This window comes from Magnolia sinica, chromosome 8 (genome assembly GCF_029962835.1).
Source record: "Magnolia sinica isolate HGM2019 chromosome 8, MsV1, whole genome shotgun sequence".
Taxonomy (NCBI): Eukaryota; Viridiplantae; Streptophyta; class Magnoliopsida; order Magnoliales; family Magnoliaceae; genus Magnolia; species Magnolia sinica.
Genome location: NC_080580.1, coordinates 27,039,239 through 27,183,417, shown reverse-complemented (window position 1 = coordinate 27,183,417; position 144,179 = coordinate 27,039,239). Strand labels below are relative to the sequence as shown.

The window sequence follows — 144,179 nt, the reverse complement described above, 5'->3', positions numbered from 1 at the left end:
CTCCATAATTTGTATAGAGTCTTGTTCAATCTTGCTCTAAGATATACTTTATTAATTATGTAGCAGGCTATGTTGACGGCTTCGGCCCAGAAACTTTTAGGCATGTTCTTACTATTTACCATTATCGAGGCCATTTCCTGCAGTACTCAAATTTTCCTTTCCACCACTTCATTCTGTTGAGGTGTCTTTGGGGTTGAGAATTCATGTTAAATTCTATTCTTATCACAATATGATTCGAATCGATCATTCATAAACTCTCCACTGTGATCACTCTTGATTCTATCTATGCAATACCATTTTTCATTTTGAATCCTTTTTGCCAACTTTTGGAATTCTTCAAATACATCGGATTTTTCCCGAAGAGAGAGGTAACCCAAGTGAATTTGGAATAATCATCCACAGCAACCAAAAAGTATCTCTTTTTCCCATGGCTCTCAACTTTGGCAGGTCTCACTAGATCCATGTGTAATAGGTCAAATGGTTTGGAAGTTGATACGACAGTTGTCTTTTGTGTCCAACCTTTATCTATTTGCCTTTAAGACAATCACCGCACACAATCTTCTCCTTTTTTTTTTTATCTTAGGGAGACCTCTCACCAAATATCCAGAGCTCAACTTCGCCAAATTTTGATAGTAGACATGCCCAAGTCTTTGGTGCCATAGCTTGGATTCGTTATTTAAGACCATGTGGCATTTTGTGGATGGGACATTTTCTCCACTACTTTCAATTATATATCAGTTGTCACTTGTGTGAAGACCTTTCATAACTAGTTTACCTTTGTGATTTGAGATCTTGCACATATTTTTAGAGAGGTTTACAGAATGCTCTGTCCCAATTTTGGGAAATGCTTAGGAGATTGTGTTTCAGTCCCTCTACGCAAAGAACATCTATAACTTTTGGCAAGCCAGGCCCAACTACTGTCCCTCGTTCAACAATTTTAGCCAAGCTCCCATTGCCAAAAGTGACTGACCCGCCATTAAATTCTGAATACCCACAAAAATGGGTCCGATCACTTGTCATATGTCTGGAGCATCCACTATCGAGGTACCACTTGGAACTGTTGCCTGCTTTAAGTGCAGTGTGAATTACAAGACAGTTGTTCTTGTCCTTTACAACCCATTTAGTGACTGTTTTCTTAGGAGTTATCTTCATTTGGGAGTTTGGGTTGTTCAGTCATTTGAACTAGATTTCCATATTTAATTAATTCCCTAGTTTTTCGATTCAGTTGATTCACTTGATTCAATAGCTCCACCATCCTTTTCATTATTTTGGGTGGAGTGGGGTATTGTCTACCTTCATTTGATGTACGTTTTGAAGGATTCTTGGTTTTTCAGACTATTCTTCCTGCTAATTTAGATTTTTCTGTATAGTTCAGCCTGAAAGTGAAATGAGACTTACTGGATACAAGACACTCAGACTTGTAGTGTCCCAAGTCTCCATAGGAGTGATAGATTGGAGTGTTTTTTGCGTTACTACCAAATGCAACAATTTTTACAGGTAATGCAGAAACGGGGCTTAATTTTCCAGTTTCATAGCCCAAGCCTCTTTTATCCTTATGACTACTTCCTATCCCTAGAAGTTTATCCAGATTTTGACTACTTTGTGAAAATTTGTAACTAAGTTCAATAAATCATTTTGAATTTTCTAAATCAAATCTCAATTTGTGGTTTTCATTTTTGAGTTCTACATTTTCTAATTCTAAGAGTTTGATCTGTTTATTTAGTTTATGCTTTTCAGACTCAAGGGATATTGAAGTTCTTTCAAGCTTGTCATTTTCAATATGATATTGTTGAAGATCATTTATCATTTATGTATTTATCTCTGATGTTTCATCTGAATCTTTCTGTAATTGTTTATTTTTATTTTCTGAAATGCCATACTCTCTTTTTCTTCTTCTTCTTTTTCCTCATTGATTTGATATTCAATTATTTCTTTATTATCAGTATCTTCCATTTTTGTTAAGATCTCCCTCAAGGTTGTTAAACTCTTCAAGAGGAACCTGCTCTGATACCAATTGAAATTGTGGTTTGCACCGCTGATACTAAAGAATGAATATGAGGCAATGTCCTTGCGAATGCTGAAAATCGGCGCCCACGCTGATTTATATGTTATGTTTTGGTGGTGGGGGTGATTAGGCTGATTTGTGGATGTTGGAGTCGCCACTAGCCAATTAATCTCAGAATCTCACAGTCGGCTAGAACCTGTGGAATACATAAGGTTGGAGAAATTTGAAGATTCTCCTACCTTAGATTGACTCCTAGTCTGCGATCCAGGATTCCGAGTAAAGAACCTTGGTTACAAAGAGGGAAGGTGTTAGGCACTCTCTCTGCCCCGTATAAATGTACGGTCTCTACTTAGTGTGGTAAGAAATCTCAAGGGATGAATGATATGGTCGGATTAGGGCTAGGCACACACGAATTTCTGATGCGGCCAGATCTGAGATTTCGGTAAGCCATAGACCATATGTTCAATGATGTGTCTAGAGGGTGCATGTAATGATGCTTTGTTAGAAGATGAAGAAAAGCGGACTATATTGCTATGAATTTCTGATGGACAGGATCCGATGTATGATAAGTCACAAAGCATACGTTCACTAGAGATCTAGAGAAGTAGGGGGGTTGAGAAGGGAATAAATATCATAATGAATGCTTGTGTGTAAATGAGATGATCTTTGGCTTGCTCTTGAGATGGCTAGAACATGGATGGAACCATGATCAATCCGGGCTAGGCTTATGAGTTGGAAAGGTTGAGAAGAGGGCCAAGAAGTAGCTAAAAAATCTAGACTTGGAGGCTTGGGAGCTCCTTCCTACCGTCACTCTCTTCCTCTCTCTCTCTCTCTCTCAAGAGATGAGGAGTTGTTGTCGTTTGAAATGTGAAGAGAAGAGGGCTATTTATAGCCTTTTCTGTCATGTGGTAATTGTTGGGCTTATGAATGGTAAAAGTTGACATGGCAGCTTGGGATTGGTTGAGGAGAGAGGAAAGTTGACTTTGGGACGAGAGACAGCTATTGCTTGGAGAATACACATGTCTCGCGTGCCGAGGTAATTAGATTACCGCTGGTGGTAGTCAGACTACTGCCCGAGTCTAGTTCCGGCCGGGCCTTGACCGATGGGTTTTATCTAATGTTCCGCTTTGTCCAGTAGTCCACTTTTCAGGCTTTTAAGTTCAAATGGGTGTGCTTTAGCCTTGAATGATGGCTCGTGATGGCTCAGGTCAGGATTAGGGCTTTGGATCAGGGTTTGGTTATGGGATTAGGGTTTGGGATCAAGGTTTGGTTTAGATTAGGCCATGGTTCTCAGATTGTTCTAGCTTTCTTAAAATATCAGCTTGGGTGGGGTATCTACAGATGCCCCTCTTTGGCTGAGGTTGCGAGCAACCGAGCCCCAAAGCGAGTGGACACCCAACCCTCCTGGTCAGAAAAGATAGTGGTTAAAATCTATTGCCTGCCATTATATCATTATCAGTTGACTGTTTAGAAAAGAGATGACTTGCATATATCATGAGGGTTTGAGGAAAACACTGTGATTGTCCCTACACGTTAATGCCGCATTACAGGTCACCAATCACAACCCTTTCACATCAGATTGTTAATAGCATTAGAGGTAAGTCTAAAAAGTAGGGCCTCTGCGCATTATGCTGCTTTACGAGGAGTCTCGCACTGTCTATTTCCTTTGCTACATAATCACCCTAGGAATACTTGTTCTATTTGATTGTCAAAGTGGTTAGTTGACCTGCGCATTCTGCGGCCTTACAGGGAACTCACTGCTCCAACTTGGACTCGATCAGACTTTCCAAGCATCCTTGACTAGGTATGTGCGGGTAATCTTTTACCATGCAGTCTGCTGATTCTGATACTTTGGTTACAATGGATTGTCTTCACTTTGAGTTTGATTATTGTTTCCAGAGATAGATCAAATCATTTTTACTTGCATTCGACTCGTACGATTGCCCAGATATGGAGATCGGGCTAATCACACTTGTATCATATACGAATTCGATCATCCTCCGGGGAAATCGGAAGGAATCAAATTTTATTTCATTGTTTACACTGACCGCAATTGGAGAATATAGAAGATTCCTCAGTGTACTGCGTGCCGCGTTGTTTTTGAAAAGTTTTTTTTTAAACTATCCTTTTTGGAACTAGGTTCCTTGGGGATTTTATTTGAAAATATTTTTGAATTTTTTAACAAAAATATCCATTCAGTCTCGTGGGTGGGCGTCGTCATTCAATTTTTATTATACTATCTGGATTAAATAGTCAGTGGCCTCCACTAATAATTTAATGGGGCATTTAACCATGATTTTTTATAATTTTATATGATTTTCTATTGATATTTCATTTTTTTCAGCAATTTATCAAGATTCCCAATTTATCGCGAGATTTAGAATTTCTCGCAAGATTTTGGAGTCTTCTCATGAGAAGAATCTCCCTTTTTTGCTTTTCATACTTTTGTCTGTCGGATCCGGTGAAGGGCCGTCCATCTCATTTCTATAAAGGGGACAGGTGGGCTGTTACAGGGATTTCTGAGTCGGGGCGGCAGTCCGATTATCATCGTGCATCTGTTTACACGCTGGTCTAGTGTGAGCGTTGGTCCAGCCGTGGGGTCCCCCTTCCTATATCAACCTCTTCTCAGTCCAATCTAGGGACGCCATGTAGCTCCCTGGAAGGTTTTGAGTGGTGCTCTTGCTTCCTTTGTGGCCCTCATTTTACCTCATTTCTTCCTTCATTTTTCCAGGTGCCTTGATGGATGTTTTTCTGTTATGTTCGCTGGACCTTTGCTGGATCATTTTTATGGGGGTGTGTGGAGGGACCATTTGTAGCTCTGGTCCTTCCTTTTGGGACTAGGAGAACCATGACCAAGACCGTTGACTATTTTGGCCAGATTTCCAGCTATTAGATCTTGTTGGAAATTTCTGTTTTGGACAAAGGATTGCTCAATTTATTTTTTTTTGTGATTTTGTTTAGAGTGGGTTGTGATAAGAAAAGGGGCCCCACTCTTATGATCTTTTTTGTTTTGGTGTTTTGTTGCTTTGTTTTTTAGATGATCTAGACCGTAGGATGATGGATGGACGGCCAATCTGGGGCCCACTTGAGTGTTCTGATGATGTGGATCTTGATGGTAGGGTAGATCATACTCCTTATCATGATGTGTGGTCATGTGTGGATTAGATTCCTCAAGTGGGCCCTAGATCATGGATTGGGGATACGGGCCTTATTTGGACATGTAGGCCATGGATCTTGAAGTTGGGCTTGTGGACTTGGCCCGATAAGTGGACCTAGGAAATGGACTTTGAAACTTGGGCTTTGAACCATGGGCCCTTGGACACTGGGCTTAGGTTTAGGACATTTGGGCCTTTGATGGGCTTGGACATTTGGGCCTTGGTGGGCTTTTGGACATTTGGGCTTTGGACTTTGACTTGGGCTTTTGACATGTGGGTTTGGGCCTTGAACTTTGTAGTGAGAAGGATACTTACCTGTGAATCTTGCTTGCACAGTATGCCTCGCCATGGTAGGAATGAGGCTGGCCGTTCTCGTCAATCAGTCGATCCGTGACATGTACCCTGAGAGGGTTGACACCTGTCTGATGTGGCTTGGGAAGGTGGAGCTCCTGCAATCTTGAGGGGGCGTGGAGTTGGGACTCATTGGCCGGATTGTTTTAAGGATCCTTAACCTCTATTTTTTGATGTATTGGAGCGTACTCCTATCACTAGCCTTTTCCGGGTTCGTCTAAGTAAGACGAACATGTCCCTTTTGTATGTTTTAACAGAGCGGTGGTATGCATAGACTCATACTTTCCATTTACCTTTCAGGGAATGGGGGATCACCCCATATGACATTTATATGCAGTTGGGTCTCAGGTATGATGAGGGATCTGTTCCATTTGAGGAGGATCTCCCAATACCTTCTACTGAAGATTGGATAAGCCTGCTAGGGATGATGCCGGATCCTTCAAATTTCTATAGCCATCGGTTCAAGCTATTTTGGCTGTCCTCGAATTTTGCTCGATGCATTACTGAGACTGAGGCCGCGACCGTTGTGAAGGCCCGTGCCTTGATATTATACACTATGGGAATGATGATATTTTATCACGGGATTGAGTCAGGAGTTCCCGTCTATTGTCGCTCGTGGCTAATATCACTTTTCCCACACCGTACAATTAGAATGCGGCCCTCCTTACCATTTTTATGATGGACTGGACAAAGTTAGTCGCTGCATCAGCAGGTCTTTGACTAGCTTTTGCCCGGTCATTGAGGTGCATGCCCAGTCCCCTTTTGTCTGCATTTGCCCTCTAGATGGTTGATGCGATTCTAATTACACCCTCGTGCAGGTCTGCTTCTTTGACCACTTTCCTCATTTGGCCCCCACGTTGATTGACCATATGCCTCCTTTTCTGCGTATGATGCTGTGGTACAAGGATAACTGCAGCCGTATGTGCATGTTTTCTGACCTTACGTGGAGGTCGAATGTCGATGCCATTGTCCCTGATGATGTAGCTAATTACCCTACCCTGTGTTGTCTGCTTCATGCTCACCTTTTGTCCCTGATCTCCTTATTTTTTGCAATTCCATACCAGGCTGTAATTTCGGTCGAATGCGGTGCTTACTCCTACAGCTCAGGAGGCTTTTCAGGCTTTACGACGATGCCGCATCTTGGAAGATCCTCACGTAACGAAGTGGTAACTTGGAGAGAGGCTCTTTTGGCAGTTGACTAGCAGTCTGTTCGTTCCGCTCAATCCACCATCTGGTCTGTCTGATTGGAGGTCAGTGCCCGAGCGGGAGTTGACTACTGCTTTGTAAGGGTTTGACATGATCGCCGTCGTTAATCCAGTGAGGGAGTACAACTCATGGTGTGAGCAGTACGGTAACAACCCTATTTTGCAGCCTGCCTATGCTTCGAGTGGCGGTGTGCGTTTTGCCAGAGGGGGACTTTTGCGGCCATATGTTCATCAGAAGGACACGGATGACTATATACCTGATGATGATTAACTTCATTGTATCATGTGACCATGTATCACCAGCTGTCTAATCTTCTGTATATATGAAACTTTCATTGCCTGATGTCACTGTTCGGATTATCCTTTGAGTGTTTTACAATCCCCAATGAGTTATTTGGCAGAGGTTTAATGTTCCAGGGCACCTAAAGTGGGTCTCACCCTTAACTTTATGAAAATGTGGGCCAGGGTGGTAGTTTGACTACCGCGAGTGGTAGTTGGACTACCGCCCATTCACTTTTTTCCTCCTATTTTGCTCTGTCAGGTGTGATAGTGATGGAGAGAGGGCAGAACCTGCAGGCGGTACTTGAACTACTGCAAGTGGTAATCCAATTATCACCCCTTCCATCTTTTCTACCAGCAAATGCCCTTCTTCTCTGTCCGTTTCTCAGCACCTTTCTAGTTATTCTTCTCTTGCCCAGATTCTCTGATCATTCCCTTTTGTCCCTTTTTCTTCTTCCTTTTTGTCCCCATTCTTTGTCTTCTTCTCTTCTTTGTCCTTTATCCTTTTGTCCTCATTATGGCTGGTTTAGGAGAGAATTTTGGTGGGTCCAACATCAATGATGGATTGGTGTGTTGAGGGTCAAATATTGCATATTAGACGCTATTTATTGGATTTATGAACATGATACCATTTAATGGCCCGCTTTAATCATGTTGTGATGCAGAGTGTATTTACGAGCATGGGTGAAAAGGGAGCTTAAAGCATGGATTTAACGCTCGATGATACTAAAGGCAAGGGACGGACTCAGGAGGACCAAGCTTGAAGAATTTACACGCCGAGATCCGAGAAAATCGAGAATCGAAGCTCAAGTGGCCTAAAATTGGTCCGAATGCAAGATCACGGGGTTCCCACCATCGTTTGGCTAGAAACTTCATACATGGCTCGAGGACCATAAATTAACCGTACACATCAAATTTGAGCCATCGGATCCCTGTGGCCCAACAGGCAGATCAACCCCTTAAATCCTTAAGTGGGGCCCACGATCTCTGGATACGCTTTAATTTTGGACTTAACGCCTTAAATGATAAAAATGAATGGATGGATTGGATTTCGAGAAACATCATAGGGGGCCCTATATGTGCACGTGTGCGTACAGTGCACACTTACTGTGCTGTGCCGGGAGTCGGCCAGTCAAAGGCGGTGACCCGCCTTCTTCTTGCGACGTGGACGGAAAGCTGTCGTCCATTTTTCGATGGCAGAGCCCACTCATCATCCTGGTTTGATGATCCGAACGTTCTCTGTCTCGGGATATGGCCAAGACCCTCTCCAAGATCTCCTTATTGTCCCATGCATGCACTCGGGCAATCTCCACCATCAAACGCAGGATGGACGACGGAGAAGAAGATCTTATGGGCCACACCAATTTCACTCTAAAACCACCATTCCCGAACGATTTTTTAAGGTGAACACAATGGTCGGACTAGATTTTCTTTCTAGCACCCCCAACATCAATCATGGGTCCACCGACCACCACAGCACAAATGCGCTGCGGACGAATCTTGTGGGCCACCACCGTGCTTCATCGGTCTAATCTGGACCGTCCATTAGAAGCCCACGCTCCCTCTCATGCAAGCCTAAATGACAGAATTGTAAGAAGCAATGAAGATTGGTTTTCAACCATCTAAAAGGAAGACAAAGGGTGTAGGGAAAAGTTACATGGGCCACACCTCAGTCAAGAACCATCCATTCCTGATGAGTTTGTCGAGATGAATCTGGTGGACAGCGTAGATTTCTCAAACGTCATAGAATATGGGCCCCACCGACAGCCAGCGCAAGAAGAGTTATGCATGTCCGCGCGTCCGGAAATCGACCGGATTTTTCGGGCTATTACACGACTGTGGTGATGATCGAATGGTCGATCCAGACCATCCACAAGCTTCATAGGGTGGCCATAACCCTAACCACGACGTCAAAGCATGCTTTTCGGTGATCCTCTTGCCAAAAAGTCCATCCAAACGCGAACCTATTTGTGTTTTTCTTCCGCTGGCACTTCGCACAACTCTGCTGCGTAAAGTCGGTCCTCCCCCGATCCCAGCAGGATCTACACGCAGCTACTGCCTTCATTACCTATAAAAAGTAAGAGAAAGAGGGAGAGCAATTGAGTCGGGATCCAAGCTTTGGACGAGCAGCGTGGAGGCCGTTGAAGAAGAGTATTTCTTTCCTATTTTTGTTTATTTCCTTTTCTTTTTGAGATTTAGTTAATCATGTTCATAAGTGGCTGAACCTCTTAGCTAGGGCTAAGAGGTGAAGCTTGTAGTGAGATGGGAGACTCTATTTTATGCTTTTAATTTAATTTTAATTTATGAATTGAATTTGATTTTAGTTTGATTATTAAGGGAATGTTTTTAGCCTTTAATGGTCTGTTGTGACTGAAATTACAATAGATCTGCGATGGCTTTGAGTATTTCTTTCTCCTTTTTATGTCTATGACGTCAAGAAGCCTTATCGTTCACCATCGTCTCCTGGGCATGGTTGGATGACGGTACCCTTCCTAACCTTCATATCATGTTGATTGGTTTTTAATTAGTTTAATTCTGTTGTTTACTTTGTCTCCTGGGCATGGTTTGGTGATGGAATCCATTCTAATTCATATACCTTTCATCTCTTGAAAACTATATCAAAGGAAGTTCAGTTGATTTTTATGGTTACACCCTTCAACTGGATGAAGATGGGACTCTAAGTCCAGTTGAGTTCTTGAAACAGGCATAAGATCTCCCTGATCTCTACAAGTGGATCCTCTGAATCCCTAGTTTCCTACCTCTAAGTCCCTAGTTTCCTAATTCTAAATTTCTTAAGTTTACATTAATATTTCACCATTATTCCTCAAATTATAATCAATTTAGATTTCATCTTAGTCTAGTTTTAGTTATTTTCAAATTACATACAGGTTTCAGTCCCTTGGGATTCGACCTCGGTCGTACCGAGATTATTACTACATCACAACCCTATACTTGGGGAGTGAACAAGTTTTTGGCGCCGTTGTCGGGGATTGACGGTTGCGATTCTCTTAAATTAATAGGGTTTAGGATTAGTTAAGATTAGGATTTTACTAACTTTAGTTTTAGATTTTATTTCTATTTGATTTTTAGAACTAACTTGTTTCATGTTTTGTAGGATCCTGACATAAACTTCTAAATTGGTAATCCTTTCTAATTCTTCTACTTTTTCTATTTTTAGAATTAGGGTTTGAGTTTTAGAAATTATCTAATTCTAGTATTTTTTTATTTTTAGGAAATAGTTTATTTTTAGAAACTTTCCTCTTTTGTTTTTAGAAATTTGGTTTGTTATTTTTATTTTTTTAAGAAATTCTTTCTAATTTTAGAAACTAACTCATATTTCCTTTATTTTTAGAAACTTTTTACTTGTAGAATTTCTATTTAGAAACTAACTTTCCTATTTTGTAGGCTTTTAAGATAGAAATTTCTAATTTGGTAAGCTCTTTCTGTACTTTCTATTTTTCATATCCCTTTTAGTAACTTACTTTCTAGTTTAGGACTTTCCTAATTTATTTTAGAAATTTCCACTTTCTTCTAGGAATTTCTTCTGTTAGAAACTAGTTTACTTCTATCTTTCTTTTTAAAGGATTTTATAATTCTAGACCTTTTCTTTAGAAACTGACTTGTTTTATTTTCTTTTGCAGGTTTTTAACTGAGAGACTCCAAATTGGTAACTTCTTTCTAACCCTCTCTTTCTCTTTAGATTTTCTTTTCCTTTCTTAGGATTAGGTTTCGAATTTGATTGAGGGCTGCAAGTGTTTCATGCCCAAGTGGGCCAGTGACAATACTCGACGTCTCTTGACTGAAGGAAGATTGGTTGAGGGCTTGACTATCCATTACAGGACTAGACACCACTCCAAATCTCCTGAGTTAATTGAAGTGATGGCTGAAAACCAACCTCTTCTACCCCAACCTAGGGTAGAGGACACTCAGGATGAGAATGAGGTGTATCAAGCACCCCCGCCTCGAACTCTACGAGATTATTTACAACCAACGGGGGTGAGTATGCCCTCATGCATGATTTTTTCTGAAAATACAGGACATATGGACATCAAGCCAGGGGTTATCCAACTCCTTCCTAAGTTCCATGGGCTTGAATCTGAAGAACCATATCTACATTTAAAAGAGTTTGATGAGATCATAGCCACTTTATATTTTCAAAATGTGTCTGAGGACACAGTCAGGCTGAAACTCTTTCCTTTTTCCTTGAAGGAGAAGGCTAAGACGTGGTTACATTCACTGCGTCCTAGATCCATTGGCACATGGAATGATATGCAAAGGGAATTTATAAAGAAATTTTTTCCACATCATAAAACGATTACCCTTAGAAAAGCAATCATGAACTTCACCCAAAAGGAGGATGAAACATTTTACCAATGTTGGGAAAGGTTCAAGGATTTGGTCAGTTCATGCCCACAACACGGCTTTGAAACGTGACGCATTACAAATTTTTTCTATGATGGACTGACATCTTCCATGCGCCAAATGGTCGAGACAATGTGTAATGGAGAATTCATTAATAAAAATGTTGACGAGGTATGGGATTACCTCGATAGTCTTGCTGAAAAAACACAATCATGGGATTATTACCCAAAATTGAACACCACGTCTAGGCCGACTCAATCTAAGGAGAAAGGTGGATTGTATCTCTTGAAAGAAGAGGATGATCTCAAGTATAAAGTGACTATGCTCATAAGAAAAGTTGAGGCCATGGAAGGAAAGAAGGATAAGGTTAATGAAAGTGTTTGCGGCATCTGTGATTGCAACATTCATACAACTGAAAATTGTCCTACGATACCCGCCTTTTGAGAAGTGTTGAATGAATAATCCAATGCCGTAAATAATTATCAAAGACCTTTCAATGGACCAACCTCTAATACGTACAATCCTGGTTAGAAAAATCATCCAAACTTTAGTTGGAGAAATGGACAAACTGCTACCCCTCAAGGTTTCTTCAATCAAAATCCAAATCAGGGGAAACCTCAAGAAGAACCGGTTCAAAATTCCATGCAAGAGCTGACCCAGGCAATGCGAGACTTTATGCAAAAGATGGATTCACGTATGACGGTTATAGAAAAGGGGATGCTTCCTGCACAACCGCTCCCCAATCCTAAACCGCAATACGAGATAAGTGATCCCAGCTCTTCAAATCAAATGGGGCACGCTAAATCCATCACCACTCTTAGGAGTGGGAAGATCATTGATAAAACCCTTCCGGTTAGGCCCGAAAAGCCTCAAGAACCAGAAGAAGACAACAATAATGGATCTAGTGAGGCCCCACAAAAATTAGAACCGGAACTTCTAGAAAAGTCAGTTGCTCCATTTCCCCAACGGTTGGTCGCACCAAAACCTCTCTCTAACTCTCAGGATATCCTAGAGGTGTTGAAACAAGTGAAAGTCAACATTCCTCTACTTGATGTCGTAAAACAGATACCTTCATATGCCAAATTCCTGAAAGACTTATGCACAACCAAACGACGGTAGAGTATTCAAAAGAAGATCTTCTTGACCGAGAAAGTGAGTGTCATCCTAAAGGAAGACGTGCCAGAGAAATTCAAAGATCCCAATAGATCAACCATATCATGTGTAATCGGGGACCATCGAATTGATCATGCACTTCTTGATTTAGGAGCAAGCGTCAATCTGATTCCCTACTTGGTATACAAACAGTTAGGTTTGGGTGAATTAAAACTCACCCTAACTACACTACAACTTGCTGATCACTCTGTTCGTGTACCAAGAGGGATAATTGAGGATAGATTTTACTGCCCTGTAGATTTTATCATCCTGGACACTGAGCCCATCAAGAACATGAGCACTTAGATTCCCGTCATTCTTGGTCGCCCATTCCTTGCCACTTCAAACGCAATTATTAATTGTAGGAATGGTGTCATGACTATGTCTTTCAGAAATATGACATTAGAGTTAAACATCTTTTTCAATAACAGCAGAAACTTAGAGGATGATGACGATTTTCATGACATTAACATGATTGACTCTTTAGTGGAAGATACGACACCTCTGACCTTATCCTCTGACCCTCTAGAGATGTGCCTGGCCCACTCCCATGATTTTGATGATGACATGATTAGGGAGACGTGTGCCTTACTTGATACTGCACCAATACTTGAAGTTAACCGGTGGAGGCTACAATTTGAGGAGTTACCCCAAACTGATGTAGTGCCTCTACCGTCTAACCTCAAGCCGCCGAAGCTTGACTTAAAACCTTTGCCCTCTGATTTGAAATACGCATATTTAGTTAAGATAAGACATACCCAGTGGTGATCTCTACCCATCTGGAGAAAGAACATGAGAGTATGCTCATATCTACTCTCATTGAGCATAAGAGAGCCCTTGGATGGACGATAGCGGACCTCAAGGGAATCGACCCCTCGATTTGTACTCACCGCATATATCTTGAGGATAATGCGAAGACCGCTTGGCAATCACAACGTAGACTAAATCCAAACATGAGGGAAGTGGTTAAGGCCGAGGTTCTTAAACTATTGGATGTGGGTATCATATACCCCATATCCGATAGTCAATGGGTGAGTCTAACTCAGGTGGTTCCTAAGAAGTTCGGGATCACCATCGTAGCCAATGCCAATAATGAACTCGTGCCAACTAGAGTTACTACTGGTTGGAGAATGTGCATTGACTACAGGAAGCTGAATACTGTCACGAGGAAGGACCACTTTCCTTTGCCCTTCATTGATCAAATTTTGGAAAGGCTAGCTGGTCATTCCTATTATTGTTTCCTTGACGGGTATTCGGGTTACAATCAGATTGAAATTGCCCCTGAAGACCAGGAAAAGACCACATTTACATGTCCCTACGGCACCTTTGCGTACAGAAGGATGCCATTCAGATTACGTAATGCCCCTGCCACCTTTCAGCGATGTATAATGAGTATCTTTTCTGACATGGTGGGAAAATACTTAGAGGTCTTCATGGACGATTTCTCTATTTTCAGTTAATCTTTCAGCGAGTGCTTAGAGAGTCTTAAATGTATGCTGAAAAGATGTGAAGAAAAGAACTTGGTACTTAATTGGGAGAAGTGTCATTTCATGGTTCAGAAGGGAATTGTCCTTGGGCATATCATCTCGTCCAAGGGAATCAGGTAAATAAGGCAAAAATTGATCTTATCTCTAACCTACCTCCACCCAAGAACATCAGAGATGTGCGATCCTTCTTAGGACACGCAGGGTTTTACAAATGATTCATAAAGGACTTTAGTCTCCTTTCTCATCCTTTATGTAATCTACTTCAAAAGGATGCACCATACGAGTGTACTCAGCCATGTCAGGAAGCTTTCACTAAGCTTAAAGGCATGTTGACTAATGCACCCATCATACAACCACCCAACTGGAGCATCTCTTTTGACCTTACGTGCGACACTTTTGATTATGCTCTTGGAGCGATTTTAGGTCAGAGAAAAGATAAGAGGCCCTTCGTCATTCATTACGCAAGTAGGACTTTAAATCCTGCCCAAGTGAACTACTCGACTACGGAAAAGGAACTCTTAGCCGTAGTGTTCACCTTGGACAAATTTAGGTCCTACTTGATCGGATCCAAGATCATTATCTACACAGTTCATGCGGCACTTAAGTATCTTCTTTCTAAGAATGATTCTAAGCCCCGCCTGATACGATGGACCCTTCTACTCCAAGAGTTTGATTTGGAGATTAAAGATAAAAAGGGAGTAGAGAACGTAGTGGCCGACCACCTTTCTCGCCTTAATACTTCTAATTCCCGAGGCGACCCATATCAATGAAATGTTCCCCGATGAACAACTGTTCGAGTCTCCCATTCACCTTGGTTCGGATATCACTAATTATCTTGCCACAGTTCCATACCGACACATTGGATCGCACAAGATAAAAAGAAATTCATCAAGGTACGCAACTTTTTCTCGAAATGATCCATATTTGTTTAAATATTGCCCGAAGAAATCCTAAGGAGATGTGTGCCGGATGACATCGAGTGTCATCTCCTTTTGTCACTCACGCACTGTGGTGGTCACTTTTCTCGCTAAAAAGACCACGACCCAAGATTTTACAGTGGTTTTTACCGCCCACTATGTTCAGTACACTCATGAGTTTTGCAAAGCTTGTGAGCGTTGTCGAAATTGGGAGCATTGCCCCGTCGAAATATGATGCCCTTAAATCTCATTCTTTTCATCGAGTCATTTGATTTTTGGGGCATTGATTTCATGGGACCATTCCCCCAATCTTTGGAAATCTATATATTTTGCTCAGTAGATTATGTCACTAAATGGGTGAAGCGATCTCGCCGAAATAATGACCATCGCACGGTCATTAAATTCTTAAAAGAGAACATCCTTTCGCGGTTCGGGACGCCTCGAGCCATCATTAGTGATGGGGGCTCACACTTTTGTAATAGACCATTCGAGAGCTTAATGAAGAAATACGGTATCTCTCATAAGGTGAGCACCCCATACCACCCACAGATAAGTGGGCAAGCTAAGATTTCTAATAGGGAGATCAAACACATTTTGAAAAAAACGGTTAATCCCGATCGTAAGGATTGGTTAATCTGATTGACCAATGCCTTATGAGCTTACCATATCGCATTTAAGACCCCTATTGGAACGTCTCCCTTTAGACTTGTCTATGGGAAAGCTTGTCACTTGCCTGTGGAGTTGGAACATAAAGCGTATTGGGCGATCAAAAATCTGAATTTCAATCTGGACAACGCTGGCTCGCTACGTAAACTTCAATTAAATGAACTTGAAGAAATCCGGAACGATGCGTACGAGAACTCGAGAATTTACAAAGACAGAATGAAGGCGTTTCATGACCAACGTATTCTACGAAAATCATTCACACCTGGTCAGAAAGTCCTTTTGTATAATTCTCGATTACATCTCTTTCCAGGTAAGCTTCGATTTCGTTGGACTGGCCCTTACATTGTGGTCACTGCGTATCCACATAGGGCTGTTGAGATAAAAGACATCGACAATGGCAAGGAGTTTAAAGTAAATGGACATCGCTTAAAGCCATTTGTCGAGAAATTTGATTCAGAGGACATGTCCATACCTCTGACTGATCTTATTTACCAGGATTGATCTCCTAGTCTGATGGAGGTATAGGTAGGTTTCCTGTTTTCATAGGACTAGGATAGTTTTCTTTATGCTGTTTTAGGATAGACGACAAACTTAGCGCTCCTGGGAGCCAACCCAACTTTTCATTCCGTTTCATTTTCCTAGTTAGTTAGTTCAATGTTTGTGGGTAACATTGCTGCAAACCCTCACGAGACTACAACTCGTCCACTAGGGGCAACCTAGGGGTTTAAAGGCTTGTTGCATACGCTAAATGCAATCGAGAGCACTTGCGAAGTAGTGTAGGTAGGATTTTATTTTTGTTATTTTTATTTTACTTCTGTTGGTTTCTCTCTTGTGCTGACCCGCTCTTACGTAGATATTTTTGGAAAGCTTCTTGATTCTTTCGTCCAGGTACTATCTTTCCATCACTCCTCTTATATTTTCGTTGTCCCATGTGCATTGCATGCTTATTTCTTTTACATTGAGGACAATGTAGATTTTAGGTTGGGGGTGGGAGATTAGGTTTCCTAATCAGTGTTTTCTTGGTCTTGAGCAAAAATTGTGAAAATTTTTAATTTTTTTTGGAATTTCTTGTGAATTTCAAGATACGTAATGTTGGTAATTTATGACTCTTGGATTCAGTATCTTTTAGATTTCACAATTAAGTTTGAATTGTTAATCCGGAATTAAAAGTTGTAAACATTGATTGAGTCATGATTTCACAAAACACATCTCGCTTGCACATTAAGGGTTCAGTTCGATATTGAAGGATTAACTTGGTAATCACTAAACATGAAAGGAACCAACTTGGGAAATTGAATGGATTGGGTGAACAGTCTTTACCATAGGTTTGCTCCCTATAGGTGAGGATTCGATTCCCCATGGATGATATTTGAAAAAGAGTTGGGTGTACAGTCTTTACCTTAGGTTTGCTCCCTATAGGTGAGGATTTGATTCCCCTTCTTGGCGTTACTTTTAATGAAAAAATTAAAAATTAAAAGAATAAAAAGATAATGTGTGAGGCAAGTTTTGGTTATCGTGAATTCTCTTATTGGTTACCAATGATATCCTTAAATAGAGAGGTGAATCTTAATGTTGATAAGTCGAGATTAGACTATACATCCATAGAATTCAATGTTTAGAATTGTTTTAATTGACAGACTAATATTTTGAACTTAATTATGAAGTTACCGTATGCTTGAGTCTAGGAGAGAATTATGCCAAACATTCATGAATCTTAGAATTTTCACATCTCGACTATTTGTTCACAAGTCACTCGAGTTTATAGGAATTGTCTTTTAGTTCTGAAAGTAATTTTCGCATATTTTGCTCGGGACTAGCAAAATGCTGGTGGGGGGTTGTGTTGAGGGTCAAATATTGTATATTAGACCCGGTTATTGCTTGGATTTATGAACATGATACCGTTTAATGGCCTCGCTTTAATCATGTTTGTGATGCGAGTGTATTTACGAGCCTGGATCGAAAAGGGAGCTTAAAGCATGGATTTAACGCTCGATGATACTAAAGGCAAGGGACGGACTCCAGGAGGACCAAGCTTGAAGAATTTACATGCCGAGATCCGAGAAAATCGAGAAATCAAGCTCAGTGGCACGAAATTGGTCCGAATGCAAGATCAAAGGGTTCCCACCATCTGCTTGGCTCGAAACTTCATACATGGCATGAGGACCATAAATTAACTGTACACATCAAATTTGAACCATCAGATCCTCGTAGAAGTGGCCCAACGGGCAAATCAGCCCCTTAACTCCTTAAGTGGGGCCCACGTGATCTCTGGATACGCTTTAATTTTGGACTCAACGCCTTAAATGGGGCAACAATGGATGGATTAGATTTAGAAACATCACAAGGGGCCCTATATGTGCACGTGTGCGTACACGGTGCACACTTACGCATGTGCCGGGCCAGTCGGCCCAAAGACGGCCGACCGTCTTCTTCTTCTTGAGGCGGACGACGCGTCCATCCGTTTTTGATGCGGGGCCCACTCATCATTTGGTTCGATGATCCGAACCGTTCTCCTGTCTCAGGATATGGCCAAGACCCTCTCCAAGATCTCCTTATTGTCCCATGCATGCACTCAGGCAATCGCCGTTAAACGCAGGATGGACGACGGAGAAGAAGATCTTGTGGGCCACACCAATTTCACTCCAAAACCACCATTCCTGAACGATTTTTTAAGGTGAACACAATGGTCGGACTAGATTTTCTTTTTGGCACCGATCCTGGGCCCACCAATGTCACAGCAAGAAACATCCGCAGCTCTGTTTCGCAAACAGAGCCTGCGGATGAATCTTGTGGGCCTCTACCATGCTTCATCGGTCTGATCTAGACCGTCCATCAGAAGCCCACGCTCCTTATCACCCAAGCCTAGATGATGAAATTACAGGAAGAAATGAAGATCGGTTTTCAACCGTCTAAAAGGAAGACGAACAGTGCAAGAAGAACTCCGTGGACCACACCGAAATCAGTCAAGAACCATCCATTCCTGATGACTTTTTTGAGATGAATCCAGTGGACGGCGTAGATTTCTCAAACGTCATAGAATATGGGCCCTACCGACAGCCAGCACAAGAAGAGTTACGCATGTCCGCGTGTCTGAAAATTGACCGAATTTTTCGGGCTATTACACGACTGTGGTGATGATCGGATGGTCGATCCAGACCATCCACAAGCTTCATAGGGTGGCCATGACCCTAACCACGATGTCAGAGCATGCTTTTCGGTGATCCTCTTGCCAAAAAGTCCATCCAAACGTGAACCTATTTGTGTTTTTCTTCCGCTGGCTCTTCGCACGACTCTGCTGCGTAAAGTCGGTTCTCCCCCGATCCCAGCAGGATCTACACGCAGCTACTGCCTTCATTACCTATAAAAAGTAAGAGAAAGAGAGAGAGCAAATTATTCTGGATCTAAGCTTTGGACGAGCAGCGTGGAGGCCGTTGAAGAAGAGTATTTCTTTCTTATTTTTGTTTATTTCCTTTTCTTTTTTGAGATTTAGTTAATCATGTCTATGAGTGGCTAAACCTCTTAGATAGGGCTAAGAGGTGAATCTTGTAGTGAGATGGGAGACTCTATTTTATGCTTTTAATTTAATTTTAATTTATGAACTGAAATGATTTTAGTTTGATTATTAAGGGAATGCTTTTAGCCTTTAATGGTCTGTTGTGACTGAAATTACAATAGATCTGCGATGGCTTTGAGTATTTCTTTCTCCTTTTTATGTTTATGACGTCAAGAAGCCCTATTGTTCACCATCACCTCCTGGGCATGGTTGGATAACGGTACCCTTCCTAACCTTCATATCATGTTGATTGGTTTTTAATTAGTTTAATTCTATTGTTTACTTTGTCTCCTGGGCATGGTTTGGTGATGGAATCTATTCTAATTCATATACCTTTCATCTCTTGAAAACTATATTAAAGGAAGTTCAGTTGATTTTCATGGTTACACCCCTCAACTAGATGAAGATGGGACTCTAAGTCTAGTTGAGTTCTTAAAATAGGCATAAGATCTCCCTGAACTCTACAAGTGGATCATCTGAATCCTTAGTTTCCTACCTCTAAATTTCTTAAGTTTACATTAATATTTCACCATTATTCCTCAAATTATAATCAATTTAGATTTCATCTTAGTCTAGTTCTAATTCTAGTGAGTTTCAGATTATGTACAGGTTTTAGTCCCTTGGGATTCGACCTCGGTCTTACCGAGTTTATTACTACATCCAACATCAATGATGGAAGGGTGGTGGGTGAGTCATCCTTTGTTATTCATGATGGCTTGGTAGGTGAGGGCTCATTTATGGGTTTTGGAGATGGATTGATGGTGGAGTGATAGGCCCTCTTAAAGAAGTTAATGCTATTCATGGTATTGCTCCTACCACCATTAATGGTGGAGATGGAAGGTGGATGGATGGATTAAGTGATTTTAGTGGTTTGGATGGGTTCGATGATTCCATGCTAAGTGGGCCATCGGGTGTTATAGATGTTGGAATGGTTGGACCATTAGATGGTGTGGATGGTGTTAGAGAGATGGTGGATGGTCAGGATCTTGGTGGGGCATACTTGAATGGTAGGGATGTTATGTTGATGGGTTTGAGTGGTGTAGATCAGATCCGGATGGGTGGTGGGCCCCCATTTTGATGGTTCGAACGGTTTAGATTTAACGAGTGACGAACTTCTTGTGGATGGCTTAAGTTAGATATTCGGCATGGATTTCAAGGTAATGATGGGACAGGCTACCGTTGTCGGGGATCTGGGTACTGGCCCTGTCAGCTATTGGGAAGGTTCGGGTGTTGTGGCTCCCGGGGCCTATACTTTTCAGACTGTTCCTGATATAATGATTGTTGAAGGCTCGAGCCCACCTGCCACAGCTTTCCAGGATACTCTTCAGGATGCGATGGGCGAGTAAGGCTTTTTTCGATACCATGAGATTGATCTGTTGGACAAGGGTATGCTTATATTTGACGACTCGCCTGTTAATCCTAGATTCCAGATTGTATAGGGTGTGCATGTTCAGACTTATCGGTTCCAGCCACGTAACACATGTTCTGAGAGGTTGCACATCTAGATTGAGAGCTTGACTGACTCCGAGGTCTTTGAGTTGGGCTCCGTGGGCTTCCGGGATGTTCTTCATTTCCATAGAGTTCGCCTAGATTGACGACTGTTGAGTGTGGCATTACATGATTGGGTTCCAGCGTTGAACCTGTTTTCCTTCAACGATTTGGAACTGGGCCCATCTTTAGAGGAGTTTGCGCGCTTGTCCGGCCTTCCTCTTGCTCAGGAGCCTTATATCCCTTCATCCGAACCGGTTTGTCCTACTGATCTGGGCCCATGGTTTGGATTTTCGGCCACATTTCCCACTACAGAGAGTAGGGCTGCTGAGTTTTCACTCGAGCTTTTGTATGATCATTGTTCGACTGCTCGAGGGGGTCCAAGATCTAATCACCAACTTCAGTGCTTGAATGCACTAATTTTTTTTGTTTTGGAGGAGTTGCTCTTTTCAGGCTAACGACAGTCATCTCTGGCAGTTTTACTTGATGTGTTCTGCCGCATTCTGGGCCGTCAGAGCATTGTCTCTGTGGTGCTAGCGGAGCTCTTTTTAGGCTTGACTGAGTGCTCACTCGGATGTACTCGCATCTTTCGAGGTTGCTGCTCATTTCTTCAGGTATTATTTTTTCTTTTTCTTTTTCTTTTTCTCCGCTCAGCTATTTGCCTGTGCCTTAAGCTTGACTTGTACCTTTCCCTAGGTATGGTTGTGGGAGCATCTTTTATGACTCCTCCGCTTGTGTAGCCTGACTCTTGTCGTGGCGATGTGCTATCTTTATTGCTTGATGGCCTTCCTCTTGGTGCTAAGGCCACTGAGTCACTTTATTGTCATATGCTTTCTCAGCTCCGAGGATGGGAGATTAGCTAGGAATCTCCATGGCTCTGCCATACACCCTTGATCTATAGTGCAGCTCGCACTCCTTTATTATTGTTAGGCCTTCAGGGGTACCACTCTTATTATCCAGTACGATTTCTCCGACAGTTCGACTTCTAGCAGGATATTCCCGACTTCGCCTTTTCTAGATTTGGACATGCTCCTCTTCCTTCTGGCCTAATTGCTTTGTACCAAAGAGTCTAGATTTCCTGGCAGGTCTGCTTGGATGTGGCGGCTTTGAAGTTCGAGTCTTGGGCTCCTCCTTTAGCGACAGTGTCATACCAGCGATGGGTGGCAGAGTTGTTGCTTTATCGTCAGGTCCTTAGTTGGCACTTGACAAATGAGGCCAACGATCGAGATATAGCTGCCGATATTACTTCATCCTCCTCGGGCGTTGATGATTCATTTGATGCATTCGAGGAGCGGCCCTTTATTGACCCGTCGTTTCTTCTTACAACGCACTACCATCTTATATCTGAGCTTACCGTTCTTCGTCACTCCTGCGAGGATACGGCCCGTCGGTTGGCGGTGGGGCGGCAGTACGATGAGAGCATGATTACTTCGCATCTCTTAGAGAGGGACAAGGTCTTCTACTTGCACATGGAGGTAGAGCGACTTAGACAGAGATTGTCAATGTACAAGAGATAGGATAAAGGCTTACCTTAGGATCCCTGACTTTGATGGCAGCTTGTTCTGTATATGCATGCATGTTTTTGTTTTGATTTTATAAAGAAAGAAAAAAGATTTTTGAAAGAAATGAAATTTTTGTTTGTGCCAAATTTATCAATGTTCACTTGTGTTTAGATTTGTGCTTTAGATGATTGGGATCAGAATATTGGGCTCAGCCCACCTTATGTTCAATGATCTGGGCTGTGTACTAGAGATCTTAGTTCCCTGAGAGTGCGTATTTAAGACTGTGCCCCTTGGATTTGGTTAGAGTCTGATAGAGTTCTAATCCAGGATCAGTCCTTTCCTTGCATCTCTTCATTTCGCTTATTGCCTCGACTGCTTCTGTACTTGCACTTTTATATATATATTTTTGTTTCTTGCCATTCTTGCCCGTAGCACCTTTTCAGATTTTCACTACGATTGGCTTTCCCATCATTTTTGGCCGTAGCATCCTTTCAAATTTTCACTACATCCCAAGTCTTTATTCTTGCCTGCCCCTTGGCAGCTATGCTTTTTTACCCTTGTTACCCTTTCAAGTTTTCACCAAGTTTGCTACATGCCCGCTGTTTTTACTCAAGCCACTCTTTCAGGTTTTCAACTTGCCCTTTTTGCTTAGGCATGTCTTTCTCTTTTTTTTAAAGTACGGGGAGAGATAGAGAGACTTCCTTCATAGCTGGCCGATTGGCTACCCTCCTGTCTTTGTCTTTGATTACAATCGCAAGATGTTCTATGTTGGTCGGATTATTTGGGGGATGTAGGACGACTTTATTTTCTTCTCCTTTTATGCATTCTTTAAGTTTTCTGTCTTTTTCCTCTTTTTTTTTTTTGAAGTGGAAAAATGATGGGTGAATTTTTCTTCTTCTTTTTTTTTTTATGGGAGAAATGATGGGTGAACTTTTCTTCCCTTTTTTGTGGGAGAGATGATGGGTGAACTTTTCTTCTTTTTTTTTGTGGGAGAAAGATGGGTGAACTTCTTTTTTTCCCTTTTTGTGGGAGAGATGATGGGTGAACTTTTCTTTTCTTTTCTTTTTTTTTTAGCTTAGCGATTGTAACCATTGACAAGGTTAGGTGTGGTTACCCATGATAGATCTTCACGTTGTCGGCGTTAATGGGCTCGGGAAGATCTTCTCGTCTCAAACTGTGAACTGGAGGGCGCCTCCTGGGAGTACCTCTCGAATGATCTGCAGTCCATCCCATGATGGTTTAAACTTTCCTTTGGGATCTGGAAAATGAAGCAGTAGGATGGGCTTCATAACCATATCGCCGATTTTAAAACTTCTCTTTCAGACCCTCTTGTTATAAGCCCGTGCGATCCTTCTTTGGTAGCATTGCGAGTGGCTTAGTGCACGCATGTGCTTTTCATTTGCCAAATGTAGTTGATTGTATCTTGCTTGTTGCTACTCGCCCTCCTTGACTTCACTTTCTAACAATATTCGGAGTAATGGGATCTCGATCTCGACTGGCAGCACTGCTTCTATTCCGTATGCGAGTTCCTATGGAGTTGCACCTGTAGCAGACCGTACAGATGTCTGATAAGCCCAGAGTGCGTAAGGAAGCATTTCTGACCAATCACAATACGTTTTGACCATTTTCTCCAGTATGCGGATGATAGTCTTGTTTGTAGCTTTGACCCCACCATTCATTTGAGGATGGTAGGGGCTTGACCGATGACGTTGAATCTTGAATTCATCGAGGAAATTTCCCATCCTTTTATTGATGAACAGAGTTTAGTTGTCTGTAATAATGGCATGAGGAACCCCATACCAGCTGGTGATATTGTTCTTTATAAACTTAATCATGTGAGATGCTGTGATGGTGGTGTAGGATGTTGCCTCTATCCATTTAGTGAAGTAATCTACCGCCACAAGGATGTATTTATGCCCGTTTGAAGCTTTAGGGTTGACTTTGCCGATGATGTCAAGTCCCCATATAGAGAAGGGCCATGGTGTTATCAGATTATATGGCTCAGAAGTAGGCGCGTGAATCTAGTTCGCATGCTTTTAACACTTGAAATACTTCTTAACGTGTTTGCAGCAATCCATCTCCATCGTTAGCCAGTAATAACCGAGCCGTAGGATCTTCTTTGCCATCATATGTCCATTCATGTGTGGGCTACATAGTCCTTCGTGAATTTCTGACATGATCTGACCAGGTTCTGCTTCATCCACGCGTGAAGGACTTGATTGAAGGATCGCTTGTAGAGGATGCCCTCGGTGATCATGAACTGGGCCGCTATCCGTTGAAGAGTGCGACGATCGGTTGATGCCGCTCCTTCCGGATACTTCTGATGCCCTGAGGTATTTTTTAATGTCGGTGTACCACGGCTGATCATTTAAAGAGGTTTCAGCTTCGTCGATCTGCAAGCAGAACGTAGGTTCCTTATGGAGTTCGACGGTGAGTTCCCATTCAGCAATTCCTCTTGGGATCTCCAACATTGAAGCAAGGGTAGCCAGAGCATCCGCAAACTAATTCTTGGCTCGAGGCATGTAAGAGAATGTGATCTCTTCAAATTCCTCAGTCAGATTCTCCAGGTAGATGTAATATGGGATCAGCTTTTTATCCTTGGTCCTCCAGTCGCCATTCGTCTGATTGATGATGAGCTATGAGTCTCCGAAGACCCACAACCTTTTCACATTGAGGATGATGACTGCTCTTAGACCAGCGATGCATGTTTCATATTTAGCCACGTTGTTGGTGCAGTGGAACGCTAATCGCCTGGAGATGGGGAATGGGACGTCGTTGGGAGAGTACAGTATTGTTCCTACCCCACTTCCTTTTGAGCTTGCGGCTCTATCGAAGAAGAGTGTCTACTCTCCTGTCTTTCTTTCTTCTTCTTCCTCGATCAGGAGGATGTCCTCGTCAGGGAAGAAGGTCTTTAATAGTTGGTAGTCATGCAGAGAGTGTGTTACTAAGTGGTCGGTCGATGCTTGCCCCATGATCATTTTTTGAGTGACATAGGTGATGTCGAACTCGGAAAGCAGCAGTTGCCATTTTGTGATTCTCCTCGTTAGTTCCGGTTTTTCGAACAGGTACTTTAACAGGTCCATGCGAGCAAGCAGAAGGATTGGGTGAGTGATCATGTATTGTTGTAGTCGTTGTGTCGTTCAAACCAGTGCAAGACACATTTTTTTCTAAACTGGAGTATTTGGCTTCACAGCTTGTGAACCGTCAGCTTAGATAGTAGATCGCTTGTTCCTTTCTTCATGTATCGTCGTGTTGGTCGAGGACGCATCCAATTGCTTCCGTTGCGACAGAAATGTACAGCGATAGTGGCCTACCTGGTATAAGCGGCATGAGCACTAGAGGGTTTAGTAGATACTTCTTGATTTTATCGAAAGCCACTTGGCAGTCGTCATTTCATTCCTTTGGCGAATTCTTCCTTAAGAGCTTGAATATGGGCTCACAAATGGGCGTGAGCTATGCGATGAATCGGCTGATGTACTGGATCCGTCCGAGGAAACCCTGAATCTCTTTTTTGGTGCTAGGTGACGCCATCTTGATGATTGCTTTAGTCTTGGTCTCATCCACTCGGATGCCATCTTCACTAACAATGAAGCCTAGTAGTTTCCCTTTGGTTGCGCCGAAGACGCACTTTTGCGAGTTGAGGTGGAGGTTGAACTTTTCTAGACTGTCGAAGAGCTTCTTGAGGTCTTCAAAATGTCCTTCGATCATGCGAGATTTGACAATCATGTCATCCACGTAGACCTCCATTTCCTCGTTTATCATGTCGTTGAACAAGGCGGTCAAGGCTTGCTGATATATAGCTCCTGCATTCTTCAACCCGAAGGGCATAACCCGATAGCAGAAGTTTCCCCACGGTGTGATGAAAGAAGTCTTCTCACGATCTTCAACGGCCATCTTGATTTGATTGTAGCCGAAGAAGCAGTCCATGAAGGAGAAGATCTTGTGTCTAGTAGTATTATCTACCAGTGTATCGATGTGAGGTAGAGGGAAATCGTCTTTAGGACTTGCTTTGTTGAGGCCTCTAAAGTCAATGCACATCCTGACTTTGCCGTCCTTGTTTGGAACTGGTATGATATTTGCGAGCCATTCCGGATCGTTAGAGACTATTAGGAACCCTGCATTGTATTACTTGATGACTTCATCACGGACATTCAGAGCCCATTCTGACTTCATTCTCCAGAGTTTCTGCTTAACAAGCTTCATGTTTGGATTTGTTGGCTAGTGGTGTACCACCAATTCTTCATCAAGCCCTGAAATATCTTCATAAGAGTGTAACGCCCTGAAAATCAAGAGTTAAGCAAAGCTAAACTCCCGAGATCCAACACATCACTTATGCAACATAGATAATGATGTTTAAATGTTGTCCATATTAGTGCATTAAACATGAGTGAGATTACACCAAAATGGCATATCATACTCCAGAGGTACTTTGATTAAGCACGCAGAAGACTGTAACATCATATTTGAACAAGTAAGCGATTTACAACCTACAAAGTATAAGTATGTAACTGGGCTGAATGTTTACATGTATTGTTTCCAAAATCTATGAAATAACAAAACATAAAGTGTCCAACTATTCCAAAAGCTTATAATCCCGGTGACATAGCTCTAGGTCTACACAAACCCGCCTGAGAGCTGCACGTAGGAGAACTCCTCCTCCTCATCTATTAAATCTGGCTCCATCGCATAAGCCTCATCATCATCTGCAACTAAAAAAGAGTCTAGTTGGTGTTTTAAAACACCGTCCCAAAGTGGGAGTGAGTGATTAACTCAGTGATACTATAAGGCAAAGGTTAACATGTTATCAATTCAATCAAGCAGTAATGATAAAGTAATACAACAATCACTTCCTAATTACTCTTGTTAATGCATGAATGATATGCAGTAATGATGCATGCCCTCACCTGCACTCCCTTAACGACTTCATCTAACGATCGCGCATGACAAACTCCTTAAACGTGCGCTTCCTCGCCAAAACACATGCAATGCGGTGCATGGTTGTGTTAACCAAGTACTTAATTAGGCTTATTCATACAGAAGGTTTGGAAAGTTAAGGTACCTCCCTTTATATCATTAACGCAAGCGGGGATCCATCTAGGGTGGTCAATCCTAGTTAATCATATAAGATAGGCAAGTTGCAGGACATCACCCCTAATGAGAACAGCGGATAAGTAAATTCAAGTGTTTATACTCGAGGGCACTACAGGAGGCTCGTCACCTGAACGTAGGCCGACAGCTCGAATACAGTATCCCATACACTACCATATTCGATTCACGAGTTTGGGTTACTCACTGGTCACTACGGGGAGGCTCGTCACCTCGGCGTAGGCCAACAGCTCGACCACGGTGTCCCATACCACTATGCTTGGCTCATGAGTCTTAGCGGATCGTGCTATCATGGTTAAAACGGGTTTTACATTGGTAAGTGGTATCTTAGATTCAAGCAATAGTATCTATACATGGTAAACACATATTAGGTCAATCGGGTTATTTGATAAGTTCGATTGGTACGAGCGCACACTGGATAAATCGACATGGAGCGCACAAGCACTCCACATGGCCTAACCACTGTCAACAATCACCGTACGGCTCGAATTCATCGAACGTATCCAATGTGGTGAGACTAGTTCAACCACTCAATCAGAGACCGTTACTGATTGCCTGAACTACGTAGTAGTCCCAATCATACTCAAATGCAATAGGTAGTCACATATGTTAATCATAACAATATTTAACAAACAATTTAAACATAATTCTCATTTGAGCATTTTATCAAACACATTGAACATGTTGTTATAATAGCAATTTACATTACATGAAGGAAACTATAGATATGGATAAGGTAATTGAGAATCCTATCTCAACACCCTTATTAAAAATGATTTATTAAACAATTTCTCATTCAGACATTTTATCAAGCACTTAGACTACACATTACTACATACATGAACTAAATTAGTTATAACATATATTATGGCAAATCTTTTTATAAAGGAGTTGTCATACATACAACAAACATGTATTTCTAGATTAATAGTCATGGCAAGCACAAATCATAATTACAATTTCATTCAAACATTTCAACAAACATATGGAATGCATTATATATTCACATAATTCACACATATGTATAATTTATCGAATACATCGTAACTAAGATCATATGGCAGCAATCAAGTCAGACATAAATCATTGGTGACATTGAAAGCCTTGAAAATCATAACCTAAACTTTATAGTCCGCACCTTTCGTCAAAATACTTGATTCAGACACGGTTCGAATCCCACATTACCGTAAACGGAACAACGGGTACCTAAATCATGAAATAGGTTAGTTATTTCACTGATTACTCTATCTGGATTTCTAAAGCAAGATTAGGGTTTGGATCCCTTACCCAAATCGTAGTTAGAAAGGTTCGTGTAGCGATGGTGGGGAGGCGAAACGGCGTGTAGAGTCGTGGGAAAAGATCCCAGCAACGATCCCCAGGAATCTCCCTCCTCTCCTTACTTTTTTCTCTTCTTTTTCTCTTCTCTCTCCTAGGGTTAGAGAAATTCATATGGAATGAGAGAGGGGTGGTTTAAGGTCCTTATATAGGCCAAGAAGCGATGTCAATAGCCCTAGGACCACGGTATAGTTAGGTTATAGCCAAAGGGTGCCTATTTTTGACAAATAGGGCCCTTAGGAAGGTCCATTTCTTACCCACGTCATGGAGTAAGTTCCCTGATAATGGATATATGCCAGGACTGTGTTTATGGTGAGATCTGACGAACTGATTGACCATGAAGGTCAGATTAACAGTCGTCATCACTCGATCAGGGCTACAAGTATACCGATAGGTGCAGGAAAATTTTCCTGATCCATGGGTGTAGTTGAGTCAAAAACTGAAGTCTGAAGTCTTCAATTTCACCCGTAAATGAATGGTCTAATTCACTTAAGTTTGGGTTCATTTTCTATAGATATTCGCGTTTCTCACACATTTTGCTCAAGGCTCAAGTTGTGAGTTTCTGGATGCCATTTGAGCTCGATTCCTGCGATGGTCGTCAAGCCCAATAAGAAGATCATAACCCTATAGTTTCACAGTCATCAAACTTTTAACGCGCGGTCCAGGTCCGATACAGAGTTTCAATGTGCTCCCGAGAGCACAAGGTTTTGGGATTTTCCCGAGTTTTCAAGTAATGTCGAGGTACCGATTTTAATGGTTTTGGGTCTTACAGTTTGTATAGATAGTGGTTCAAGCTAATCCGCTGATTAATTTAGTTTAGTACTTAATTAATTTTCATCTAATTTTCACAGTATACGGTCTTTAGTGATTTCTACCTGAGATGGTACTCGGGCCTTTGTACGAATTTTTTCGAGACGTTACAATCTACCCCCCTTAAAGAAAATTTTGTCCCCGAAATTAGTACCTTTTCGTAGTCCTCGAGGAACTGAGGATAGTTCTTATGGACTTCGACTTCTATTTCCCAAGTAGCCTCTTCCTCAGTGTGGTGTGTCCACAATACCTTCACAAGTAGGATTACTTTGCTACGTAATACTTGTTCCTTCCTATCAAGAACACGCGTTGGTCACCGTACACAGGTAGCATCTTCACTTAGCTGCACCTGCTCCCACTTGATAATGTGAGTGGGATCAGGAACGTATTTCTTCAGCATCGACACGTGAAATACGTTATGCACACCAGCAAGTGGTGTGGGCAAGGCGAGACGGTATGCTACCACCCCCACTCGGTCTAGAATCTGGAATGGACCGATAAAACGCGGTGTGAGCTTCCCCTTCCTACCAAATCGAAGGACTCCCTTCATTAGGGAAACCTTAAGGAATACATGGTCCCCAACTTCAAATTCCAGCTATCGCTGTGTTGTATCAGCGTAACTCTTTTGTCTGCTCTGGGCTACAAGAGTTGACGCCTAATAATGTCGATCTTCTCTGAGGTCGCTTATACTAAATCTGGGCCAATCAAACTCTTCTCGCCAACTTCTGCCCAACAATGGGGTGCTCGACAAGGGTGCTCATACAATGCTTCGTAAGGAGCCATGTCAATGCTCGCTTGGAAGCTGTTGTTGTAAGAAAACTCAACATAGGAAAGACAGTCATCCCAACTGTCTTTAAAATTAAGCACACATGCCCACAACATATCTTTTAATATCTGATTTACCCGTTCCGTCTGCCCATCGGTCTGTGCGTGGAATGTAGTACTGAACTTCAGTTTCACTCCCATTGCTTCCTGGATTTGAGTCCAGAAAATTAACATGAATCGCGTGTCTCGATCCAACACAATCTCCATAGGCACTCCATGTAGCCGTACAATCTCCTTAATGTACTGCTTGGCTAAATCATCTGCTGAGTTTGAACTCTAATCAGGAGGAAATGAGCCGATTTGGTCAATCGGTCCACAATCACCCAGATGGAGTCATGTCCCTTCCTCGTCTTCGGTAACCCAGAAATGAAATCCACAGATATGAAGTATCATTTCCATTCAGCTATGGGCATGAGCTAAAGTAAACCAGGAGGTCGGTGATGCTTGGCCTTGACCTGCTGGCACGTGAGACAACGGGACACAAAATCTACAATGTGGGCCTTCATGTTGTCCCACCAATACGAACGCTTAATGTCTCTATACATCTTCATACTGCCCGGGTGCATTGCCATCCTTGAGTTGTGTGCGGCGTCCAGGACTTCCTTTCTCAAGTCATGGAGATTCAAGATGCATAGGCGGCCGCGATATCTTAAACCTCCATCTAAGCGAACTCTCCATTTGGAGTCTTCACTGTCACTTGCTCATTTTCTCATCTTCACCAACAGTTCATCTTCTTTCTGAGCGACAATGATTCGGTCATCAATAAGTGGCTGTACGTAGATGTGTGCAACTCTCTCGAACGGCTCTTCTACTATAAGCTTCTGTTCCAAGTCTCACACAAACTCTACCATGTTCCATTATTCTACCATCAGTGGAGTTGAAAATTCTATTATCTTCTTGCGGCTCAATACGTCAGCCATAAGGTTGGCCTTACCAGGATAGTAGGAGACCTCAAACTTGAAGTATTTTAAGGTTTCCATCCAACGATGCTGCCTCATATTAAGGTCTCTTTGCATGAAGATGTATTTAAGGCTCTTGTGGTCATAAAAGAGGTCGAACTCCTCTCCATAGAGGTAATGTCTCCAAAGCTTTAATATAAAAATGACCGCCGCTAATTCTACGTCATGCATGGGGTAATTTTTCTCGTATTTCCTCAACTGTCACGAGGTATAGGCAATCACCTTATCCTTCTGCATAAGCACACATCCCAAACCGACTCGGGATGCGTCAATGTATATAGTATATTTGACACTTTACTCTGGCAATACTAGCACGGGTGCGGATGTCAGCTTGTCCTTTAACTCCTGAAAGGCTGCTTCTGCCTTCTCGTTCCAAGCAAATTTAAGATCCTTTCGAGTGAGTTGCAACAACAGTCTGGCTATCCTGGAAAAATCTTTAATGAAGCAGTGATAGTAGCTAGCAAGTCCGAAGAAACTCCTCACTTCTATAACTGAACCGGGCTACTCTCAGTCCTGAACTATGGCCACCTTCGCGAGGTCCACAACGAAACCTTCCTTGGACACTACGTGTCCCAGAAACTTGACCTCTTCCTTCTAAAAGTCGCATTTTTAGTACTGAGCAAACAACTGATTCTTCCTGGGAGTATCGAAGACTACTCATAGGACTCTTCATGATCCTTTCGGCTCTTGGAGTATATCAAGATGTCATCTATAAATACGATGATGAACCGGTATAGATACGGCCGAAACACCCAGTTCATGAGGTCCATGAACACAGCCGGTGCATTTGTAAGCCCAAAGGACATCACAAGGAATTCATAGTGCCCAAAACTGGTTCTAAATGCTGTCTTTTGCACGTCTTCATCCCTGACGTGCAACTGATGATACCCGGACTGCAGGTCTATTTTTGAGAAATATTGTGCCCCTTTCAACTGGTCAAACAAATTATCTATCCTGGGCAGAGGATACTTGTTCTTGACTATGACGTGATTCAGTCTGCGATAATCAATACATAACTGCAGCGATCCATCTTTCTTCTTTACAAACAACACCGGTGCTCCCCAAGGGGATACACTAAGTCGTATAAAACCTGATTCCAGTAGATCATCTATCTGTCTCCTTAATTCTTCCATTTCACAAGGAGGCATGTGGTATGTTGGTAAGGAAATGGGCATCACACCAGGCACAAGGTCGATAGTAAAGTCGATCTCGCGCCGAGGAGGTAGTCCAAGTATTGTTCTGAATAAGTACATGAAATATTGGACTATAGGCGTGTTCCCAAGTGTCGGACCATCAACACTTTCTAATAAGGAAGTGTAATAACTTATACGGTTGGGCCAATGACTTGAACTGGAAAAGTAAAGGTTATGCCCTCAGGTCCACAGGCTGTCACTAATCTGGTATCACAGTCGATCTCTACCTTCATTTTGGTGAGCCAATCCATGCCGAGGATGACGTCGTAATGATGCAGCAGGGTGACAATCTGGTTAATGCATACCGTTCTGCTTCCTAAGTCTATCGGGCAATCTTTACAAAACTTAGTAGTGTTGGAGAAAGTCCTTGTCATGGTAAGGACTCTCACCCCAACCATAGGGGTAGTGCTTAACCCTAATCGCTTGACTATAAAGCACGATAGTATCGAAATAGTGGACCCGGTGTCCACTAATAGAAATACAGGTGTACCTTGAATGTGGGTAGTGACTTTAAAGGCTAAGGGCACCGCAGTTGCTGTCTCTGATGCACAACTGCTAGTGCATACACACGTGCCTGTTAAGGATGATTTGGTTGTGGTGCCATTGGTCGTTTAGGCGGCCTATTTCGAGGTACAGGTGGTCAGTAAAATATCTGCGTTGGCAGTGTCGATCGTAGAGGTGGAGCTGAAATAGCTTATGGTTTCTGACGATTGATCTTCTGAGGTGGCGTAAAACCATTATCCCTCATCTTAGTAAAACAATAGGTGTCTGAATGGCCCATTTTTTTTACAGTAGGTGCATCATAGATCTAATTACCTCGGGTGGGTCGGTGGAGCCATAAGCTTGTGTAACGCCCTGAATCTTCAAGACCCGAGTATATGACCCTTATCCCAAAAACCCGAGTGTTAACCTTAAAGGATAGTCAAATTCGAGTGTATATTTTTTTTCTTTCATCGGAGTAAGCAAATGAGAGTAGTGTGGACAAATCGACATAAAGAAAAATTTTATTATCATTCAAATATACAAGAAGTTACCTATAATGACTTATACAAACCAATGTCTCTGAATTTAACAAGTACAAGATTTATAAGAATTTAATACATGAAGAATAGAAGAAAGCATATAAATATAAGCTGCAAGATCACGTAGCTCCTCTAGGCAAATACAGCCATGCATCCCTGCGATCGTACCCTACTCCTCATCAAGTCTGAATATACATATTACTAAAGCCACCCGTACTACCTGTACAGTTTATATTTGATGGATGAGTGGCCAATTCAGTGTGAATTCCCCTCAAGATTACACACCATCGCATTAGGTAAGCATAGTTATAAAACAAAGCATACAAAACAATACATGATGCAGGTCTTGTTAGATGCATGGATGCGTGAATGCAATCATTGCCCCAGGGATGCCCATCCGTACGGACAGTGGGCCGTCACCCATGCAATCATCAAACCTGGGAAACATCATCCAGTCAGAATCATCGAACCTGGAAAACATCATCCAGTCGGAACAATACGTGCCATGTATGCATGATTAGCCAAGTCATTATTAGTCCATTTACAACCAGCCAATTTAGATAAGCTTAAAAGTCACTGCGGGGAGCACACGGCCCAGCGTAGACCGACTGCTCGAGCATAGTGTCTCATTACCACCATCCCCGGCCCATGAGGCTACCATTTTAGGATGTTTAATGGAAACCTGTCGACTAGTAGCCAATCATATTATAGTTTATAAGGCTTACCATCGCATGGTTGCACGGTATAAAATATCGAACCCACATAGGAAAAATACTAGAACAAAGCCACATAGGGCGATATCAAAACAGCCACGTGGGGTAATTATCAAAATAGGCCACATAGGGCGAGTGTCAAAACCATGAGATAAAAGACCATTCTTGAAAACCATTGGACACAACAACCCTGGATGGTAGGCCCACATCAATGGTCAATTTAAACCACCCTTCAATAACCTCTAAGCCAAAGGTCCATTTCAATCACAACCAGTCGGGTTACATCCCAAGTATGGATGTACATTTTTAGGTGGGGGTTTCCCACTAATGTACCAGTTTAAAGTACATAAACAATCCACCAATAATTCACAAGCATGAACAAATATACAGGATGAACGTTAAACATAGAATATAGCAATTCAATTTCAACAATTAACACATGTGCTTATAGAATGGAGATATCATTTATAAATTAAGATAAAACTAAAAATTAAGCTAATGAGAAGATGGAAAGCTCAAGGGGGAGAATCATCACCTTATACGTTGAATCGCCTTCTAGTGTCGCTAAGTACTTGCACCCTTAGAATTGTATCTTACCATAAATCATGAACTTGTACAATTAGGTCTCAATTCTATTCGCTACCTAGGGTTGAAGATCATAGCCTGGGTCATCTTTTAGGGTTTTAATGTGAAATTAGGATTTTATCCTAGAATTTAGTTCTAGGCTAGATAATTAGGGTTTGAACCCTAGTTGGTGTATTAGTTACGTTTAAACTCAATAGTTATAAGATAATTATTAGCGTTAGTGTTATACTTCATATAACTAACATTTTAATAATAATCATTCTGATGATAATTAATATTGTGATCTACCATCTATGATAATATTTAAGAGTGGCAAAACAAATACACTAGTAATTAGTAATGATATTATTTTATATGTAATAGCTAATATCGGTATAGATAAGTTACTAACAGCTATTCATTCCTGATATTAAATTCCTAATGATGATAAGAATGATAACCATGTTGATAGTATTAATGATTGTAAAATTTGCCATTAATACTAGCGATGAAATTGTTATTAGCTAACATGACAACCCTAACCCTTATGATAATAATAAATATTATGGTGTACTATTAATGTTAATATTTAGGAGTGGTAAATGAAATAAAATTATTTACTAATTGTAATTTCATTTAAAATTACTAGTCATGGCACAAATTATCCGTTTAAAGGTTAATCATATATAATGTTAGCAACCTACATAATAAGAGTGTAATCATGATATTAATATAATGAGGCACATCTAATTTAGAAAGAAACATTGACTCATTGAGTCAACTCAACCGATTTGGATTTGGTTGGAGAGGTTACCTAGTGACGATGCATAGTACTAGGATCGGGACCGGGACCCACAATATCATCGATTTGCTAACTGTCTCTTCCCCTACTTCTTCTTTCTTTCTCTTTTCCTTTTTTCCTTTCTTCCTTAGGGTGAACTGGGCTGAACTAGGCCCACCATTACTTCAGCTTGATTTTTGACCTAGACTTGGGTTGATTTCAGCCTGCCACATGGCCCAAACTAGTGGTTGCCCTAGGCCCAATGAGATTTCTGTTCGGTGGGGCCCGCAGGGCTGACTGGGCTGGCTGTTCTAGCCCAGTAGCAATCCCCATATATGGCACAAGGATTGGACCTGAATGTTTCTGGCTTCGGCTCAGCTCTGTTATTCCAAACCCTCTAGGGCCCACTGATTTCACCAACTGGCCCACTGGATGTGTGTGGTTCCAACAGGTAGAGCTTAGCCACCATTCTAACAAAGGGACAGCCGTCCATTTGATCAATGGATGCTTAAAATCAGGTGGGCCATGCCTGCAATCAGATCCACCCCTATTGGTTCGGCCCAGGCTCGAGCTCGACAGTAACAGGTAGTGCAGCAATGACACCACGATTCCTTCTCTCTATTCTTCTCATCTCCTTTCCATCCTCCCTCTCTCAGCTCCGCTGAAAGCCAGCAGCACTGGAGCCAGTCCCAAACAGGCCCCATTCTGGCCTGAATCGAACCCAACTCGTCCTGCAGTTGGCCCGAGTTGAGCGGCACCAGCAGAACCTGCTCTCTCTAACTCACTTCTTTCTTCTCCTTTCTTTCTCGTATCTTCCATCAGCTACAGGTCCAGCAGAATCGATGGACGACCGGGCTTGACCCAAACCAATGCACCGACATGGTTTAGAGCAGCTTCAACAAGGAAGGAGGTCGGGCAGCAATGGTGGATCCCAACCCGATGCTTCTTTCTCCATTCTGACAGCATGGGACGTTTCAAAGGGGCTCTAGGAAGCTTGAGGATGAGCTTTTTTGAAGCTTGGGGAACATCTGGGTGGTGGGTTCGAAAGGAGGAGAAAATGGCTAGCTTCATGGTTACAGCTGCGAAAGTGGAGGAGTGCCCTACTGTTCCTCGATCCATACGCCTCTTATGCTTGCCCTAAACTACCTTAAGCCGTCTGATCAGCAGCAAGTGGTCCGGATCTCCTCTAACCAAAGCCGCCTCCAAAACAACGAGTAGAATGGAGACCGGTCGTGGTTTCAGAGCCCTAAACCACTGTTAGAACGAGCGGCAGAGATAGGCCCGAACGGATGGTTAAGATAAGAGGTTTTTACCTCACACAGATCGCCCTCGTGGCAGCAGCGGAATGGGATTTCCATTTCTAGTAACATGGTCCTTCACAATCCCTTTATGACTAAATTTGTGGCCACACACGTGCACGTCTTCGTGTGAAGGAGATAAGGTTTTGGTTAACCTCACGTTGCACACATGATGGACGGTTTAGATTATCCAAATGGACAGCGCAAGTGGGCCATTGATCACAAACATGGACGTACATCTGTCCGTTGTTTTCAAACAGAAAGAGAGAGGGAAATCTCCCTATTTTAAGAAAATTTCAGTCAACCCGCCTTGACCGGTTTGCTTTGGGTTGGTGCACAGCAGGTGCACATCCCTGTTGTGCATGCACTCTTGAGGTGGGGTCACCATGATGTTTGTGATAAATCCACGCCATCCATCCCACTCGATGGGCCTTACAAGAGACCATGGCCAAAGATCAGGTGGGCCCAAGGCTCGGTGCGGCCCACAACTTGGTTTGGGTCCCATTTATGGATTTCCCGTTGATCAGTTGGTCAGATCAGTCCGAAATTGAAAGTCAATGGTTAAAAGAGTTCAAGAGTCCATTTAAGGCTTTCATCATGTATTATTAACCAATACTAATATTAATATGAATTTACTTGTAATTAAAATAATTAAAAACTCATACATATATATAAATATAACTGCTAATATTGACATGCTACTATATACATGCTATTAGTCACATATTTATTAATATAAAATTCCTAATATACAATATCATATTACACATGTATGGGTTGAAAATTGTACAATATCTCTTTTAAAATCACATTGTTAAATAATATACCTTCTTATTAAGATGTCTAATAATTTTCGCATACATGTTTAATACTACATTAACATTTATAATTCAATTATATATTGTAAAATTATTATCCACTATGTTTAGTTAATACAATATTAATTTCATAATATTTTATATACATGCGTATCACTCTATTACAATGCATTTTCATACATTACTTATTTGATAAATAAATTATCAAAATACATCCATAATCTTTTAATCCATGTTTGTGTAAATTTTATAATATAATAAATAGATAAGATAATAGACTCAGTATATTTAATTTGACCAGTGAGTGGTTTGATATGTGGATAGGGATCACCTTCGATGATTAGATTTAAACTAGGTTGCACGTGAATGTTCACTAAGCTAGGTTTGCATCCTACTAAGTCAGTTTATATAGTAACACTCGAGTACGGGAGAGTACGGGGTGTTACAGCCTGGGAGGCGAATATGCACGTGGCCTCTTGTCGAGGAACGGTCAATTCGGCAAATCAGGTCGAGGCCTTAGGCCCATGGGCATACGTGTCTGAGATAGTCTGTCTCCATCCTGCTCGACTCACAGGGACATGTTCACTAGCTCATCATAATTGGGAATGCTAGCGCAACACATCTTCGTGTGGATATCGGGTCGCAGACCCTCTGAAAATTACCGCATTCTCATCGACTCGTCTACTAGGATCAGTGGAACATATCTGACCAACTCCGTGAATCTGTTCTCGTATTCTGATACGGTCATTTCTCCCTGACGAAGGGGGAACTATTCGTAAGATGTTATCCCACCATAGACTAGCCTCCTTCTCGAACATATATGTGACTAGCTCAACTTGCTCTGCCTCAGTGCAGTGTAACGGCTTCAACATCTTAGAGATGCGATCTAGCCAGTATTGCTTCCTCAGGCCTGTGAGTGCCTGCAAAGGTAGGAGGACGAAAATGCTGGAAGCGTTCAAAAAGGCCACCGGTATTTATATTTCCAGCAGGCTGCACAGGTGGTGCAGGTGGGACCATATTCATGTTCTTGGCAATGGCCCCCGTAATAGTGACCAAAAACTTTATTGCTGCTGCATTAAAAATATCATCTGCTCCAACCTATCAGGAGGAGGAGCTGAGTCGATGTAAACGCACGATTTTGTTTCAGAACCGGTGGTACAGAAGGTGTTGGCCCATTGGTGGGGCCAGTGGCCGACTGCAACTCCAACATTGTGTCTCTATCGGGCCCAAACTAAGGTCCGTATGGCTATCGCTCAGGGGAGGTTCCATGTCAATTGATACGCCAAGTGCGAGACGTGTAATGTTCCAAGTGTTTTTAGGAGGCATTCCCGATATACAACATAGGGTGCAACATGTGTAAGATTTAGAATAACAATACTCAAATTTTCCCAATCATTCTACACATTTTGATTCAAAAGAAGCTTCATGCATTTCAACTAAGCACACCAGCATCCAACTAAGCCCAACTAAGCCTACCGAGGCTATTACAAAGGAAAACAAGAAATAAAGAAAACCCAAAGATGACTACAACATATGACTAGTCGTCTGACTCTAGTGAGGGTGGAGGCTGACCCTTATCCTGCATACAGCACAGGAGGGCCTTCAGAGTGCGAGACATCCTCTTGAACTTCCGTTTTATGTATGCCTGATTCTCTTCAATCTGAGCCATGTGGGCTTCTAAGGCGGCTCGATCACGGCGGTCCTCACGAGTAGTAGTAGGAGGTCCCCCATCTAAACCTTGGGCTTCCTCCTCATCCTCACTGCTTTCCTCATCATTTTCTTCTTCAATGCTTTCCTCTTCGCTACCTTCTTCCTCTTCACTCTCTTCTTCAATTTCATCCCCAGATTTATCAAGCCTTGCTTGTTGTTGCCTGGGGCCTATGCCCATGTTGTTGAGCGCAGTGTCACTGATGATATGGATCGGGCAGGGTTCTCCATATGGAGTCGAAAACTGAAGTGGTGGGCAATTTTACAAATAAGTCGGCCAAAGGGAAGTGAGGCATCTCCTCGTGTAGATCGTCCAGTACCCACAATCTGAGACAAGGGGAATGTAGGCAGGCATATCTTGTCTCCTTGACCAGCTCTGTATAAGAAATCCACCATGAGTCGAGTACATTCCGTGTGGTTACTCCACATGGGATATACGTTATAAGTAAATATGTGGTGGAGCAGGTGAAAATCGTTTATCATTTTGGTCGATGCAAGGCTATTTCCTTGCCTCCACCGCTCAAGCTGGCCGCAAAGAAAACGTGTGCGGCGATTTCTTTCTCGTTCACTAGTAAGGTTCTTGTCACTGGCATGTACGACTCCACACTCCATTCCTATGATGTGAGCCACCACATCTACATGACTATGGCCACCTCTCTTCCCAAGGGGATAGAAAACTACAGAGGCTCTAGTAGTGGGTCCCGTATGTGGGCGTACAAGGCCTGTACAGAGTCTTCACTCGCATGGGTATTTCCCTTAAATATGGGACCCCATCCATTTTCTAGGAGCATGTCCATCACTAGGTATGACTCGAATAGCCTTTCATCCACATGGGCCTCGAATACCACTTTATGGTTACGGAACTTACTAAGTTCGATGTCCCGTGGCAGAGATCTTCCAATGGGGATCCGCGGGTCAAGATCTCGCTTTGACCTTCGCTCTTGATCGATGCTAGCACTAGCCTCGGCACTCGTCTTCTTCCTTAAACGGGTAGGGCGGCTAAGCTCGGCTTCATCCACAGACACCCTCTTCTTTCCCATAAGGGAAAGGAGCATTGAGAGAGAAAATATAGCAGTAACTAGCTCGAAGAGCACCATGGAAGTGAAAAAGCTTGGATATTGAAGTGAATGGGAAATTTAGGGATTTTGAGACACAAAGTGGGTTTGTGTGCTCAAATGAGGAGAAATAATGGAGATGAAAGGTTGTAAGAGATGAGTTTGAGAGAATGGTGGAGGATGGGTGTGTAATGTAGAAGAAGAAGGAGCTTGAGTGTATGGAATGGAGACTTGAGAGGGAAAATGGGATTTTAAAGGGGTTTGGAGGTGAGAATGGAGTGAAATGGAGTGGAAAGGGCCAAAAGGGGTTTAAGTGGAGGGTCCCACAAGTGCAACAGGGCCCCACACATGTGGGTGAGGGCGGTGGGCTGCCGGAACTACGGGCCCGCCGCGGCCCACTGGAGGTCCGGGCAGTGCCGCCGTGGTCCTCTAGACTGCCGGTGGTGCCTCTGCTTGGGGGCAGTGGCCATCCCTTACCGGGACACTGAAATCACCGAAAATTGGGCTTTGGGCCCCTATGTCGGTGTGATGTATTTTCTCGGTCCATTTCACACATATTCACACCTTTTGGCATGTTTCAAGTTTGGAATTCACCGACTAATAGCTTAAACTCGTCGATCAATGGCCTAAAAAGGAATCGAGATCATTTCACATGATCTCAAACGCATACGGGTCACATTTTAATGGTCAATTTCGCCCGTTGGCAAAACCTTGGGATCCTACGATCATTTCTACATTTTATCGTCCCCACCTAAGTCTACGTAAGAGTGTGTCATGTTATCATAACACAAGTCCATTTTAATCCAAATCATGCTCTGATACCAACTTGTAACACCCCAAAAATTGGGGGTCGAGCAAAGCTCAACTCCCGAGATCCAACGCATCACTTATGCAACATAGATAATGGTGTTTAAATGTTATCCATATTAGTGCATTAAACATGAGTGGGATTACACCAAAATGGCATATCATACTCCAGAGGTACTTTGATTATGCAAGCGGAAGACTGTAACATGCATATTTAAACAAGTAAGCGATTGACAACCTCCAGAGTATAAGTATGTAACTAGGCTGAATGTTTACATGTATTATTTCTAAAATCTATGAAATGGAAAAACATAAAGTGTCTAACTATTCCATAACCCTTTAATCCCGGTGACGCACTTCTCGGTCTACACAAACTTGCCTGAGAGCTACACTAGGAGAACTCCTCCTCGTCTATGAAATCTGGCTCTGTCGCATAAGCCTCATCGTCATCTGTAACTAAAATAGAGTCTAGTTGGTGTTTTAAAACACCCTCCCAGAGTGGGAGTGAGTGATCAACTCAGTGGCACTATAAGGCAACGGTTAACGTGCTATCAATTCAATCAAGCAGCAATGATAAAGCAATACAACAATCACCGGTCATTACGGGGAGGCTCGTCACCTGAACGTAGGCCGACAGCTCGAATACGGTGTCCCATACACCACCATATTCAGCTCATGAGTTTGGGTTGCTCATTGGTCATTACGGGGAGGCTCGTCACCCAAGCGTAGGTTGACAGCTCAACCACGATGTCCCATACCACCATGCCTGGCTCATGAGTCTTAGCAGATCGTGGTACCATGACTGAAATGGGTTTTATATTGGTAAGTGGTACCTTAGATTCAAGCAGTAGTGTCCATACATGGTAAACACATATTAGGTCAATCGGGTTATTTAACAAGTTTGATTGATATGAGCGCACGCTGGATTAATCGACATGGAGTGCACAAACTCTCCACATGGCCTAACCACTGTCGACAATCACCATACAGCTCGGATTCATCGAACGCATCCAATGTGGCGAGACTAGTTCGACCACTCAATCGATGACCATTACCGATTACTTAGACTACATAGTAATCCCAATCATACTTAAATGCAATAAGTAGTCACATATGTTAATCATAACAGCATTTAACAAACAATTCAAACATAATTCTTATTTGAGCATTTTATCAAACACATTGAACATATTGTTATACATATGCATTTCATCCATAAACCACATAGTAGCAATTTACATTACATGAAGGAAAGTATAGATATGGATAAGTTAGTTGAGAATCCTATCTCAACACCCTTATTAAAAATGATTCATCAAACAATTTTTCATTTAGACATTTTATCAAGCACTTAGATTACACATTACTATATACATGAACTAAATTAGTTATAGCATATATTATGGCAAATCCTTTCATAAAGGAGTTGTCATACATACAATAAACATGTATTTCTAGATTAATAGTCTTGGCAAGCACAAATCATAATTATAATTTTATTCAAACATTTCAACAAACACATGGAATGCATTATATATTCACATAATTCACACACATGTATAATTTATCGAATACATCGTAACTAAGATCATATGACAGCAATCAAGTCAGACATAAATTATTGCTGACATTGAAAGCCTTAAAAACTATAACCTAAATGTTTATAGTCTGCACCTTTCATCAGAATACTTGATTCGGATGCAGTTTGAATCCCACATTACCGTAAACGGAACAAGGGGTACCTAAATCATGAAATAGGTTAGCTATTTCACTGATTACTCTATCTGAATTTCTAAAGCAAGATTAGGGTTAGGATCCCTTACCTAAATCGTAGTTAAAAGGTTCATGTAGCGATGGTGGGGAGGCAAAACGGTGTGCAGAGTCGTGGGAAAAGATCCCAGCAACGATCCCCAGGAATCTCCCTTCTCTCCTTACTCTTTTCTCTTCTTTTCTCTCTTCTCTCTCCTAGGGTTAGAGAAATTTGTATGTAATGAGAGAGGGTGGTTTAAGGCCTAGAAGTGATGTCAATGGCCCTAGCGCCACGATATACTTCGGTTATAGCCAAAGCGTGCCTGTTTTTGACAAACAGGGCCCTTAGGAAGGTCCATTTCTTACCCACGTCATAGAACAAGTTCCCTAATAATGGATCTATGCCAGGACTATGTTTATGGTGCTATCTGACGAACTGATCGGATATGAAGGTCAGATCAACGATCGTCGTCCCTTGATTAGGGCCACAAGTATACCGATAGGTGAAGGAAAATTTTCCTGATCCATGGGTGTAGTTGGGTCAGAAACTGATAGTGTGAAGTCTTTAATTTTACCCATAAACGAATGATCCAAATCACTTAAGTTTGGGTTCATTTTATAAAGATATTCGAGTTTCTCACACACTTCGCTCAAGACTTAAGTTGTGTGTTTTTGGATGTTATTTGGACTCAATTCCCACGATGGTCTAAGCCCAATAAGATGATCATAACCCTATAGTTTCACAGTCATCGGACTTTCGACGCGCGGTCCAGTTCCGATATGGAGTTTCAATATGCTCCCGAGAGCAACTAGGTTTTGGGATTTTCCTGAGGTTTTCAAGTAATGTTGAGCTAGCGATTTTAATGGTTTTGGGTCTTGCAGTTTGTATAGATAGTGGTTCAAGCTAATCCACTGATTAATTTAGTTTAGTACTTAATTAATTTTTGTCTAATTTGCATAGTATACGGTCTTTAGGGATTTCTGCCTGAGGTGGTACTCGGGTCTTTGTACGGATTTTTTTGAGACGTTACAAAGAGAAAGCAAAGTTGAACAACCTTGGCTTTAAGAATTTCATCATCCTTTGCTTGTACTCTGAAGGTAGTGATCTACCGATGCGCACTTGTCTAGGGAGTTCCAGTGATCCTAAGTTCACAACTTCTAAATCGTCTGCCACAACGTTGGCCTTTATTTCCAACCTTTTGAGGGAATCCTCAAGTTCGAGAGTTGTATCATCATTTCCCTTATCCTGGGCCTCATCCAAACCCATAAGTTCAAAGTCTAACTCTAGATCAAAATCATATGAGTCGACCTCGAACTTTGGTGCTGTGAGTGATATTTTTGGTATAGTGAGTTTTGAAGGATTTTCTGTTGTTTTTTATTTTTAAAGATTTTCTAATGTTTTGTAATTTTGAGAAATATTTGATGTTTTTGTGATTTTTGAAATATCTGATGTGTTTGTGTTTTAAAGGTTTTCTGATTTTTTTGTGTCGCTAAGGGATTCTGAACAGGACGGCGTTGCAAACCATGATTGATCCTGTCCTGATTCAGGATGCCAATTGATATTTACATTGGCATTTTTTTAGACCGGTATCTGTGGATGGCTTACTGGTCGATTCGATCATTAGGGGGATGGCTGTTCAGCTCGGTTCTTTCCCCCTTTCAATCATATTACCCAGCTTTATTTGTACCTGTGGATCATCCATCCCGATGACCATGATGTCGACTGGACCGGGATCAGAGTCTGTGTCTGACCTAATCTCTTCGCTCAGAAGTTGGAGCTCTTCAGGCTCCTCAGGTCCACACTATGGTGGGATCTTGATGTCTATCCAGTCAAGGGAAGGCCACTTCCCTTTTTTGATCCAATGGAGGGGCTACTTTTGCCCCTTGCATTGCTGAGCTGTTGGCGGGGGTATCTCCCCTTGACTGTTGGTGGGGATGGGTGCCTCGTTGCTCATCTGTGGGCCTTGCAATGGGCACCTCTGGTCCTGGGTCCTCCATAAGTGACCTTGCTTTCATGCCCTCGGCTTTGTTTAGTGGATTTGAGGGTTCTACCCCTGGTGTCGGATGTGCTTCTTGAGCTTTGAGGATTTTATCCCATCGTATGGGTAGCCAAATGGACTCCTAGCTGGAGTGTTCTGTGAGTTTGAGCTGTTGGAGGTGATCCTCGAGAGAGATCATTGTGTTACCACAAACTGTATCGGATTTTACGAATTCGATGAGTGTACATTTGAATGGTTGCCTCTTTCTAGGCCTTGCGGCCAGGTCCTCTGGTGTCGGTTGATATCTCAGCCCTTGTCTTTGCTCATTGGCACGAGCTTGCTTTACTACCATACCCATTTCATGGAACTCGGTACAGTAGCTCAAGATTAGCCGTTTAGCCGGGGGGATGACATATTCAGTAGCGAGTGGGTGTGGGTTGGCGATGGAGTTCACAATTTTGAACTTGAAACTATGATATGGTATGTCACCCTCCATGTGTTGGACGTCTATTACTGGGATGTCAGGTTCTGGGATATTGACCTTTATTGGTAGAATGATTTTCGGTTTGGCCAGTACCGAGATGATTCAGTTTTCTGAAGGGAATTTAACCCTTTGATGGAGGGTGGACGGGATGGCTCCAACAGCATGAAGCCATGGTCACCCCAACAAAAGGTTAAATAAGGCAGGGATGTCGATGACCTAGAATGTGACAAGAGTCACATCCGGCCCGATTTGTAGCTTGATGTTTTCTACTGCCACTTGCCTTTGGGAGTTATCAAAGGCTCTGACGCTCATGGTACTGGGCCTGAAAGAAGATGGTTCGATCCCCAGACGTTCGGCAGTCCTTAAAGGGCAAATGTTTAAGCTTGATCCAATGTCAATAAGTATGAGTGGGACCTTGAGGTCATTGTAATGGACAACTATATTGAGTGAGTACTCATGTTTGTAGCCTTCAGGTGGCAACTCATCATCGGAGAATGTGATGGCTTGTGGTGCGAGAAGTTGTCCGATCATGCTTACCACCATTTTAGGTAGTACATTAGGAGAGATGTGTGCATCATTCAGAGTTTTTGTAAAGATTTCTCAATACGATCTCGATATGCACAAGAGTTCCCATATAAAAATTTGTACAGGAATGGTTTTGAGTTGAGCTGCTATATCGTAAGCAGCATCAGCTTTGTGGGCCGTTCCTAACAAAGTTCCTCGGGTTTCTTTTGGATTCTAATTATATTTTCTAAAATACCTACCGTTATTGCCCACTTCAGCGCACTCAAGGTAGTGCCATGGGAGTGCCTTAGTGTCGTAAGAGGGAACCATCCTCCCTTCTAGGTATATCACTAGTTCTTGAGGCGGCGGAGTTATTATTGGTTTTGTTTGTGGTGAACTCAAGGATTTTTCTTGAAGTATGACTAAATCCTCGTAGGATATTTTGATGGGATTTTCCTCCTCTTTTTGGTGCACATTTTGTGAAGGAGGGACCCATTGCGCATGTGCCAGATGGTGAGCTAGGAGGAAGCTTGGAGATTGGAGTGGGGGTGCCCTTGCAAGGTTAGCAGATCTAGATCGGGGATGCCCACAAGTAGAATGAGAGGAGGTTCAGAGTTTGGCCTGTTTGGATATGCGGGAGATGAAGCTGGGAGTGTCTCTTGGAGAATGAGAGCCTGGGACTTGCTGGATGTTGTCGGCCTCCCTTGTAGGACGAGAGGTTGTATTATCGATGCTGCTTCCAGGAATACCTATGGCCCAGGCGGAGGCATCTGTTGGTATCTCCATGTCCGATTTACTGTATCGGGGATGATTGCTTGTATGGTATGGTGTGGGGAGGAGTATGCAGGATGCTCTTCCTCAATGTTATTGACGGTAGAGGTGCCAAATGTGTTGGGTCCTCCTTGATGCGATGGAAGAGGATTTTGGAGAATATTGGCTTGAGCCGTATTGTTAGCCTATGGGGTGATTACAATTTTCTGGCTTTCGATCAAATCTTGGACCGCGCGTTTCAAGGCAAAACAACGGTCTGTTAGATGGCCAAGAGCTTAGTGATATGTGCAGTACTGGTTTTCATTGTAGCTTTAGGGCAGGAGGATCGGCGGACGCCGAGGTTGGAGTGGAGTCAGAAGTTGCTTTTGCACCAACATAGTCATGACCTAAATGTATGTTTATGCTAAAGGGGTGAACTTCCTGCCCAGCATCCCTTACTTGTACAGGTTTTGCGCATTTACCCTAGGCTGTTGCTTGTTATTGAGTCAGTTGTGCCTGATATCCCTGTTGGGCTTGCTGTGGTTGATACTGTCTGTTTAGTTGTGGCTGGTATTGCATGTTTTGTTGTGGCTCCAGTTGCGTAGTATACTAGTTGCCTTGAGTATTGGCGACGATATTATTAACTTTCGTGGTGTGTTATACGGGAGCAGTATTGTTTCCATTCCTATATCCAATAGGCTTCCCCTCGACTTTGTTTCTTTTGATTGAGGGGGCCTGATGCAGCCGTGAGGAAATGGTTCCGGCTCTTATCCCGGCTTCTACTTGTTCTCCAGCTCGGATGAGCTGGGAGAAGTTCACATATGCGTATGAGATCAGATATCTAGAGATGTTTGGGTTTGTCAAATGGACAATCATGGATATCTATTCCTCGTCGTCGATGGGGTTTCTCATTCGGGTTGTCATGGCCCACCATCATCCTACGTAGGTTGACAATGACTTGTTGCTTTTTTGCCTCAAGGCAGCCAGATCGGCTCTTCTGGGAGCCATGTTCAGATTGTAGGAAAATCGGTTAATGAATGCCTAGGAGAGTCCCTCCCAGGTCCAGATCTAATGGCTATCCAGTGATATGTACCAGTCCAAAGCATCACCTTTTAGGGATTTCTGGAAAAGCCGTATCAAGGCTCCATCATTCCCTACTATCGCATTGAGTTCTCCACAAAAGGCTTTCAGATGTGCTGTAGGGGACCCGCTACCATCATATCTTTTGAATTTTGGTACCTTAAAATTTGAAGGTACCCGATTAACTGGGAAGGGACACAAATCCCTGAATTTAGTAGATGGAAGATCCACTCCTTGTTGCCCTTACAACTAATTTTGTACCATTTTTAGTTACTCTCGCATTTTATCCATTTTTGATTTGTTGAGCTATGGATATTGTTCCCCTTAATGTAGGGCTTGTGCTGCTTCCTCCTCATAGGGGTCAATTTATTCAACCCTTTGATTTTCGAGAATGGGGGTTGTTGGAAAGAAGATGGACTCTTAGTGGCGAGAGGTAATTGGAATTGAACTCCACTCCCTTTTGGGGGAAGGTGTGATGTATGGAAATGGCTCCCGCTTGGGGTATCTGCCAAATCTAAAATGTTATTCTCGTTAGGGGGAGTGAGTTGAACTCGAAACTGGACCCATTCGTGGGCATCCGCCAGCTCTTATCTGTGATTCTCGTTAAGGGGAACCTGTGTTGTGAGTTGATTATTGTTCTCGTTTCCGGGGAGATGTGCTAAATAATGATGTGTAGGAGGGTTGCTCCCATTTGTTGGTCGTTGTTGATCTTGTGCTGACTCCTCTGGAAGAGGGAGAACAAGATTTGTTGGAGGAATGAGGGAGAAGGCAAAAGGAGTTTGTAGGATTGAGCTATTTTGCACACTAGGCTTTATCACCTACATGTTTAGTATAGCGCCTAGCACCAAGTGAAGCAATAGCTCCTGCATTGCTCGGAGACTTTGGGCCATCTCATTCATGGTTACATTAGCTAGCGAGTCTGTTGGAGCTGCTGGAGGTGTCGGCGCTGGTGTAGGTACTGGTATTGGTGCTGATGTTGATACTTCAGGAGCTGACGGAGCTGCCAGCTCCTCTTCATGGGTAGCCAAAGCTACTCGAGATCGATTAGTCATAGCTCAAATTGATGTCCAAACAAGTGTAAGCCACGGATGTTTTTTTCTTTTTATATATGAATGCAGTGATGAATGTCCCTTGAGATTGGAATACCACACGTTTTTGAGTCGAGTCTCAGCTAGTGCACTCTAGCATTTCCCTAGTGGAGTCGCCATTCTATGAACGTTGGAAATCGGCACACACGCTGATTTATATGTTATGTTTTGGTCATAGGGGTGATTAGGCTGATTTGTGGATGTTTGAGTCGCCACTAACCAATTAATCTCAGAATCCCGCAGTCGGCTAGAACTCGCGGATTACGTAAGGTTGGAGAAATCTGAAGACTCTCTTACCTTAGATTGACTCCTCGTCTGTGATTGGGGATTCTGGGTAAGGGACCTCGGTTACAAAGAGGGAATATGTTAGGTACCCTCTCTGCCCGTACAAATGTACGGTCTCTACTTAGTGTGGTAGGAAATCTCAAGGGATGAATGATATGGTCGGATTAGGACTAGGTACACATGAATTTCTAATGTGTCCAGATCTGAGATTTCGGCAAGCCACAGAGCATACGTTCAATGATGTGTCTAGAGGGTGGATGTAATGATGCTTATGCTAGAAGATGAAGAAAAACAAACTAGATTGCTAGGAATTTTTGATATGATAGGATCCGATATACAGCAAGTCACAGAGCATACATTCACTAAAGATCTAGAGAAGCAGGGGGTTGAGAAGGGAATAAATGTCATAATGAATGCTTGTGTGTAAATGAAATGATCTTTGACTTGCTCTTAAGATGACTAGAACATGGACAGAACCATGATCAATCCGGGCTAGGCTTATGGGTTGGAAAGGTTGAGAGGGGGGGCCAAGAAGTAGTTAAAAAATCTGGACTTGGAGGCTTGGGAGCTCCTTCCTACCCTCTCTCTCTCTCTCTCTCTCTCTCAAGGGATGAGGAGTTGTTGTTTAAAATATAAAGAGGAGAGGGCTATTTATAACCTTTTCTGATGGTAATGTGGTAATTGTTGGGCTTACGAAGGGTAAAAGCTGACATAGCAGCTTAGGATTGGTTGAGGAGAGAGGAATGCCATGTGGCATGCTCTCATTGGCCCTTGGGGGTTGGTAAAATGGTAAATAAGGCGAGATGGGGGGGGAGGTAAATTCATATGAAAGTTGACTTTGGGATGAGAGACAGCTGTTGCTTGGAGAACACACATGTCTCGCGCGCCAAGGTAATTGGATTACTGCCGGCGGTAGTCAAACTACCGCCTGGGTCTAGTTCGGGCCAGGCCTTGACTGGTGGGTTTTATCTAATGTTCTACTTTGTCCAATAGTCCACTTTTCGGGCTTTTAAGCTCAAATGGGTGTGCTTTGGCTTTGAATGATGACTCGTGATGGCTTAGGTCAGGATTAAGGTTTTAGATTAGGGTTTGGTTCTGGGATTAGGGTTTGGGATCAGGTTTGGTTTGGATTAGACCATGGTTCTCGGATTGTTCTAGCTTTCTCAAGGTATCAGCCTAGGTGGGGTGTCTACAGTCCTAGAGGGGGGTGAAAAGACTTTTCGATTATTTCTACCTATTTGAAAACTTGATTGCCTATCTTAAATGATCATTCAATTTTAAGGATAGTAAGGTAATATAACTCTAATGGCTTCCAAGCCATTTAGAGAATTCAATCACAAAGGCTATTAAAGATATGGGTATATAATACCTAACCTAGTGTTGTAAGCTTGTGTGTGGAATGTGTTTCCTATCAATGAATAGCATTCAATCAATCATGTATACAAATTTAACCATTTAAGCATATATAAGCATGATTTAAATAGTTGCACAAATGAACATTCCAAACACAAGCATTTATAGTGGTTCGGCTACATGCCTACTCCACTCCCGACATCCACACTCAATCCCAGAGTGCACCAGATTTCACTATCAAAGGTTTTAAACAGGTTCACATATAACCTTTACAGTCCTACACTAAGGATACCAATTTATGCTCTCTGCAGGAGCAAAGGTCCTACACCTAGAACCCACATTAAGGCCCACCGGCCAAGGTCCCACACAAGGCACCCACAGTTTAGGCCCACCGGCCAAGGTCCCATACAACGCACCTAACGTTTAGGCCTATTGGCCAAAGTCCCACACTACGAACCTAATCAAGTTTGTTGATAGCAAACTCTTAGCCTCAATCCTACACGAGGAAAGAGACTAAATTTTAACTCTTAACTATAACATTTACTTGTCGGATTAAGTTCACTTTTATAGCTCTTCTTGGGATGCTTGATCTTCTCGCTTTTGTGCTTGAATCAGCTTCCTAATGCTCCCTCGATCGCGTCGCTTGGATTTACCTGTTAGCTCAGCTTCATGATAAAAAACCTTGCATATGATATACCTCGAAGGTGACGAAGGTTATGGGAGTTGGTTTAATCTCCTATCTAGGATAATGAGTGGATTTCCTAAGGGATTCAACCTATTAATGCTCTAGAGTACCAAAAAACCAAGGATTTTTCTATTGGCTTGGTCTTTGAACTCTAAATAAGGCACGAGTTCATGTTCTTCATTAAATAGGAGCTTTGAATGCTCATAAGATTGAAGGATCACAATGAAGAGGCCAGGAACTCGTATGGATAGAGTCTAAATGGGCTAGGATAAGTTTGGGTTACAATAGAGACTCTATGGTGCCTGTTTCCACTGATTTTGCAAGTTTCTACAAGCCACTTTTATAGGCAAAAGCTTCCAATGAATAGAAAATGGCTAGTTGTCGGTGCTACCGAAGTGAACTGCAGTACCACCGAACTTACTTCGGTAGTACCGAATTATCTATCGGTAGTACCTAATTAAATACCCAAGTTGCTGATTGAAAATAGTCTTTTTCGGTGGCATCGAACTTTGTTCATCGGTAGCAGTTGGTGTCACCAAAATACCCAGTCGGTGATACCAAATTAACATTGTAAGCTTGTTGAACTGTTTTGAACACCTTCAGTAAAACCGAAGGTATCTTCGATGGTACCAAATGTGCTATTCAGTGACACCTTCGTCTACCGATAATGGACAGATTGTCCTGTTTTTGTCGAATAGTTCAACAACTTAGAACTTGCTTAGGCCAAGACTATGGGATATAAAATATGGACTTAGGTTTGGCTTAGAATAGATGACCTAGGAGGGTTTTCCTCTTTGGGTTGGGATTATCTATTTGCAAGGTTTTAAGATCGCAGAAACAGTTCTTCATCTTCAATGTAGCTTTTCCTGCTTTAGCTTCGGTTACGTTGTTGGTCTTTGTTTGCCAAGAACTCATCCAACTTCAAGACACAACTAGTCACGTAATTGACAAACATGAGTGCAAATAAGTGCACTAACAACCTCAACCTTGGGTACCAAGCTCGACCTCATAATAAAAACATCTAGAGACAATTTCGTGTCGTATGTGGGCGGGACTACCCAGCGAGTCCTCAGCCGAAGATCACATAAATTGAGGCATAATCGAAGAAATATCCAAGAGCAGATTCTCGCTCCAATACGGGTCCCTCCAATATATCTAGTGATTCCACTGAGATACACAGACTGCCTATAAATACACCCCCTGCCGTGAGAAACAGGTACGAACAAATATCCCGATTCAACTACACAAACTGTAAGCCCATAAGCCTGACTTAAGCATCGGAGGATCCCTGGCTATAACCAATGCCTCCAGTGTCTCTTTGTTCACCCCCTTTTTTGCAGGTGTCAGAAAATCTAACATGAGGCGAAGGAAGATCGACCAGATTCAGGCATCAACAATTTGGCGCCGTTTGTGGGAACGACAACAAAGCCGTTCTGAAGTTCCCGTCATAACAAAGCTACTTGCCCTCTTTGCCCCTCCACCCTACAATGGCTAAAGGAAAGAAGAAGACCATGTCAACCATTACCGAACTAATCCCCGTTCTGGAAGAATAGCCTGAATATCCTCAAGCCCCACATTCAGACCGCTACACTGACCCCCCTTCCACGGTGGCTGTGCAAAGATCCCTTTGGTATCGACTACTGTTTCGACCACTACTTCTTTGGCAGTCATGACCTCAGGATCGGCTGAAACAGAGACCTCCTAGACCGTTGTGGAAGCCAGCTTTGCAAGAAGGAGCATCAATTGGAGTGGAAGTTTCTCGATCGATGGCTGATGGAGAGGTGCCTTGACCATGCTCTGACCGATTGGCGCAAAAGGACTGCAAGGGATATGGATCATGTATTCCTAGTTACTAGGAAGTTTACTGACTTCAGGTGAACTACCAATAAGGAGGCCTTCAGCACTGACCATTCCCTCCGAATCAATCGTCGGAATCTTGGTGATCACAGGATCAACGACCACCGATACTTGTTGTTATTGTGGTTAGACCACAACCATCTATTTGTCAACGGTCGTCAACTCTCGAGTAACTATAAAAGGAGTAGAAAAGAAAGTTAATTGATGTAAAAGTAGGAAATTTAATACAAATAAATATATGAGCGAGCGATCTCCACTTAAGTCAGATCGGGGCTGATTTTTAACGGCCAAGGATTTTTTATTACTATCACCAGAGGTCGAGTAGAAGTAGGGAATGGTGGCGGATTGGGACGATAAGGGGTGAGATACCACTCATCGAAGGGAAGATCGTGATTATTCAATATCTCTATCCCACCACCATTTATTCCAAGACTTGTTAAAATGAGCTTCCTGGTGACGTTTCACGCCCTCCTCGATCTCTTTTGAGTAGTCAACAATAGAGAGACCGGGCCAATACTTGGTTTGAAGTGTGTTTCGAAAGAAGATATGGCCTCGGCCAAAGAAGTACTTGATGGTCATCGAGGCCTCGTGGATGCTGGTAGCAGTCGATCCTCTATTAGTGAAAAAGGTTTGAGAAGACTGACGCATCGTAAAGAGATAACTACTGCCTTAGGGGGAGGATTAGGCAGAGCTCCCAAGTCTAAAATTTTCCTTGGAGCTGTTGGAGGCTAAGGAGCAGGCACTGGAACATCGAAATCTTTTGTTACGACCTCTTGGCTTGTTGGGGCAACAACCTTGGTCATTGGGGCTTGAGGAGGAGAGGAAGCAACCAATCGGGTCTTTGGCTTGCTCATTTTCTTGGCAGGTGCAGTGGTTAATGGAGTAGTTACCCTCTTCTTACCCTTCACCTCTAACTGTGCGACAAAATGGCTAAGGAGCTCAGTGGGTTCTTTGTTGTCCAACAACTTGGCATAATGATGCTCCCACTATTCATGGAAGCTATCCATTGCCTGTGGTAAGTTAGGATAACTGGGGAGCTCAAGAGCGTTTGCCTCTTTATAGAATGAATAATAGAGGGATGCATAGAAGCTTGCATCAATCACCACTTGGCGACTGTAGGGTGGTTGGTTGCAAGTCTTGTGAGTGAGGGGGCAAGTGATGCACTGGACGAGGCCAAATTGCTGAGCAAATAATTAAGGGTAGTACTGCTTGACCCTGACCTTGACATTCTTGCCTTGCTCGACCATTACCCCATATGAAATATCGCGATCGAGAAAACTTCCCTGCGCTTGATGAGACTGAGTGGTCAATTCTTCTTCGTTCGACTCGAACTGGCCAGTGAGCCAGCCTGGGCCATATTTTTTTACTTCGGATAAGGGCATGAATGTCATATTCTTCTTAGTTGTATTCAAAGAGAGGAGGGAAGTCAAATAGATCTCGTATGAAAGATACTCCGAAGGGAGTGGAGAATCCGCTCACCAAAGGAAGTGTAAAGTCTTCCCTTCGTGCATAGGGTGATGAAATAGAGAAGGGCGGATATAGGCATAAAACCACATCTACAGGACCCATAGCGGTCCTCCTGCAGAATACATACCTTTGTGGGTGATCTCGTAGATCCCCTTGTACAAGTGGTCGAGCATGTAAGGTGCTAGAGCAATCCTGTAGCCCTAGAATGTTGCTCGGCCAAAGCAACATATTTTGTGATGATCTATTGAGCATTTATACATAATAGCTGACAACAAATCCAAAGAAGTAGAAATGCCACATGCTCGTCCTTGTCGACCGGACCATCGAGTTTGCAGTAGGCATTCATGAAGTTGGTGTAGGCCTTGGCAGTCTTACTAGGGAAATCCTTATGTCACCTGGAAACAGAGCCTAGATAAACCATCATACCGAATAGCAGCAACTCAGTTAAAGCTAAAATATCCATTACGGTTGGACTTATTGAACTCCAAGCGAAGGAGTTCGTCAACATGCTCCAGAAGACCGACATAGAAAGAAGTTGTAACGCCCCGACTTTTCAAGACCCGAGTATACGGCCCGTTTCCGAAAAACCCGAGTGTTAACTTATAAAGAGTCAAAATCCACTTATATTTTTTTCTTTCATCATAGTGAGCAGATTAGTGTAGAATGGACGAATCTTACATAGTGAGAAATTTACATTTATATTTAGAATATGCAAAAGATTGCCCATAATGACTTATACAAATAAATGTCTCAAACTTACAATTACAAAGTAAAATGATGTTATATGTAAACAAAGCAAATTATAACAAATCTGGAACTGTAAAACCACGTAGCAACTCTTAACAATATAATCATGCATCTTCAACAGTGGCACTCTGCTCCTCATCAGTCTGAACCTAAAGATCAATTAAGCCACCTGTGCTACCTGTACGATTATATATTTAATGGATGAGTGGCCAACTCAGTGTGAATTCCCCTCAAGATTACACATTGCCGCATTAGGTAAGCATAGTTATAAAACAAAGCATACAAAATAATGCATGATGCTGGTCTTATTAGATGCATGGATGCATTAATGCAATCATCGCCCCAGGGATGCACATCCGTGTGGAAGTTGGGCTCGTCACCCATGCAATCATCAACCTGGGAATGCTCATCCAGTCAGACAAATACGTACATCACGTACGATAGCAATAGATACTGGTCTGTGCCATGTATGCATGATTAGCCAAACCATTATTAGTCTAGTTATAATCAGCCAATTTAAATAAGCTTAAGGTCACTACGGAAGCTCGTCACCAGCGTAAGCCGACAGCTCGGGCATAGGTCCTATACTACTATCCCCAGCTTATGAGACTACCATCTTAAGATGTTTAATAGAAACCCATCGACTTGTGGCCAATCATATTACAGTATATGGAGCTTACCACCGCACGGTTGCATAAAATAACACGTTAAACCCATCTAGGACAAGTACTAAAACAAAACCACATAGGGCGAGTATCAAAACTAAGCCACATAGGGTGATTAGTAAAACTAAGCCACGTAGAGCCAATATTGAAACCAGGCGGTATGAAACCATCCTTAAAACCATTGGACACAATAACCCTGGATGCTAGGCCCACATCATTGATCAATTTAAACCACCACTCAATAACCACTAAGCCGAAGGTCCATTACAATCACAACTAGTCAAGTTACATCCCAAGTATGGGTGTACATTTATAGGTGGGGGTTTCCTACTAATGTACCAGTTTAAGTTCCATAAGCAAAGCACAAATAATCCACAAGCATGAGATAATATACAGGATAAATATTAAGCATGAAACCTAAAAATTTGATTCCAACAACTACACATGTGATTATAAGATGGGGATATCAATTATCATTTAAAATTAAAATAAAACTATACATAAGCTAATGGGAAAATGGAAAGCTCAAGGGGGAGAAATCATCACCTGATAAATCGAATCACCTACTAACATTGCTAAGAAGCGCGTGCGCGCCCTTAGCGTCAAATCCCATCACAAATTATGAAGTTGTTCAGTTAGGTTCAAGCTTTATACGCTATTCCTGGTTAAGGTCTTAACCTAGGGTTTGGATCTACTTATTTTTAGAGTTTTAATATAGAATTAGGGCTTCATCCAAGGGTTTAGTTCTAGGCTTAGATTCCAGGTTTCAATTATGGAATTCGAACTCTATTTTGTGTGGTCATTAATAATATTATCAAAGGGAATAATAAGTGAATAAAATTTATAAAATGAATTAGTCATTAATTTTAGAAATATTACAATGGCTAATATTAAATTACATTATTTAATAGCAACTCATAATAATACTAATAGTGACTCATAATAGTAATAACAACCGTAAAAGGAACCTATTATAATATCATAGAGAATTAACCCATCAACAATAGAACTCAACCCGGTGAAAAGAGTGAATCAACTCGAATGGTCAGATTTGAGTTTTTATGTACTATCTACGATTAGGATCATAACATGTGGTTTAGGTTACTTAGATTTAGAGTGTATCCACTAATCTAGTTTTAGGCTTCGTCTTAGAGTTCAATTCTAGGTTTAGGTTTTTGGGTTCTACCATTAATTGATGAACGATTGATCGAAATGTTAATCACAAATTTGCCATTAACATTAACAACATAATAATATTAGTTATCACGACCATTTTGATGGTACCAAGTAGTGTGATCTATTATTAATGATAATATTTAGGAATAATAAATAAACACTAATATCTAATATCTAACAATTGTGGTTTTGATTATAATAACTAATATTATCATAAATAACCTGTTAATGGCTAATTAGCTTTAATAATTGAATGTTTATAGGAACACAAATGATAATACTAAATCACACCATTTGTTTTGGGAGAGAAAACTTACTCGCTTTGTTGACTCGGTTTGAAACTGAGTTAACTTGGCCTTCTCCCTCTCTCCCACCTCCCATTTCTTTTCTCTTTCTCCCATTTCTTTCTCCTCTATTTCCTCTCCTTTTCCCAGGTCGAACCAGTAGCACCCTTGGTCACATTGAGTTTCCCAACGAGTCAGCGGGTTGACTCGACAGAAACTAGGTGAAGGAGGCAACATCCTTCCCCTTTCCTCTTTTTTATTTTCTTCCCTACCCTCTTCATTTGCTTGGACTCTAGTGAGGCCTGGAGCAGATCCAAGCCATCTCAACCAAGCTGGTTCGACCTGAACTCGACCTCGAACCCATTAGTGAGTCGAACTCGGCTCGGTTTGAGTTAGAGCAAGATGCACCTCCTCTCTCTCTCCCTCCTCCTCCTACCAACTGAGACGTCCAACAACAGACGTCAGGCCTGGCCTAACTCGAGCTTGCTCGGGTCGGGTCATAGTGGTGCGGTGCAACGACCACACCCCTCCATCTTTATTTTCTTCTTTGTTTCCTCTTCTTCCTTCTTTCTTCTTTTTCTTCCCTCCTAACGTGTCTATTTTCTTCTTTGTTTCCTCTTCTTCCTTCTCTAATATACTTATGGTTTAACTGAGTCCGAGCGAGCGCGGCAGTTTGGTGAAGACAACATGGCCGTCAATGGCGGAATCTCGCCCGGACGGTTTTCCTCCAATCTGCCTCTTGCAGAAGGTCCGTAGGGGCTCTAGAAAGCTTGTAGACAAGCTTCATTGAAGCTTCAAGGAGGATGGGTCAATGGGTTTTGAGAAGGAAGGTGGCTGCTATTCTCTCTCTCTCTCATCCTCCTTCTTTCCTAAAAACCCAGCTAGGATGGCTAGGATCTCTCTAGGACGGATGGCTAGGATAGGAAGGGGAGAGAACAGTTTCCATTTTTGGAAACTTTGTGCTTTCGGGTCCTGTTTGCGCCGATTGTTGTGTGAACACATGTGTGCAGGGCTTGCACGAGTAACGTGGTTCTGGTCAGGCCCATGTCTCGTGCACGACGGATGGTCTGGATCATCAAGGTGGGGCCCAGATGGTTGGCCGTGATCAAAGACAGTGGACGCATGTCCGTCCGCTGCAACGCCAAAAGAAAAAGGGAAATTCTCCTTTTTGGAGAAGCACGAGTCAGCTCGTGCTGACTGACCTAACATGCTTAGTGCACCTCGAGTGTGCACTAGCTTTGTACATGCACTCCATTAAATGGGGTCCACCATGTTGTTTGCGATAGATCCACTCCCCTTGGTGGGCCCTGTCTTAGCCCTTGACCAAAGATGGGGTAGATCTAAGGTCCAGGTGGGCCATACGAGCTGATTCTTAGCTTTAACAGTGGTTTCCCATTGATCTGAGGGTCGGATCATCCCAAGATTGAACGTCAACGGTTAAAAGACCTAAATGGGCCATTTGTGAGGCTTCCATCCTGTATTACTAGCCAATTAATAATTTATTACTATTGTACATTACTTCTAGTTACATTAATTAAAACAATTTACACCTGTATAAATACAATTTTAATATTAACATAATACTATTTACATGCTATTGGCCACACATATACTAGTGTATAATTCATAATACACAATACCATACTATACATATATATATGAATTGGAAATTGCACAACACCATATTTAAAATTACATTGTTAAATAATATACAACTTTATTAAAATATCTAATAATTTTGGTATACATATTTATAAAAGATATGTAATGCTACACTAATATTTATAATTTAATCATATGTTGTAAAATTATTATTCATTATGTTTATTTATTATAATATTATTTTCATAATATTTTACATACATTAAGTACATACACATCACTCTATTTCAATACATTTTCATATATTATTTAATTGATAATTGAATTATCAAAATACATCCATAATCCTTTTGATATGTGTTTGTGTAAAATTTATAATATAATAAATAATAATAATTAATATATTTATTAAATATATTACTAGATGGTTCGATTCATCTGTTGAGGTGATCGAAGTCCTAATGACAAGTTGTGCTGATGAAGTGATGGCTCGTCGTGAACATCAACAATCGGATGGGTTAACATATGAATGGGGGCTGTAATGTACGTGAACATTTAAGTAGTTTAGGTTTGCATTCATACTAAACTAGATTACATGGTAACACTCAAGCACTGGAAAGTTCGAGGTGTTACAAAAGTAGGGTTGAAGTTGTCGGATACTCTCGGACAGAGAACTTGATACATTCATAGATGTTGGATCTTATCCATGCATCCTCATGTTGTGATGATACGTGGATAAACCAAGATTCCCAATCTTGGAGAGGCTTCGACCATGTCCCCGGGCTCTTCAAGGCATTCGCAATATCGGGAATGGATCTAGATTGGATCAAGAAACTTTCTCCAGGGTAAATTGGAAAGAATGGATCCAACACTCGAACCTCTTTCACCTCTGTTACAGTGGAGAATGCAAGACCCAAACAAAGATAATCACCCGAAGGCGGTTCAAATACCGTCTTCTCGACACACTTGTCTCCAAGAATGTCCATCACGACCATTATATCCAGTTGGTTAACGGAAGGAGCGGATGAGGAAGAGGTAGCCCTTGGAAATCAGAGAAAGAAGGTAAGATTTTTGGGGAAGAAAATCTGGATTAGGGAGGAAATGAGAGCACAGAGAGAGGAAGTTTCGAAATGGCACTTCTATTGGCCGAAGGATGGGAGCATTTATTGTGCCATCATTATGGTTTTGTCATGATCGATATGAAGACACATGTCAAAACAAGATTCCTTCGACACCTCATTTAAATGTGACCGATGCTGACAAATTACAAGGAGTTGACCGAAGGTGGTTATCGCCTGAGTGACATGTGCACACATTAAATGCATCATTAATAAGGTCTTACATCATTAACACCTCTCTGTCAGAGGTACAACGAAATGGGGGGCAATGTTCGTCCCCATTACTATCGTACCCTGCTAGGGCAAATCAAAGGGAGTTATGTGTGATCTGTACGGATATGCATGGTGTGCTCAGAGATCAACAGAGATGTACGGAGGAAATTTATAGATAAGTGGAGACAGGACGTATTAGGTGGTGTCATGTACCACTAAGGTAGCCAAATGGAATGCAGTCAAGTCAGCAAGAAGGCTTGGAGCGGTTAGTGGGATAGGTGGCAAGGAAGTCTTCAGAAGGCAGTGGTGATAAATGGTTACAGGAAAAATGGCAAAAGGAGTAGCCAATGAATTTAAGCAATAGAGAGTAGTTATGACAACCATCATAACGTGAGAAGGGTTTAGAACGGCTGGATCAAAGCTATAAATAAAAGGAGAATGCAACAAAGGAAAGGAATCTCACACCAACCCCAAATAAACCAAATCTATCTTTCAAATTATCTTATCTATTTACATCCCTTAGTGAAATCATTTAATTTTTCAAGCTTGTTAATTTACATTCCTTAGTGTAACAGTAGCAACAATCAAGTAGCCAATAATTCTAGTCATAATTCGAGTTTACGCTCGCACACTGGACTAAGTTCATCCATCGGAAAGGCGTTCTTCAGTTGTTCTTCACGACCGAATGTAAGGATTTCTTTCTTACTTCATTTCATCTGTATTAAAAAGTCCTTTCAAACGAAAGGCAAAGGAATAACCCATCACCAGAGGACGAACCCACCCTCTGAATTTTGCATGTTCCAATTTACACATTGATAGAGTGGCTAAATAAGCGACCGATATCCATAGATCCTGCTCATACACTACGTGTTTGCCTATTTTGGCAATTGGGGTCATTGTTGTTCGGTTCAAATTGGAGCTGCAATTCCAGTTCTGTCACGCCCGCGCACCAGTGAAGAAACAACTGCAAACAATCCTAAGAAAGCAATTAAACTCCTAATCTAGGAAAATAAAGGAAAAAACTACTCATTCTAGTAGACATTTTCCTCATATGGTTAGTATCTCAATAAATTTCTCATCGGGCTTCTTAATAAGATCATCCAAATGCCCATTTTGTAGCAAGCTTAGATATCTCGGAGCATATACATTCAGAGAAATTTATCAACCTCAATAAAAAAAATCTTCGATCAATATTTTGAGATGTTCGAATTGTATAAAATTCACCTGTTATAGAAAAATTTTTAATGTCAGTAGACCACGATGAATCAAAAACAACAATTAATTATATATCAAAAAAAAAAATCTTTAGCCAGTGTGGTCTCAATGAAATCCGAAGTTTCAATCTTTGGTTTAAATCCTAGCTCCTCCACCCTTAATGGTAAACATTCAAGATCGGTGGAAAGAAGTACTTTAAAACAATATTTCCCCCAGTCAGTATCAACTACGGGGGTAGAGTCTTACAAGGCATTCTCTACTTCCTAAATCATGTCATCATTAGAATCCTCAAAGTATAGCAAGAAAACTTATAGAGAATCAGAACTTTCAGTTAAAAGGGACTCACTCTCCATAATAGAATCAAGCATGTCATGTTGGTGAATTATATCAATATTACCTTGTTTATTTTTATTTTTTTGTATATTTAATCATTAACTGGAGCCTTAGATGAGATCAACCTTTGGGGAAACTGGACCATAGGCTTATAAATACACTCCAGATCTTTATCAAGTTGAACATTACTAATCTCATCACCACCCTTGGAGTTTATAAATTTCTCAGGTTTTTCAACTTTCATTGGAATATCTTCATTGATTACCTTACTACTTCTAGAGATGGTGGTAAAATCAATATACTCAACAAGCATGTTGGAAAAATTGAGATTACTCGCCTCACATTGTAGTTCTGGGTTAAGTTGAGGTTGAGTTAGTAAAGTCCATTCCTCCCTAATAAGGTGTGACTCAATTATCTTAAATGATGTTGTTAGCTCTTATATGGCCTACGAGATTCTTTGATTAATTTGCAATTGCCCTTGCATAAACCCTTGTAATGTATCCTCAAGGGTCTTTGTCAATGGGAGTTCATAAGTAAAGGGCTCTTTGGGATAGTTGTTAGATCCATGGTTGGTCCATCTCTCCAACTGAAATTCTAACGATTCCTCCAATCAAGATAATACATATTGTTATAGGCAGATCAGGTCGAAATTTGGCACGACCCGATGCACAACAGAGGATAAGGAACCCGACCGCCGGGTTAAGGGGAAAGGTCAACATAATATAGGTCGGCACGACCAAGGTCAGCCTAAAGGTCGACACGACCCAGAATGGACTCTTTGAGGAACAACCTGAAGAGGCTATCAGAACTCATGAAGAAGTTAAAGGTTACAGAAATTAGACATCACAAAGATGTTCTATAAAGATGTTCTTTCTAATTGAAAGGACAGGTCTACTGCCGGGGAGGAGCTCATCAGACCTTACGTGTAGTTACTTCTGCAGTCTGACCTTATCCAAATGCCGGACAAATCTGCTTCGACTCCCGACTGACGTCCAACCTTATTCGTGTATCTAGGGGAACAGTCCGAAGTTCTCTCTAAGGATTGTGGAGTGTAATCCATAGTTACTCAGGATCCCAAGATATCCACTGAGGATCTCGGGAGAATCCTAAGCATCCTTTAAACTGGGCGGATCCCTCTACATTACTATCCCTCTTCAACTATAAATAGGGCGATTCCCAATGGTGAAAGGTACACACACATACTGTCTCTACCCTTAAACCACTTCTACTAGATCCAAATTCCTGACATTAGCATTGGAGAGTCCCCTGCTCCAGCTAGGATCTCCTTTGTCTTCTTCCTGTGCAAGTATTAGAAGGCCTAGAAGGGGTGGACCAGATTTTTGCATCAACAGTTTGACGCCATCTGTGGGAACCGGCATTGAAAGCTAATCTCACTGCATCATAAGTTCAACGATGGTGAAAGGAAAGAAGAAAGCCCAGGCCTCCTCTGTTGCACTCGATCTCGCACCACCGAAGCAACCTGTCAGCCATCGGGATTCCACTTCCCAATGGTAGGCTAACTCCGCTCCTACAAGTCAAGTGCAACCATCCCGCAATAGGGGAGGACTGTTGGACTCCCTCGAGCAACAAGTTGAAGCATTGAACAACAATATGACTCCATGAGGCAGTTGTTGGAACAGCTGCAGCCCCAGCCCATACAAGGGGCTAGGCAGGCAGTAGAGCAAGTGGTCTGAGACCCCTCTTAGCCCTCTGATGCCCCCGCTGCCTACCACAGGAGCCAGCAACTTAGATCAGTGAAGTCAGCCCCTTCTCACATCTCCAATACTGCAGCCCTACTTGCCTCCGACCTCCGTCATGAGCTGGACAGGAAGAGGTGTGATAAGGCTCCCAAGGTAGCCGTTGAGGCAATGGCTGAAAGCGGTGGACCATGGGAAGCCAAGTTAAAGGACCTTAGTGGCCATATCGACGGCATATGGAAGGCCTACTGCGTAAATGCTCTAACCCCATTTGAAGCAATATTGGAGGAAACCGAGCCTTTGTTTACCACGGATATCATGCAAGCAAAACTGCCGTCAAGGTTCTGCATGCCACAAATCGTTCAGTTTTCTGGAACTACTGATCCAGCCGAGCATTTGGAATCGTTCAGGGTTTGGATGGAGCTCCATAACGCATCTACTGCGGTCATGTGTCGTGCATTTCCACTGACCCTCACAGGGGCAGTTCGGAAATGGTTCAGACAGTTGAAACCATAATCAATTAGTTTTTTCTCTGAGCTCGATAAAGTTTTCATCACTAAATTTATCGGCGAGAAGGAAAGACTTAAACCCGCCTCTCACCTCCTCCATATTATTCAAAGGGAAGGTGAGCTGCTGAAAGACTACATCAAGCGCCTCAACCTTGAGGCGACGCAAGAAAGGGCACATTTCAACGAGATTGCTCTGACCACGATAATAGGAGGCCTAAGAGACACGAGATTTCTTTTCTCACTAGATAAAAACCGCCCCAACGACAATGGCTGACCTTCTGAACAGAACATAAAAATATTCAAATGCCAAGGAAGCTTCTAGCCTACGAAAGGCCACCCAAAACAAGGGAACAGCGGCCAAGGACCGATGACCTAAGGAAGAGCTCGGCTCGGCCAACGGAAGCAAAAGGAGGAAGGACGACCAACTGTAAGGAACTCAGCATCCGAACAAGCGGCCTGACAGTAGGTTCAGTACGTATAGTCCCCTCAACAAGACGCCCGAGCAAGTCCTTAAGAAAGTCCGAGATAATCATATCCTCAAATGGCCAAGCAAGATGAAGTCTGGTGCTGATAAACGAGGCAAGCGAAAATATTGTCATTTTCACTAAGACCACGGCCACTCGACAAGTGACATTTCAACCTTAGGAAGAAATTGAAGGCTCATTCACAACAGGTATTTCTGAGAATACGTCAGCACAAGGGGAGATCAAGCTGATTCAAAGAATGAAATACCCATCAACAACGAACCAACCGGAGAAATCCACACTATCTTCGGTGGACCTGCCGGTAGAGGGGACTCGAACCGAGCTCGAAGGGCTTACACAAGGAATATTAACCACTCCAGCTTAAAACATCATATCCTCACCACCAGCAGACCCCAGAAGGAGTAAAAAGTAATATCTTACGATCTAACCTTTACCAAAGAGGACACCCGAGGAATCCACCATCCTCACAATGTTGCACTTGGTTACAATGATTATAGCTAACCACAATGTGTTTCGAATCCTAATGGACACTGGAAGCTCGGCCGACATCCTCTTCGCCAATGCGTTCGACAAGATGGGAGTTGGACAGTCTTAACTCCGAGACGTTAAAACTCCCCTACTCGAATTTGCAGGTGACGGAGTTACACCAGAAGGCTCAATTTAGCTCCCACTCACCACTGGAGATGGGTGGAACCAAGTAACCACCGTGATCGACTTCTTAGTGGTAAACTGCCCGTCCGTCTATAATGCAATTCTCAGCCGACCTTCCCTCAACGCTCTGTGAGTCATGGTCTTGATGTATCACCTTGCGATGAAGTTCCCAACTGAGCATGGAGCTGGATTGGTCAAGGGATACCAATACGAAGCTCGGCAATGCTACACCATGGCATTGAAAGCTCAGCATCAAACGATGACGGTCACCTCCTTCGATCCCTGAGAAGATTTAAGTGAAAGGGGATGTCCTATGGAGGACCTCGTGCTCATCCCACTCGATAGTTCGGATCCTACCCGAATAGTTTAGATTGGATCATCCCTGTCACCTCCATTACGAGACAAAATTATGGACCTCCTTCGGCAATATGCTGATGTGTTTGCATGGCCACATTAGGATATGCCCGGTATTAACCCGAAGATCATCGTCCACAGGCTGAACGTCGATCTCGACCACCGACCGATCTGACAGAAATGCAGGCCACTCGATCCTGAACGATATGTCATAATCGAAGAAGAAGTTGAAAAGCTCATCAAAGCTGGGTTTATAATGCAAGGGCATTTTCACACGGGACTTCGTGGGTCACTTGTGGGATGTAGGGGCACACTCGAGGTGGGTGCGGCGCATGGAGGAGGTCTTGTGTTTGAGACTCCTCACCGAGGGTGATTAATACGCATTTCACACCGGGCTCAAATGGGGTAGCCCGTGGGATGTGGGGACACACTCGAAGTGGGCAACCCATGTGATCTGGGGCCCACGAAGGGGGTTCAGTCGAGGTCCTAACCCATGCAATGTGGGACCTGGGCTATGAGATAAAGGGATTAATTCGCCATACACAAACAGTTCGAGCTTTTAGAGCAAGTGGTTATTTATCCTACATCAAATTGGTATCAGAGAAGGAGGTCTCGTGTTCAAGACTCCTCACTAGGGGTAATTAATGCAGGGGCATTTTCACACCGGGCTCAAGTGGGGTCGCCTGTGGGATGCAGGGGCACACTCGGGGTGGGTGCGGCCCACGGAGGAGGTTTCGTGTTTGAGACTCCTCACCGGGGGTGATTAATGTGCTTTCACACCGAGCTCGAGTGGGGTAGCCCATGGGATGCGAGGACACACTCGGGGTGGGCAGCCCATGTGATTTGGGGCCCACGAAGGGGGATCGGCCAAGGTCCTAACCCATGTGATGTAGGGCCTAGGCTATAAGATAAAGGGATTTATTTGCCATACTCTAATGGTTCGAGCTTTTAGAGAAATTGGTTAATTGTCCTACATCAGTTTATGGAGGAGATCTACTATCCGAACTGGATGACCAATATGGTTTTGGTTAAAAAGTCCAATGAAAAGTAGTGGGTCTGTATTAATTACACCGACTTGAACAAAGCCTGCCCCAAAGATAGTTTCCCTCTTCCTAGAATCGACCAGCTCATCGATAGCATGGCAAGACATGAACTGCTGAGCTTCATGGATGCCTATTCAGGTTATAACCAAATTGCAATGCACCTACACGACAAGCAGAAGACGACTTTCATCACCGACAAAGGCCTCTACTTTTACAGAGTCATGCCTTTCGGGTTAAAGAACGCTAAAGCCACGTATCAAAGGCTCATCAACAAGATATTCGCCTGCCAGATTGGGTGATCAATGGAGGTTTATGTAGACGACATGTTCGTCAAGAGCATTAAGGCTATAGATCATGTAACCAACCTTGAAGAGATGTTTGTAATCCTTTGAGAATACCAGATGAAACTAAATCCGAGCAAGTGTGCTTTTGGAGTTGGCTCTAAAAAATTCTTCAGATTCCTGGTCGGTCAGAGAGGAATCGAAGAAAATCCCGATAAAATCCAGGCTCTACTCGATATGAGCTCACCAAAGATGATGAAAGAAGTCCAATGCCTTATAGTACGGATTGTTGCACTAAACTGTTTCGTGTCTCGAGCTACAGATAAGTGTCCTCCTTTCTTCAAGCAATTGAAAGGGAAACCAATGCTAGAATGGTTAGAAGAATACGAGCTTGCTTTTCAGCAAATCAAGTAGTATTTATGGTCATTGTCATTACTCTCAAAGCTAGAGCAAGGAGAACCGTTGTTACTGTACTTGGCAGTCTCGACCGCGGCAGTTAGTTCGGCCTTAATTAGGGAACATGAAGGGAAACAACTCCTAGTATATTACGTCAGTAAGGCCCTGGTCTCTGCCAAGATGAGGTATCTAGATATGAAGAAACTAGCGCTAGCCCTAGTCATTTCACCCAACACTTACGGTCGTACTTTCAAGCCCATACCATCATCGTTCCAACTAATTAACCTCTCCATCAAATGCTACAAAAGCCTAAAGCCTCAGGGAGGTTGACAAAATGGGTAATTGAGCTCAGTGAGTTCGACATCAAGTACAGGCCCCAAACAACAATTAAAGCCCAAGCAGTGGCCGACTTTTTTGCTGAACTCCTCCCTCGGCATGATCAAAGATCCAGCCCAATCATTCAGCCTGAGCCCAAATCCGATCTGAGCAATTTGTCTGAGCCAACTAAGGCCGAGTTCGACTAATCGACCTGGACATTGTACGTTGATGGCTCATCCAATTTTGCCAGCAGGGCCAATATAGTTCTGAAAACTCCAGATCACACATGCATACAGTATGCCTTAAGATTTACATTCCAAGCATCCAACAACATTGCAAAGTACGAAGTGCATCTAGTCGGGCTTAAGTCGGCGGCCACCATGGGAGCCCAACATCTCGAAGTTTACAGTGACTCACAGCTCATTGTTAATCAAATAGCCGACGAGTGTCGGGCCAAAAAGGAGCGCATGAAGGCCTATCTATTAAAAGCCAGAGAAATGATCAGCAGGTTCCAGAAATGTCACGTCAGCCTAATTCCTCGAGCAGAAAACTCTAAAGCAAACATGTTAGCAAAGTTGGCTACTACACCCGATGATGATATTCCCAAGTCGATCCCAATCGAATTCCTTACTGAACCAAGCATCAACAGACTTGACCCAGCTATGGTTCTTCCAATAAATTCAAGGCTGACCTGGATGGATCCGATCATTGACTTCCTCAAGGATGGCAAGCTGCCCCAAGATTGCTCAGAAGCATGCAGACCACAAATAAGGGCAGCTCGCTACTCCATGATTGGGAACATCTTATATAAAAAGGGATTCTACCTTCCTTATCTTAGATGCCTTGGACCCGAGGAAGCCAAGTATGTCCCGAAAGAAATCCACGAAGGCATTTGCAGGAATCACTCTAGCAGCCGAGCCTTAACTCACAAGGTCATTTGACAGGGGTATTATTGGCCGATCATTCAGGCGAATGCTTGGCAATATGCTCAGAAATGCGACAAATGCCAACACTTCATGGTCATGCCTTGGCAACCACCCAAACAGCCAACCCCTATGGTCAGACTATGGCAGTTTGCCCAATGGGGAATCGACATCATCGGCCCTCTGTCAACCGGCAAAGGACAGACTAAGTTCACAGTGGTCTCGGTTGACTACTTTACTAAATGGGCTGAGGCCAAACCCCTAGCGAGGATTACCGAGCAAAAAAACTTGAATTTTGTTTGGAAGAATATTGTGTTTAGGTATGGGGTGCCTTACGCGATCATTTTAAACAATGGAAAGCAATTTGACAATAAACAATTCCGATGTATGTGTGAGAACCTTAGAATCCATAATGTTTATTCATCACCGTGTCATCCACAGGCCAATGGACAAGTCGAGGCGATCAACAAAATCATTAAAAACCATCTCTGAGCGAAGCTCGAGAAAGCCAAAGGGTATTAGGTTGTAGACCTCCCCCACATTCTCTGGGCATATCGAACTACCACCCAAAAAGCCACTGGGGAGAATCCGTTTTCCTTGGCCTTTGGTGCTGAAGCCGTTACCCCAGTCAAAATAGGACTTCGAGAGCTCGAACTTGCTCCTACGATGAACAACAAAATGTCAAGCTAATGGCACTAGACCTCGACCTCATCGAGGAAAAAAGAGAGCAAGCTCGGGTCAGGATCGCGATCCAACAACAACAGGTCACCCGTTTCTACAACTTCAAAGTAAAGACAAAAAGATTTCAGGTTGGAGACCTGGTCCTCCGCAGAAACTTCCAAAACACCAAGGAATTCGACTTAGGAACCTTGGGACCGAACTAGGAAGGACCTTATATAGTAATGAGCACAAGCCGACTTGGATCGTATTGACTCAAGGACTTAAAAAGCCAGCTCCTGCCACACCCGTGGAATGCCGAGCACCTTAAAATCTACCACGCCTAAAAAGCCAACCTGCCCCGAGTACGAAATCTGCTATGTAAAGTTCACATTCAAATTATTGCAATAAAATCCCGAAGCCTACCTTCTACTTTTTATATCTAAAATTGGTCATTTACTAAACGTCATATGGGAAGAACCCCTATTAATGTTCCGACCCTCCGAAGAGAGGTTGGGCCATATGCTACTGTCATTCATGTGTCCGACCTACGAAGAACTACTAAGGGCTCCCCTTGATACAAGGAAAAGAAGAGCCCAAATTGATTGCACGGCCTTTAATAAAAGGGTCGAATGTACAATGGCTATAACAATTAAAGTGTCGAAAGATCGACCCACCTACTTAGAAAAACTTATGAACGAACGAAATGTTAAAAACTTAATTGTATTAATAAAGCTCTGGAGAGCATAATACATCGGGTCTACAAAAAGAAAGAAAGAAAACCATACAAAAAGAAAAATGAAAGGAATTGGCTACTAGGGCTCGGGGAGTTGCTCGGCAGGTGCTTCCTCGGGAGATGCCTCAGAGTCAAGCTTAGCATTCTTAAAGCTCGAGAGATCAAGCTCTGGATGTGCCTCCTTCGCATCCTCGAGGCACTTTTCATAGCCAGCGTTGTATAAAGTGTCTTTGTCCTCCAAGAACAACTTAGAGGACTTGAACTCCTCAATAGTGGCTACCCGAGCCGTGGAGATAGCGGCATGGGCTTCCTTTAGTTTCACCTCCAAGGTGCGCTGCAGCCTTACATTATTGGTCTTCCACCGCGCCACCCTCTCTGAAGCCTCTACCAACAACTTCTTAGTTACCTCCAGCTCGGTTGCCAACTCCATTGCCCGGGCCTCCATGATAAAGCGAACTTTCTCGGCCTCGAGATGGGATCGCTTGGCTTCGACCCCCTTTCGTAGTAACCGCGCTTCTGCCTCCTTCACTTCCTCCCGCAAACGCAAGAGTTCATGATAAACGTTCAGCAAGCAAGGGCCGAACTTTTTTTTTTTAAAAAAGGAGATGTCAGAATGGGACAGAAGAAGAGCAACAACAACTTAAGAATAACTTACCCCAAAGAAGGTCTTCGCCAACTGGCCAATGGTCCCTTTGAGCGGCACATTTATCCAATGAGTGAATTCGGCTTCATAAACATGACGCTCCACCCAAGGCAAAAGTTGCTCCAAAGTCCTTCTTATCAACTGAAAAGCACCCCGACCCTCGCCGCCAGCCGATGAGCCCCCCACTTGGGGTGTAGGAAGCTCTGCAGAGGTCTCCGCAGCCTCCTGGACCTCCATGGGATAAGCTTCCTTAACCAAGGCCATCCTAGCGACCCCTTCAAAATCAGTGGAGATGGGCACTGAGGTTGGTGTCTCATCCTCAACTTCCACGACCACAGAGGACGAAGGACCAACCTTTATTTTGCTCTTGGAAGTCATCTTCTTCTTCTTCTTCGAGGTGACACACCTGAGAGGAGGTGCCTTATGCTTTTGTAGCTGGCTGAGCTTCGGGCATGTCTGCACCAGAAAACAAAAGGTTAGCAATAAATTCACGAAGTCCCCAAGTCCTAAGGTCGGTCAGGACTTGTACCCATTAGTTCGGAGTCGAGACCTGACTTAAGCAAGAGTTCGGATTGAAGGAGTTTCCTCCAAAATCTTGAGTCCTCCTCTGGTGACCTTGCTCTGACAATCCAAGCAAGAGCTTCAGGCCCAAGCACGGAAGGGAACTTGGGAATCACTATAAAAAGAAGTATACACGAACAAGTCAGAGTACCGAAGACGACCAAGTACGGAAAACGAATTAAGTTTAGACGATACCGACCTGAATCAGAGAAGGAAGTTGAGACCCAAGAGCGATGCCCGGGTATTCCCAGCACTTCCCAACCTCCTAAAGCCCAAAATCACTTGTTCTTCCAGTTCTTATTAGAGGTCGGAACGTCCGTGACCAAGGCCTTCCCAGTTCCTCACCAAGAAGAAAAGTAATACCAACCATCATGCAAAGGGCTGGATTTCACTTAGTACAGATGAAGGAACTTGCTCACGATCAGCTCGGACCAGAGAATGAAGCATCTGACCAATGATCTCCAAGCATTGGGGATCAACTGTCCTAGAGCCATCTCCAGATGGGCAAGCAACCGCCTTACCATATTTTGGAGAGGAAGCCTGAGGCCACACTGGAGGGCGACCTAGAAAATGGTAACCTCTCCCTTGGGGGGGTTATTAAGAAACTCTCCCTTTGAGGGAACTCAGAGTACCACTGAGTCTGGTATGTTACACCCTGACTTGATTCTCACTAGGTCAGCCTCCGTTAAGATGGACTCCACAGGTCCTTTCTCCTCGTCCTCGTCCTCCTCTACCGAGGACCCGACGAGCCCTTCTTCTACCGAGAAACCCTCCCTACTTCGACTGGGCGCTCCGCCAGGATCTTTCAAGTACCCGCGATGCCTGCGACGTCATAAATTCAACGTCACTCATCATCATCAAGGGAGATGGCGGATTCGACATGGGGCAGAGATTGTGAAAGGACGAGCTATAGATGTCCTAGAGGGGGGGTGAAAAGTCAATGCCAAATATTTCAATATAATGCGGAATAATAAATCAATGGAATATAATTTTACAAAGTATTGAATTCTTGATATCAAATAGTTCGTAGGACAACCTTACACCTAAAAGATTTAGAAAGGACAACCTTATGTCCCAACGTCTTTGAAATCAAAATATCAAACTAATGCAATGAATAAGTAATTCACAATAATATCACAAATAATAATATCTAATGACCACAATGCACAAAAGAGTTATAGTGGTTCGGTGCCTCAATGCAACCTACTCCACTCCTAAAATTACCACCCTCTCAATTTTAGTTTTTACTATTTCAAGGTTTTCCAGGTTCACCTTAACAACCTTATATAATTATTACGATTTTCATAGGCTATCACAATTAAACCCACTTTGTGATTTTACGGGGTCACCACAAACAAACCAGTTGAGATTTCCAGGCTATCTTAGAAAAATTCAAACTGAAATAATTTAAAAGATAGTACTTATCTTTGATTTGGTGAGTCGAAGTCGTAGCTGTAGCTTGAATGCAGCGATCTTCTTCTTGGGATATTGATGAAGTCGTTGTATGAGTTCAACCCAAAAAGACATAAAGAGATCCAATAGATTTTTAATTGAATGAATAAAACCCTATTGCTACAGATTTGATTCTCCCTTTTCTCAAAGTAGAGTATGAATTATTTTATCAAAAACAATTTAATCTAACTTTCAGAAGGAGAATGGAATAAGCTAATAAAAATATAAATTACAATACAAATAGCTTAAAGAGGCTTAAAGGATCTCTCTTTACAATACAATATAAGACTATGAATTTTCGTGGTTTAAAGAGCAAGAGAAAGCCTCTATTTATAGTTAAGGATCTGTGTAGTTCGGCTGGACGAACTTCAAAGATTACGTTCCAATCGGAACTTGAAAATCGCGGGATAAAATCTTTCAAAACTTCGGCTGGCCTAAGCCCATGTTCGGCTGGCCGAATCCCAAGTTGGGCTGACCGAACAGGAGGTTTAGCTGGCCTAACTGGTCCAAGATCCGATTTTGTTTCATTGCTGGAAACTTGACCGAAACTACCATGGGCTGGCCGAACCTACCGCAAAAAGATCTTTTCAGATCTGTCTTTTTGACCGATTATTATAGGGTTGGCCCAACTGGTTAGGCTGGCTGAACCGGACTTTGGGCTGGCCTAACTTGAGTGTATTTAACATAAAATATGATTCTAAATATGCATGAGTGAAATACACTTATCCTATAGTCAAACTACGTTTATACCACCTGTAGGTTGACTCATACAAAGTGTTCTGATCCTCAAACCATAAATAGTCTTGCTATGAGATGCTGAGCCTTCTTTTCAAATGCTTAATCGAGTTGATAGCTTATTTTCAGTCGAGCTTGCGACCGTAACCGAACTAAGAAATTTGACAAACTAAAATGTGCTTTAAGTGTATGCACTTACAGATTGTCCACCCCGCATCAACACCTGAGGTCCCCTCCCAAGAACTTGGGGTTTCTGGCATGGCAATCGGTCCAATAATGTCGGAAAACCGTTGTACAAAGAAGAAGATAAAATGAAGGGAGGGGAGATTAGGAATGGAGCTCACCGGAGATAAAACGTCATCGAGAGCCTGATGCAGCACAGTCGTCGGAAATTGCCTTCCGCCAAAATCGGAACGAGTCGAAGGCAGGGAGAAGCAAACAAAGCTTGCTAAAGGATTAGGGCTTCCCTTTTATAGGGAGGCCACGTGTACAGGCATTCAATGCCCTTCATTCATGCAAGGCCATACGACGCCTCCTCGGCTCCCCCGTCTCGACACGTGGCGTATCCCCACTCGCCACACGTCTCCACTACCGAGGATGGGCCACGTGTCACTTTCCCATTGGTTGGGCACCGAAAAGGCAGCCTGACAAAGCACGTTGTCTCAAACGACGACATGCTACCTCAACGGTACCATATCATGATTACTGATACGCCTCAAACCTCACACCTGCAACCTTATTCAGCATTAATGGCGGAATGACCTGACCTGACTGTGTCCAACCTACTTTCCAAGCTCGTTTCACCAACTTGAAAGTAGGGGGCTTACTGTTATGGGGAAAAACAGACCGACCTAGATAGGCAGATTAGGTTGAGATCTGGCATGACCCAATGCGTAATAGAAAATAAGGAACCTGACCGCCAAGTTAAGGAGAAAGGTCGGTACAACATAGGTCGATATGACCAAGGTCGACCTAAAGGTAGGCATGACCTAAAATGGACTCTCCGTGGAACAATTTGAAGAGGCTATCAGGACTCATGAAGAAGTTAAAGGCTACAGAAATTAGACATCACAAAAACGTTATATAAAGATGTTCTTTCAATTAAAAGGACAGGTCGGTAGCCGGGGAGGAGCTCATCTGACCTTATGCACTGTTACTTTTGCAGTCCAACCTTATCCGAAGGCCGGACAAATCCGCTTCGATTCTCAACTGACGTTCGACCTTATCTGTGTCCGCAGTCTGACCTTATCCAGGGGAACGGTCCGAAGTTCTCTCCAAGGATTGTGGAGTGTAATCCGTGATTACTCGGGATCCCAAGATATCCGCTGAGGATCTCGGGAGAATCCCAAGCGTTATGAATCCTAATTCATCTATGATACGTAACCTCTAAACCGGGTAGATCCCTTTACGTTACTATCCCTCTTCAACTATAATAGGGGGATTCCCAATGGTGAAAGGTACGCACACATACTGTCTCTACCCTTAAACCACTTCTACTAGACCTAGATTCCTGACTCTAGCATCAGAGGGTCCCCTGCTCTAACCAGGGTCTCCTTTGTCTTCCTCCTTTGCAGGTATTTAAAGGCCTAGAAAGGATGGACCAGATTTTTGCATCAACGCGTATTATATGTGGGTGAACTCAATGGTTGTTGATAAGCGTAATCTCTCACATAATAATCACGCATCGTCCTTACCAATGGAGCATCACGTACCTCATTTCCCTCATAATCAGGTCGGTTCTCAATCATAATTCTAATTAATTTAGGAGACATAGGGCATTTCCTTAGATAGTGATCTGATAACCCTTCAACTAATATTCCATCTCTTATAAGTTGATTAGAGTAATCTCATGTCCACTCAGTCATGAACATGACAAACCCTACTTATATACCTAAGCTTATACGATAAAATCCTACAATAAGTTAATGAATTACAAAGGAATTGAAAGAGGTGAGGAGAAGATGTTACCGGATGGAAGAAGCTATAATTAAGAACATACTACAAAACAGAAAACAATGTTAATCATCAAAAATAAAAATAAAAAATCAAGAAAAACTCAAAAATATAATTTCTAAAATCAAACCCTATGACTAAATTATGAAATTAAAAAATCCTAAGAACAAAAAAATAATTAAAATTAAAAAACCCTAAATCAAAATCCTATGTTAGTTAAACAATTTAGAAGAAGAAAGACTCAACTAAACCCTAATCTAAAAATAGGAATTAAACCTAAAAACTGAATTCGAAGTCAACTTTTGCAATTTAATTGAAAAGTAGACTTCAAATTCATGGGTTTGGAAGAGGTCAGGGATGTGAAAAATGATGATCAGACTCGCGAATTAAAGGACCTCGAAAAATTCATTACAAAAAAAGACCTTCCCCGATGGTCCTGCCTTTTTTTCCCAAACATAAGGTCCAATGCTCGCGATCCATACTTTATTCCCGATGGATTATAACCGTCGAATCAATCGCCAATGACTAATATAATTCCCCGATGGGAATAAACCATAAGGACATGTTTTTTGAAGAAAAAATAAAAAAGCCCTCAAATCCGTCGGCCCCTGGCCCTCTCCCACCTTTTTTTCCTAATGAATTTAAATTGTCGATAAATCTCTGACAGATTAAAGCCGTCGGAGTAACATAGGTAACCACCATAAGGTCCAAACACCCAATAATATTTCACTTCCATTTGCTTTTATAAAACTATTGCTCTCTTTTGCTAGGGTAAGGGTTTCTGCCACTAACCCTTATCTTTTTCTTTTTCTTTTTTCCATCGGCTTAAAGAAACGCAATCGTCAATTGTTCACAGCTTTTTCTAAATCCCATATTTTTTCAAAACTCTAGCATATATTTTTGTTCTTTTAATTTTTATTATTGATTTCTAATTAGATTTTATTTCTAATCATAATTTTAATTCTAACCGTACATCTAGAGTGAGTCGATAACATTCAGTAGTTATAGACTAGCATGCCTTATTTTTCTCTTGTTCTAAACTATACCAATGTTTTTAGCGCTTCATTTGGTTTCCAACCAATTGTTAGTTTAAAAGGGAAATACAAAAATAGTTGGTGAAATTCCACTAGCGTGAGTGTGTGGGGTGTGTGTACGTGTGTAAAATAAATAAATAAATAAATAAACAATAGTTAACAATGGCCATCCATGAGATCTAGGCCGTCCATCTCAAGCTATGCAGGCCCAGCCTAAATGGTTCATGTCTCAAAAATCTCATTGAATCTGTGACCATCGATGGATGAAAATGTACAGTGATTGAGTGCTTGATAGCTAATTTATAAGCTGTTATCTACTGGACTTTGGTCAATGAATGTGGACCATCTAACTGCCTTTTACATCTGTGGTGTTTAAATCATGGGCCATTTTGGATGGAGGTAGTACAAAATTTGCACTAATTGAATAATCTTGACCATGATAAAATGATAAAATGTTGAAATCCAATGGACACAAAAAGTTTGATTTAAAATTTAGGCAAATAATTTGGATGGTTTCGATTGCCACACTTGTGGGTGACGTTTGTCGTGGATGAATCACTACCGTTTACCAAAAAAAGAAAACAGAAAAGAAGAGAGACACTGAGAATCTGCACTCCCGTCCTTTACAGGCTGGACAATTCTAGGATTCCAATCAACTGGACTTTGGTCAATGAATGTGGACCATCTAACTGCCTTTTACAATGACATCAATAGGATGGTACGGATTGTCCACCTAGGACGCGGTTTGAATGCGTATCAACTTTCACACTCAGCGGAGCATCAAAGTTTCTCTTTTTTCAATAGCGGATTTCCTACTAAAGCCTTTCTCGGTAAGTTAGTGCACTGGGATGTTAGGTGGGCCCCTCGGTGATGTTTGTGAAAAATACACACCGTCCATTTATTTTGAAAGCTAATTTTAGAACATGAAATAAAAATTTTAGGTGGATCCAAAACTAAAGTGGTCCGTACAAGATGAAAAATCGGGGAAAGAGTTTCGTACTGTTGAAACCTTTTTACGATCTACCTTAATGTTTATATGCCATTGTAGACACCTAACCTAAAATGAAGACAATCTGCTCTCGGAACTTCAACTTAACTTCAATAAATTATCTCACACTGATTTAGAAATTATTGAAAATCCAAACGGGTCGAATTGGAAACATACTCGACATGCCCTGGAGATAACTAATGCACATGATAAGCACTAATGCGCATGATCAGCTAGCACCAAATTCAGCAGCGATTCGATCAAGGCCGACATTTGAACTCCAAAACCCTAGAAACTTTCTGTATGTGGCAACTGATGTGCAAAAAATGATAAAATGAACTCTCTACCAATGGATCGCTCTCTGTATTGTTTAGTTTTCCCGAATAATGTTGTGTTAAGGTGTGAAGGTCATATCTTCAAGATTGAGGAAAGTACGGTCGTCCTTATTAACAAAGTGGTCATGGTATTATTGAGAGCAAATTCTGACCGATGAATATGATTTATGATTTATTAGAAATGTGATCAAATAATTTTTCTAACGAACTTAAGTTTCCTCTAATCCGGATTATAATGAGAAAAATCCAGTCCGTTTATCAAAATCACGCATTGCCGAGCGACTAGAGCCATAAAAACTCTATCCGTACTTTAAACTAGTCAAACGGAGATCTGATTGAAGTAATTTCAATTACATTGAAAAGTTTATCAGGCGACATTTCCAATATTCTCAAAATCATCGAAAACAAACCATTAGTCAAATTGCAGACAACCAATTTCGTATTCTGGATGGACGCACTTTCGACAGGTCAAACGGGGTCCGATCGAAGTAATTCTAGCGTTGTTAAGAAGCTTATCTGATTATCTTTCCAACGAGACTAAGATTATTGAAAATGGATAGATAACGAATAAAATACAAGTATTCAAACAATTTACATTTTTATGCCTACGATATATTTATTTATATCTAATAAAAAGTAACGATTACTTTTATAAAAAAAAATATAAAATTTTATTAAAAAGTAAATATATCAAAGTAATCATTAATTATATATATATATATATATATAAGTAAATATATGATAGAATTCGGCCTCCAATGCTTATATAAGGGATCTGAGGGATGGAGGAAAATAGATAGAAACAGATACAAAGAGACAGAGAGGAACGGGGTAGGTGAGACAGAGAAGGAAAAAATAATAGAGAAATAAACAAAGAGTGGAACAGAAAAAATAGAGAGCAGAAAGATCGATAGGGAATACGTAGAGGGTTCGAGGGTTGGAGTTTACCTGGAGTTGGTGTTCAAGGTGTTTTAAAGATTTCCAACATCTTTCCTGACATAAGAGACAAAAAGGCCATTAAAGAAGTCATTGAAGCTTTAATTCGTATTATACTCTACACATTCAAAAATATATCCACATTTCCTTATATATCATTATGTATTATTATACCTATTCTATTTTTTCTTATTTTATTTGTCTGCCCAGGATCTCAAATCCTGCGAAGCAAGTAGGGCTGTGCATCGAGCAGAGTCGAGTCAAGGTGGGCCAAGCTTGGCTTGGCTTGTCCGTGCTCTTCTTGAGTTCGAGCCCGAGCTTGAGCTCGGCCTCAAGCTTACTATTGAAGCTTGGCTTGTTTGCCAAAACTTTCGAGTCAAGCTCGAGGCGAGCTAATGGATCGAGTCGAGGTGAGCTTGCCTCGAGTCGAGTCGAGCTTGCTCTCAACCTGACCTAACCCGCAACTCGCACCTGACTTAACCCAATAACCCGACCCGACCCAACCCCCAAATGAAATATTTAATTAATAATACACACACACAGATATATATATATATATATATATATAATAAAACCATAGATGGTACTTTGTTGTTGATACTGAGAGAGAGAGAGAGAGAGAGAGGAGAGAGCTCAGGTGAATGTAGGCTGTAAGACTGAGACAAGCCGGATAGACGTTGAGTCAAGTTCAGGCGAGTGACCGAGTGTGAAGAGAGAGAGAGAGAGAGAGAGAGAGAAGCTCGAGCGCGGTGGGTTAGGTAAGGAAGGGAAATGGTATAAGAGAGACGGATGGGTACGATAGGGTTTATGTTTTTTTAAAATTTTTAAATATAATATAATATACATTAATATATAATAATAATAATGATGATGATGATGATGATAATATATTTGAGTCAAGCCGAGCTCGAGCTTCGAGCCAAGTCGAGTTCGAGTCAAGTCGAGTTAAACTCCACTATGTTTGAATTTGATTTATTTTCAAAACGAGCTGGGTCATGTAAAGCTTGGCTCGCCTTGATTCATCGTTCAAGTCGAGTCAAGTCAAGCTAAATCAAGTCAAGCCGAGCGAGCTTTTCGAGCTAGCTTGGCTTGTGTACAGCCTTAGAAGCAAGGCTAGTTGGTATTTTATTTTATTAACTACATTTTTACTTTATTTGCTTACCTGAGGTCACTTGGTTCTATGATGTAAGGGTAGATAGTTTTTTATTATTTTCGCCTACCCGGCCCTTATTTATTATGCGAAGCACGGTCAAATATAAAATTCTAAAACTCTATTAAATTTTTAAAAAATACAAAATCTTGTGAAATAAAGGCCGCACATTCTGCTTGTGAAAAATGATGCTTAATCCCTTCATTTTTTGTCACTGAGACCCTTACTCAGAATCTACAATTGTAAATCAACCGTGTAAGTCACTTAAGTTAGGGAATCGTGAGATTCCTCGACTCGTAAATGATTCTATAGTTTTTAGTCGGCCATAAATTTTAAGTTTCACATGACAAATCAATACCAAAGCTTAGTAAGGGCACCGCTACGCGCTCGTGAGTGAGGGAGGCATTCACGGCCATCCAAACTGTTTATAATGTTATTTTCATTGGGATAAAGCGAAAACACCAAGAACTTAGCTTGATATGAAGCTTTGTCGGCATACCAATGTTTCAAATAGTGGTTACCAAATCCCAATTGTTTCCTCTCATGCGGCTCACTTGAGTTTTGGATCCACCTCATTTTTGATCAAACTGCCTAAAACGAGTTCTCAAAACGGATGGACGGTATGGATTTCTCACAAACATTAAGGTGGGCTCCACCTAGCATCTCAAAAAGGATGGACTTTCAACTCAAGCCGAGTAAAACGGGTCAAACCTTCCAGGTCAACAACTCGTTCGATGTCTACGTCAGACACCAAACCCGCAAAGGAAATCAATCTAAGCAGAACTAGAGTCGGCTACAACTGTACCGGGCGTGGCTTCGATGGATTCCTGAAAGTGGGGCCCACCGAGATATACCTGACTTATATCCATGCCGTCCAACAGTCTTGACAGAGCATTTTAGGGGCATAAGCCGAAAAGTAAAGCAAATTAAAGATTTAGTGGACCACAACACGAGAAAAAGTGGTGATTGAATACCCACCGTTAAAAAAATTTTGAGGGCTACCGGAATGTTTATTTTGCATCCAACAGTTGATAAGGTCACCAAAACCTGTATGAAATGATAAAAAAAAAAATACCAACTTATTCAAAACTTTTATGGCTCACAGAAAGTTTTTAATAGTAAATCATCACCATTTCTTGTGGTGTGGTCCACCTGAGATTTAGATCTGCTTAATGTTTTGGTTGATATCTTAGAATCATCATTAAAACGGATGGACGGCGTGAATTTAAGGAAAAAAATATCAATGCGGGGCCCACGGAAGCCGCCCCCAACTGTACAGAACCCGAGCTCCGTGGGCCCATCGTGACGTTTGTGTGACGTCATGTTAGAATCTGATTTCTATGATCAGGCCGTTTAAAAAGCTCAGGTGGGCCACACCATGTCATTCATATGCCATCCAACCCGTTCATCAAGTGATTCTCATTAGGATGAAGAGACACCCAACAATCCACTTGCTACAAAACTCAGGTGGGCCACATACGCACTAATTCATGGAAACGGATTGGCTACTTCCCCTGCCACCGGCCAATGGCTGGTGGTCGGTGATCTGTGGGCCCCACCATGATGTATGTGTTTCATCCATTCCGTCCATCTATTTTTCTAGATCATTTTATTGCATGAGAGAAAAAATGAGATATATACCAATCTCAAGTGGACCACATTACAGGAAACGGTGTTGAATGAATTTCAACCATTAAAAACTTTTTGGGGGCCATAAAAGTTTTGGATCAAGCTGATATTTGTTTTTTACCTTCATCTGGGTCTGTATGACTTAATCAATATACTAGATGTCAAATAAACAATATAGTACAGTGGGCCTTAGGAGGATTTTAATGGTGAATATCCAATCACTAATGTTTTGGTATGGTGTGATCCACCTGATATTTATATTCTTATTATTTTTTTGTATCAAGCTCTAAAATGATCTTTAAATATGAATGAACAGAATGGATGAAGCACATGCATTATGGTGGGGCCCATGGAGCACCGACTACCAGCCATGGGGCCGGTGGCCATTTCCTTGAATTTGTATGAATTAGGAGAACGGATTGGCCACTCCCCTGCCACCGGCCATTGGCTCGTGGTAGGTGTTATGTGGGCCCCACCATGATGTGAATTTGTATGAATTAGGAGAACGGATCGGCTACTCCCCTGCCATTGGCCATTGGCTGGTGGTAGGTGTTATGTGGGCCGCATCATGATATATATGTTTCATTCAGGCCTTTCATCTTTTTTATAGATCATTTTATAATATAAGAGAAAAAATGAGGTATATCTTAATTCCAATTAGACGGCATTACAGGAAACAGTATTGAATGAACTTTGATCATTAAAAACGTTTTGGGGCATAAAAGTTTATCTAATCAACAATTGGATGTCAAATAAACATTACAGTGAGCCTTGGGAGGATTTTAATGGTAGATATCTAATTATTTTTGTTTTTCCGTTGTGTGGTCTACTTAAGATTTAGGTATCTATGATTTTGTTATAAATTCCTAAAATGATATGTAAAAATGTATGAACGGAATGGATGAAACACATACATTATGGTGGGGCCCACAGAGCACCGACCATCAGCCACGGGGCTGGTGTCGGGGGAGTAACCAATCCGTCCCCCAAATTCAAGGGGTGACCGTTCGATCGAGCTGATTTTTACCACAGGAGTATGGACGGAGAGAGCGGATGTCGAGCTCACGCCAGGGTGGGCCGACAGACTTCGGCTGTTGCATTGCACGCGGAATCCGGTCCATCGAATCAAACCGAAGAAAGATATGTCCTCCCTTTCTTTCCTGCAACCGGTCCCTCTCACCTCACACCGTCACCATTAATGGCGTAAAATAAACGATTTAAACCCGAAAACACTAACCTACGCACGATGGCGCTTTTCACCATGTCCTTACTTAAGCCGTCCCTCATTCTCTCCTCCATACGCGGAAAGCCCCAATACATTAACAGCAAATCGTGCGCGCCGGTTGTGCGCAGGATAACGAGCAGAAGTACGGATATTGGTATAATCGGCCCGCGGGCTATGGAGAGAATGAATGGTTCGGTGGTCCTGCGGAGGGATACGAATGCAAGTAATAATAGAAAGGGGGAGGGAATGCCGGGAGAGGGTTTGAGGTTGGTATCTTGCGCACGTCTTGGTGGTGCTCCAGCGACGGAGGATAGAAATTCGTGCAGAGGGTCGGATGAGAGGAGAGATCCTGCGTCTGAAGATATGGATGGAGGAGGAGGAGGAGGAGATGAGAGTAGGCTGCTGGCGTCGACACCGAGATTGCTTACATTGCCGACGATCCTGACCCTTGGTCGTGTCGCGGCCGTCCCGCTCCTCGTTAGCAGTGAGTTTTATTTTTTCGGGTTTTATTTTATTTTTTTCAAGATCTTAGGTGTTTGGATCTTTAGAATGTGAGTAATGGGGAGTTTATGAATTTGTTTTTTTATTTTTTATTTGTTTTGTTTTGATTGGAGATTTTGGTTTTGCGACGTTGTGGGTGTTTTGATTTTTGTTTCTTGAATTGGGTTTTTGTTTTTGTTTATTGATTTTTTATTTTTTTTTAAATTTTGAAATTTTTTTTGGGTGGATTTTGTTTTCTGAAGAATGAAATTTGTTTGTATTTGATGCGGGTTTATTTAATTATTATTATTATTTATTTAAAAGGGTTTTTATGGTTTGGGTGGGTCATTCTTAGGTAGGTTTTTTTTTTTTTTTTTTAAATAATTTTGTTGGGTTGGCTTTTTTATTTAATGTCGAGGTGGGTATGTGGATCTTATGAGGATATGGGTCTCTCTCTCCCTTTTTTTTTTTTTTTTTTGAGGGGGGTTGAGCTAGTTTTGAAGTTGCATTTTGGATTTTGATTTTCGTTTTGGGTCTGTATTGTGATAAACGTGTTTATCCGACTGGAAAACGTTCAAGCCTTCCCTTTTCTATCTGGGAAAAGGGTTTCCAGGATTTACAATTGGATTTTATCTGTTGAGAATTGTATGGCATTTGGGTTTGGATGATAAATTGTGTATTCCTTTGGAGCTTGGAATGCAAACTCTTGGACTTGAGGAAAGGGAACTTTTATGGTGTTTGGGGTATTTTTAATTAATTCCAGTTCTTTTATTTTCATCCTCTCTCCCTCATGACTCTTAATTCTGTTGAAGAAAATAGGAAGGTGTTTCTGGGGTGTTCTTGATTTTGGATGTCTTTGAAGTCAATGCCTTCTAGGGTGTTTGGATTTGTGTGTTAATTCATATGAATATGAACTGCAGTATCTCCTTTCCCCTTCATATTCTAGACTGTTATCCATTGTTTTTTGTTTCTTTTGATGATTTTAAACAATGGGTTGATTGCCTTACTATTTCATTTCCCTTGTTTCTTTTGATGTTTAAAGAATGGGGTGATTGCCTTTCTTTTGGGTGAATTCAATTTTGGCCAACGATGCTTGGTTTTTTAGAAAAAAGAAGTAGCTTCAGACATGTTTGCTTGTGGGTTTTCTTTCTTTTATTTTGAAAGGTCCATTTGTCAGGCTTTAGAACAGGAAAAGTGCAAAATGTTGCTAGGAAGTGTTTCTGCAATCTACTTCATTCAGAATATAATTATTGAGGTTTATAAAAAAAAACGTTATGGAAACATTCACTTTGTCTTGGTGTGTAACAAAAATCTTCTGTTAAATAACCGCCACTATATTCTTGATAATGGAAGTTATGTAACCAAAAAGCATATGTAATTTACAGAAGCTGTCTTTCCAAATTTAGCAGCAGTATATTATAGATTACAATGTCATTTTTTGGTTAAAAAACCATTATTATTTTCCTCCTGGTGAGGTGTCTTTTTCTTTCTTTTTTTCTTTTCCCTTCCATTTGCCAACTCCTGTTTCATAACAGTTGTTTTTGTTATATGACAATAATGTCAGCCTGGAGTCATGACATCTTTTTTAAACCTTGCTAATTATGAATTACAATTCTCATCTTCGCAAGGGCACAGGCTAGTTATACATGGACCTTTTTGGGCTTGCTGTGTTTCTACTTCCTAAATATTCAATCAGCACACTTTTTAAAGAATAGAGACAGCAATGCTTAAATTTAGAATATCCGCAATCACCCATTAGCCCATCCACATACAGTGTGTATGGTGTGTGGACACTGCTCTTCGGGCAATGGACTGTAGGCCATCTACCAAATATTCAGGCAGATCATGACAGCCTTCGAAATATTATGGTGGATCATGAGAGCACAGTGACTTGCCTTCTCATGAAAAAGAAAAGAAAAGAAAAGAAAGTGGATATAAATCAACCTTGACCATTGGATAAATCTACTGCACAGCTCGCCAAGCATTTGCCACACGAACAAACATGTAAAAGACATACATGCTACATTTTTATTTATCTATAACATTGGAAAAGAGTAAAATCTAATGCTGCAGGATCTCTTAGTATTATCCTACTTTGTGCTTCTTAACAAACAATAATTTAATCTTTTTCATGATCATGATCTTGGAAATTTACACACCGTCGTTAAGTTGTGAGTATGATAAATATGTACAAATCAGCCCCTTTCTTTTACCTGCCATTTGGTGTCTTTGAAGCGACCATGTTGTAATCCGGATAAAGAAAGTCTATTGGCATTGCTGATTGTGTCAAATCTATGTCAATTGGTAGCATGGCATGATAATTTAATTCTCAAGAAAAATATCTATGTTTTTTATAAGGCTAACTTGTCATTTTCACTTATCAGCATTTTACATGAATGGTTGGTGGGCGACAACAGCTACAACAAGTATATTTATTGCGGCAGCGATTACAGATTGGCTTGATGGATACATTGCTCGAAAGGTATGGAGCTTTCTTTTAATGCCTTTGAAGGGCATAATTTTCTGAGAGCAAATTTCCATGCCATTTTCTGGCAGCCCCTTTTTTGTTGTATTGTGTTCCTTAGTGCTAATTAGTTCTATTCATGTCAGATGCGGTTAAGCACAGCCTTTGGTGCATTTTTGGATCCTGTAGCCGATAAGGTCCGACTTCGCTTCTTCCCTAAACTTTCATTTTTTGTTTTCAAAACTTGACTTGCGCAGCCGAGTTTTAGGTTTTAAAAGAAAAAAAGGGAAATCATTTAGTTCTGAGGACCATTTACGAATTGTATATATGATTCTTATGCTTATCGAATGCAGCTTATGGTTGCTGCAACATTGGTGTTATTGTGTACCAGACCTTTTGAAGTTGCTGTATTGGGGCAAGTACCATGGCTACTGCCTATACCTGCAATTGCTATCATTGGCAGAGAGGTGATTTTTTACCAATTCCTAACTCCATTATTTCTCTCCATTGTGGGTTGGTATATTTGCATGTTCTCCTTTGCAGTGTCCACAGTGTTGGCTTTGGTAACAAGTGAGATCAAATGGATATTATAGATAACGTTCATGTACACTTCGCTTGCCAAGATAATAACTGATACTTGAGATTGGATTAGTTGAAGGACAATTCACAAGCAACAAATATAAAGCAGCCTTTGTCAAATCTTGATTTACAAACATGATATTTGGTTACAATGCATGGGATACCATGATAACGATCATCATGATTTTCAGAAACCACCAAACCTCATTGCTAAACAGGCCAAAGGGTGGAAATTCCCATTGTGGAGGATAGGTGCAAGAAATGGTATCCAGTTTGGGGAGCGATAAGCCCTGGGCCTGATGGCTTCCCAATCGCTTTCATGTTCTTCCAAGTTTTCTGGGAAAATACAAAAGAGTTCGTGGAATTCATATCTGAATTTTTCAACAGCAAGTAGGATGTTGGAGGATTTGGGCAAGCCCTTTATCGTCTCTATCCTCAAGAAAGATATTGGCGAAATGGTAGCCCATAAGATATAGGCTAAATTTCTTGCAACCAGATTAAGGAGGTCCTTGGTGAGGTTATTTCGAAAGCCCAAGGGGCTTTCGTCTTCAGAAGGCTATTATCGATGGGATGTTAATTGCACATGAGTGCATCGATATAAGTCAGAGAAGCATGAACTGGCTCTTGTATGTCCACTGGATATGTAAAAAGATTGCAGCTATGTCGATTGAGATTCCTTGCACCAGTACATGCTCCATAGGTTGGGTTTCAGTTTTAGATGGTGACAGTTTATAGCAAAATGCATTTCTTTGGCCCATTATGTTGCTGTTATCACTGGATCCTCTAAATCATTGGTTTAACTGAATAACTAAATAAAATAGATAGATAAAGAAAATAGGATCTTCTCAATTGGAAGATCTCCTATATGGAGAATGCACATGCCAATTGACCGAGCTTTGGCAAGGGAATATGCTTTCTCTTCTCTTGTTCGTTGAGATAGTGAAAGCTCTCAACAGGATGATTGGAAAAGCCTCAGAGGCAGGTTTATTCAGGGGCTTCTCAGTTAACAAACTTAAACCCCAAGTACCCCACCTATAGTATGCAGATGACACCTTGTTGTTCTGCAATGCCAAGGATGAACAGCTGGCCAATATTTTCAAGGTGATCAGGTGGTTTGCTTTTAGGACGAAGTGAAATGCTTGGATTTACATTCTAGAAGGGGTGGAAGCTATGGCTGATGTAGTCGGGTGCAAGACTTGGGTAAACCGGCCAACCGGCCATGGGCTTCAGTAATTGAAAGAGTTAAATGGGTAACTTTTTGGCATGGAAAAGTAAATATAGGTTTCTAGGTGGCCACATTACTCTTATTAAAGCAGGCCTCTTGAGTATGCCGATGTAGTTTTTATGTCTTTAATCCAGCAACCCACCTCCATTCGGTGCATTGAAAAGGTACAAACGGATTTCCTTCAGAAAGGTACGAAGGAAAAGATAAAAATTCCATTTGGTTGGGTGCTAGTATTCAAACCGTAAAACCAAGAGGGGATGGGATTAAAGGATCTAAAACCGATGAACATTACCTTGCTGGGAAAAATGGATCTGGACCACAGCGAAAAGAAAACATGAAGAGAGGGTCCTCTTGGCAGCCTGCTTGTCTGAAATTCCACTCTTTCATGATCCAACATCTTGCTAAGTGCCTTAGTGACCACAACAAAAAGTAGGGAGAGTGGCTGAGTCGGTGCTCTTGGCAGCCCCCTTGAACCATGGAAGAAATTCCTCAGAAGAGGTGTTCCCTAAGATTAAAGAAAAAAAAAAAAGGAGCCAAACTGATGCATTCCATCATCCAGGTTTTGCACCTCATTCCACACTCCATTCTTCTCGACATATAAATCATGAAAATTCAATTAGAAAAATCATAAGCCTTTTCCATATCAAGTGTGCAAATGACACCGAGTTTTCCAATCCTATATCCTGTCGAAGATCCGATGACTGATAACAATTGCACCTTGAGCCTTTGACATTAACTCCCTTGTAAGAACTGTAATGACTATTTTATTATTATTTTTTGAAAAGTTACTGATTGTATTAAGAAAGAAAAAACAAAGAGAGAACAACAAAAGGCGTAGGGCTACACCGCCGAGAGAGCGGCACCGCCAACTACGCTCCCTTGTAAGAACTGTAATGACTATTATGTAACCGTTTTTGCATTTCTTGCCAGTTAGCCTAGGGCTTTGCCGTTATCTAAGCTTTTAATTGATTTCAACACCTCTAATTCCTTGATTGGGCTTTCCAACCAAGATGCCTCCTCTTCTAGCGCTTAATTGAAAGAGAGATTGTCAAACTTAGGACTATACCTCACTTCATGAGAAGATGAGAATGGAATCCCACCACAGTCTCACAAATCTTGTCGATTTCTTTTCCCTTCCCATTTTGTAATAGGCTAAAGTACTATTACTTTGTCTTCTTGCGTTAGCGATTCTGTGGAAGAACTTAGGCCCTATTTGGTAGATGCCTATAAATGAGTTCATCTCATTTTAGTTAACAATAGTTTGCTATAAGAGATGTTGATATCTGATACATGATGAGTTAATGTTAATAGTAATTATGTATGAGAGATCTTGATCTGTAATACATAATTATTGTTAACTAAAATGGGATGAACTCTTTTTTAGGCATCAACCAAACACGGCCTTAGTATTTTTACCGCCCTCTTTTAACCAAGTACCCTGAATCTTTAGGTCCACTTAATATCTTCCTCTTTGACATTCTTTTTAAATTCGAGCTTTAAAAGATTCCATGTTGACCTTTCCAATTTAGCAAATATTCCTACCTCTTCTCTCTTTTCAATGGCTTGAAAAGCTTCGATCACACTAGCCTTGGCTTCCTTCACTTCACCAAAATAATCCTTTGAGAGTTGAGACTTGACCAACTTTGCATTGTCATAGTAATCTTACATTGGCTCTCCATCATGACAATCAAGATTTCCAAATTTACCCTAATTTTCTACTAATTGTCTTCCGTTGTCATGGTGAATGGGTTTCTTGCGACCCCTGTCTTGTCGATCTTGTAGCCTATGAGGTTACTCTTTTGTTGCTTTTGTCATTGCAAGAACTGACTGATCCTCTTGGCCGGACCTAGTTTTGACTTGAACTAGCCATTACTTTTGCTTAGAGGTTTGGCGATGGTCTTTAGAGACCGATTGCAAGGATTGTGCATAGTCGAAAGGAATGAATCCCTAATCATCAAATGGGGCATCATTGACCACGTTGCTATCTTGGACCACCCTCGGGGCTTTTGCACATGGCGGATTTATTCCCACCAAGCCAACACTTTGGCCCTTGAATTAGGTATTTAATTTGAACTTGATTTCCGAAATTTCATGGGATTCCAAGATCTGTTCTACCTATTAAGCCATTTTCAACCACTTCAGCATTGAATCTTCCATGGAATTTTGGGATGTCATCCTTTTCGATCTTGATTTGAAGATCATACCGTTGATTATCAAAATGTTATATTAGTTCATTGATTTGCTGTTGTAAGGATTCAATATCCTTGTCTTTTGCATCATTGGCCTTCCACGGCCTCAAACTCGGGGAATGAAAGTAATGTATGGTCAATAGGTTTTGGCAGAGGGAATGTGTTGGTAGAGGTTGGTTATGGTTGTTGTATGTGGTTATGGGATGTAAATTTAGTGGGGATGGGTAACAGGGGCTTCATCGTGGTTTTCATTGAAGATGTCTTGAACCTCAATGTGGTTGTCATTAGAGAATTGTCAAAATAGGAGGGTGGGGTAGTCATTTGCAACATATGGCTTGGATCGAGCAAGATATCATTTCCAAGCTTCAATATATAACTCTGATGAGCAAGATGCAGATCCGATAATTCGTCGACACTCGTGGACGAATTTGTACCTACTTTTCTACATCGTTCTTAGTGTGGATCTAGCAATCCATTGAAAATCTGGAGAAAGAATCAAGATCTGATACCACTTAATGTCGAAGAGAGGTGTCATATCCATGGTGCGCGGTCTTCAGCAATGAGGAAACTGAATCCAGCATGTGGGTCTAGCACGCACCATCAAAATCTTCAAGATCAGTTGATCCGTGAACATTAATCGACACCAATCTCAACAAGAACAAGAGAAGCGGATTCTTTTTCCTCCTCCTCTTCTTCTCTCTCTCTACTTAGAAGAGAATCAAATTTCATTTTGAAATTCCAAAAGCTTCTTACAATTCTCTTAAGAGTATTTATAAAACAACCCTATCTTACTGCTAAGTAATCTCATTGATTGGTGATTTGGTGCGCTAATCACAACTAACTGTAATAAAAACTATTCTAATAACTTCTCCAATCTCCCCACATAACTATTGCCAACCAAAAGAAAATGTCTAACATTGCCTTACAAAGCAAGAATTTATGGAAATCTTAAAATCTTGTAAAAAACAAGGGAGGACCATGTGTGTTATGGAAAGCTCTTGCATCGAGGGTTAGATGTTCAAAAAACAGATGTATCGGCTGTATCGGAGAATACGTGAAGGTAAAACCCCCACCATTAAAAATACTGGGTCAAAACGGTCCATTCAAGGAAAAAAAATGAAAATGAAAAAGGAAAAAAGGCCGTCACGGCTGTATCGTCCTGTTATGGGCCGTATCGAGGACTAGGTGTTAGAAAACGGTATGCATCGGGCGTTATGTGATGGTGACGACACCCACTGTTACACAATACAGGGTTGATATGGCTCATTCTTAAAAAAAGAAAAAAAAAGAAAAGAAAATGGGCGTTATGATATTTCTCATTATTTTCAAGACATTTGTTTTTTCAGATGAATAGTAATTAGAATTTATTTTAAATTTTTGGCCATGTCATGACAGCTGTGTTGACAGTTGCCGTATCAATAACATTGCATGCGTATCGGCCCTGACCGTTATGCATATATAGGCCCCCCTTTGAGGGTTTTTTTATGATCTTTCTCATTATTTTTCCTTCATTTTTTTTTTTTTTTTTTGTGTGAGTGTTGTGGTATTGTTAGAAACCCATTTTTGACCAAATCTGCACTTATTTGCAAGATTAAAACACAAGATTTGAGCTTGAGTCAACAAATCAAAGCTTTGAAACGGGTTTTGGGGAAATAACAAAAAGAGGTAAAAAAAACCTTTTTTTTTTCTTGCTGTATATATGTCAAACACGGTATATGACCAATCGATCAAATCTTGCTAGATTTGTGTTCAATTTGATATATTTGCATCATGCTTTATTTTTCTCAATTTTTACCTTTTCTGAAAATTTCCAGCATTTTTTTTTAATTATTTTATTTATTTATTTATTATAGATGTTTCTTACTTTGATGCTTGAATAACTTGTTTTTAGTATTGATCTATAGATTCATGAACTAAATCATTGGTTTTGAGTTTTAATTTTTTTAAAATTTTTTGCGTATTTTGGCCATTTTCAAGACATTTGTTTTTTCAGATGAATAGTAATTAGAATTTATTTTAAAATTTTTCTTCAAATTTCTTTAGGGAAATATTGAGTCATGGTTATGGTATTCTTCTAGTGTTTGCATTTGACACTTCGATATCACATTATAAGCTTATCTGTTTAGTGTTTAACTAGTTATGATACATACGTTATCATACAACTTGTGATTTTTTGTTGTAGTTTGTGTGATTAACTTATTGTTACTCAATGTGGACTTATAATCTTTATTATATATTGATAGTAGATATTTAGATTTTATTAAATATAATAAATTTAGAGTCACCTGGGTTACATAGCACTCAGGCCACCCGACAGCATTCTTACCAAAGAGTGGCCCATTACAACATCAAATACATGTTCAAAAAGTAAAAAAGAAGAGGAATACATATTGGGATACTCACCTTTCCTTTTTCTTTTTTTGAGATTTTCCCAATATTTTTAGATTTTTTCATTAAATTTTTTTTTTGACTTTTACAGAGCTGTATCAGCCAATACAGGCCATATCCTATTGGCCAGGCCATTACAAGCAAACTAGATAGAATAAACTGCAAATTTACCCAACCTGTCCCCATGATTTTATTTATTATTATTATTTTTTTAACGCCACAATTTTTTAGTATGGAATACCCAACCTGCACAAGGAGAGAACCATAGGGCTATTCAACTTCTTTTGCTCCTCCGAAACAGCTGATGGTTGAACCTTAGCCTACTTCTTACCTTCCGAACACTCCACCAAACCACCTACTCTTGCCCAACTATGTGCCATAACGGGTTCTCTACAACCGGTAAGTTCTATAATCTTGCCTGTTCCCAACAACACAACTCTGTACGAACCCCCTTCACTGTTTCAGACTTTACCCTTTCTTGCCCCCGATCTCAAACTACGTACTGCATTCCTGAATCTCCCCCTCCCCCTTTCAGGCCATCTCTGGCCTATATTTTGTTATCCAGGTCAGCTATTGCAGTTTCGGCTTTGGCATTTTTCTCAAATCAAGCAACAACGAACCTGTGACTGAACACTGAATCCCGTTTTACAATAGAGTGGGATAGCTACATCAGTCACCTAGCCAAAGTTACTAAAAGCCACAGAAACTTTGTTTTTCTTTTGGTCTTCCAAAACCCCTTCTATGAACAGCATGAATACCCTGTGGTTTTGAGGACTCTGATCACTTTGTGGTTTCTTCCGACTATGATCCACTCTCCACCTGTCTTTGCTTTCTTCCATCTTATGCTCTTTTCTGATTTTGTTTCTCACTTTATCATTTATCAAAAGAGAAAGGAAAATAGGGAAAAAAAAGGACAAATGAAACAACTGTCTTTTGGATTGAATGTTTTTAGGTGACTCATGGGCAAGAGCAATGTGTTCATGTAAAGGTGTCCTGATTTGGAGAAGAAGGATTGGTGAAAACTTTGAGAATTGAGATTACCTGGTAAGGGAAGTTGCTTAAACTTTGAGAATTGAGATTATCTTGTTAGGGAAATTGCTTAAACTTATTTGCTGGAAAATCATCAAGGGCTTATTTGAATACAAGGAATCATGGGAAAAGAAAACATTTTCCCTTGATTTGATGTTTTTTCGCTGTTTGAATTGTAAAGAGAATAGTGGATTCTGCAAAGTAATCATTAGCCTTATCCATAGTTAGGATTCTCTAGTGTTAGATATGAGGTGACCGTTGTCTAATGAATCTGGAATATCTACCTACGAAACAAATAGGACCCCTAAAAATGGAATCCATAGGTGTAAAGTGCCATAAAAGGCAGTCATTACAGTTGTCCATTTCCACACTTTGGATTTCTCATAAACAAACAAGCCCCGAAGGTGGAGGGAGATGAGGTTAGAAATGAGATTAATCAAAGAAGCATTTGATACTCTTTTATGATATGTTGGGTAGCAGCCACTATATTAGATTAATAACTTCCACAACAAGAAACAAAAAGATGTACTTCGAACCCATTCAACCACAAAGAATTATTGTGCTATGGAGAAGAATCAATGCCACCAATTTCCATTATGGGAGATTAGTTTTTGAGTGGAAAGATGGAGGTGAAATCAAGGTATCATCAACAAAGTCACCTTAATGTGCTAGAGAAGTCTTGGATTGTGGCTGCCTCAATAATAGTAGGATTACATACAAGCATTTGTCATATTTGGAGTAACTGTAATTAAATGTCCCATGTATTCATCCTATATGGGCCTCTTTTATGAACCAACCACCTAAATATTCTTGTCAAGGGTTGATACGTACGATTAAATAAGTCAACCTGGTAGCGAGCATTATCTTAAACCATGATTGGGAATCTAAATCTTCTTGGACCGATTGACTCTCCGTTGCCTTTCAAGAGACATTGTGGTTTTATTCCACATGTTGGAAGATTTTTCAACTTTTGTGCTAAGACGTATTGCCATTGCGCTCAATCTTCTTCTTCCAAGCATTTGGGCAATCATAAAAAAATGAAAATGGCTGATCCACATTTGTAAACTTGAAAGGAATACAGTTTTTACTCGAAAAAAACTTCAGGCAAGGTGAAGCAGATTAGACTGTGATAGAATGTATCCGTTTGTCAACTAAGGTATAATCCAGTCTAACTCCAAACATAACTCCCTACTGATGAGTTGTTTTGCCAGGTATATTTGTTGCTTAAGAATCCAAGATCCATAAGCTCTAGTAAGTGTTTCTGAAAATCAGAAAAAACATTCCTGTTTATAGGTCTCCAGCTGAAATATTCATTTGCATAGAGGATAGTTGAAGTTACCTATATGGCGATAACATGCAAAGGAGAAGCCATGCTCCACAGTCTCATAGAATTCTCCTGAGGGGGCAGTGCAATGTTGTGTTAGTGTGAGCATATACTGCCTTTCCAGTTAGTGATTCGTCACCGTCTTTTCAACATGAACATGTTGGTTGGATGAATCAAGCATTTCCACTGACCAAAAGCAACAACTTTTACCAAAGGCTCAATGTTATTAAGGGCGTATTTGTTTATGAGGAATTCAAGGTGGGGACATGTATAATTATAATAATTATTTTTTCCAGCAATGTACACATATGGATTCATTTAGGAGTTCTGTTTGTTTTGGACTCTAAAATTCTAGATTTATTAGACAACGGTCACCTTATATCTTATGCTAGAGAAAACACATTATGTATAAGGCTAATGATTATTTTTCAGAATCAACGGTTTTCTTTACAATTCAAACAGTAAAAAACGTCCTATCAAGGGAAAATGTTTTCTTTTCCCATGATTTTTTTTAGTAAACAAATAGGCGTTGAGGATTATAAATAAGATTGGAGTAGAAGATGTTAAAACCCAAGCGAGGAGATTAAGAGGAAGGCTCACGAAGTCTAATGACATTAGGGTTGTGATCTGAAAAAAAAAATGGATATCTACATTTAGTTGGGAAATTTGCAATACCCTACAATTTTACAAAATTATGTTAGACATGAAGAACACAAGGGGAGAAAAAAATCTGAAAAAGTAGCAGGAAGAAGAGGATATCAAGAAGAAGTTGAGAATAAAGGGTTTACTTCGATTACATTTGGATCTGCTTGGAATCATCAATGGTTTCAATGACATTAAAATACTGGAAAGAGGGTGAGATGATCTTCTTTTCTTTCTTTTTTTGGTCTTTGGGAGTGAATGTTGTTTTAGCTCCCACTTCACCTATTATGTCTTAGTTCTGACTATTTCCTTGTCTCCATTACTTTTTTAGAAGCATCTCTTTTAAAAACCTACTTAAATCATTGTTATTCCATCAAGTTGCAATAAGATTGCACTAAACTATCATGAGAAATTTCAATGTTTTACTTTGATTAGTCCAAAATATTTATGTTATTTTGGAAGCCTTGTTGCCCCTCTTTGATGTAAGCAGCATCTAAGCCAAAATTTTCTAAACCATATATTGCCAAACAGGCTGTGATCTAGTTGAAGGGCCAAATTTTTCATGGGATCATGATCATTGTCGTCTTTAACATTGGACGAATGTGATTGTCTTGATTTGCCCCAACGTTGTGAGTCCCATCCCATTTTAAATTCCTTGGGGAATAAGACTCCCCTTCTTTGTTTAGCTAGTTTTGTTTTTTTTTTTTTTTTTTTTTAAATTATAATCTTGAACAATAAGTTTTGCTTGATATTTTTATCACTCGTCTTGTGGGCAGTCCAACTTTGGGGGTGTTGAAAGAAGTCAGAACAACTTGAAATTGGTCTTGTTTTAAAGCCTATTCAATTCAAGGTATTCTATTACTGTAACGGTGGGCATAATGGCCCACCGAAAACCATTACCTTTATAGACCATTAGTAGAGCTAGCTCAGTTAACTTGCTTGACTCGGCTCGGATAAGCTTGAATCGGCTCGACTAGAAAGTTGGGTTCGAGCCGAGTCGAGCTATTTTTTTTAGCTAAAAAAATAATTCCAAAGCTCGAGCTGGCTTGAGCTCGACTCGACTCGGCCTAAAGCTTGGCCCCAACTTGATTCGGTTCGGCTCGGCTTGATTTATATATATATATATATATATATATATATATATATATATATATATATATATATATATATATATAAAGCTAGCCTGCCCGCTTTTTAGTTTTCTTTTCGCCCTAACTCGAGCCCCATTTTTGCCCTAGTTAACCGACTTGAGCCCCCTTCGAGCACCTCGTGGGCCCATCCGGAGCAACTTCTCTCTCTCTCTCTCTCTCTCTCTCTCTCTCTCTCTCTCTCTCTCATTTTGGGTGCTCGGTAGAGCTGGCTCGTCTCGAGCCCCATTTTTACCCTAGTCGACCGACTCGAAAGCTCAAACTTGAACCCAACTCGAGCTCGGACAAAATTGAGCCGAGCCGAATTCGAACCATGGTAAGCGGTTGGTCGAACCAAGTCGAGCTTGGCATAATTTAGCTAGGTGTCTAGCTCTAGCCGTTACATGGTGTGTAACGACTGTTAACGATCCTTTTTTTTTCTTTTCTTTCTTTCTTTTTTGCCAAAAGATTCCAGAAAAATATGGGAAAATTTTCAAAAATTTAGAGGATTCCAAATATGTATTCGTTTCTAATTTTGAACATGTTGATGATGGCGTAGCGGTTCACTCTTTAGTTAGAACATCTCTGCTTATGTGATAATTTTATGAACTTGATAAGCTTAGATTAACTGTGAAACTGCCATATTTAATTTCCTAAATGTCTAATATTAATGATTCATCTCTTGCTCATTAGATGAGCTAGTAGAGACAGTGTAGTGTGCGTGAGTGATTCAGGGTTTAATCCTTGGTAGTGTTACCTTTCAAAAAATTAAAAATAAATTAATGATTCAATATAAATAAAGTTGTATGAGTATGAATGTAATAATGAGACAAATATATATTTATATATAATAATTATACCACAGACAACCCTTAGATGTTAATACATGAAGTATAAAGTATAAAGTGAACCCATAAGTCATAAAATAATGTCAAAGCTCAATGGACAAGCATTAGTATAAAAATATTACAATTTATATGCACCAATTGTGTCACCACCAGACTAAAAATCTTGATGCTTGTGGTTACTCGTCCTCAACATAGTCAACATTCGGTTGCAGTTGTAGAACAGGTGCCATATATCCATACTACCATAGCTAGCAGGAAAGACTGTTAATGAAACTTGAGGATGATTGATCACAATCATAAGTGACACACTGCCATTGGGCATCCGTTGTGTCGAACCCGAGTAAGGATATGTACCAGTGCTAGACGTAGACCCATGGCCATACCCATATTGTCCCTGGTATTGCTTGTACTGCTGAGACTAAGAGTGACTATGACAATAAATAACTCGAATCTGTATCCATATGGATCATATCAACCAGGACTAGTTCAATAAGAAAGTGCCTCTGGTTGCTCATATTGTTTATGGTCATATCGATATCCATATTCGTAAACCTTTTGATGTCTTAGTGCTCTATATCCACCAGTGCCATTGGTGCCCACCTCCCCATGATGTTCCTCCCCTGGCTAGTCGTATCATGATTTAGTACACTTATAAGTCCGACCTCTAGTCGATCAATGCCATCAGTCTCGAACTTTGTATATGGTTATATCTCCCCATGCTCAGCAGGACCAACAAATTCATTGTCATCATTTGTCTTAGTTTTGTTGCTGCTAGTCTTTTCTTGGGTCAAATCTTTATAACCCTACCTGGCTCCAAGACAGCTCCATGACTCTCTCGTTGCCCTGCGTGTAACACTAAGTCGTGCATCTCAACCTCTTCACTACCCTCTTTTACCTGTTTCTTCCTTTGTTTCAACTAAGGTAGAAGTGGGTCCTCTTCATCATAAAGGTTGTTTAAGTTTATTGGAAATGAGCTGTCTTCTTCAACCAGGTTTGCCACATGCTTTGAATTCCATAATCTCAGCTTCATGTTGTAGTGCATGTTGTTCACAACCCCAGGTATAGGGTCACGATGTAGTAATAATCTCAGTAAGACTGAGGTCGAATCCACAGGGACTGAAACTTGTACGTTTCTGAAATTAACTAGAAGTAGAACTAGAAGAAGATGTGAAATTAATTCTGAAGTATTTGAGAAAGTAATTGTGAATAAAGTAATTAAAACTAAGAATTTAAAGGTAGGAAGTAGGGTGCTAAGGATCCACTTATAGTGATCAGGGAGCCCTCTTGCTTGATTCAAGTAATACAATTAGAATCGGAGTCCTATCCTATCAAATTGGAAAATATATCAATAAAACCAAATCTGAACTTCTGTTGACCTAATTCTCAATGAAGGAGAACTATGATACTTGGTAGGGATTCCATCACCAAACTATGCCCAGGAGATAATGGCAAACAATAGGATTTACCAATCCCATAATCTCAAAAGCAGGAGAATTGTGAAGATTAGGAAGGATTCCATCACCCTACCATGCCCAAGGGACGATGTGAACAACAGGAGGACTTACTAATTTCACAATCTCCAAGAAAAGAATATGCTCAAAGCTATTGCAGATCTACTGTAATTTGAGTCACAATAAACCATTAAAAACTGAAAGTATTCCTTAAATATCAAATTAGAATCCATGGAGTTCAACATAAACATGAGTCAAAGCAATAGAAACATCCCATCATGCTACAAGCTTCACCTCTTAGCCCTAATTAAGAGGTTTAGCCAACCACAGACATGATTGGACCAAAGTCTCTTAAGAAAAACATGAAAACAACTGAGGAAGAAGAAAAACTCTTGGAGACGGCTTCTTCACCCTTTTGCTCCACTTCTTAAACCCTAGAAAATGCCTAGGAACATGCTAGGGAGTCCTATTTATAGTTGTGGAACTCCAACTTTCGCACCTAGTTGAAAAACTCTAGAAACTGCCTCAAATTTACGCAGTTTTCTAAAATAGACTTCACTCTGCGCACTTTTTCAAAATAGACTTCACTCTGCGCAATTTCACAAAATGACCCAGAGTTTCAGAATATGCTTTTTCAAGATGATTTTAGAATTCTTTTTCTTCACTTAAAATCTTTGATTCTCTTCATTTCTCACTTGGTTTTCTTAGATCTTTAGCATGCGAATTCTTCAATGTTGGTCTCCTAAGATCCATCCCTTGCCTTGGTAATTCTTGAGCATCAAATCTATGCTTTTAGCACCCTTTTCAATCCAAGCTCTTAAATTCACCTTACAACACAAACATGAGTAAAATAGAACATTAAGCATTATCGTGTTCATAAAACCAAGATATAAATGGGGGATAATATGCAATATTTGATCTTCAACACAATCCCCAACCAGCATTTTGCTAGTCCCGAGCAAAGCATGCAAAAAATATTTCGGGAACCACAAGATAATTTTTATAAGCTCAAGTGGTTTTAAAAAAATAATCCAGATAATAGAATTCTAAAATACATCAATGTTGTGCATTACCTTCTCCTAAACTCTAGCACTTGGTAAGTTTCATAATCAAGTTCAAAGAATTCCAAACATTGAGTTCCATGGGTGTATAATGAAGTCTAAACTTGTCACAATCAAAGGTTCAATTCATTACTTTCATGATAACATTGATAATTAAAAAACATTCAGGATAACCAAAACCTAAACCAAAACTTGCCTTACAGTTCATCTTTTAGTTCTCTCTTTTATTCCTCTAGCTTTTGATTTTGTCCATCGATGGCTTTCACGCTATGTCAACCTTTTTAAAGATATTTAATAGGTAGCCCTTTTCGATGACAACTGTTTTTTTTTTTTTTTTTTTTTTTGAAAGCTGGGTATTTTCTTTTTCTTTCTTTTCAATTCTTCCCATTGAACATGATGGACAATTTTCCCAGGTTGGTTCCTTCCATGCTTAATAATCATCAAGTTAACAATTCAATATCAAACTGACACTTTAATGTGTAAGCTGGATGTGACATGTGAAATCATGACTCAATCAATGTTTAAAACTTCTAGTTTGTTGTAATTGGAGATGAATGTCGTCACTTGCATTACCCTTTCAACCAAGTTTGTGACATTCTTCTCCTTTCCAATATTTCCTAATATAAGGTCGATGAAGTGTGCGACACATAGTGATTAGGATAATTTGCATTTGTATGTTACTCCCCGACTTGTATGTTGCTTCATTGTCCGGTACAATTTACACCACATTTTGCTCCCTAGTCTCATCATCCATCCTATCCATAAGGGAAAAAAACATAATATGCATTTTTTGTTGCCTCCAATGCATTAATTGATTTACGGAACATCATTCCCAGGTGGTCGTACACCATAATATTAATCATGCTACATCTAGTTCAACTAGTTCAACTATTAGGCATAATATTTGTCATACAGATCGAAAGGTGGTATGTACGCCTTCACATCTTGGTACTTTGCAAATATCCATTTTCTCCTAATCTCATTAGCTGTGGGTGCCTTTTCTCATTCACCTACTTTTGTTGCTGTATCAATCACCACTTGCCTGTAGGAATTGATAACATTTGGAGCTATGTTGCCATGTATGAATAGTTTGGTTGTTGCCTTGACAAGCTTCTCAACTGTAGTTTTACCTTACATTTGTGATGGGGACATCACGCGCGCAGGCACACGCACGCCGCCCCCCTACGTACGTACGCAAGGAGGAGGAGGGCCCCACCGTCGATCTAAATCGATGACGACATTCAGGGAGGGCTTCCTAACTAGAAGACTGAGTTTTAGTGTGTTGGAGTAGGCCCGGTAGTCAAGTAAAGCCCATCATGGGATCTCATGATCGTGGCCCACTAGTCGGATTAATCTCATATTTTAGGTTTTGCTTATTAATGTTATTTACAGTATCATGGACGCTTTAGATTTCTTTGATTAGTTTTTATTTTGGTTTACTTCATCGCCAAGTAATAGGTTGCGCACATGGCGCGAGTTTTAGGGTATAGGGTTTTCTTATAAATAGGCACCCCTTGTAGTTGTTTTATTTTATTGATTGAAGTTTAATAAAAATTCTGCATTTTCCTACTCTGAGTTTTGAGTTGTGGAAATCCAATTGGGTGCAAAGCCCTCCCTTCATTGAAGGGCTGACTATACATCTATCCCGATTCGCCCCCATCCTCTACCATCTCTACTTCTCATCTTCTACCATCATCCGTGCTTCAAATCTGTCCTTTATTGCAATAGTTTTCCTCTTTACAGCAGAATTCCAGATTCTAGCCCTGCAGGATGGCTGAAACTTCGGCGGAGCACCACGCACAGCCCGTAGCTCAGATCGACTCGAAACTTCGGGGTTTTGGAGCCCACCCTTGGCCGACCAGACTCAAGGAGTCGGTTTCTAGGTGTGGGACCCCCTCGCATTTGCGGCCAAGCCCTGACGCATGAGCGTCAAGCCCGACCCGCTGTCCGCACGCGGGGACTGTCGTTCGGTTCAGGTTTTCTTCTTATTTCCCCCTCTCATACTTGTTTTGCATAACCCTAACCCTAGATTGCTTCATCTTAATTCGTTTGCCCCCTTTTCTTACCCTAAGGTTCTCTGAATTGAAATTGGTGAATCCCTTGGGTTAGGGACTGATTATTGTGCATGTGTGGATGATTTTTACTTTCCTTTGAATATCGTTTGACTAATAATTTTTATTGGTCCAGCCCTAGTATGTGTAGGCTTGGACCCGCACAGATTCCCCTTGTTTGAATGTTTGAACTTTTGTGTGGGATGTGGAAATCTTATGTGCATATTTCTGAATTAGTTTGATCTAAAGCCTGAGATCTTGCATATCATAGTTAATTTTCATATCCTGCATCAAATTTGGTATCAGAGCTTAGGGTTTTTATAGGGGAATGCATTACGTGTTTAAGGTTTAGTTGTTTATGTCCATTACGCATCAATTCTCATCATATATGGCTGTTTAGAGGTCCATAAACCCTGACATAAGTTGCTGAAATTTTCTGTTATCCCCTTATTTGAATTATTTTAAAAATTAACTTAGCTTTCTATTTCTAGGTTTAGAAACTTTCCTTTCCTGTTTTTAGAAACTTTCTTAATCTGTTTTTAGAAACTAATTTCCTTTCCTTTTTCTTTTTTAGAAACTAGGGTTTTTTTTTTTTTTTTTTTTTTTTTTTTTTTTTTATAGAAACCTTCCTAATTTATTTTAGAAACTTTCCTTTTTGCATTTTTAGAAGCTAGGTTGTTTCTTAAAAAAATAAAAAATAAAAATAATAACTTTCTTATATTTTGACAACTATATTGCTGAATTTTGGTAGCGTTGGTAGTTTTCCTCATATAGAGTCTCATAGGATCATTTAGTCCCATTTAGTCGTATATAGTTGTAGCAGAAGGTCCTTAGGTTGAGTTAGCAGTTGTATGCTCACACGTACGGGTCGTGGTTTTGGTTTGCACCCTACACTAAATATGGAGTAATTGCAAGAGTCATTAAACAAGCTGACCCAGGAATTTGAGTCTTTAGGTAAGCGCTGGGAACAACATATTGACCAATGCTTTGAACAATTTGATGTGCGCATTACCCAATTAGAGGCCTTCGCCGGGACAAACCCCACCATTGGGGAAGATGTCCAATCTCAGGCAGGTGGCCAGGAGGATCGACCAATGAATGAAGGTGGCCAATGAATCAGTCATGGGCGTGCACCTGTGCACCCACCCCATGAGGGACATCAAGACCACTATTTGGAGTGGTACAACATGTACGACCTTGTGGCTAGAGAGAGTGCACTAGAGGCTAGTGTAGAGTTACCCACTGAGGCCATTCTGGTAGTGGATGAGTTTCGTGACGTCTTTCCTGATGATCTACCAAATGAGTTTCCCCCTATAAGGGGTATAAGGCACACCAGAACATGGGACACTATACTACCTATAGTTGAGTTTGCGTTTAATAGTTTTGTCGATAGGTCCACAAGTCTAAGTCCTTGTGAAGTCGTTACTGGTTATAAACCTAGGAAACCTATTGATCTTGTCCCTATGTTGCTGTGCCATAGGCCGTCAGAGTCTGCAGAGTCTTTTACGAATCACATTCATTCATGGCATCAAGAAATCAGGCAGAAGATCATGACTAGTAATGAACATTACACACTTTCTGTAGGTCGACATAAACGTTTCAAGAAATTCAATATAAGGGACTTTGTGATGGCCCGCATCAGGCCAGCGCGGTACCCTCAGAGAGCCGTTCGTAAATTACATGCGTATAGCGTTGGACCATTCAAAATTATAAAACAAAACGGTCTCAATGCGCATGTGGTAGAGCTTCCACTTTCCATGGGAATTAGTTTCACATTCAATATGGAAGATCTAGTTGCATTTCAGGAGACCACTGATACATTGTCCAGCTTATCACCTAACCATCCTGATTCCCCAGACGTTTCCCTTGATCCATGGCCCCCTCTCGACCCATCCCCTCAGCGTCTACGTCCCATACCAACCATTCCCGACCAATTTTCCCAGCCTTTACCTCCCATACTTACCCCTCCCGACCCATCTTCCCAGCCTCTACGTCCCATACCTACCCTTCCTACCCTTTTTCCCGGCCTCCACCTCTCATACCTACCCTTCCCACACCTAAAGAGGGAATATAGGATATTTTGGACCATCACATAATATCCACATCAGACGACAGGTTTCAGAAGTACCTAGTTAAATGGAAGTCACGCCGAGCTTCAGACAGCATGTGGCTCACTGAGGAGGAGCTTCAAAGACTTGATCCTGACATCTTGAAGCGGTTCAAGAGTTTTATTTCACCAATGGCGAAATCTTCACAGCAGAGGAGAGTTGATGGAGACATCACGCGTGCACGCATATGCACGCCACCCCCCCACGTACGTACGCAAGGAGGAGGGGCCCCACCGTCGATCTAGATCGATGACGTCATCTAGGGAGGGCCTCCTAACTAGAAGACCGAGTTTTAGTTCGTTGGAGTGGGCCCGGTGGTCAAGTAAAGCCCATCATGGGATCTCATGATCGTGGCCCACTAGTCGGATTAATCTCATATTTTAGGTTTTGCTTATTAATGTTTTTTACAGTATCATGGACACTTTAGATTTCTTTGATTAGTTTTTATTTTGGTTTACTTCATCGCCAAGTAATAGGTTGCGCACATGGCGCGAGTTTTAGGGTATAGGGTTTTCTTATAAATAGGCACCCCTTGTAGTTTTTTTTATTTTATTGATTAAAGTTTAATAAAAATTCTACATTTTCCTACTCCTCTGAGTTTTGAGTTGTGGAAATCCAATTGAGTGCGAAGCCCTCTCTTCATCGAAGGGATAACTACCGTGGTGCGAAGCCACATCTATCCCGATTCGCTCACATCCTCTACCATTTCTACTTCTCATCTCTTACCATCATCCGTGCTTCAAATCTGTCCTTTATTACAACAGTTTTCCTCTTTACAGCAGAATTCCAGATTATGGCCCTGCAGGATGGCTGAAACTTCGGCGGAGCACCACGCACAGCCCGTAGCTTGGATCGACTCAAAACTTGGGGGTTTTGGAGCCTACCCCTGGCCGACCAGACTCAAGGAGTCAGTTTCTAAGTGTGGGGCCCCCCCCCCCCCCCCCCCCCCCCCGCACGTGCGGCCACGCCCAGGCGCACGTGCGTCAAGCCCGGCCCACGGTTCAGGTTTTCTTCTTATTTCCCCCTCTCATACTTGTTTTCCATAACCCTAACCCTAGATTGCTTCATCTTAATTCGTTTGCCCCCCTTTTCTTACTCTAAGGTTCTCTGAATTGAAATTGGTGAATCCCTTGGGTTAGAAACTGATTGTTGTGCATCTGTGGATGATTTTCACTTTTCTTTGAATATCGTTTGGCTAATAATTTTTATGGATCCAGCCCTAGCATGTGTAAGCCTAGACCCGCACAGATTCCCCTTGTTTGAATGTTTGGACTTTTGTGTGGGATGTGGAAATCTTATGTGCATATTTCTGAATTAGTTTGATCTAAAGCCTGAGATCTTGCATATCATAGTTAATTTTTATGTCCTGCATCAATTTGTTTTAACCTCTTTTGCTTTGTCGTCTCATTCCTAAACAGAATTGGATCACACGAGGCTCTCCAAGGCTTCACCACATCATTAGCCATGGGGGGGAGCACGTGAAGTCCCTCGTTGTCTAAAGGCAGGCCATAAAATGCCAAACACACTCCCACTCCCACTGCCCCTCTCCCAAAACATGTGTCAACACTCTTCATCTTCACGAGCAGTGCACATGCCCTCTCTCCTCACCATTGTCACCTCCCGATCTAAATCCTCACTGGACTAAACATTATTGTCATCACCAACAGCCATATAATGCTGACCAAATTCCTCTTGTCGACCGCATTAGGAGCATTTTGCTTTTTCTTCTACATTCCTTTTTCCCCTTCATCTCTTCCAAATTCCGTCACATCATCTTCATTGCCTCTCTTGGCATGCTTGTGCACTCTGCAACTTAGCCCTTTTGATGTACCAAATGCCGTTTGACTCGCATGATTCCAATGGTTATTATTCTGCCACAGTACATGCATTTCATGGAGTGCCTAATCCTACCCACTTTCACACAATGCCGTCATATGTTATCCTTACTTCCTGGTTGAGCCACCATTTTCTCCTGCTCACAACATAAAATCAGCAGGACAACTCACAGGTCACCATAACCCCAAGCTACTCTAAAGGCATCAAGCTCCTCACTTGTCAAAATATAAACATATAAACAAATATACCTTTCAAAAAAAAAAAAAAAAAACCATATAAACAAATACAATTATACAAGTTAGAAATTTAAAATCAAATTCCAAGTATTTCAACCATCCACACTCAAAAGAAAAGGAAAAAAGAAGAAGAAAGAAAAGTCCAATTTTGCTGAATTTTTGAACTGATACTATATATTCCAGAAATTAGCTATTATATATGTGTGTGTGTGTGTGTGTGTGTGTGTGTGTGTGTGTGTGTGAAGTAGAAGATGTGTAAAAATTTAATCTAAGGCATGAATGTGTAGATTGAAAGATTTTACATGTATTCCAACCATCCACACTCAAAAGAAAAGAACAAAGAAGAAACGAATTTGCTGAATTTTATGAACCAACATTAGTCATTCCAGAAGTTACCCGAAAAAAAAAAGGTACAAAAAATAGAAAATGAGATGCAAAAATCTGATTGAGGCATGCATGTGTAGATCTAATGATTCTACATGTATTCCGATCATCCACACTCAAAAGAAAAGAAAAAAAAAAAGTTCTCCTGAATTTTATGAACTAACACTATTCATTCCAGAAATTAGCCAAAAACAGAAAAAATTACCAACTCAGAAAATGAGATGTAAAAAGCTGATCTAAGGCATGCATGTGTAGATAAAATGATTCTGTGTACTCCAAACCATCAACACACACACACCAAAAACAAAAAAAACAAAAAAAAAAAAAACCGGAAACAAAGAAGGATTTTTGCTGGATTTTATGAATTGATATTATCCATTCGACGAATTACCCGAAAATAGAAAAACTACAAAAAAGAAAAAAAAATGTGATGAAAAAAAACCCTGATCTGAGGCATGCATGTGTAGCTAATGATTCTACATGTATTCCAACCATCCACACTAAAAAAAGAAAAGATTTTTGCTAAATTTTATAAGTTGACGCTATTCATTCCACAAATTAGCTGAAAATAAAATATTATCTAAAAATGGAAAATGATATAAATCTCATCTACTGCATGCATATGTAGATCTAAAGATTCTACATGTATCCCAATCATCCACTTGAAAAAAAAAAACAGAGAGCGATTGCTGAATTTTACGTACAAAAAATCAGCAAAATTACAAAAAATTAAAATTAAAATCAAGTCGACCACAAATCCAGCAAGATATGGTTGATTTGGTGATGTAATCTTGAACTTAATTATTTCCAACGAGAATGGAAAAAAGAAAAAAGTTTTTTACGTCTTTTTTCGATTTTCCCCAATTGTTGCCTTGAACTTATTCATCCAACATATTTGCCTCCTCTACCTTAGCAATGCTAAACCTATCAATCATCTTTTCCAGCATTGCCCTTATGTGAACGAAGTCTAGTATGCTATTTTGATCAAGTTTCATTCCCCCTGGGTGATGCCTGGTTCAATTCCCAGCTTGCTATTCGCCTAGCATGGAGAAGGCACTAGGAGAGACTACAAAGCTATGTGGTGCGTAGTGTTGATGGCTTCTCTCCGAATTATTTGGAGAGAAACAATCGCTGACGGGTATCACTGATTATGTAATCATGTTTGCCAATGTTGTCAAAGAAGTATATACGGACTCTGGTCGCACACATCTCTCAATTTTTTTTATTTTTATTTTTATTTTTTTAAAAAAAGGAAAAATAGAAGAAAAAAAAATTATACTACAAGTGTAGGGAATTGTTTTTATTTTATTATTATTTGTATATAGTTTTCTAGCCTTGTAAGGGAGAGCCTTGTAAGTTGTAAGAGAATAAGAAAGTAAGCATAGAGATTTTGGAGAATGTGTGAGGAAAATGAGAGGGTGGGAGTGCCTATTTATAAGCAAAAATGAAAAGAAAAAGAAGAAGAAAAAAATAAAATCCCCAATGGTCATAAATCTGACTGTTGGGGGGCCATCACATATTGAATATGTGACGGCATAATTGCATAGAACTGGCATAATTGATCGCATATGCCACCAATAGATAAAAAACGCATGTGCAACTATGGCTTATGTGATATGCACTCAAAAGTGGCATATGCGATTGCATTTGACAATATTGGTTTTTGCACATCTTGATTGAGTTAGCTTTCCAATGAACCCAAGATTGTGTACTGCCTCCCTAATAATGTCATGAAAATGCACATTATGTCATTTGAAAGAGCTCTAATTTTATCACTATTTTGGCGAAGTGCCTTGGCCATGTTTCGTTCTTTGCCCCCCAAGCAATGGCATTCATTGAGTCACCTTCCACAATATTGGAAAGCCTAAGCCATTACTTCAAGTAACTGCAAACCATAAGAATAACACTTGTCTCCAATATAGTCCCCCACCCAAATCATATCCGAAGTCTTGTCAAACTATTGTGGTCTCTCACAATGCTGCTGATAACTGCCCACCCTAGGTTTCCCAAGGAGGTATTGTCAAATTTAAGGTTGATGCCACTGGATAAAATAAATAAAATAATAACGGATTGTGGAAAAATCCAACAGCCTTCTACTAAAAAATATCCTCAGCAACTAGAAGTATCACTCTGCTCATAGATGAAAGGTAAAGAAAAAATACTTCAATTTTCCATTCTTTTAAAAAAATCATGTCTTGTCTATACGTGTGGCCATGCATAAATAGCCCTTCTGAAGAATGTAATCTCAGTTAGAGATACTCCTAATTAATTTGCTATGGTCCTTCATATGGTCTGTTGATCAATCCATCTGTGGGTTCCTCTATTGATCCATCAGTGGATCCATTGATTGTTCCACCTGTGGAATCATCGATTGTTCCATCCGTGAATTCATCAATCAATCCAGTGGTGGATCCTTCATGTTCATCATCTTGGATCAGATGCTTTATTCAGATATACTTATTTCATTGTATCCTCAGGTTGCCTTTCATCAAGAGCCTTAGTTTTAATCATAGTATTGTCTTCACTCTGATCTGTCACTACTCACTACAGAATGAGATGCAATTTTTTGTACGCCGGCTATCAATGATGTCTTGAAGCCGTATATTGATTTTTCTCACCATTTGCGACATGCCCCTCATCATTTTCATTAATTTGTGTCAGCATCATCCTAGAACCATTTGATGTTTCACTACTAATCAGCGTCTCTGAAAACAAATTTAGGTGGACTGTAGAAATAAGTGCTGGAATATGGATAGGAACTGTTGTTAAGTTGCATAGTGATGAGAGCTGCTCTAATCATGTCGACGATAGCAAGTAATTTAATGAGCTAGATGAGGAATAAGGCTGCTTGGGAGATTGATGGACTGAAGTCTAGGAACTAGGTTTTGTATACAGATTGTAGACAGGTGAGGGTTATGCTTGAAATTGGGTTAAGGTTGGAGGCTGTTTTATGGACAGGTAAAGGGACTGTTTGGTGACAGTTTATGGACATAGTCGAGTTTGTTTCTTCACAGGTTGAATTGGAGCTGGTATAGGGTTAATGTTAGCATAGATTTTTGGGCTGCAGGTGGGCAGGTTTGGGAAAATAGGTTAGGGTCTGGTAAGTGGTCTGTTTTGGGGTTTATTTTGGTGTAGTTTGGTAGGGGAAGCTGGCATAGGCTTCAATTGATCGGAAACAGTAAATTATGTTTAAAGGGGTTTGACTAGAATGGGTTTGTATGGCTGGGGTAGGGTTTGAAAGCTGGTATAGGCTGTAATTGATCAGAAACAGTAAATTATGTTTAAAGGGATTTGACCAGAATGGGTTTATATGGCTGGGGTAGGGTTTGAAAGCTGTGTAGGGTTTTTGCTGAAATAGTATGGACTGTTGAAGGGTTAAGGTTAAGATTTACAAACTGTTTAGGGATTATAAGTGGGCTGTGGTTGAGTTAAAGGCCGTGTATAGGTTAGGGTTTGGGACTACGTATAGTGCTAGGGTTTGAGAATCAGGTAAATAGTGACTGTGGGTAGGGTTTTGGATGAGTTGGGATTTTATGTTTAGGGGTGTTACTGTGTTAGGGTCTCGGAAAACTTGGATTTTTGCTTAGGATAAAATAGGTTTTAGGGGACCAACCCTGGTTGGATTTTGGGGCTAGAAGGGGGTGTGAGTTTGGGGGATTTGGTATGAATAAGATTACGGTTAGGGCCTGTTTGGATTGCGAATTACATCAGTAATGCACTGTAAAAGTGCAATGATTACAAATTACAATTCCTGTAATTTGACTGACAATTCCCGTGTTTGTTTTTTTTTTTTTTTTTTGGAAATCGTGATGATGGTGCTTTTACATTACTTCAGCGTCAAATCATGGCGAAAAGTACAATGATGTGTGTGTTTGGATAGGAGATTTCCACTACAATACAATGTAAAACTGTAATGGTTACGAATCACCAATACCCATCTCATAATACATCAGCATTTGACTGCCAAATGGCATGCTTAAACAATCATGGTAAAATCATAATGATGGTGCTTTTAAAGTACATTACTGATGTAATTCGCAGACCAAAACAGGCCCTTAGGGTTTTAGAGGTAGGAATATCTATTAGTAGGATTAGGGTTTGGAGTTGGGGTTTTTGGTTTACAGATGGGAGAATCAGGACCATTTAGGGTTAGGGTTAGCTTTAAGCGCAATTGGACAGATTTGGGCAGATGGAAGGAACATAAAAAAGAAAAGAAAAGAAAAGGACGTTCCGAATAGTTACTAGTTGCCTTGATACCAAAATTAATGTAACAGGAAGACCTAACTTTGTCCAAAATTGATTTTTTTTTTTTTTTTTCTTTATTCTTTCTTTCTTTTCTTTTCTTTTTTTCATTTGAAGGTATTGGGAGGAGTTGTTTCCTCACGTGTGTTACCTGTGTTTCCCTAGAATTCTCTGCACATGCTCCTCTTGCCCTTGACTATTGCGAAGAGTCATGGCGCCCTAAGCCTTTTCATTTTGAGTTCCTCTGGCTGGAATATGAGGGAATTTTCAGCAAAGTTCTTGGCTCTATTGTGTTGTCCCGATGGGTCAGTCACCGTTTTATGTTGAAACTCAAGCTTCTCAAAGGCAAGAAAAAAGGAGTGTCACAAAAACAAGTTCGGATCGCTGGAAGAGGAGAAGTTGAGACTTTTAGAGGCCATTCAAAAATGGGATAAAGAAGAAGAAGCTTCACTATCTGATGAGGACGTTATCCACCGTCAGTTTTTGAAGCAAGCTTTAGAAAATAGGCTTAGGGGTTGTTTGATTTTCAAATTATCATTGCAATTCATCATAAACAGTTAATGGTCACTTTACCATTATAATTACAGCACATACCCCAGTGACGACATTGACAGCTACCTTGTTTGGCGTGTATTCAGCTCCACAACCGAGGCAGAAAACATTGCTTACACATTGTGGGGCCCACCATGAAGTATGCGTCTTATCTACGCCATCCATCTGTTTTGCCAGCTCATTTTATTGTATGAGCCAGAAAATGGGGCAGATCCAAAGTTCAGGTGGACCACACTACGGGAAACAGTGAGAATTAAATGCCTACTGTTGAAAACTTCTTGGGGGCCATAGAAGTTTTGGATCAAGCTGACATGTGTTTTACCTTTATCCACATCTGTATGACCTTATGAACAGGTTGGATGACAAGTAATATGCATCACTGATGGCCCTACGAAGGTTTCAACTTTCAACTGTGGATGTTACCAAAACCACTGTTTCCTTTGGTGTGGTCCACTTGAGCTTTGGATCTGCCTTATTTTTGGGCTCATGCCCTAAAATGAACCGGCAGAACAGATGGATGGCATGGATAACACACATACTTCACGATAGGATCCACCAATGTTACTCTGTACGCAAGCACGCTGAATTCGTTGCGTGCATCCTGAAAATCGAGGTGAAATTTCTCCTTTATTTTCCTCTCTTCCAAGCACTATTTAACAGTCATTATTAACCTTTTACATGTATTTACAAAAAAATCAAACGCCTCCTTAATGAAGAGGAATTAAGTGGAGGCAAAGGTCGTGAACTGTGGTTAAAAGAAGGGGATAGGCTAAGGCGAAAAGATGTTAAAATTTGCATCCACAGCTTGGTGATCAATGGGGCGGGAATGGAGGGCAAAAAGGAGATTTGCAATTTGATCATGAACTTCTATGAGAATATTCTTTTGAAGGAAGCCTAGAATTTTCAGGGTCTTAATAACTTGGTCGTTGATAGAATTGGGGAATTGGAAGCGGCATGGATCAAAAGGTTGAAAGAAGAGGAAATATGAGAAGTGGTCAAAGCTTTAGGTAGGTATAAAGCCCTGGACTGACTACTACCCCTTGGCTTTTTCCCAAGTGTTTTGGGGTAGTGAAAGAAGATCTATTCATCTTTGAGTTTTTGTCTTTTTCTTTTTTAAATAATCGCGCAAGCTCTCAAAGGTACTAGGCACGTCCTTCATTTCCCTCATCCTAAAGAAAGAAGGCACCGAGAGTTTAGTCGACTTCTGTCCTATTAGCTTGATTGGAAGCCCATATAATTTTTTGGCAAACATTCTAGTGACAAGGTTTCACAAAGTCCTAAGCTTAGGTGATCTCAAAATCCTAGAGGGCTTTTTTGTTTAGGAGGAAGATTCTGTGCATTGGTGGCACATGATTGTATTGATTCTAGACATCAATTGGGGAATTCAGGTATTGTTTGCAAACTAGATATAGAGAATGCATACGATTATATGTGGATTGGGGTTTTGTTGGTTACATGTTGGACAAAGTTAGGTTTGGCAATAATTGGTGGAGATGAATGCAAGAGTGCATGAGAACTCGGCCCATTTCTCTATTTTAGTGAATGGGTCGCATAAGGGCTTCTTCATGGTGGGTGGTAGAGGTGTTTAGTAAGACGTTTGTTATCATGTTATCTACTTGCATGTTATATGCACTGCAGATATCAGACCTTCAATTTGCCGACGACACACTTCTTTTCTACAGGGCGGATAACATGTGTAAGGTTGTCCGATGTTTTGAGGCAGCTTATGTAAAGCCTTCCTAGGTTCTTGGGGGGCTTTTCTTTCCTAGTTCTTTTTTCTTTGTATTCTTTTGCGCCTTTCGGTGCATTTTTCAATAATATTTTATATCTCCAAAAAAAAAAAGGGCAAAACGTAAGTTGGTAAAAGATAGGATTATTTGGAGTCAGATTGGAGGAAGGTGGAATTCCAAGTTTTGCTTCTACGTTGGATGTCATGTTAGGTAGTTTTTGGTGCATTTTTCAATAATATTTTATATCTCAAAAAAAAAAAGAAAAAAAAAGAGGGGGAAGGGGAGAGAACAAGTTGTTAGGTCGTTTCCGATTGTGTGCCTAGTCTCCCTATTTGCATCAACAAGCAAGCGAAGAGCTATTGGGATCAGGGGGTGCAAAGGGTGGAGAAGTGGTTATCTTCTTGGAGAAGCAAATACGTATTTCTAGGTAAAGGATAACACTCATCAAAGCAACTATTTCCAGTATGCTTGCTTATTCATGTCTTTTCCCCCATAGGCCCACACCCATCTAGCGTGGTGGAAAGAATTTAGAGGGATTTTGTGTTGGGGAATGAAGAATAAGGGAGACACTGGTTGGTGGAAGGGAAAAGGAGTAGAACAAGGGACCATAATAAGACGCCTCATACCAAATTTGGCTATCCCAGGCAAGTGGCATTGGTTATTTTTATAGGAAACCGATCGCCTTTTGAAGAAGGGTGTAGATGTGAAATATAGGGTTAGGGTGATGGCTAGAGACCCCGCATATGCCCAAATTATAGGATGTCAGCAGTTTCACAAGTGATAAAGAATGGGAGCTCCTTTTAAGGAAGGAATTCGATAGAGTGGGGGATGGTATGAGGTTTAGTTCTCGGAGGATACTTGGTGGATTGACTTCCTGCTCAAAATTTCATTTAAAGATCTATACAAATTAACCTTATGGAATTCTGTGATTGTGGATTGATGTTTCACCCCTTCAAGTGATTAGTTGATGGAGTATTCATTTAGAAGTAGTCACAAAGATGATGAAATTGCTTCCCTCACTCAGATTCCTTCAAAATTTAAAAGGGTTATACACACTTAAAGCTTGAAGATCTACCTATTTTGGGCAATCAAAAGCTAGCTCCTAGAACATCAATATGGTGGTTGAAAGGTCCCTCTTAGGGAGGTAGCATTCTATTGGATTGTAGGAATGAACAAAATCCTTCTAAATGAATCACCTCCAAGATACGAAGAAAACAATCACTAATGTTTTCCTCGTAAGCATGCAACAGGAGGAACCTGTGAATGATCTTTTAATCCACCCCCATTTGCTTAAGGTGTTTGGTGCCCTTAAATTGTTCAAGGTGTCATGGATGCATCCAAGGAAAAGCTATTGGAAGCTTGAAATTTGTTTAGCAAAAGAAAGAATCCTTCTAGTTATTTGGTGATCGCTTTGGAAGGAAGGAAATATTAGAGCCTTCATAAACAAATTGGAAAACATGGGCCATGTGGTAGAGTGTGATAGGTCTCATGGGCTTTTGTGTGTGAGGACCAATGTTTGTAACATTGGTTACATATCAGCCGTAACGGCAACAACAGATACCGTTACGTGTTACGAGGTCGAAACAAGGTGGCCATGAAAAAACAAAATGTAATAGTTATTATGGGGCCATAACAACTGTTACAACCTATAATGCTTCTTACCCCGTAATAGTGATTTCTTTTTTTTTTTCCTTTTTTCTTTTCTTTTTCTTTTTCTTTTTTTTTTTGTGTAAAGGTAACTAAACTTTTATTAAGAAAACTTGCCAAAGACGAGTAACAAATACAAAGCCAACACGCACTCACACCCAAGACTCTAAATACAAAGGTTCTACTAAAAAAACTTTCCTTCATTAAAAAAAAGAAAAAAAAAATCCAAAAAGAGGAAAAACTTTCCATCTTTGTTTTCTTCTTCTTCTTCTGTTGCTGTTGCAACTGCTATTCATCCTCATCCTCTTCGTATTCTTCTTCCATTGCTATACCCTGTGATGTCCCCCCCCCCCCCCCCACCTCCTCTCTCTCCTCTTTTTTTGTTTTTACCTCCCCTTTCTCCTCTCTAAATGAGACAATGTTACGTGGTTGTTTCACTGCATTATGGGCCCACCTTGATGTATGTGTTGTATATACATGCCGTCCATCAGTTTTTCTAGCTCATTTTAGGGCATGGTCCTTAAAATGAAGCATATCCAAATCTCACGTGACCACGCAATAGGGATTAAATTTCCACCTAAAAACTTCTTAGGGGCCACAGGTTTGGATCAAGTTGCTATTTGTGTTTTCCCTTTCATCCAGGTCCGTGTGACCTTATCAACAGGTTGGATGGCAATTAAACATAACGTTGGACCCTGAGAAATTTTGATGGTGGGTGTTCAATGCCCCACTTTTTTCCTGTGGTGTGGTCCACCTGAGATTTGCATCTGCTTTATTTTTTGGACCATGCCCTAAAAAAAGCTAGCAAAACAGATGCACGACATGGATATACAACACATACTTCGAGGTGGGTTCCACGTACAGGGCTCTAAAAATTGTACATGAGGCATATATTAACTCAAATTAACCAATTAAATTATGGGACTTGTTGCTAAGTTAGAATCCCAAAATCAAATTGTTTGAACCATTTTAACCATTAATTTGCATACACTTGTTTTTGGAAATAGGACCATTTGATATTTTTCATTCTTCGCTTTCCAATGCCTATTGATTCATTAGTGGGATAGGTGCCAATAGGTTGCATGAATATGAGGCTAATGTGGAGCATCAAGTGGTCTGTCGAATCAACCCCAAACCGGCAACACTATTTGCCCGAATTTAATTTCAATTTTTCTTAAGATCTGTTGGGGGAAATCTATTGGGGAAAATCATATTAAATTGTTAGGTAAATGAATTACATAATAGGACAGAAAAGTCTCCAGACTTTGTATGTTGAAATGAAATGTATATGAGTCATGAAGTATGTAATACACCAATACTATAAATAATAGTAAAACCTGCAAATGTGAGATGTCTTGGTATTACATTCATTCAAATAAATTGTCATTGATATTATATAGTTAGAAAATTAAATATAACAGGTTTGCAGCCAATCTTAGGTGGTCTTTTTTATTAAATGATGACAGGGTGTCCCGACCTCTTATTAAGGCGAGATTATTCCCTGCGGGTGCATGCAATCACCCCTCCCCCTTGATGAAATAGTAATATTCCATCAAACATCCATAATAGGCAAAAGGGGAATTGAACTTGCGTATGTGGAGAGCAAACCCACGGCACTAGCCATTCGTCTAAACCCCATCTCAAGTTGTCAGGTTCATAAATTCACTAGACAGCCGTATATAATGTTCTCACCTAAGAGTGGACCGTTACACTAGCATAAACATGTTAAAAAAAAATGAAGGCATATTTGAAATATTTACATTTTCCTGAATTTTCTAGATTTTTTTCCAAAAATTTTCAAGCAAAAAACAAATTTTTTTTAAAAAAATCATCTATTACAGGGGCATATTGACTGTTACACCGTTACTCCATATCGATAATGATAGTGACCATTATGGCCACCATTATCGATATGGAACACCTTGATGAGGACTTTTCAAAGGTGACCAAAGTTAATCTCAAAAGAGGATGGATGGAAGTTATCAAGGATGTGAGTGGAGTTAACAGGTTACAAAAGTGTGGGCTCCCCTCCTATCAGCATGTCGAAACTCAATTTTAATGGAAACTCAAAAGGAAACCTCAATCTGATTGGGATTGGGAGAATTAGAAGGGATGGCCTGGAGATGACTCCTTGAGTTTTCACGGGTGCCAAATGGCCGAGATAAGAATTTTGCGAGCTGGGTGGTGGAAAGGAAGGAAATTTGAGGCACCATCATGGTCTCCATTCTTCACTTTCAAAGGTAAGGAAATGTGAAGGCTAGAAGAAGTTGATGCTTTAGCTAGGCAAGGAGTCGGCGTCTGTTCTTTCTTAATGGGGGGGTTCTTTCTCGTTGTTGTAATTCTCTTAGTTTGATTTTTAATAAATTCCAGCTTAATTTTCAAATAAAAAAATACTAAAACTATCAATAGTATAGTTTTCTATTGGATTTATGGGCCTCTACAGTCCAATTGGTTCATTGCTTGGTCTATTTGATTAGTCTTTTGTAGCATTCATAGTATCAATATCATTACATGTATATAGAAACATGTATCAATATCGCCGATACCTGGAAATGTATCACTGACCAACGGAAACATTAGGAAAACGGTGGAATTTTTTAGTGAAACTTTAGGAGATGCTAAAATACACGTATTTGTATATTGCAAAAAAGACGCATACGTAGTTGGACAATTGTGATCAAGTGTCCTAGCTACAATACCCATAATCGTAATATCTTCCATGTGTCTATGTGCCAATTGATAATAGGTCCAATGGGTCCTAATGTGCCTTCATGTCTCACTCTACCCATAATTAACTCTTTTTCAACTTCATATTATAATGACAGTATACAAGCTTTTGCAACTTTTCATATCCCAACCTATTACTCTTGTCGGTGTGTACCGGCGACCCAGTGCTCCAATTTCTCTCGCATGGCAAAGAGGAGTTAATTTGGACAAGAACATGGATGGCTAGTAACTGCAATGTGAGTGTGTTACCTCCATACAACGCCCACCACCCGCCTGTCGATCCATCAAAAGCATGTATTAGTTTAAATGAGAATACAATTGCTTAATCACAATCCATACTATTTAATTCATATACTCACATTGCATCATCATTTCCCTTGATGCTTTTGTAGTTGCGACAGATAATGTACCCTTAGCATCTCTAAAGCGCCACAACTATTAAACACAGGTTCACAGATCACTATTATTAATCACCCATATATCTATAGACTATTAGAAAGTAAATGGCTAAATTATCATTACCTGGTTCCTAAAAGCTCCTTTTTTCTTTGAGTTAGGGAATAGTTTTGCATAGACTTTGTGGACGGCCATCGTCAATCCATTATCCTCGCACAACTGACATTTGTAGTTAAACTTGGGGTTTAGGTAATATGATGAAATCCAAAAAATATTTAAACAGTTACATAATATTTAATTGGTTGCATTAACATATATACAAAATTAATACTTCAAGTGCAACTACAAGTGATAAACAAATAAAGTTAACTGTAACAAACTTAGCAGCCTGGTAGAGTGGATCCTTAAGGGTCTTAGTCTATTTGTCATCGTTGATGTTGAGCACCCATAGATGCAAATGGAAAGATGCAATTTGTATCACCTCTTTTATCAATCACATAAGCTCGTACATGGACCCCCATCGAAGGTCATGCCTCATTATCTCAGCCTTAAAGACCTTGTAAATTGATTGCAAGATGCCGTCATGAACTCTTGTCCCAGAAGAAATAACAAAGCACCGTCACAGTAACCCTTTATGCATTATGTTTGTTTCCAATTCCACTCAAAATATCTCTCAATTTTGAAAAATCTCCTCAACTCCGCTCTGTGCCTGTACAAGCTATCAAGTGCGATAAAGTTTGTGGCGAACTATGTTGCACCCGGTTAAACGAAATTCCTCTAACACTCACCCATCGCGGCCAACAATCATGCATGACTATATATGAAGTCCGTCTATCATCACCCTTCTCACTGCCTCAATAGTGTTCCTAATTGTCTCTTTTTGGCATATTGACTCAAGCATTAGGTTAATGTAGTGAGCTGCACATGGGTCCAATATATACTATAACTTCATTAACTTCTTTTTTGTCTTGACAAACGCACTACCGTTGTTCGTCACAACTTGCACGATATTCTTCAAGCCCACCTCTTTAATCACAACCTTCAAAAGGCTATATATGATCCTTTATGTGGGCAGAACAGCGGCTGCCCTCTAAAATACACCATGAAGTTGATAATGGAAACTTCATGGGTCTTATCCACCCATCGCACATGACCATCACTTGCACGATATTCTTCAAGTCCACCTCTTTAATCACAACCTTCAAAAGGCTATATATGATCCTTTATGTGGGCAGAACAGCGGCTGCCCTCTAAAATACACCATGAAGTTGATAATGGAAACTTCATGGGTCTTATCCACCCATCGCACATGACCATCACCTCGTTTGTCTCCCATTTCGGCTTGAATTCATCTACCTAAGTCTACATTTCCTTGTACTCGCGATTGAGGTAGACCTCCAAGATCTCCTTTGGTGTTGGAGGCATGGTATGCCAAAACGGTTACATACGACGATGATGGTGGTAAATGTTACGTGTGATGTTGTCAAATGGCATAAGCAGACCCTGTGCAACCCAAGGGGGTTGTTGGCAATCCAAGTCTGCATCTCCCTGTGCAACCTATGGGGAGCTTACACATTATGGGGATGTAAGAGTCGTTATGGAAAAAAAATGACCTGTAGTCGTCGTTACGGCCCCCCATGACACCCCCTATAAAGGCCATAACGGTCTGCTATGAGCTAGAAATAGGTTTTTCGAGGGTTTAAAAAAAAAGAGAGAGAGAGAGAGAGGCCATAACAGCCGTTACGGCCCGTATCGTATAGGTAACGATGGTGGCTGTTACCGTTACAAAATACATTGAATCACACAACCCCTTGAACCTTTTTATTTTTTTTTAAAGAATTAAAAAAAAATAAACTTCAAGGAAAAATAAAGAAAGAAAGAAAAGTTACATAAAGAAATATTACAAGTGTAGGGAATTATTATTATTTTTAGTTTAGTAGACTATTACTCTGTAACAAGTCAACTAACAACTACTCAAATGAATGCATATACTAAAAAATGTGAAAAAACAACACATATTTTATTAATATCATTTTAAAAGAGAATGAGAGTAATAGAATGTGACAGAGAGTTAAGAGACGAGTGATTGTGAGATGAGAGCTTGAGAGAGAGAGAGAGAGAGTTGTGAAAACAGGGAGGTGGGAGCAAAAAATAAAACGAAGAAAAAAAAAAAAAAAGGTCTCAGTTGTTAGAAATCCAACAGTCTAGTGCAATCACATAAGTCCCAACGGCACAATAACCACATACGCCACCATGGCGGATGCAGTTCACTAGTCCAAAATGGCATATGTGACGGCATAATCGTTTATGCGATCACATATGACAACACTAGTTGGTGTTTCAAGGCCGCAATGGCCATTAGAAAAAAAGGACCCATAACGGCCCCAAAACAGTCCTTAACTTCCTTTAACAGTCCCGAAATAGTTTTTCTTTCTTTCTTTATTTTTTTAAAAGGCCTTAACGGCCATCATAGCCCGATCGTAATGGTGACAGCGGTGGCCATTACAACCAGTGTTTAAATTATCGACGATATTATCGAATTATCGCCGATAATTTTAGTATCGCTAGAGTTGCGACACCGAAACTGCCTTTTTTTGTTTCTCTTCCTAATATCGCTGATTTTTCGGCGATTTTATCGATTTTTTGCGAAAAGTCGAGTTGTTAGCGAGAACTTGGTGACAAACAACCCATTTTCAATGATAAAAGGACCGATAAAATCAGAGCGTTGCGTAAATATGCAAAATATCCCAAAAAAATGGTGAAAATTGGGGAAACTTGCATATTTCTATACCTGTAGAAGAAGAGGGCCAATTGTAGAAGAGGATCGATGAACGGAAATTGCGGTGGGCCAATTGATCGATCGGTGTGCCATATGTGCCATCCAATCTCTACTTTCCACTTTTTTTCTTCGAATACGTCAAAATTTTCAAACTTAAAGATGATTTCGGCGAAGAATCTGCTGAAGATTAGGCATTTGGAGAGATTTTGTTTTGGAAATTTAGGGTTTCAAGGGTTCCCTTCCGAAACCCTCTTCCATTTCGAAAACGGCTGGGTTTTTACGGATGCGGATTTCCTGCGAAACTCTTACGCAAAATGGGATTGCGTACTAAGTTACTCAGTACGCTTTTATCGTACTATGTAAACTCAGTTGGGCCTATAATGAATATATGTGGGTTATCCACGCCGTCCATCCGTTATTAAAAATCATTTTAGTGGTTGATTCCAAAATATAAGTACGCCCAATGCTCAAGTGGACCACACCAAAGGAAACAGTGGGAATAATGACTTCCACCATTGAAACCTTGCTAGGGCCGAAAGTGATGTTTATTTGTCATCCAACTTGTTCATAAGATCACAAAGACATGGATGAAGGGAAAACACAGATATCAGCTTGATCCAAAACTTCTGTGGGCCCCAAGAAATTTTCAACGGTAGAATTTCAATTCACATTGTTTCCCGTGGTGAGGTCCACCTGAGATTTGGGTATATTTCATTTTTGGGATCCAGCCATCAAATTATCTATTAAAATGGATGGACAGAGTAGATAAAATATGTAAATCACGGTGGACCCCACAGAGTTTACTCAGTACGCTTAATGTACTGAGTTACTCAGTATGCAATCAGCCCTTTCGCAAGAAGTTACTGCGCAAGGATTATGTGTGGGGCCCACTTAGATGGTTATGAGAAATCCAACCCCTCTATCCATTTTTGAAGATCATTTTATGACGTGAGACCAAAAATAAGGAGGATCCAAAACTCAAGTGGGCCACACGAGAGGAAACAATGGATATTTAGTGACCACCGTTGAAACATTTATATGGCTATAAAAGTTTGGTAACGGTCTAATTTTTTTAGTGTTTTCACTTTATCTGAGTGAAAATAATCTTATAAACGGTTTAAATGGCATATAAACAGCAAGGTGGAGCCTAGGAAGGTTTCAACGGTAGACATTCCTTTCCCCACTGTTTCATCTCCTATGGCCCACTTGAGTTTTGGATCCTCTTAATTTTTGGTGGCATGTGTTAAAATGGGGTCGAAACATGGATGGACGGGTTTGATTTCTAACAAACATCTCAGTGGGCCCCACCAAGAATCCTTGCGCAGGAACTTGCTGCGAAAGGGTTTCGCAGGAAACCCGCATCCGGTTTTTACGGGGAAATTGGACTGCGTAGAGTACGCTTCTTTGGTACTGAGTAAACTCTATTAGGCCCACCGTGAATGTATCTGGTCTATTCACGCCATCCATCCGTTTTTCCATCTTATTTTAGGGGTTGAGACCAAAATTTAAGCATACTCAAAGATCAAGTGGACCATACCATTGGAAACAGTTGGAATAATAACTTCCTCCATTGAAACATTTCTTAGGCCCAGAGTGATGTTTATTTCTCATCCAACCTGTTCATAGGATCACACAGACATGGATGAAGGGAAAACACAAATACAAGCTTGATCCAAAACTTTCGTGGCCCCCAAGAAATTTTCAACGGTAGATGTTCCATTCACACTGTTTCCCATTGTGTGTTCCACTTGTTTGTATCCATGTATTGATGGGTCGATGTTTTGTCGTGCCATCATAATGATAAATATTTTATCAATGTTGTCCATTTATTTTGATAGATAATTTTAATGCATGAGTCCAAAATGAGACAGCTCTGCATCTCAGGTGGACCACACTAAGGGAAACAATGGTGATTAAATGCCCACCATTAAAAACAGTGGTATGGCCCACCACCAGTTTTTGGATCTGCCTAACTTTTAGAACATTGTCCTATTGTGGCCTTTCAAAACAGATGGTAGGAGTGGATTTGTGACGTACATCTTTATTATGCAAAAACCACACTGATTGGATAATTCAATCCATCCTTGAATTGACATCTTTGAGTTCATTCACTTTTACATGTCTTAATTACTATATGTCAGCTGCATTTGTAATATATAAACGCATTTTGGTTGCTATTGAAGTGAATTTTTATGACATCACATGCTTTTTGGGTCCCATTAAATGAAAACTTATTATGTAATGCATTCTTTTTTGCAATTTTTTCATTCGCGAATATGTAAATATGTGTATTCATGCATGTCCTAAAGTTTCACTGAAAAATTCCACCATTTTCTCCATGTTTCCCCCTTTTTTCCTGCATTTCCAATTATCGGCGATAACGATATTATATCTTTATCTCTGTCCAGCGAAACTTGTAGCGATACCAACAACTCGAACACTGATTACAACTACCGTTACCATTATGGAACACCTCAATTGGAGGCTTTTATGCCTTGCCCAACACGTGTGGTCACAATAATTGTTAATCGTTTCAAATCTATTATCCTCCATGATTCCACAAGATGTCCCTTATTCCTTTTCTCGACGACATTTTGCTTCCTATTACCTACATACAAATACAATCAATAATAACTTCCATGTGAAACACAATAATCACCTAAATCTCATTAAAGCAAAGAACAAGTCATATATCCATCTATAAATGCTTGCAAACAAACATTCATCCATATATCCACGCGGACCACGCATAAATACATACATGCACACATGGATGATCCATCCATCCATGCATACATACATACATACATGTCTAACCATCCATCTATCCATCCATGCATGCATGCATACATACGTACATGTCTAACCATCCAACCATTCATTCATGCATACATACATACATGTTTAACCATCCAACCATCCATCCATGCATGCATATATACATACATGAACACATGCATGATGATCCATCCATCCATGCGTACATACATACATAATACACACATGCATGATCCATTTATCCATCCATGCATGCATACATACATCCATGCATACAATGACACATACATATACAAACACATGCATGCATATACATCCATATGCACACACACACACACACACACACACACACACACACACACACATCATACATAATCCATCCATCCAACCACCCAACCATCCATCCATCAATGCATGGACAAATACATCTATGGTCCATCCGTCCATCCATGCATGCATATGTATACACACATACATACCTACATTTCACCATACAACCATGCATCCATTAAAAAAAATTGAAATGGATTTTTTAAATAAATATTTTTTTTTAATATTAAAAAAAAAATGATTTTCCATCTACAAAGTTAACGCATTTATCATAAACACGAACCTTAAACAAGAAAACATCAAAACAAAACAAAATTGTAAAAAAAAATAAAATAAAATAAAATAAAATAAAATGCTGAATATTTTCTTATAATAAAACAGATTTTTTTTTTTTTTGAAAATATAAATAATTTAAAGCAATTGAAAATTCAAGATATCAACAACCCCTAATGATCATCTTAAAATTGGGACGCTAATTACTTATTTTTGGCAAGAAAATGGGGAAAATCCAATTTTCCCAAAATTTCCCCATTTTGATCCTATAATCTCTCAAATTTTCACCTGAATTCATGTTAGTGCATCAGAATCGTGCATGGATTTGGATTTAGAGAGAGATCAAAAGAAAACCCATAAACAAAATTTCATACACTGGAACTTCTGGCCACCTTTCTTTTGATCTTCACTCTCTCCCCAATCACGAGTTTTGATTCGCAATACTTTAAAAGGAGCGGTCGAAAAAATCAAGCGAAGAACATAATCCGACAACAAATCCCCCCCCTTCCATATATTTCACCCTAACACCCTGATCGACAATATCATCGATACAGGAACCTTTATATAGGTTATGCAACTGATATGTAGTGATATTGGCACATGCTGATACAGAGGCGATATATCGCCCATAGCTGGAAATATTCATATTAAAGGGTGTTTTAGAATCGTCCACCTGGTGGTACCAATATATCATCAATGACAAAAACATTGGTCCTATGTGTCTCACAAGCCAATTAGACCAATATATGGGTCAACCATGGATCAATCAGTTGTTCTTAACAGGTGATCTAATAGACAACCAGTGTATTGGGTCCATTTTTTTGGACCTCTGTTGGATGGGTGCTTGGAATAATGCATCACAAATTATCCTCCCTCAACACTATCCTCCCTGAGTTGCCTACATTCAGTTCTGGTTGATGTCATTAAACATCACCCTTCAAGAGACTCCTATAAAGAGTCTAAGGGATAATGAAAGATTTGATTTTTCCAGCAATCTATGAAACTATAGAAACCTTGTTCCAGAAGATTCCTTTTCTTCTTTTTTTTCAAGTTAAAATGCACAACTCTTTTTTTTTTTTCATGGATAATGTAGAAGGCTTAAAAGGGGAAGGGGAAGGCCCAAAAGGACGTGGATGGAGGTAGTAAGAAAAGACATGATGGCTTAGGGTCTAACTGAAGATACGGCCATTGATAGAGTGGAATGGCAGTACAAGATCATAGACCACAATATCAATATCTTATTAGCCAATATGGTTGTATCATATCGGTATTGACACGTTATGATACGCAATACTAGTCTATATCGACCCATATCGGCACCGATATGTTGTATGCAAATCAGTCAAGACCGGCACGAGTATAAAATGTCATTGTCATCACCTATTTTGCACCTTTTCCGATCTTTTCTTTTTCGTTTCAATTTTCTTTTGCTTAGGGATTCTTCTATGCTCAATTCGGACCAGATCTACTCTTGTTTCGAAGATCAAAACAAGTTTTTTTGGCTTGAATTGAAGGATTGAATGGTGAGTGCCCAATTAGGGGAAAATAAAATTGTTAAATTTTTATTTAAAAAAAAAAATCTTATAGTCATTTTGAATCAACATGATAACTCCAAATCGATCAATCTTGCTTGATTTGTGTTCAATTTGGGGATTTTTGCATACTTATTTTTGCTATATCTACAAATTCTACACATGCATTGTTTAAATAAAAAATTTTGCAATAGTATTTTGTATTTCGGGCTAGTTTTTAGGCCATTTTTTTTGTTTTTTATTTTCAAAATAAGTTTTGGGGAATGAATCAAATGCTAGATCTAGGTAAATCTGTGTTTTTTTTTAAAAAAAAAAAACATTGATCTACCATTCACTGCTGGTTTTTAATTATTTTTATTTCCAGGCCATTTTTAGCCATTTTAAGTCTTTTTTTTATTATTATTGTTTCTTTCTTTTTCTCCAAAATTTCTTTGGGGAATGATACATTTATGTTGTTTAGACAAAGATTCATGTTCTTTGAACATAGATCTACATTTTATATGCTGTATTTTTATTTTAACATATTTTCTGCCATTTTTTGGCATTTTTTTTTTTCAAAAATTAGTTTGGGTAAATGAAAATTTCATGTTGTTTGAATATAGGTCTATGTTGTTCGAACATAAATGAAAAATTCTTTTATGTATTTTCTACCATTTCCAAATAAAAATATATATTTTTTAGATCTATTTGAGGAAATGGCATGCGGATGAAATGGTAGATGGATACTTTCATGTTCACCTCTTTTTTTATTTTTCTATCATTTTTTGTAAGTTTTTGCTTCTTTTATTATTATTATAGTTGGATGTATCGTATGTAATTTTTTGTTTTACTATTATTATTTGAATCATTTAATAGTCCAACAGTTGATGGATAATCATAATTTCTTGTTTTAGTATTATGATTTGAAGAATATGATAGTCCAATAGTTGATAGATAATCGTATTAATGAAGTATCATATCAATATATAGCTAAAAAACTCGACATCACAGCTTATAGCAGGTCAACGCGACAGATAGTATTCTTACCAAAGAATGATCCAACACACCATTGAATACATGTTCATAACCAAAGGCATGCATGCATATTTGATACACCATTGAATAAATGCTCATAACCAAAGGCATGCGTTTGTGCGTGTCTGTCCGTCCCTCCCCACTGATGACAATTTTCTTAAGAGCGACTTCCATGAAAAAGTCCCATATGATTGTTATCCCACCCAAGGGATATATAATCAATGAATTTGGTAATAACAGATCAAAAAATCCCAAGGGCCACTTCTTGAATTCATAGGTTTCTTTGGCAGTAACCCAGGCCTAAACATTGAGACTTCTAAGGTTAGGAATCTTGAAGCTTGATACACGAAGCTCTACTCTAAAATAAAGATAGCTAGCATACATGCATTAACATTGAGAGTTACTTGTGTATATGAGACTCCTTGTTACTAGAAAGAAAGCAGTGAACATAAAACATTATTTAAGAATTCAGCAGCAGCATCGTAGCCTTGTGCGAGATCCCATTTTGCACATCAATCTTATGTATGGTCCTATCCTTTTATTCGAGGAGCACTTGTAAAACAACGAAGATTTTTTTTCTTTTTTCTTTCAGTTTTTAGCTTATTGCCTGAGTTATAGCAAGTACACATCATTAATGATCACACAGCTCAATGAACAGTAAGTTACCATCCACCTAGGGCATGATTCCAACATGTAACACATCTGCACTGTCCAAAGGGTGGGGCGATATGTGTATTTTGAATAACCATTGGCCATCCATTGATTTAGAATGTGGTCCTCTTGATGAGTGGACCAAGCTAGTGAGACCCTCCTTACTGACAGGTTGGACGTTTTGTGCACATGAAATGTTGGCATGTGTGCCCCAGGTGTGGTGGACCATCAGATGGAGGTGTATGTGAAGAAAGCTGATCTCAAATAGCCGAAGTAGGCTCTCATCAAGATCACAAGATCACAATCTCAGCCCACTGATTATTGAAGGGTACTCAAGATATGCAGTCCCATGGATGAAAAATGCAATCTCCATGGAGATTAGCGGACGTGATTGAGGAAGTGTTACCATTCAAAAAATAAAAAGCAAAAAAGAGATTGAGAAAATGTTAGACCTCTGCTCATTTATGCCTGTGTCTTTGACCCATGTTAATAAGTCGGCAAATTCTGTAGCTGAAACTAAGGAGGGTGTGAGCGTGGTCGGTGTTGACACTTGATAGGTGTGAGGATCTCTAGTTATATTAGGCCTTTCTGTTGATTTGCTGGTTGGCGAGGCAGTTGCTGAGTTACAAGTTGTGTTCCAGCCTTTCATGTTTTTGTGAAATGCAACCCCTCCAATAAGTTGGCCTGACCATGAGTATCGCTTTTTGCAAAAATCAACCGATTACACTCATTGGTTGGGCCACATCATAGAAAACAATGGATACCCATTGATATAATAAAGAATATTGGAGTCACCCACCAATGGGTGGGATTAGGCTGATTTGTTCATAAGCTGATCCTGGTAGTGGAGCCAACCTTTTTGGACGGGTTTGATGTTGTGGAAACATTGTTGATGAAAAATATCCAATGTTCGAATGATAAATTAGTGGTCCAACCGGTTCGATGTGAGCATCTCTTTAAAAATAAAATTAAAAAATTTAAAAAAAAAAAAAATTTTTAAAAAAAGAAGAAGAAAAAGAAGAAGAAAGAAAGAAAGAAAGAAAGAAAGAAGCCACTACAAGGTTGTGATGATGGCTAATTGCATGATCTTCAAAACTTCACAAGTGTTGATTGGATTTTTTACTAAAGCCGATTATTCTTCTGTCATAACACCCGGTTGATTGTCTTCCTTTTTTTCTTTTTCTTTTTTCCTTTTTTCTTTTTCTCTGTTGGGTTATTTTCTTCTTTGCCTTTATCTGTATTGCTTATGTTTGTTTCAATTTCTTAGTTAAAGCTAATTTGACCATTTTGAACGTTTTTGGCAGATAACGATGTCTGCAGTTAGAGAATGGGCTGCGTCTCAGAATAGTAAAGTTCTTGAGGTTCCTTTTTCCTATCCTTTAAAAAATAATAATAATAATAATAAATAAAATAAATAATCTTTTCTTTATGATAAGAAACAACGATTTGTTGAAAGAGAAAAACTGATACACTAGTGGATAAATGACACCTGCATACATGGACTATGTCTCTGCTCCTTTCGCCAGAACCCTTTCCAACCCATTCCACTCTCAACTGCCTAACATGGGGCAGGACTATGGTGTTCATTGCTTTCTTTTGCTTAATGTGTCAGTGAATTGCTTTTTCTAACAGTGGCAGAATTGTACAAGATTTGGACCAGTCATCAAGTAGGTTGTACCTAGGTGGGCCCATACTCAAAGATGCACATTGACTTGATGATGCTAATCATTCTGTTGGATGACTTTTAGGAAAAGAAACAAGATGGTTATCTACAAAACATTATAAAAGAATTAAAGATAAAAGAAAAATAAAATTAAATTAAAGAGCCAACAAAAGATTCATTCAGAGTCCATCTTTTCCTTAAAAAATTCCACAATCCAAGGGACAGGGTTGTCCAATGTTGTCAAGTGTGGGATATAATCATATGATCCATCCAGCGTAGGGCCTACTACCTGACGATCAGTCCCAATCGCGTATACATTTTCAAAGTGTGCAAAAAGCAAGTTCCTGATAAATTATTTGTAATTGGCAGTCACTGTTTTCTTGTTGACTTTAATTTTAACCTCTTTTCTTGTTTGAAAACCATCATGAATTGCAAATATGCAGGCTGTAGCTGTTAATAATTTGGGGAAATGGAAAACGGCGACACAAATGACTGCACTAACTATCCTCCTGGCTACCAGAGACAGCAGGTTTGTCACTGCTGTTTCAATGTCTTCATCCGTATGGATGCTGGTAAAGGGAAATATAAAATGTCCAATTGTACGGTTTTGTTCTGCCGGACAAAATGTGCATACTCAACCTGTCTTTTTGGTGATCCAAACCATTCATATGGGGAATATCATTGTGAATGGGAGATGCATCAAAAACCGATCCTGATTGGATGATCTTAACATCTGTTTACCAATTGGATCTCCACTAAATGTGGACCATTGGCCGTAGTTTTCCATTGACGAGCCGTGTATTTGATGTCAGGATCATTCAATACAGCATTCTCTTTTATCAGATGAATGGTTTGATTACTAAAAGGTGGGTCTACAATAACAATGATTGAACCGAACAGAAAAATGCTGTCCTTGAATCAAGCATCACGTAATACCTTGCTATCTTTTTGGTCTTGTGATTTGTTCAGTCTATCAGGGCCAGGCATCCTACCTGCTTCTGGAGTAGTGTTGCTTTATATCTCTGCCGGGCTTGCTGTCTGGTCATTGGCCGTTTACATGAGAAAAATATGGAGAATATTGCTAAAGTAGTTCCAACCGTTATAACGCCAGCTGCATGGATCATCATTGCTCAGGGATTCTGCTTCGGGATCTGGATCTGTCTTTTAAGATTTCAAGGGATTGATTTATAGGGTAAAGATGGGGAATTTGCAGCTTCCCAGTCCCTTGTTTTGGTGCTTTGCATGCTGAATAGAAGCTGGGCTTCAAATCAAGGTCAGCTCTCAGCTGCCAATTTGCAACCGTTGTTGTGGCTTAGAAGCTGGTATACCTGACATTGCCATGGGTTGTATATTAGTTATAGAGGCAACTGTCTTAGATGGAACATATCATTTTTTATATATAAATATAGTTTTGTTTCATTTTAGTTAGTAACTGATTATCATGGCCCACACTGGGATGGCCCAACAGCCTTCAACTCTTGTGTATTGATGGCCCCACACAGCAGAGAGGAAAATGATGAGCTGGGTGGAGGTCGAATTTCAGGGCGGATTTTTAGCACTTCCATTGGACTTGGGAGGAGGATTCGAATGTGTAATATGTTGGGGATTTGATGCCCATCCCACCATTGCAGGTCCCATCAAAGTGTTCAATTTGAGACGGTTTGCAATTTTCTTCTGTTTCTTTTTCTTTCTTCTTTCTTTCGTTTTTTTCTTTCTTTTTTTGAAAAAAAAATAAAATTTAGAGGTGGAGAAAGGGATTTGATGATGAATGTATAAGGTTTGTTATAAAGATAGGCCAGCTTAGATGTCTTTCTTTTGTTCTTTTCTATTTTTTTAAATTTTTTTAAAACCTTTCTTGACACCTTTGCTTGTAGAATGGTCTGTAAATCTGGCAGGCTGTCTCATGGATAAGTCATAAATCAAAGGGATTGGACTGTGAGCAGAGGTCCACGCACTCCCGATTTTCAGAGTTTAGAAGATATTTGGCAATCGATCTTGATGTCGCCTACCTTGGTGTTCCTGTCTGCTCATATTTTATGGATCCTTGGTATGGTAATACATACAATAGTAGAAAATCCATACAGTTAATCTTTTTTGCACCTGCTTCAGACTTTTGATCTGGTATTGATGCTGTGGGCTTACTTAAATGGAGCCAAAGGTTCCCACACATCCATGTAAAAAAACTTTATCATGTGATTGATGAAGCCATCTTTGGAAAACTGGACAAGTACGCATCTTTATGGTATAACAGGACCTTTGCTATCTAGTGAAAGAAAGGGCATACTTTGCTTGTTTCATGGTATGAACCACAGAATGGGTTCTGCTCCTAACTCAAAAGTAATCAATCGAGTCTAATTAACCAAAAGCCGATGAGCAATCAACCAAAACCGTTAAGCTGGCAAGGTACTTGGCAGGGCGTTGCAAAGAAGGATGGCTGACAGTAATACGGAATCAAAACAACTAATCTGGGTTGTGTGAGAATAGGAAGGGAGAGAGGCATCAATGCAACATCACAAAACCAAAAAAAAAAACCTCATGAAATACTTATCAATTCAATCCATTCAAGACTAACCAACACTCCACTCCACTACCCCATTCCATTCCATTCATGCCAAACGTTGCAAGGGTTGGCTTACTGTTAAGGCTAGTAATGGGACTCCTGGCTTACTCTCCCAATCAAAACAAGTCTTTTATCCTACAAATGCCATTCTAATTCTTGATTCGCTGACCCATGATGCATCTTCAATATACACTGTTGTTTACATTGCTCTCACTTGTGTGGCCTACTTGATCAACAGATAGATTACGAAGATTATGGTGGGAATTATGGATTTTTATCAATTTTCAGGCCACTGTTGGGTCTGGGCTAGGACCAGGCTGTTGAAGGTTCCAACCCAGGCATAGTTCCCTAAGCCCTCGCTCTCTCCCTAATTAGGCTGAAAAGGCCTTGCCTTTGGTCTTATAGAGCTGGGGTGGACCCAGTGAAATTAAAGAGGCTTGATATGGTCCAAATCTAAGAATTTGTTTTGGCTATAAGGTCCATCAATGGATGTTTTTTTAAAAAAAATAATAATAATAATAAAATGATATTTCTATGATCCCAGATCCAAAGGAGCTTTTAAACTACACGTGTCTGTTGAATGGAGACCTTACAAGTGTCTTTAAATTGTCCATTCATTTTAAATAATGGTGGTCCACTTGATGATTTGATGGCCATTCATTTTTCACCCAAACTCCCGTCTGAGATTTTAAGCCTGAGCCTGGCTCTCAACCAAATTAGGGGTCCAAGCCCAGGCCAGGTACGGCCACCTCAAGCTTGGCAATGTGGCCGTTGGCTTGTGCCGGGCTTGGCCTGGGCTAGGGCTGCCTAGCCTATCTGGCCCAAACCTAGTAAGCTTGTAACGTAATCTGGCATTTGCCGGGACACAAATGCATGGGGTCCACGGCGGTACTGGGGTCACTCAGTAGGCTCTTATGGTATTGAGTAAACTCTGTTGGGCCCACCGTGAATGTATGTGGTTTATCCATGCCATCCATCTGTTTTTCCAGCTCATTTTAGGGGTTACGCCCAAAATTGAAGTATATCCAAAGTTCAAGTGGACCACACCACAAGAAACAGTGGGAATAACGATTTCCACCGTTGAAACCTTCCTAGGGCCTACAGTGATGCTTATTCATCATCCAACCTGTTCATAAGATCACATAGACATGGAGGAAGGGAAAACATAAATATCAGCTTGATCCAAATCTTCCGTGGCCCCCAAGAATTTTTCAACGGTATATGATCAATACAGATTGTTTCTTGTTGTCTAGTCCACTTGAGCTTTGTGTGCGTGTGTGTGTGTGTGTGTATAGAAAAGGTACTCTGTGCTCGACCTCCCGATAAGCTCCCATTAGGTCGAGCTGTGTGGGCCCCACCGTGATGCGTGTCGACCATCAACACCGTGCATCTGATGGGTCTCCTTTAAATTATGGGATATCCCAAAAATCAGCTGTATACAGAACTCAGGTGGGTTATACCATCTAAAATCATGTGAAGACACCGTTAAAACATATAAAAACACTTGGTGGGGCCACACAGCTCGACCTCATGGGACAGACTCGTGAGGTTGAGCGCATAAAAACTTTTCCTATATATATGTGAAGCCATAAAATTATCTGGTTAAATGGACGTAGGGAGTGGATAAAATACATAAATAGGGTGGGCCCCACAGAGTTTACTGAGTGTAGGCAATCCACTTCCGGGGCAAGCGTGTTTGGTGACGTTGGCAGTTGATCTGGTGGGCCACCTTGTGATTTATAGCATATGCAAAAGGAACACATGTCCACATTCTACGAACACAAGTCACTATGAATAGTTAGTCAGAGCTGTCAAGTCATTGAAATTTTCAGCCTACATAGACCCTCCAAAATGGTGGGCCACCAGATGTCATGATCATTATTAGATATTGAAATAGAAATGTTTGCCATCAACACGACGTGGGAACCACGTACTTCTCTTTTCATGCAGCAGCGATCTGTATTTTAGCATTACTCATCCACCCCCACCAACTGCATTTCTTCCACATACATCTGCTGTATTTTAACTATCACATCCAACCATTTCTTTCCCTTTCCCATTCTCATACCCACCAACATCTCACGTGTCTACAATATCCATTCCCTTCAAAGGTGATATACAGATGATCATCATCATCTTTTATCAAAATCACACCGATCATCTCATTGGGTGGGCCACAACCTTCAAATCAACGGATAGCCAGATAATCGCCGTCTGATGCGGCCCCACCATTTTCACGGATTGGATGTTCCACACGTGACACATCCGCAGGAAAGAAATGGCCTCTGTGTATGATCATTTCTCATAAACAAATAAACTGTCCACTCATTCAGATGTGGCCCAAAAATCAGGACACCGCAGTCATCAAGTGGGCCCCACTTGTGTGAAGAAACGAGCGATTGTGGTAAATTAACCAATGGTCTGGATTTAAGCACATGTATTCCTCCCTCAATATCTGAAATTATCTGATATTTGGGTCATAGGACATATAAGGTGGGCCCTGCATGATGAACGGACCTGATCTCTCACACATGATACATTGGAATGTGTAGGATAAGGTTGGCTATTGTGAGAAGCTACAGCAGGTATCACCAGCGAATATCACCGACAGCAACTTAAATTCACGGATAAAGTGGTGGTCGTCCCGTGGTTCGTATGAGCCTGTACGGACTACGGATTAGCCGCAGAGTAAAAAGTTTCGGTACTCCTACTACCTACCAAATTATAATAACCTCTCTGTCCACGTTCAGGTACCCAATGTTCATTTCTTCATACAGGTGGGCCCCACTTGTACGATCATAGGGCCTCATGGTTTGGACTGCTTGGATTTCTGCACGTGTACGGTGGATAAACCATCGACGTACAGACAGTTGAGATATCATCCATTTGTCACGTGCAATAGACGGTGGAGATCTATTGCTAGTGCATTTTTGGCCACGTGGAACATAGGCAGTTGGGACCACCACATGAATGGGATGACTAACCATCCACGTGACCAGATGGATGTGGCTCGCTGTAAGAAAACAGATACTCTGTGGGAGCACGCCCATCCATACACACCACCGATCATGGACGCGGATTGGCAGGGATCTGTGGGGCCCACCGTAATGTTAGTATTTTATCCACGCCGTTCATCCCTTTTCAAATATCATTTTATCCACATCTCCAATGGACCACACCAAAGGAAGCTGCAGTGATGATGACACCCACCGTTGAAACCTTTCTAAGGGCCACCGTGATTTTTTTTTAAACATCCAAACTATTAATAAGGTCATGTAGACGTGGATGAAGTGAAAAAACAAATATCAGCTTGATCTGAAACTTCTCCAGCTCCCAAGAAGTTTTTAATGGTGGAAGTTCAATCCCCACTTTGTGGTCCACTGGAGAGGTGGACATGCCTCATTTTTTGGCTGATATATTAAAATTATCTTAGAAAAGCAATGAACGGCGTGGATAAAATACTTACATTACGGTGGGACCCACAGAGCCCGGGCGTAGGACGCAATCCGCGTCCACCAATCATACCGTTCTGATAATACGCTCATGTGATTTTGGATCAGACCATACGACCAGCCTTGCTATTGGATGGTTTGGATTGAGTTAAATACATGCCACGTGTACGGTATCTATGTGGTGGCCCATCAAATAACTCAGCACATAACATTAATGAGAGGAACCTGTCAGATGGAAAAATGACTATTTTGCCCTCAAGCTTTTTCCACGACAATGGGCAGTTGCATTTAATCATGGAACGGTTTAGGTGGGCCAGGCATTGGCTATCTACATACCTTATCTAATGACATAAGCCCATTAAAAGTTCCATGGTTAGGTCTTTGCTGGAACCATATATAGGCATTGACAAAAGAACCATCTCCTGTAGGGCTGGAAATGGGCCACATCGGCTCTAATGGGTCCACTAGCCTGGCCCACTTCTACGACCCATGTGGGTCTACATGGATACTGGCACATGTGGCATATGCAGCATATGTGTGGGCACTTGAAGCTGAACTGTGGCACACCTCACACATATGAGGTGCTTTTAGTTATAGACTGGCACGTGTTACAACACATACATAGGCACACTTGACACATGGTAAGTTAAAGCCAGGCTGCGGCATTTGAGCACGTTGGCACCATTGGCATGCGGTAAATTTAGAGCCATTGAAGATCGATGATGGCATATGTGGTGCATGCCGTGTGTTTTGCAAATGCGAGGCACAAGATAAGATGAATGGTAGTACATATGGTACATTAATGAGTGAGATGTGGATGGTGACACATGTGGCACATTAGCGCATGTAGTATGGTTGCGTGTGTGGGGCGTAGCTGACAATGGACCATGGCTCAATTGGTACATTAGCACTGGTATATGTGAGGAAATTGAAGATGGATGGTGACTTATTTGAATTTAACCTATAACAAACCTATATTTCTTCTATCATAGGAAAATACATTTCTTATTTGGTTCGCGGGATTAAATGATATAAAATTACATTAAATGAGATTAACACAATTATTGCACAATGATTGCTTGTATGGAAATATCAGGATATTTTGACAATCTAATTCCCATGTTTTGGATAAGATTCTTTCTCAAGCAAACACACCGTATTTAACGAAACCCTTGTTTAGTGGACCATGAAATTGTAATCAACGGACTAGATTCACAACTAACTCCAGTCACTTATATATATATATATATATATATATATATATATATATATATATATATATATATATATATAACTCAAATGTTACATGTAAATGGTGCGTATGAATGGGCAGCATGGATAAAACACATGCATCAATGTGGGGCTTATAGATTTAATGGATTTCAATATCCACCGAAAATCCTTCAAGGGACCAAATGCAATTCCATTCTACCCGGTCTCATTCCTTCCCATGGTATTCAAACATCCGATGGAATTTGCACGAAACCAAATGCAATTCCATCCCACTTAATTCCTCTTAAGCCCATGTACCAAGCACGCATGAGGTTGGAGGTGAAAAAATACTTTTATTTATTTTACAATAGAGAGTTGAAAACGGTGCTTTTCATAAATTTTCACAAAGAAAGAATGGACAAACAAAGAAAATGAGTTTCATGACAAACAATGTTTCATTTCCTTTCTATGAATCCAAATAAGCTTTTTAGAAACTACCCAAAAAGAATTTTTTTTTTTTTTTTTTCCTTTCCTTTTAAAAAAATGAGTACAATCTTTTTTCTTTAAAAATATTGTAAGTAATGATTCTTCTGATTAAATGCCGACCTTTCAAAATTTTCATGACAAATAATATTCAAAACCTAATGACAAAATAGTTGGATTTCCTAATTTTTCATTTCTTGAGGATGTTGCTAATGTCTTAAATCTATTAGTAACCATCGACAGACTACTCGATGTCATCGAGCAGATGTCGATGCCATTGACGAATGCTTGATCCCATCGAGAAAATTTGAAATTTTCATGTTGGTTGTTGGAACGTTTTGGTATTGTTATTCGATAGCATTGAAGGAATTTGATGCCATTGACAGATCCTCGATTGGATGTCAATGCCACTGAAGGTCCCGTCGAGCATGCGTGCAGAGTTGTATAAGTGTGGGATTGTTTCTAATTCCGATTGTGTGTGTGTGTGTATCGGGTGTAATTGGGATTTGGGAGAAGAGGGTGTATTAGGGCTTTCTAATTCATTCATAAGGGTTCAAGGGCATAACTAGAGTTTGATGAAGGAAATTCGAGACTTGTTCAAATCGATAAGACTCTACCTCTTGTAATTTCTACTTTTATGGTGCATCACTCTCCGCATTGTGCCATGATTTTTTCCACAAGGGTTTTTTCATATAAAATTCGAATTGTTCTTGTTTGAACTTGGCTATGCAATTGCGTGTGCTTTACTAGATTCGTCTCTGAGTATTTTCGTGATTCCCTAACAGAAGATTTCGTTTATATCGATATTTTTTTCTCCTCATCCAAACATGCCCTTATGTTAAGTCTGCTTGCGTCCACCAAGTGCACACTTATTTTAGTGACACCATAATTTGAAGACATAGACCCTAACTTTTCCTAGTTGACTCAAACTCTCGGTATAGTTCATCCCCCCAATCATCATGACTCCTATTGAGACTAGATTCAATTTCTTATGAAATGCTAAGTAAATGAGTAATCATTACAAATTTAAGGTGTTTTTTAAAAGTCAAATATAAGTAAATTGTAATCATTTTATTTTCACACTATATGTCTAAAGGAAACAAAGTGGTAAAATCATTATCATTGTCAAATGTAAGCAATGTTAGCAGACACTTACAAAAGTAAATAATCATTACACACTTACATTGGAAAACCAAACAAGCCATCCAATTTAAGCGAGTCAGTTAAACCTTTGGAAAATGGGTAACAGGTGAGCGACGGGTTAATAACCCAACTAGACCCGAACCCAATTCATTGCTATCCCCAACCACCTCTCATTCCTTAAAAACACAATTTCTTTTTTAAATTGGTCATAAAAAATAATAAATAAATAAATAAAAATTTGCCATTTCATACTATTCTATAACTTAGAAAGCTATCTTGGTGTTGTAAAACAACTGTGCTAGGTTACTTTCTCTAACTGAGAGCCACATGGTTAAAATCTTTCATAATATCCGCCCTATTACGTTTAAAATGCCCACCATAGCAAATCGTTGACATAAATGCTCACCATTAATTTTGTGTAGGGCCCACCATGGTGTTTATATATCTTACAATCCATTACTCTATATATGCCTTATTTAGATGAAGTAATTATTCAAAAATTAGATTATTCCAAAACTCAGGTGGGCCATCCCATGTGAATTTAAAGGTTTTAAGGTGGGCCGCCTAACTAATGAATCAACCTTATTTTTTGGATCAAGACCAAACAAGGGTGCTATATCCAATGAATCATCTTTCTCTCACATGGTAAGCCCCACTTGTATGTTGAGAGAAAACTTGCAAATCGCTCCAAAGGTGTGGCCCATGTAATGAGTGGACTGGTCTGATTTTTCTGCCAGGTGATCTTAATGGTTAGGACTATCAATTAATATGGTACTGATGTCTTCCATCATTAACATAGTACTGATGTCGTCCATACATAGGTGTCATGTTACGTGAAGAGATGGTTCGGTACCACCCGTTGTGGTCCAGTTGTGGTACGTTGCATGTAGTTGTAGACGCAATGACTTTTTACTGTACCATCTTTCCCTCAGCATCCCACGTTTTACACGAGATCAATGCCATGGAAATGGTAGGCCCCACCATTTAAGAACAATTTTCTCCAAAATCAGGCTGAAAGGCTGATTATGTGGGCCACATGTATGTAGACCGTCTGTTGTTCATTGGTTACAACTGTATGGTTAGGTGATTTTCATAGTGGGGTTTATTAATTACATGTATTGATATCCTAAGCAAATGTTATTTTGGTGGAGGGCAGTGTGTTATTATTTAAATTTGCTAATTTATGAAAATAAATAAATAAATAAATAATAACATATACGTTATAATATAAAATGTATATGATAAATAGCTCTGTGGAACACACTATAGTGTATGTGTTTTATTCATGCTGTCTATTTATGTCGTGAGATCATTTTACCATATGAGCCCAAAAATGAAGTAGATCCATAACTCAAGTGGACCACACCATATAAAGCAGTGGAGATAGTAACCCGCATCATCGAAACCTTCTTGAGCTCCATTGTGATGTTTATTTTGCCATCAAACCTATTCATAAAGTTACGTAAACTTCGATGAAAGGAAAATATAAAAATCAGCTTCATCCAAAACTTTTGCAGCCCACGGGAAGTTTTCAATGATAGGAATTCAATCGTCACTGTTTCTTGTGGTGTGGTCCACTTGAGCTTTGGTTTTACCTTATTTTTAAAATGAAACCCTAAGATGAATTCCTCACTGTTTCTTGTGGTGTGGTCCACTTGAGCTTTGGTTTTACCTTATTTTTTAAATGAAACCCTAAGATGAATTCCTCACTATTTCTTGTGGTGTGGTCCACTTGAGCTTTGGTTTTACCTTATTTTTTAAATGAAACCCTAAGACGAGATGTCAAAATGGATGGACATAGTGGATAAAACATATGCATCATGGTGGGGCTCACAGAGCTTCAAGCAATACCCGGGTGAGTACTGCATGGGTCACTAAGAAATTTGCAAATGCTCCTCTCTAGAAAGGTTGAAAACAATAGGAGTTTCATCGATGTGACAATTTCTTCTCATCGAGGGAGAATAATAATAATAAGTGCCCAGTTTTCCTTTTCCTAAATATTTAAACATGAGTAACATTACTTTTTAAAGAGAGACAATTCTAATTATACTCCTGACCTTTTAACATTTTCATGAAAAAAGAACACTCCAAATCAAACAGTAGAAGATAAGAGATTTTGCATGTCAACTTTTTGAGTTCTCTCCATCCAAACATACTCTCTAGTAGATTGACTTGGTCGGGTTGAGTGGATACTTACAATTCAATGGACCGATGACACTTATGGTTATAACACTCAATATGATTCTCATATGACTTGCCTAAGTTGACTCGAACTCAATTGAACCTGATTCGGTTTAACTCTATGAGTCAACCCTGCCTCAGCTGAGTCGGGCCAATCCACCCAAACTCAAGCGAGTCACAACTCCACTCAAGACCAGACCATTTGATCCAATTTCTAAGTCTTTTAACCATGGAAACACTCAGGTTTAATGAAATTGAGTGGGTCTGATCAGGCCTTTGGGTAATGTCAGCTCTAGCAATACCTGACCAGACCCAGACCCACACCCAAACCCGAGCAATTGTCATCTATTATCACCTCTCATTTCTAATTAATACCATAGTTCACTCCAATTACAGTTCAACAATCTTTTGGATATTTTAATTTTTTATCACTTTTTAAGAAATTTAAGATTTTCATCCCCACCTAAATATTTTAAATTGGATTAATAAAATATCTAGTGGAAGAAAGTCCCAGTCGAGTCTTCGAGTTGACCTGACTCGGCTAGATATTGAGTCTTTGAGCTATGATTCATGTATGGAGATACAGCTTACACATGAAATTGTACCAGTTGTAGCATTGTATAACTAGTAGTAGAAAGCTAGGTTGTATCCAGCCATCTCATGGGGGTCGGAAAGGAGCTCTCATTCATAAAAGCATTTGTGGAACCTTCATAAGATCCACACTGTTCATCAGGTAGGCTGCCTCATGTTATCCATGGAACCCAACAATCTTAATGATGTGAAACTCCGGTGGGCTGCCACACTACAAGAAATAGTTGTGATTGACTGTCAAACATTAGCCTTGCGTAGGTCCCACCAGGTTGTTTTATATGCCATCCAATCCATTCATATGCTGTGGCTTATCAGAATGATAAGATTAACTAAAAACTACAATCTTCTGAAACTCAGGTGGGCTGTACCATGAAATTTAAAGATTTTGTGTAATTTTAGACTGTGTGAGTGTTGAATCAGCCTGACTTTTGGGATGGAGATCAAAGAAGGGTTGACGTGCTAGATAGACTGCAGTAGCATGGATTTAGGAGCTTTGATTGAATAAATCCAAATGCATTGCAATATGATACATTGAGATTTTAGCCTTTGAATCTAGATCTCTATTTTTTTTTCCCAATAATCCAAATACAATGTTCCTCACCTTGTATGGTGGATGGACAATCTTCATGTTTGATTATTTCAATTAGCTCTTTCGTTTTGAAAATAGACAGGCATTTTGACTTTTATATAATCAAAGGGTATTATTCAATCATATAAATTTCAAGAGAATCTGCCATCCTAAGAGAGAGAGCTTCATCATATAAATAATTTTGGGCAATGAAAAAAAAAACTAATTTTAATAGATAAAGTCCCAACGTATCATATTGCAATAGTTATGAATGTATTCAAGTAGGGGAGGCTGATAACCTAAAGGCATTGACTATCATAACTTGTGGTAAGTACCATCTTCAGCTCTATAGGCCAATTGTGTTGGAAATCAATATCATAAAATAAATGAATCCCAACATCAAGAACTTCAATTTTTTTTTTAAAAAAAAAAAATAAGATTTTAATTTCTTCTTACTAGGTAGGCCACAAACTCTGTTGATTAAAAATATCGGTTTTCCAATTGATTCCAACACGGCAGCCCATCCGTTTATTGCTGTAATGATAGTGTTGGCAGATATATCAATATCACATATTACCGATACAAAATTGAGCTATAGTGGGAAATGTCTTGGAATAAGTTAATATATATATGTCACAATGTGTTGGCAATATATCAATACATTACAATATATTAAAAATATCTCCGTTATGTATTACTTTGTATCATTTATATGTATTGAGAATACCTCAAGTGAGTCAGCTCTCATAAAAATATTGAAAAAATCACTAAATTTTTTTATTTTTTATTTAGCTTCATAAATGAATTCCACATACTTATTTTCTATCGTTTGGAGAGGAAAGATGATTTGGGAGTGAAAATCAAGATCAGAGAACAAGCAGTCATATAATTCAAAATGGTGGTTTTTTACAAATTTTAAAAAAAAATTCTTCTATAATTTTTTAGAATTAATAGCATGAAGTTCATAATTCATGATTTTTTTTTGTTTTGCCGTACTCAATAAAAGGTTTTGGCCTTCAATTTTTGAATTTGGAAAAATGAAATGAACTATGAGAATTTAAATTTTTTTCATTTCACTAATTTAACTTGAAACGTTGAAAAATCACATTAAAGAGTTTGAAGGCTTATCTACATATTGACAAAACTTTTTAATTTAAAAATTTTCTCTTAATTAAAAATATATATAAAAAAATAATTAAGTGTTTTATTTGACAACAGTTAAATTGACCGGATGTTATGTCAACTTAATATTTTGTATTTATAAGTGTATGCTATCCTAGTATTAACGACACTAGTTTATTTATTGTCAAAATTAAATTAAATTTGTTAAAAACTTAGAAAAAATAATGAAAAATATATTTTTTAAATAAATGCACTATTTATTGTATAGAACATATTTAGTGCCAGCATTTAGTATATTAAATGTGCAGATAAGTCATATGAAATTATAGAAATATTAGTGATTTTTTTATATGAACATATTATTAATAACTTGTATTATTTCTATTTAACAATGCATCATTTAGGATCCCATATGAAGAAAATCTATTATGTGGACTTGTTTTTATAATCTTTTAAGTCATAAGTTTAATAGTATTTTTCCATCATCTCTTGAAATTTCATTGAAAAAATTCAATTAATTATTCAATATTTTTCAAAAACAATATATTACAGGATACATCTAATATTTACTATGCATACTTGATATGTTTCCATATTCAAAGGGTGGGATACATCTAATCCATATAAATACATAAAAACAGTGGGGCCCACCTAATGAGTAGGTTAATCTGACTTTTTGTGATGGGTCATCTTCATGGTAAGGACACAGTACCAATGTCCTACAAAAGTTTATGTAATTGTACAAGCAATGGTATCATAACTTGTAGGCCTTACCATCTTTTACTCAGACACATGCTGCTGGTGGGCCACACTTATATGTTAAGTTAGACCGTTGGTTGTTCATTGGTTTCAATGGTATGGCCCACCTTATGACTGGAACGGCCAGATTTTCTCCCAGATGATCTTTATGATGGACCCTACCTTTTTCATGGTAGTGATGTCTTATATAAGTGTAATTTTGGTGGGAAAGATGGTAGGATAACACAAATTGCATGGCTTGATGGAAGGGAAGGGATAAGGTGTTACCTTGACCGTGTAAGGCCCATCTTGATGATTTTTTTTGTATATCCACACCGTCCATTCGTTTTGACAGATCGTTTTAGTACTTGATCGAAAAACCTAAGTAGATTCAAATCTCAGGTAGACCACGCCTTTGAAATAGTGGTGAAGACCATTAATTTTTTTGGGTGAGCCACAGAAGTTTTTGATCAAGCTGATCTTTGTATTTTACATTCATACAGGTCTTCTTGACCTTATCAACGGTTTGGGTGTAAATAAACATTACGGTGGGCCTTAAGACGTTTTTAGGGAATTTTTAATGGTGAGCGTTCATTCGCCACTGTTTCTTTTGTGTGGTCCATCTAAGAGTTGGATTTGCTTGATTTTTAGGACCACGTCCTAAAATGGGCTGATAAAACGGATGGACAGCGTGGATATATAAGAAATAATCAAGGTGGACCCCATGGTGAGGGTAACACCTAATCAATCACCTGACCCATGTGCACTGGGCTTGCAACTGTAGGCTTCAGGCCCATCAATGTTATATCTGGGGTCCACACCTACGTTGCTAATCAGGTGACCTGCCTTAGAATGGGCCATGCTCTCAGATCTTCATCAGATTATCATAGCCGTCCAATGAAAGTGGACAAATTGCAGCCAATAGATCTAACTTAATGGACGGCCCAATTTGATTTCTTTCGGATTGCCAGATGGTGGGGATTTTATTTATTTATTTATTATTATTATTATTATTATTTTTTCAATCTCCACTCATACATGGGCCTACAATATGAACGATCTGGATGAACAAATGATGGACCCTACGTGTATAACTTATCGTGCAAAGAAAATGTTCCAAGAGTGATGTTTGGGATAAATCCACCCCATCCATCCGTTTTCTGAGGTCATTTTAGGAAACGAAACAAAAAATGGGGTGGATTCAAAACTCCAGCTTCCCACATGAGAGGAAACAGTGTGGATTTAGCGACCACCGTTGAAACATTCATGCGGCCACAAAAACTTCTTATCAGGCTAAATTTTTTGTGATTTCACTTCATCTCAGTGAGAATGAACTTATAAACGGTCTGGATGGGATACAAACATCATGGTGCATCCCAGAAAGGTTTCAATGGTAGGAAACTATTTCCCCAATTTCCCCTCTCGTATGGCCCACTTGAGTTTTAGATCCGACTCATATTTTTTTTAATAATCTAAAATGATCTAGTAAAACGGATGGACGGGGTGGATTTCTCCCAAACATCACTGTGGGCCCCACCTAGCATCCCACAACAGGAAACCCGTGCCCGTTCCAACCATCGGGTCCACCAAAAAAGCTAGGCTGGAGGACACGTAAAGCACTAGTGGATCCCATGTTCAGTGATCCAAACCATTGGTCCACCATTGATGGTCCATGGCCCTAAATTTGGATGGTTAACAATCCTGACCGTTGAATTTGCGCCCTGTAAATGGATGGTTCAAAAGAACGGCAGCGATCGATGTCTAGGTTCATCCAATCTAAGAGATTTTAACCGGAATGATCCATCTAAAGTGGGCCCCAACGGCCAAAAACGCCCAACTGAAAATAGATGTGGGACCTACCAGTACAAAGGCAAACTGAAAACTCGAGTATATGGTAAGCGTCCTCGGGTCCACTATTCCACGCCGAAAACAGAAGGGTGTTTTAGGAATTTC

General features: G+C 40.4%; 1 protein-coding gene, 1 long non-coding RNA gene and 1 other non-coding gene across 3 annotated transcripts; 2 read left to right on the top strand and 1 right to left on the bottom strand.

Annotated features, from left to right (window-relative positions):
* Positions 1 to 11,312: 11,312 nt before the first annotated feature.
* On the bottom strand, positions 11,313 to 11,419 carry LOC131254496 (small nucleolar RNA R71). The gene has a single exon (XR_009175608.1). It is a non-coding gene; the product is annotated as a small nucleolar RNA R71 (small nucleolar RNA).
* A 70,857-nt stretch (positions 11,420 to 82,276) lies between these two features.
* LOC131253136 (CDP-diacylglycerol--glycerol-3-phosphate 3-phosphatidyltransferase 2-like) lies at positions 82,277 to 129,595 on the top strand. The gene is made up of 7 exons (XM_058253972.1): positions 82,277 to 82,924; positions 85,305 to 85,402; positions 85,531 to 85,581; positions 85,738 to 85,851; positions 127,818 to 127,874; positions 128,620 to 128,705; positions 129,146 to 129,595. The coding sequence occupies exons 1-7, from the start codon at positions 82,462 to 82,464 to the stop codon at positions 129,264 to 129,266; spliced, it is 990 nt and encodes a 329-aa protein (XP_058109955.1). The 5' UTR covers positions 82,277 to 82,461; the 3' UTR covers positions 129,267 to 129,595.
* LOC131253137 (uncharacterized) lies at positions 104,754 to 106,929 on the top strand. The gene is made up of 3 exons (XR_009174940.1): positions 104,754 to 105,687; positions 105,724 to 106,507; positions 106,544 to 106,929. It is a non-coding gene; the product is annotated as an uncharacterized LOC131253137 (long non-coding RNA).
* Positions 129,596 to 144,179: the final 14,584 nt, after the last annotated feature.

Bases quoted from the DNA above. Each gene is read 5' to 3' on its own strand.
- LOC131253136 (XM_058253972.1), top strand. From the start codon at position 82,462: ATGGCGCTTTTCACCATGTCCTTACTTAAGCCGTCCCTCATTCTCTCC. The intron at 82,925-85,304 runs GTGAGTTTTATT...TTCACTTATCAG, and splicing joins CGTCCCGCTCCTCGTTAGCA to CATTTTACATGAATGGTTGG. The intron at 128,706-129,145 runs GTTTGTCACTGC...TGATTTGTTCAG, and splicing joins CTGGCTACCAGAGACAGCAG to TCTATCAGGGCCAGGCATCC.